This window comes from Spea bombifrons, chromosome 4 (assembly GCF_027358695.1).
Source record: "Spea bombifrons isolate aSpeBom1 chromosome 4, aSpeBom1.2.pri, whole genome shotgun sequence".
Classification (NCBI taxonomy): domain Eukaryota; kingdom Metazoa; phylum Chordata; class Amphibia; order Anura; family Pelobatidae; genus Spea; species Spea bombifrons.
In genome coordinates, this window is record NC_071090.1 from 62679597 (window position 1) to 62823775 (window position 144179).

At 39.8% G+C, this 144179-nt stretch overlaps 1 protein-coding gene and 1 long non-coding RNA gene across 2 annotated transcripts; both read right to left on the reverse strand.

The window, feature by feature from the left end:
• Positions 1 to 25554: 25554 nt before the first annotated feature.
• On the reverse strand, positions 25555 to 96466 carry SEMA3C (semaphorin 3C). The gene is made up of 18 exons (XM_053461928.1): positions 96191 to 96466; positions 94735 to 94877; positions 57756 to 57916; positions 55727 to 55789; positions 54048 to 54167; positions 52624 to 52714; positions 51201 to 51320; positions 50582 to 50724; positions 48442 to 48556; positions 46146 to 46215; positions 42862 to 43006; positions 41187 to 41409; positions 35858 to 35946; positions 35144 to 35185; positions 33853 to 34010; positions 31383 to 31450; positions 28834 to 28964; positions 25555 to 26831 (listed from the first exon to the last, which is right to left on the reverse strand). Exons 2-18 carry the CDS (start codon positions 94835 to 94837, stop codon positions 26424 to 26426), a joined length of 2250 nt encoding a protein of 749 aa, XP_053317903.1. The 5' UTR covers positions 94838 to 94877; positions 96191 to 96466; the 3' UTR covers positions 25555 to 26423.
• On the reverse strand, positions 60948 to 61357 carry LOC128490174 (uncharacterized). Its single transcript, XR_008353930.1, has 2 exons — positions 61165 to 61357; positions 60948 to 61098 (listed from the first exon to the last, which is right to left on the reverse strand). It is a non-coding gene; the product is annotated as an uncharacterized LOC128490174 (long non-coding RNA).
• Positions 96467 to 144179: the final 47713 nt, after the last annotated feature.

Here is a 144179-nt window from a genome sequence, read left to right on the forward strand (position 1 = left end):
TTTATCATAGCACTGTATGCTCCCAAAAATCTTGACATGGAAAGAGTTAAAGTAAAAGCATTTCAAATACCCAAGGGGAGTCTAATTAAAAAAAATATGAATGGTTTGATGGGGTAAATTGGAGTGGACGTTCAAGATAGGGCATAAGAACAGACTGACCAAAATGGGGGGGGGGGGAGCGCACTAAATTGGTGTGGAGAAAATTACATCTAAACACAAGCAACAGCCTTGGTCCCAAAGGGTACAAAAAATTAAAAAACAGCTTGTTCCTTAAGGGGGTAATTTTAGTGCATAAAATATATGTAATAGACAAATCCAGTATTTGTAATTTGTTAGGATGCTGAAAATCCTTAACCAGAAACCTTTGTGTTATTAGATGCGCACTATATGTGTTTTATAACCCACAGACACAATAGTCTATTACATGCTTGCTATATTAGTCTGTGGCTGATTGACTCCCTGACTGCAGGGACGATGAAAATAAGATGGAGATGAAAACAAGTAAAACAAGTGTCAGGAACTGGGCATTAAGAAGTAAACGTGCAGTTTTCTCTAGCTGACCGGTATTTCTTAGCTGGGTAATCCTGGGTTATCCATCTATGGCCATACAAAGGTACCAAATGAAAGATGCTTAAACAATGTGTTTAATTTTAATCACTTGATGTAAATATAAAATGAAATGTTATTCTAATTTCTAAAATGGAAAAATAAATACTCTCTCTGCTCCAATGAATTACTACAAAATATTTAACACAGCTATATGTGCATATGATATGTAAGGATCTGGCCCTCTTACATACCAGGCAAAGGGTACCACACACTCGCCTTATCTGAGTGGACCAGATGTCCCAATATTCCAAGGATAATCTGTAGACAATACTAAAGGAGATTAAAAAACATTTTTAAATGCCATTACAGGTAATGGCCATAGTAGAGGAGATTATTAAAATCAGTCAGCTAACTTATTATATTGAATATTATTCAAGGAAAAAAAAAGATTAAGTTTGTTCAAGGAAAAATAACTTACATGTTAAACTCAAGGCAAACTCTGAAACAGGGCAGAACACACAAACACGCAATATCAAATGTGATAAAAAGGATTTGCTTGCGTTATGTCTCCGACAAAATATCTATATTCTGATGACAGTGCCTTTATTAAGGATACACGTCTTGATTAAATTAAATGAGTTAGTGCCATATACTAATACACATCTTATGGTCACAAACACTAACACCTTAGAGTAACACACACACTAACATTCTACACTCATGTACACACATACTAACACCATACACTTATACACACACTTGAACACTATATGCTGACATACATACTATAACATACACAACACCCCACACACATTAACGCAACACTTTTACATGCACACACCATCTAACAACATACACACACACACACATGCACTGGCTAGCACTATACATAAATAAAAATACATGCATAATCTGACACTAAAACTGGTTCTGGCACTATACATTTACACACACACTGACTGACACTACAGTATACACACATAGTGATACTAGCACTATATATACAGTATATAAACACTGCATCTAGCACTATATATATATATATATATATATATATATATATATATATATATATATATATAGCCAGCAATTTATGGAGCGCTTATTTGTGTATGTATATATATATACATACACACACACACACACACACAAAGGTAAAAACAATAGGTAAAAGCACACACTACACTACAAAACCCTATGGGAATCCCACTATCCCACAATAACAATAGTATAAACAATGGTAATGGTGGTGCGACTCACCATCAGTGAGTGGAGCATAAAATCAGGATTCACCCTTGTAGGGTTAAAAGGATATTCTTGGGAGTCAATACTACTGACACCAATCTATGTCGCCTAGTGTGATATAAGAATCAGACACCCATCTATAGCTGGAATGTGGATATCTGCAATGGATAAAAGCCTGCATAGAGAAGTACAGCAACGATATTTAGCAGCATAAACAGAAAAAGGTGGCCCAAATGGGCTCTCACCTTGCCTGGAGCCCGTAGCCTGGCTCCAGGTGTAAACAGCACTGTACTGACTCCCCCTTTAGGGTAAATAGTTTGGACAGCAAAGCAATGGATGGGTTAGGTGAGTATAAAATGCACAGCTTGTAGCCTAAAATATATATTTAATATTCATATACAACATTAATATATTATTAAAACTCAGTGTTAAAATTAATACTCAAATGTCCTCTCCCCAGTCACCGATACGCGAGTGCTGCACAGTGCTGTTTACACCTGGAACCAGGCTACGGGCTCCAGGCAAGATGAGAGCCCATTTGGGCCACCTTTTTCTGTTTATGCTGCTAAATATCGTTGCTGTACTGCTCTATGCAGGCTTTTATCCATTGCAGATATCCACATTCCAGCTATATATGGCTCTATATCTATATCTATCTATCTGTCTATATATATTTACACAAACACATAAATTACTCTCCCTCCCTCCTCCTCCTCCTCATGGAGACAGTAGGGTGCCAGGTGGGGTCACGTAATGTGCATTACCCCACTTCACCGGGGCCCCGCAGGAAAGCATAGGGTGTCGCATTCACAAGGGCAGCCCTCGTCAGTTTGTACTTTCTTGTCCTGCAGAACCCATGCGCTATTTCTCATGTTATACTTCTCTTCTGTAGTCGGTGGCAGAATAAGACTAAAGATGGCTTATTTTGTGCTAAAAGCTGGTCCCATTTTATGACTTTATTTATGCAAAGCTCTCCCTTAAAGGGCTGCAAGTAACAGGAGAGTAAGATGTCAAATATGTTTTGTCTAGTATTATTCAAATCAAAGGAAAACCATTTGACAATCTGACTTCTAGATTAATGTATGTCGTAACATCCTCATAATAATTGTCCTTCCATAATAAAGACCTCCTAAGACCCCACAATTATGGATCTCTTTGGGTATTATATTTTGTATTGATACAGTAGCATTGTATGAATAATTGTGTGAATCTGTTTTGTATATCACATGTGATTGGACTGAATATTATTCAAACTTTATGAAAAATGAGCTCCTATATCACTACAGAATATGGCAGGGTAGCCATTGCTAGCTACTTCTTGGATGGTAAACATTTGGTGGTTGTCAACGCTGAGCATTGTGATGTAGTTCATGTTCTAAAGGCTCTGCGGTTAGTTTCTCACTTTGACTCCAGTCACTTTGACTCCAGCAGGTGTTATTTGTTGCTTACCTGATCCATTCTTCGCTTTGCGGACATTTGGTGAGTGGATGAAGCCACCAACCTCACAAATTTAAAAATAAAAGTGTGGGGCAATGTGCTGAATTCTTAAATTATATCAGTGGATGTGTTTAATTACAAAGCCAGAAGGATAACATATGAAAGATAGACATGCAACTATGTAGGTTCCTTTGAACATTTAATAGAATATATTACAACATTTTGGATATAGTGTACCCAAAAATATTCTCTGATTTCTGATGGAGTAACTGGATTTGTTGGGGGGGGGGGACTTACACACCTACAAGGTCTACTTTAGGAGATTGATAACCTTGCAAAAATAGGGCTGTTTTATTGTTGATATTTTTAATGAGACATTATTATTTACAGGTTTGGAAAATGGCAGAACATGTTATTTTACGTGGTTTACGTGAAATGGTAAGATAAGACCAATCTCACTCTTTTTAATGGAAATATGTGTTTGGGGTTGTGTATATCTGTAATATGAGTGTGTGGAACATTTACAAGTGTGTGAGCATTTGCTAGCAACAGGGTAACAAACCCAGCTCTTCTAACCCAACTCTGCCCCAGGAAAGGGATGGATACAATAACCTGAGATAAATCGGGATGTGTAGGTGGGACTCACTTATGGTTGGAAACAATGCTATAAGGGTTTAAATTAGAAATAAAAAAGCTACAGTCCAGAACTGACATCTATATGTTTTTCTTTTTTTCCCTGCAGGCTAGAGAATATATTCAGGTAATTTTTTTTATATTAAACTATTAATAATGTTCTGCTTCTTTCACTGGGGTTATTGATCCAATGTACAGTGGATCAGCTGCATTGTGTATTTACCTAGACCGCTTACCTCCAGATATTGTCCCCCACAATTCATATATAAGGCGCTAATTATTATTATTAATTGTTTTATGTAGCGCCATCAAATTTTGTAGCGCTGTACAATGGGTAGACAGGACATAACAAGTAGTATGTATAATAAATTATAATGTATTCTAATAATTTCCTTTATATTTCTCATTCTTTTTCCACAGATTAAGACCAAAAAAATTAAGAAGCGTAAGTATAGTCTTCCATGTGCTACCTTAACTGTTTGCATGGGCAACGTTGGACCTCACTGAATATACAGAAGTCACTGGCCTTTACCTGAACAATTATAATGCTCATCGATTAGCAGATCCAAAAAGAATATATGGTATTGTATGATAGAATAGATTGCTAGCTTGCAAGACCAAGATCCTTTTCCCTCTATTATTAATATGTGTTTTTCATGTTATTTTAATATTGTTAATTTGATTTTACTGTCCGGGTTAAACATGTATTCTCAGCTCAGATTAAACATTTAGGGTCTCTCTCTCACCCTTTTTATAATTCTAAATGTGTTTTCCCACAGATTTCAAGCCACAAGAAGAAATGTAAGTAGATAGAAATATATCACCCATGTTTCATATGTATTAAATTGCAGAAACATATCTCAGTGTTTGTATTTGATTACAGTGCAGAATATGTCAATAAGATCAATCAAAGGAAGGAAAATCTGAAAGACATGGTAAGATACATTATATAATTATGTTTACAATACAATAAATACAATTAGGTACTTGCTGGACACAGTGTTGGGGACGGGGATATAGAGTCAGAAGCTAAGAAGTAATGTAAATAAGTTCTTCTTTCGAGAATATGGTAGATAAGTTGAAGAACTTAAACATGCATGGGATGGGCACAAAGCTACCTTTCATCTAAGACAAGACCAACAACTGATACACATTTGAGTGTTTAGATGAAGAAAAATGGGCAGTCTAAAATGGCCGATTGATACTCTTTTTCTGTTAGGTTTTATGTTTCAGGCTGTGTTAGAGAATCAAGAACATAAACTTAATACGTTTTCTCTAAATTTCTTAATTTTATTGTAGAAGGAAGAATTAACAGATTTCTTGTGGGACAGTAAGTATCCGATACAGAATAGTTTGTTACAAATTGTTACACAAATTGTAAAGTAACCAGGTGTAACCGGACACTCTTCTTATCTTCTAATATCTGAAATAAGTGGCCGATTACTACGATAATTTCACATGGAAATAATTATTTCAGTTAAACAGCACTGCCATGGGGACACTGACACAAATGCATTCAGTAAAATAGATGTACACAATTGCGTTGTTGTTAATGGCTGGGGCCACAATATATGTAGATATGTAGGAGAGATAGATGTTGAAATAAGTTGCTAACAGAACTGAAAACTATTATGTTGCATAATTATTCTTATTAACTTTTCCATCATTTATTTTTAGTAAACCACCAGCGGCCAACAATCTTTAGCTACTACATTTATGGATTCATGAGGTAAATAAACTCGTTATTTAAATGTAATTCTACAATTTTTTGTTTATGTTAGTAATGTCTGCCATCCCTAATACATACATACACCATATTTTTGGCACCCACTTCATTGGTCCCTTAGCCCCTTTCTCCCGAAATAGGACACGTACCTACACAGCGGCACATATTTGTATACACACTCACATCTGCACAGACTTACACATTCATGCCAACACACATATACATACTCAATGACAATAACAGCATACACAATCATGTTAACACCTACTTCTCACACACATTTACACATCCATGCTCACACACACGTTTTTTTACTGATTCTCTCTTTTTTTTTTTTGCAGGAGCATTTAAAGCGAAGCAGCTTCTCAGTTAATACGTGTGATGTTTAGGAAATCAGTTTGTTATATTATTAAAAAAAAAATGCTAAAATGTTATGCTTCGTGCATTATATCTAAGTTGAGCAAGGAACTGCTCAGATTCGTCCAAATCTGGTCAAAGTAAAGACATTGCTTATTCTCACAAAGGGAAACTGTTTCTGATCTTCCTGAACATACATTTACAAAATATTAAAGGATATAAAGGAAGAATAATACATTTTAAATCAACATTGATATTCTGATAAGTTTACATTCTGACCCCATGACATTGGTTTCACATTATGCTTTTGGTCAACCTGGGCAGCACCCATCAATGAGAAGTTTGACATTCAGTAGCCATAAATAAAAATAATATGTCTCAATATAAAATATTAAAGCAGCCATTCATATCAGATGCCAGAAAACATTATGTTCACAAGTAGAAGCCAACAATTTCTTCAGTAGAAGAACACAAGGACTACACGGAAAGAAATTAAGTTCATATAACACTGTATATGGGGGAAAAGCATCATGTTTTCCAGATTCGCCCTATAAAACGAGAGTGCGATATAGAGCTGAAACAACGAATCGATAAAATCGATAATAATCGATAACGGAAATCATCGATAACGATTTCCGTTATCGATTAATCGAGTGATCAATTCGTTGTTGCTAGGCTCCTTTTACTTACCTCCGCCAGCGTTCCCCGCTTCTGCTCCACGCTCTGCAGTCTCCGCCTTCTTCAAGCTACGTGACGACGGATGTGACGCGCGTCTACTTGGAAGTAGTTGGAAGTGGAACAAGTTCGTAGCGGAGGTAAGTACTCTTTGTCTATTGTCTGTGCGAATGTTTATGTGCGAGACTGGGTGCGCGGCAGAGTGTGTGTGTGTGTGTGTGTGTGTGTGTGTGCGTGTGTGCGTGTGTGCGTGTGTGCGCGCGGCAGAGTGTGTGTGTGGGTGCGCGGCAGAGTGAGTGGGGGGGTGCGCGGCAGAGTGAGTGGGGGGGTGCGCTGCACAGTGAGTGGGGGGGTGCGCTGCACAGTGGGGGGGGGGTGCGCGGCACAGTGGGGGGTCCGCGGCACAGGGGGTGGGGGGTCCGCGGCACAGGGGGTGGGGGGTCCGCGGCACAGGGGGTGGGGGGGCAGGGTATATGCAGGGCAGGATGTGAGTGCAGGGCAGAGTGGGGCCAGGAGACTGGATGCAGGTCAGAGTGGGGGTGGGAGGGCAGGGTGGCAGACTGGGTGCAGAGCAGAGTGGGGGTTGGGATGCAGGGCAGGGTGTGAGACTGGGTGCAGAGTAGAGTGGGGGTGGGGGGGCAGGGCAGGGTGTGAGACTGGGTGCAGAGCAGAGTGGGGATGCAGGGCAGGCTGTGAGACTGGGTGCAGGGCAGGCTGTGAGACTGGGTGCAGGGCAGGCTGTGAGACTGGGTGCAGGGCAGGGCAGGGTGTGAGACTGGGTGCAGGGCAGGGTGTGAGACTGGGTGCAGGGCAGAGTGGGGATGCAGGGCAGGCTGTGAGACTGGGTGCAGGGCAGGCTGTGAGACTGGGTGCAGGGCAGGCTGTGAGACTGGGTGCAGGGCAGGGCAGGGTGTGAGACTGGGTGCAGGGCAGGGTGTGAGACTGGGTGCAGGGCAGAGTGGGGATGCAGGGCAGGCTGTGAGACTGGGTGCAGGGCAGGCTGTGAGACTGGGTGCAGGGCAGGCTGTGAGACTGGGTGCAGGGCAGGGCAGGGTGTGAGACTGGGTGCAGGGCAGGGTGTGAGACTGGGTGCAGGGCAGAGTGGGGATGCAGGGCAGGCTGTGAGACTGGGTGCAGGGCAGGCTGTGAGACTGGGTGCAGGGCAGAGTGGGGGTGGGGATGCAGGGCAGAGTGAGGGTGGGGGCACAGTGCAAAGGGGTGGGGGCACAATGCAAACTTGTGCGCTGGGTGCAAACTTGTGCGCTGGGTGCAAACGTGTGCGCTGGGTGCAAGCTTGTGCGCTGGGTGCAAGCTTGTGCGCTGGGTGCAAACTTGTGTGCTGGGTGCAAACTTGTGTGCTGGGTGCAGGGGAAAGTGCTGGGGCAAGTGCAAATATGGGTGCTGGGAAAACTACACTGCAATAATATTTACACCAAACTTATTTTTGTATTCTAGCTGCAAAAATGGCTGAGGATTCTGGCAAGGCAACCGCTGAAAAAAGTGTGCGGCCCAAGTCCTCTAAGGCATGGGAGCATTTTACTTTAAATGCTGCAAAGAAGGTTGTAACCTGTAACCTATGCAAAATGGAGCTTGTGTGGCACGGAAGCACAACCGCGATGAACCAGCACATGAAAAGGAAACATGTGGGCTTCACGGAGGAAGGTGAAACATCAGGACGGTACGTTAAACCCAAATGATAAATTGAGTTACACAGAAATAGTTTTTTCTGCATTCCACTACCAATCATATAATCTATAAATCTATTAATTAATATATTTTTTTTACTTTCAGGAAGAAACAGCGTACCATGACAGATTTTGTGCAACGAAATCCCCAGTGCACTCCACAACAAGCAAAGCTTATAACCGATTCCATTCTGAAAATGCTGGTCACTGACATGCGACCACTATCCATGGTTGAAGACCAAGGATTCCAAAGCATGGTCAGTGTACTAAACCCCGGATATACTCTTCCCTCAAGAACTCATTTCACCAAACTAGTGGAGAGGAAGTACCAAGAGGCATTTCAGAATGTGAAGGATGCCATCAGCGCTAATGACTGCAGAATTGCTTTTACAGCAGATATTTGGACAAGTGTAGCTACTGAGGCTTACCTTGGCATTACATGCCACTATATAGGGGATGACTGGAAGCTGTCTTCTCTCTGTCTCACTACAATGCCTGTTGAAGACAGACATACAGCTGCAAACATCGCAGAATGGATAGAGGAGGTCGCCGCAAAGTTTGAGATTCCAGATAAAAAAATAATTGCCATTGTACATGACAGTGGTGCAAATATTGTGGCTGCTGTAAAAATCCTAGAGGACAAGCATGGGTGGGCCAGTATTCGCTGCACTGGCCACACATTACAGCTGGTGATCAATGCTTCGTTAAAGCACTCTGGAATTCAAAGAGCTGTTGGTGCTGCAAGAGGACTTGTTGAGCATTTTAAAAAAAGTGAGCTAGCCAGCACTAAGTTAAAGGAAAAACAGAAGCAGATGGGTACGCCAGAGCACAAACTTCTTCAGGATGTAAGTACTAGATGGAATAGCACTTACTATATGGTCGACAGACTTATTGAACAAAGGTGGCCCGTAACTGCCACTCTGTCTGACCCATCTGTTACTCAAAGGGGCAAACATCATTTGGAGTTAAAGCCAGAACAGTGGAATCTTCTTGAAGAACTTTCAACCGCACTTAAGCCTTTTGAATGCGCCACTGTATTCATGAGTGGCCAAGAATATGTAACTGTATCTTCCATGGCTGCACTTGTGAAGGGGCTGTTAAGGTCCAATGAGGTTGCCTGTTTTGAATCATCTCCCCTGAAGAGCTTCCAAGCCACAGTAAAAGACCAGCTTCAAAGCAGATGGAAGGGGATCCTTTTTGAAAACATCCCAAACATTGTTGTTGTTTCCTCTGCCCTGGATCCACGATTTAGGAGACTGAAGTTTTTAACACCAGAGCAAATTATAAGTGTACAGGCAAAAGTGCAGACAGAGGCGCTGACTGTAAAAAGGATGATGTTGCAGCAGGAAACAACCTCTTCGCCTGTAGCGACAGTTGACGTGCCCTCAACATCTGCTGCTTCTCTACTTGACTCACTCCTTGAGTCTGGGGGCAGCAGTGAAGAGGAGACTAGAGAGGGGAAACTTGAGGAGGAGGATATTCATACTCAAGTACAAAATGAGGTCCAGTCTTATTTTGCAGAGAGGCCCCTTGCCAAGGAGAGAAACCCTTTGAATTGGTGGAACACCAACCAACATAAATATCCTACCTTGGCAAAACTGGCAAAATCCTACTTGTGCATCCCAGGCACCTCCACTCCATCAGAGCGCCTCTTCTCTGCTGCAGGCAACATTGCTTGCAAAAAGAGAGCCTGCCTCAGCCCTGAGCATGTGGACATGTTGACATTTTTGCATTCTAATGCAAAGTTTCTTGAACAGTAATAGTCCACCTATTTTCAGAATGTTTGGGATTATTTTGTTTGATAAATATTGTGTTTGGGTTGTTGTATTTTGACAACATAACAAAATACGAATGTTAATGTAAATTTTAAGTTGTTTTTTAACATCCAGTTCATTAAATTCTTTTAAATAAACGAAAAATTTGCATATTGTTTTTTTTATCCGATTAATCGATTAATCGAAAAAATAATCGGCCGATTAATCGATTATTAAAATAATCGTTAGTTGCAGCCCTAGTGCGATATCAGATAGTGATGACGATGTAATAAGCATAATTACCGTATTTATCGGCGTATAACACGCACTGGTGTATAACACGCACCCCCATTTTTGAACAAAAAAACTGAACAAAAAAAACTTCATCAGAATCACTGCTATCTGGGAAACCACACACACACACACACACACACACAGTAAGACACACACAGTAAGACACACTCACACTCAGACACACACACTCAGACACACACACCCTAACCCCCCTTCTCAGGATCTCCCCTCTCTCTCCCTAACCCCACCCCGGTCACTTACCTTCAACTCCTGTGTTGGAAGCGTGAGGCGTTTGTCTCGGGTGCCGGCGCTTCACTGCTGAGCGCCGGCACCCGAGACAAACGCCTCACGCTTCCAACACAGGAGTTGAAACGCTGAGGCTGAGGCAGGCGGCGGCGGCTGCTGCTGCTGAGGCAGGCGGCAGGCGGCGGCGGCTGAGGCAGGTGGCGGCGGCCGCCAGCAGAGGAGTCCTGGATTTCTGTCAGTCAGGGGGGCCCGAGAGTTGCCGAGCGGTCGGCAGAACTCCAGGACCCGGTCGCAGTTGCGCCCCCGGTAGTTCCGCCACTGGCTCTAGGATTTATCGGCGTATAACACGCAGGTAGGGTTTCAGCTTCATATTTTAGTTAAAAAAGTGCGTGTTATACGCCGATAAATACGGTAATCATCTATATAAATCTGGGGCATATTTGTACACAATAGTTTTTTCAGAAAGGACACTGTCGCATGAGCTGTATCACTGCTATATTATTTTGGAGGCAAAGCCAAAAATTCATCCACACAAGAAACACAATTTTGTGGGATGGAATACTAGCCTCAGAAAAATCTTCAAGATTATGTGACCTCACAAACAAGCACGTGATACATGTGGGGTCATCTCTAAAAATAAAGAATCTCAAGGCAAGATTCCTCCTTAGGACCCCGTGATTTTAGGTTAGTACAGACCTCTTCACTAATGCTTCCTAACGCTTCTACAAAGTTGAGTATAGTTAATTCCACCATCTGATGCCTTTGCTCAATACATCTGTATACATTTTAAGATCAATAGAATATAATATAATAAATTGAAAGTAGGGCTGCAACTAACGATTATTTTAATAATCGATTAATCGGCCGATTATTTTTTCGATTAATCGATTAATCGGATAAAAAAAAACAATATGCAAATTTTTCGTTTATTTAAAAGAATTTAATGAACTGGATGTTAAAAAACAACTTAAAATTTACATTAACATTCTTATTTTGTTATGATGTAATAAAAAACAATATTTTCAAAGTACAAGAACCCAAACACAATATTTATGAAACAAAATAACCCCAAACATTCTGAAAAGAGGTGGACTATTACTGTTCAAGAAACTTTGCCCCAGCACTTTGCACTTTGCACCCAGCACTTTGCACCCAGCACTTTGCACCCAGCCCTGGCACTTTGCACCCAGCACTTTGCACCCAGCCCTGGCACTTTGCACCCAGCACTGGCACTTTGCACCCAGCACTTTGCACTGTGCCCCTGCACCCAGTCTCTAACTCTGCCCTGCACCCAGCCCTGCCCCCACATTCTGCCCTGCCCCCACACTCACACTCTGCCCTGCACCCACTCTGCCCTGCACCCACACTCACACCCTGCCCTGCATCCCCACCCCCACTCTGCCCTGCACCCAGTCTCCCACTCTGCTCTGCACCCACACTCACACCCTGCATCCCCACCCCCACTCTGCCCTGCACCCAGTCTCCTGCCCTGCACCCCCCACCCCCACTCTGCCCTGCACCCCCACCCCCACTCTGCCCTGCACCCCCACCCCCACTCTGCCCTGCACCCCCACCCCCACTCTGCCCTGCACCCACACTCACGAACCGCTCTGTGCGAATGGAGCCACTCGCACAGAGCGGTTCGCTCTGTGCGAATGGAGCCACTCGCACAGAGCGAACCGCTCTGTGCGAATGGAGCCACTCGCACAGAGCGAACCGCTCTGTGCGAATGGAGCCACTCGCACAGAGCGAACCGCTCTGTGCGAATGGAGCCACTCGCACAGAGCGAACCGCTCTGTGCGAATGGAGCCACTCGCACAGAGCGAACCGCTCTGTGCGAATGGAGCCACTCGCACAGAGCGAACCGCTCTGTGCGAATGGAGCCACTCGCACAGAGCGAACCGCTCTGTGCGAATGGAGCCACTCGCACAGAGCGAACCGCTCTGTGCGAATGGAGCCACTCGCAAAGAGCGAACCGCTCTGTGCGAATGGAGCCACTCGCACAGAGCGAACCGCTCTGTGCGAGTGGAGCCACTCGCACAGAGCGAACCGCTCTGTGCGAGTGGCTCCATTCGCACAGAGCGATTCGCTCTGTGCGAGTGGCTCTGTGCGATCCGTGCACATAGACATGAAGAATACTTACCTCCGGAACGCGTCACATCCGTCACGTAGCTAAAAGAAGGCGGAGAGTGCAGAGCGTGTAGCAGAAGCGGGGAACGCTCGCGGAGGTAAGTAAAAGGAGCCGAGTGCTCCAACAACGAATTGATCACTCGATTAATCGATAACGGAAATCGTTATCGATGATTTCCGTTATCAATTATTATCGATTTTATCGATTCGTTGTTTCAGCTCTAATTGAAAGCAAAGTTTTTTAGAACAGGCAAACTAGTTACATTAAGATTGTGTTGGTAGCACAAAACCATTTGTAGGAAAAATATTGGGCCAAACATTGCCTGTAGTCAACTGGAGATGACATCCTACCTAGCCATTACTCTATATAGTTTTTAAATTATATTCTTATATTCAACACAAAAATGAACGCCAGAAGGCTGATCAATACTGTTAATGCCCAAATAAAGGCACAGATAGCAGTAGTGCTAAGAGAAGAACACTTACAAGACTCGGTCACTCTTGAAGATTTGTGAATATAGCAACATATGTGTTACATACAGCAAAGAAGTTATGTTGTTTACACAAGCAGGACCGAAAAAGGACAATCTCTCGTAAATATTGGAACAGCAAAGGCAAAATTTGTTACAGCCAAGTTTGAAAAATCAATTTTACACTTATTTTCATCATAAAACTATTAACATAGATATCAGCAGCATTACCTGGTATCCTAATGACACGAGTAAGAAGCAAGCTGATGGATTGCCAAATTGTCTGTTTTCATAACTGAAACCTGAAAGAAGCAAAACAGAAAACGTTCAGAATTAGAGAGAGGTTTAATTCCTTGACAACAATTAACGTGCCAGGCACCTCACGGATATACATCACCTTAATGACAATTGACACACCTGGCACTTCATGGAGTTAAAGGAGCATTTGCTCAGCTGGTGTTGCTGCAATGCTTCAACATCAAGGCATTCAGCAACACCAAAAAAAAAAGTTAAGGGCTCCTAGGAGCATGTGTATGCACCATATTGTGGCGGCACCCGACAGCTAAAAAAAAGATCAATGATCACCGTTTGATCGCTTCTAGGAGCGTTTCAAACAGCCACCTGTAGAGTTTCCAGAAGGTCTCTCCAGGCAACCATGCAGGTCAATGGAGCCCAACTCACTAATCACTATGTCAGGGGTGACAGCTGCTGCAGGACTACATCTCCCATAATGCTCTTAATGTTCAGCTAACAGCCTGGCAGAGAAATATGGGAGATGTAGTCCAGCAGCAGCTAAAGGGCCGCAGGCTGTACACCCCTGCACTATGTGATCAGTAAAATAATTTAAAAAAAAAACATAAAAAATTTAAATATAGTTTAAAAAAATTCAAATGTAATTTGAAAATAAAAAACCCAGTGATGTCACCATGATATCATAAGGAGAATCATCCAGTTTTGAGTTTTCATGAGGTGCCAAGTGGGGTCACGTAACGTGCATTACCCCACTTTATCATGCCCCCACAGGAAAACATAGATTCACAATGTCAGCCCTTGCAAGTTTGTACTTTCTTGCCCTGCAAAACCCTGAGCGTTAGGGAGTAGTTTCTAGTCACCCTGCTTAAATAGCACGTAACTATGTTGCTTTTTCACCACCCTTAGCTAGTACGGGGAGACCAGAGAACAGTGCTTGAAAATCAGGACTGTCTCATGAAATCCAGCACAGTTGGGAGGTGCGCATTTGGCTCCAGTGGTACATAATCATTCGATAAAATATAAACAAGAGCTAATACCATTCATATCATAATATAGCACTGGATGCAATGTTTTATTCTTTGGTGACAGACAATGACGTTTTATGCCATAAAGCATGATGTAGGGAAATACATGGTGACCATGTTTAATGCCAGTATTAACATGCTCATCTTATAAAGCAAATCTGTCATGTCCTCAAAAATGTACTGCTCAGGAAACACAAAAACCCTTTGTAATACTTAAAAGCAATCAGCTGCAGAAAATCCTGGAACCTTCACTGATGTTGGCAGGCAGTGAGAAAAAAAACATGGGCGCTGCCAGCATGAGATGTTCAACCGACTAAATCTCCTGTTACCTAAGGGGCTTGGAGGCAGGGGAAGATACAAACGAATGAGGATACTGCAGAACCCCCCAATGTATTTGCAAGGAGGAAACAGGTTACCTAAAGGGACCACTCAGTCATCATGTGCATAAAGTGCATATCATTGCAAGAGTCTTTTTTCTAAGCAAACCTTTCTTGTATAGAAATAAACTATGGGTCCTATGTAAATAAAATAAAAAAGAACAGATTTACTTATGTATCAGTGATCATCATGCTTTCTCTCATCACACCTATCTAATGGGACACTGACCTTTCAACTTAGTGCTAGTCTATAACATCGTATTCCAGTAGTCCCATTGAGAAAAACACAGAAAGAGCATGTTATATACGCTGTGACGAATGAACATACTTTTCCCAGCCAAGGAAGACAGTATACTGGACTGGTGGCAATGCCCATAGCATGCTGTTGGATCTTCGGTCTCAGAAGTGACAGTGTATATGGATGCTGCTGGGATCTATAGTGTTGGTAAGAGAAAGTAGAAAGCAGGATGTGACAGGGACTGTAGCACACATGATTCACATATGACTGTATTTATCAAGAGCCTTCATGGGGCTCAAAATGTGGAACAATGCCCTTGGAAACCAGTAGAATGTTCCTGGTAAATGCTTCACCATTGTTTCAGGACTGTTCTCTTTGTAAATAAAGCTCACAGTTTCCTATTATATGTGATATAAATATGTTGTATGCTAGTGATAATATTTACATTTACATATTAGGCTATAGATATGTCTGGGATCGCCAGGCTACTGATTTCTGCACATGATAATAATGTAGAATTTTTGTGTTTCAATGTGAAGCTCAGCTGGATGGGGTATGTTTTCCAATAGAGATGCCCCTTTTTCTGGGGGCATTCATGATTTTTTAGCCAAGCAGCTAAAATGACACAAGGATAGCGTGTTAAAAACCTGGCCAGCTCACAGGTCTCTTTAACAATTCTCCCCCAGAGAGGATTCAAGGATACATCATCAAATTAAATCATGCTTATCCAAGCAGGTCCTCATTTTCTGTCTCAATACCTTCAGACTGAAAGAGAAGATGGGCCCCTTCTACCCCATATGTCTCGAATTATGATATAAGATGTTATCATCTTCTAGACTGTATGCTTGTCTGAGAAGAATCATCCTCATCTTTGCTTTCTGTAAATCCAAATTGTTATTTCATTGACTATTTCTTATATCCAGTTTACCATTGCACAGTGCTGCAGAATATGATGCGTGCTATATAAATAATAATAATCTTGTAATCTCCCAGCTCCTGTGTAATCTAATGTTTATATGTTAATAATAAATAATCATTATGTACATACTGTATAATCACACATTTACTTAAACATAAGAATTATTATCATTAAATTTTAGAAAGCAGGACATTTGAGTATTCATTGAACACATAAAGTATGATATTGTGGCAAACTGGAGTGTCGAAGAGTTAAATTACCACTAGATGGCACTGTTGTAGTTGTCACGTCACTTTTATATTGTTACAGTAATACTAAAATACATTAACTCCCTAATGACCAATGACATGCAAGACACGTCAGGCAAAAACAGTGGCATTTCATGGCATTTAAACACTTAAATGGCGTTGCTGTAATGAATCAATGTTGAGACATTCAGCAACACCGTGATCAACAGCAGGGGCCCCGTGTACACCTGATTTAAAAGCGCTTAAAACGATCATCTTCTAAGCTAAAGGAGTCAGCGACACTGAAAATCCGCCCCAGAGAGCGGTCATAAGCACTACTGCAAGAGATTATGCCTCTCACTAGATGGCAGCGCCCTTCAAAAAAAAAAAAAAAAGGCAGTGACAATAACCAGGAGATGTAAATGTATACCGGAATTACAATTTGTGTGATAAAAAACACTACCACAAAATTTAACACAGGATGGTAGTAGAATTAGTGCATGGAAAGGGTTAAAATGCCAGCATCTGAAATACCTTGGGGGGTCTAGTTTTCAAAAATATTTGATTTTATGGGGTAAATTGCATTGTCGGCTTCAAAGATCTCCTAAATAGCACATGGGGCAGAATGACCAGATTTTGAAACAGCAAAATGCTAATGGTACTTATTGCCCTATAACTTGCAAAAAACATAAACACTGGGTATTTCTGAACTCAGGACAAATAGAATCTGTTTAGCAGTTTTTTAAATTAGCTTTTGTAGCTAAGTAATGGATGTTTCTATTCAATTTTAAATCATATTTTATTATTATATTTTATAGGAAATTAAGGAAATCGTATCTGAAGAAAGCCCTTCTTGTGCTGAAAAACCCCAATATATAACTTGTGTGGGTTTAGTATATGAGAGAGAAGAAAATTACAGCTAAACACGAGCACCGCAAAAGTATTAAAACGGCTTCGGCCCCAAAGGGTACAAAAAATAAAAAAACAACCTGGTCCTTAATGGTTAACTCATCATTGTTTCAAGGTGAATTATTTCTACAGTTTATGTTTTGCTAAAATTGTAAAACACAGAGTGATAAACTCAGTACTTCTAATTTGTTCAAAGATATTTCCGTATAATGCCAAAACATTCATGATTGTAGTTGAGCAGCTTTACAATAGTGCCTGAAGGAAGGGGACACACACACATCATGGTTCACAATACGGTATATGCCACACCAAGTAGCAAAAACTAAATAATTATGTTAAAAGTTCCCAGGAAATTACCTTATTATGTGTACAAACATATAGAGCTGAAACAACGAATCGATAAAATCGATAATAATCGATAACGGAAATCATCGATAACGATTTCCGTTATCGATTAATCGAGTGATCAATTCGTTGTTGGAGCACTCGGCTCCTTTTACTTACCTCCGCGAGCGTTCCCCGCTTCTGCTACACGCTCTGCAGTCTCCGCCTTCTTTTAGCTACGTGACGGATGTGACGCGTTCCGGAGGTAAGTATTCTTCATGTCTATGTGCACGGATCGCACAGAGCCACTCGCACAGAGCGAATCGCTCTGTGCGAATGGAGCCACTCGCACAGAGCGGTTCGCTCTGTGCGAGTGGCTCCACTCGCACAGAGCGGTTCGCTCTGTGCGAGTGGCTCCACTCGCACAGAGCGGTTCGCTCTGTGCGAGCGGCTCCACTCGCACAGAGCGGTTCGCTCTGTGCGAGCGGCTCCACTCGCACAGAGCGGTTCGCTCTGTGCGAGCGGCTCCACTCGCACAGAGCGGTTCGCTCTGTGCGAGCGGCTCCACTCGCACAGAGCGGTTCGCTCTGTGCGAGCGGCTCCACTCGCACAGAGCGGTTCGCTCTGTGCGAGCGGCTCCATTCGCACAGAGCGGTTCGCTCTGTGCGAGTGGCTCCATTCGCACAGAGCGGTTCGCTCTGTGCGAGTGGCTCCATTCGCACAGAGCGGTTCGCTCTGTGCGAGTGGCTCCATTCGCACAGAGCGGTTCGCTCTGTGCGAGTGGCTCCATTCGCACAGAGCGGTTCGCTCTGTGCGAGTGGCTCCATTCGCACAGAGCGGTTCGCTCTGTGCGAGTGGCTCCATTCGCACAGAGCGGTTCGTGAGTGTGGGTGCAGGGCAGAGTGGGGGTGGGGGTGCAGGGCAGAGTGGGGGTGGGGGTGCAGGGCAGAGTGGGGGTGGGGGGTGCAGGGCAGGAGACTGGGTGCAGGGCAGAGTGGGGGTGGGGATGCAGGGTGTGAGTGTGGGTGCAGAGCAGAGTGGGAGACTGGGTGCAGGGCAGAGTGGGGGTGGGGATGCAGGGCAGGGTGTGAGTGTGGGTGCAGGGCAGAGTGGGTGCAGGGCAGAGTGTGAGTGTGGGGGCAGGGCAGAATGTGGGGGCAGGGCTGGGTGCAGGGCAGAGTTAGAGACTGGGTGCAGGGGCACAGTGCAAAGTGCTGGGTGCAAAGTGCCAGTGCTGGGTGCAAAGTGCCAGGGCTGGGTGCAAAGTGCTGGGTGCAAAGTGCCAGGGCTGGGTGCAAAGTGCAAAGTGCTGGTGCAAAGTGCTGAATGCTGGGTGCAAAGTGCTGGATGCAAAGTGCCAGGGCTGGGGCAAAGTGCTGGGTGCAAAGTGCCAGGGCTGGGTGCAAAGTGCTGGGTGCAAAGTGCTGGGTGCAAAGTGCTGGGTGCAAAGTGCAAAGTGCTGGGGCAAAGTTTCTTGAACAGTAATAGTCCACCTCTTTTCAGAATGTTTGGGGTTATTTTGTTTCATAAATATTGTGTTTGGGTTCTTGTACTTTGAAAATATTGTTTTTTATTACATCATAACAAAATAAGAATGTTAATGTAAATTTTAAGTTGTTTTTTAACATCCAGTTCATTAAATTCTTTTAAATAAACGAAAAATTTGCATATTGTTTTTTTTTATCCGATTAATCGATTAATCGAAAAAATAATCGGCCGATTAATCGATTATTAAAATAATCGTTAGTTGCAGCCCTACAAACATACACACACATCATATGGCGTATCACAGGGACAATATGTATGATATTTCACCAAAATGTACACATATATATTTTTTCAGGTATTTTTGTGGATACATTCACGTACTGATCTGTACTGAATACAATCAGTTATAGTTACATTCAAACGGTACTTATATCCTGAGAGTGTATGATGTCATGAGAGAAATCGTGTCTAGTGTATGCTTCCTCCCTATCTTGAAATTAGAAGTTGAATATATTACATAGGCACACATTAATCAGGCGCTTTGACCCCACTTTGTCAACTATATATGGTTAAATGAGAGTTAATGTCACTGGGGCACTGTAGGATGTATAACTAATTGGTTCCAATTTATTAATCTATTCACCCAACAATAAATATGTGTTGGTCTGCAATGTGACCTGGAAGAGATGACTGATGTGGTAACCTAATTTGCTAGATAAAATTTAATTAGCACTGACAGAGGGAAGCTGAAGTTACACAAGGAAAGTTACTGTGGAGTACCCAAGCCCAGGGCAGCTGGTTCCTATATTCTCTACTGTAAAGACAGCAATGTTAAAGGCACCAGCTGGGCAGGTATTAGTGCCTGTGGTGTGTGCGTGATGTGTGTGTATACGTATGTTAACACCGCCACCTTATGTCACGGCTTAAGGTCTAGAGTCCCAAGTCCCATTCTAATTACTTATTTTTATTTCTGAACCATTGCCATAAAATTACAGGAGGAACATTTCATGGATTGTCTCATCTGAGCATCAAAAATTTCTCAACTTTTCCAGAGTGAAATTCAGGATTTAAAATATCATACATCATGACTTTATCTTTTCCAACAGGATACTCAATTTATAACTGCTTCTCTTTCCGTGTGATTACTTTGCTTGATTATATATATATATATATATATATGTATATCATATATGTAATCATATTGATGCTTATATTATATCATCGCTCTACTTTACTGCAATTATATATTGTTTAGAGTAGTTCAATGTAATAAAAACGTATATAGTATATCACATATTAGTTCCATCAATTCAGATGTCTCAGTCTTTCCTTATTGTGCAGTGTTCCTGTGTGAGATCCAGACGAAGCCATCAATATTGTGGACAACGCTGGATTAGAGAGATAGGGGCCTGGAGACGTTACACATGAAGGGTCCCTTCCTTGGACTTCCTGCCTTTAGCGAGTACCCCCCCCATACATACATACATACATACATACATACATACATATAGAAAGATATACAGATATACACACAGTACTTGCCGCATGCTTAATTTCCTTTCTATCACTTATTTACAACTCGGCAATCTGATCGAGTCCCGTTACGCGCTCCAACCATCCTCCCTCACTACTACTCTTCGCCAGGAAGTGACGTCAGTTCAGTGCGCGCAGTTTCCGTGAGGGAGAATGATTGGTGCGCGTCGCGGCGCCCGATTCGGTTACTGGTTTGCGGGACGGGCAAGACGCACGGACGCATCGGAACACCGGGACCCTGGAACAATTGGTGCAACAATTGTCCTTTGTGCTCCGCTGTTTATCTGGCCCCGATTCTGGAATACATTGGTTATTAAGACTAATAACTAGAAGAGAAAAATAAATGCACGGAAACAAAAACCACCACTACCGCCCCAAAAAAGCCCAGTGCCTCGGCCTTAATACTTTTAGGCTCGAAATTATGGGCAGCGAGTATGTTTAGGTTGGAAGGAAGCATGTGGTCTATGATTGTACGTCAACATCTGGCTCATGTTTGAAAGGAGCAATTAATTTCACTCATGTGGAACTTAATACTTCCTGTTTAACAGCAACAGTAAAACGTCCACATAGACTCAGGCCGTGTTATTCTATGTGTTTTCTATGTTTCACATGGGACTAAACCATACTCACGCAGAGTGTCGCTAACCTGTAATAAACATTTCTCCTGTGCGGTTACTGACTTCCTTTTACTAACCTCTCTTTCAATAACAGCAAACCAAAGGCCTGCGATGCATATACATGGTATAAATGCATTTTTCGGTCAGATGTTCTGTTTATATTAGGGTTCACTCCCCGCAGTCGACTGACATCAGTACAAAGTCTATTTTATGTTTTTCTTGGAGATGAAGCAAGCTCCGTGTAAAACTGATGCGTCCGCTTGTGGTGCGCTCAAGTCAGTTACATCATTTTGGCTGCACATCAAGGATGCTTATTGTTTTAGTAAACAGTATTTCCAGCACAAACATTCAATGGTGTAATATATATGGTGCTTTTCGCCATATCTGATTTTGAGATACTAATCCTTGTGATATACAGTATAATCCTTTTCTTTAGTAAAAACCAGCGGTGTCTACTAAGACTATAGATTTCCAATGATTAATAAAGGAAAACCTCAAACACGCTTTAGAACGTTTTGTGCTGCTACATGGTGTCTGGTAAGATCCTAAAGAACTAATGTGGCCAGTATTGTCCTGAATTCCTGCTTTTTATCACCTTTTCTAGGACAGGTCTCTTGACAGCCTATTGAAAAAACTATTCACAAAAAGTAGGACAAATAGGGGAGAACAATGGCTATTTAGCATGGACTTTGTCAAGTAAATCTAGGCTAGAATCCATTGACACTATCGCAGAGGAATGGAATAAAGAGTTATCCGTCAAGATTGTAAGCTTGCGAGCAGGGCTCTCTCCACCTAATGTATCGCTTTGTCTTTGTTTGTCAATTCTCGTCTTGGCATACCCCTTGAATAGATGTATTGTATTAAGCGCTGCGTAAATTGGTGGCACTATATAAATAAAAGATAATATTAATAATAATATCAAAGAGGCAGTGACTAATTATTTGACTATGATGAACTAGAACTCTGACCTGCATTTCACGGTATTATTTGCTTTTTATGTCATTAATGCTTAAATATAACAAATACCAATGTTGCCGTATAAGTTTTATGTGAAAGTGGCCCAAGCTGGCCTTAGGATTTCTAAACCGCTAGGTGATCTGGGCCAGTGACACCCGCTCCTGCATGGACCCGCTCGCTAGCATAAGAAATAACCTGGGGATGGCAGCCGTTATCAGCTCGGCACATTCGGGAGCTGCCTAGTTTGGCTGTATGGTAGAGCAATCCCTGATAGTAACCAAGACTTTGTATGCTGTTCAAGGGCAGCTGCTAAAATCGAGTCATTTCTTTCCAGACAGTAATTATACTCAGTTTTTCAGTAAATCTAGTAAGTGTCAAGCGGCTTTAAGCAAGCCTGCCATCCATACTATTTTTGGCAGGGTTCCTGGACTAGAAATCAAAGCAGACTTGCAAGATAATCAATGCATCATTTCTAAGATTTTTAAGTTACACTTTTCTGCTCTTCACTGCATATTTCATCTGCTCATGCTCTATACATGTATTACCCACATAAAAATGAAATGTGGTTTTGCTATAGCCTGCAAACCGGATACCATCATTGGCAAAGATTTGTTTGCCCATAGGTTAAGCAGGCACAATGTGTACATATGTAGGGCGTGTATTAAGCATACTTAGGTGGTTAAATAATAATATTACAAAATGGACATTTGGAACGCTGTGACATTGAATGAATTGCTTTATATTTAGCGTGGTGGATTTTCTTTTGACAAACTTTTTTTATATGACAGCCTACAGATAATTCTGTTTGCAGATTATTTTAAAGCAGATGTAATTAATCATTCACACAAGGTTTTGTAGATGACTTTCTTTATCTGGATGTCTAATTAAAGAATGTGGACCTCTGTCTATTAGGTACCAATCTTTGCCTTAGTCTGTAACATTCTTTCCCTTGCTTTCAATAATGCGGCAGACATGAACATGGAAATTATCTATAGGAGCTTCCACTGACCGCTTGTGCCACATATTAAAATTGTGCTTAGATAGTATGTAATAAGTTGTTGCGTATGATATGTAATACAGTAGAATCTTGAGTGTAATATTATTATTTATTGTTTTATATAGCGCCATCAAACTCTGTAGCGCTGTACAATGGGTAGACAGGACATAACAAGTAGTATGTAACATAACAAATTGACTTACAGAGAGACAGACAGACAGGTGAGGAGGGCCCTGCTCAAACAAGCTTACAATCTAGATAATACACACTCAGATACAGACCTGGACGGGCCATCTGGCACACTGGGCAAATGGCAGCCCATACTCACCCATCCTGCCGCTTGAGCCACAGATTAGTGCTAATGTCATGATATGCCCGGCCACTTGCTATGTGAGCAAAAAAACGTAACGTACTCTTGCCACCCTTAAAGCCCTAGGGTCCCCTCATCATCCCCACTCCGGCCCTGCTCATATATAACACGTTTAATTTAAAACTGAAATGCTTGCATTTTATTTTGGCTATAATATAGAGCTACTCCAGAAAGAGGAGCCATAAACTGTGCGATTTTACAACAGTAAAGATGACCAAATTATATTGCTGACAAAATTCGCTTTTGTAAAAATCTGAAAAAAAAATACAGGAGTCATGGAAAATACCAATACATAAAAAAAAAAACATATACATATTATTCTATCATTAAATGTAAATTTTCAGGCATGCTGCTTAAAACACATTTTTGTTTGAAATAATTTTATTTCACAAGGCAATTGATATCATATCATATTAAATATCATCTTGTCCGCTTTTGTATGTTTTGTAAACGTATTCATATTCACTGTAGTAACAGCTTCATCATGCTAACAGCTATACACCATTTTTATTGTTCCGTCAAATCTATATACAAAATGGATGGGACAAAGATATGCCAGACATCACTAGTAAATGAAAACACTATTTACTATTAGCAGTCTTTTAAATGAAATATAACAAGTATAATTTTCCGCATTAAGGAGCCGTAATGTTAGGGGTCTCAAAAAAAATAAAATATATATATATACATATACAGTATTGTAAAACCTTGCGATAAGAAATTAAATAGCAAAAACAAATAAACTAAACATTTTAAATTAACCAGTATTCCATAAGCAAAAATGTTCCATACAGATTGATTAAAACAATCTTTTCATCTATAGTGATAGATGAAATTAAGAAGGCATTTATGTATGCTACGCTATGCCCTGGTAGAATTGGGGTAGTAGAGACCTGATAGTAGTTTGCTCAATGGTTAGTTGATTCAGTGCTTATTTAACAATTTTCTGACATGTATTACTTATTTTGTATTATGTATGTTATTATCAAAAGTAAATGTATACAACATAAATTCCCTTGTGCCTGAGTTAGACAAACAGGCATACTCATTTTCAGCAGAACCATCTTAATACGTCCTATAGGAACAATCACTTGAACCGTTGGTTTAAGCATTGGTTGTAAGCTTCAATATTTAGCAAATGGCCCGGATCATATATGTTGAGCCACCCTATTTAAACCATAAGCAATAAAGGTAAAAAAAATGTTTGCCCTTTTTTAGAAATCTGTAGATAGTATAGTATTTTCTTTGGATTATGCCCTAAGGCATTTCAGTAGTAAATGTACTAAGCTTCTCCATTTTCTCTAGATTATGGATATTTGCTTATTAGATGCGTTCTGGGATTCCAGGTCTTAGATACAAATATTGTTTTACATAACGGATTATATTAGCTAGTGGGGAACATGACCATGTTTTACTTTGTTTTCTTAAAAGACAGCCTTCCTTTCTATTTCTATTTATCTTAGGGTTGTGTCTAATATTTGTTGGTACCAGTAGATTCTTGTAGTATTTCTGGATTGATGCTTTATAAAAAAGCAAGTTTGCTTAAGAACAGTTACTTTAAAATTATTACTAAGCCAATCTGAATCAACACTAAAAAGTTCACTATTTCTCATGTTTCTATCACCAGGAAAAGGAACACAAGCATTATTGTCAAGCACTGCAGTGCTATACAAAGAAGCCCATTATAAACTCCAGACAGTGATATATGGGTTACACATGTAACAGAAACATACTTTTACATAAAAAGCCAAAAAAACTCACAAGGCTCCCCTGTCTGCGATACTGGATATAAATACACTTGGATCTGCTAGCTACAGCTTAACATATAACATTTTGGATACTTGTTTTGTACCTTAACATACACAGTAAGACCCTGTAAGGAAGAAAAGGAAAGAGAAAACATTCCTTTCTTCTTTTCTGGCTCATCAGAAGGTAAAGTCATAATGAATGAATTTACATGCTATTTGTTTAATTATTACATGTATATTTAAAGTATTTAATGTAGTGTCAGATGTACCAGTGCCTTAATGGGATTGTCACTGAGGAACTGAGCTTATAATGACATCTTTCCGGAGTATTGGATCCATCATTACTTCCACCTTCATTCTTTTTCTTTCTTCCATGGCAGTTCTTGTGGTGAGTAGTGCTCCAGCATCAAACTACAATTCTGATAATGTCAGCAACAAGCACACGGGCCAGATACAGACGCATTATACTAAATTTTAGAATGGTACATTTTTGTTTTCTGAGCATCATTGTAGGATATGGTCACTGTTATTATATGACATATTGTGCGACATCACATGACATTTAGCCATTGGCAATGGGATTCAGCACACTTTCTTCACATTCTGTATCCCTATATACAAATAAAACACAAATCCACATTTCAGGCCACATCGACCATAAAAGTCTTTTGCTACTGCTGCCATTGTTTGGATAGTCTTCAACTGCACTAACGCCTCTATTATAAGACCATGTGATTTCTTAAGCATTTTCTAACTTTCCATCTGACCTTCTACCTGCACATAATCCACCACCTTCTATTTATGTCATTCAATGCTTAAGCTTGAATTTCAGGTACTTTCCTTTTTTAAGATAGTACCTTTTAAGTGAAGAAAACTGTAAACAGACCCATGAAAGAAAATGAGCAATTTACAGACACGAAATTGTCATTGCGTTCACTACTCCCAAGTACATATTAATAAAAAAATCTAATAAATAAGATAGAATATTAAGTTCAAGTGAAGAAAGCTACTGCAATAAAAGGAAAATGGTAGAATCGTGAAGAAATTAACTGGCAAATCTTTTGGCTACTAGACAGTCATGCATGGAATTTTACAGGACTTCTATTTTAAAAGGAGTGTTCAGCATCAGCTGCTAGTTAGATGCTGTGGATACAAATGTTCCAACATTTTGTGTATGTGTTTCCAAAGGTTGCTTGCACAGAAAAGGAAGGAATTCCATGAAAAGCCCAATACGTTGTAATCTAAGAACCAGGCAATTGATTTCTTCGGTTTCTGCTTTTTCTTGTGTTCATAAGGACCTTTAGCTTGCCATAGTCTTTGAGTTTGTGTATTTCAGCCTCCTGGCGAGCTTTTTGCCTGGTCTCCTTGCAGTACTGGTTTATCAGTTGTGTTTCGGAGTGAGTGAAAGCTCCTGAGAGATCTTTGGGATGGAACTGCATCCCACCTAATGCACTCGCCCATAGCCATTTTGACTTGTCGGTCATCAAAGTCACAATCTCTGGTTCTAGAACCTTCAAGTTAATTTTTGCTATTGTTTGTTTGAAAGTATTCTCTGTGGCTATACAGTGGTAAAGTCCTTGGTCAGTGTCCTGGACAGAGCGGATGAGGAGTCCTTGATCAGTTAAAATAATTCTCTCATTTAATTTAACCTGAAAAAGACAATTTAGATGTTGTAAACATGGATGGGCTCAAAAATGCATATATGAAAGATACTGTAGTTTATTTTAACATACTTACTTCACAACATACTCTTTGGGCCAGGGGCGTGCCAGTATGTTCTGGCCCAAGAGACATGTAAAGCCATATAACTAATAAGTGCCATAAGGTAAGCAACACTTTTTTTTAAATAACATTGTTACTGCTCTAAAAACTAGATATGATCTTTTCAGGAACTTGAAACAGAGCCCTAGCTTCAAGAACTTAAAGTGTAGACATCTAATTTAGAAAAAGTCCAGAGACCTTTGGTGAATGGTACGAAAAGTGCACCACATTAGACTGATTGAGTGGAACTGGAAGTGCATTTGTAAGAATAGATACTAAAACACTTCCATACACTGGTGGCTTTTGATGGCTATTGAATGGTCGTGCATTCCAAAGGCAGGGAGGACTGAAAGGGATTAGATATGAGAGGGCTCTTGAGATATATAAAATTAACAAGAAACAACCCTGTAGCTGAACCTTAAGGGGGGGGTAAAGTGGAATGCAGATATTTAAGGAAGGACATAAAAAGTCACCTTGCAAGTTATATTGAACAGAGAATGTAATTAGTGTTTTTTCCTTTACTATCCACCAAATAAAATCATGAGCAATTTAAACATCTCACCAGTGTAATAAAGGACCTGCACTTGTCTATGTTTTATGTTTGTCTAATTAGATAATTCTGTAGATATAAATAGCGATATCTAAATAGTTTTTCTTAAAGCAGCAGTATATTTGTTTTATTACACATTAGAAATCAATAAATGAGGACAGGCCAGCAATAATTGAATAACTAATGGATATCCCCCATGGGAGACAGACAAGATTCTGCAAGGGTATGTATTTATAGCTACATGCCAACCTCCATCGCACCATGTTTCTCTTTATAACCTGACCGGTACAATAAATATGGATTATGATTATTTTCCATTTTATTTCCTGAGGTTGAAACTGCTTGAAGGTCAGCATGGCAAATCACAACTTCCATCCCTGTAAATATCAGTGATCTTCTTGATAGTTAAAAGATCCATTCCTCTCAGTATGTGAATTAGCGGAAGGAGGACAATTTTATTTTAGGGTAAGTAGAAAGAAGAAAAGATGGTACACTTGGGAGGTATGAAGATGAGTGATTCCAAAAGCATATAGGCAGGCAGAAAATAATGATGACTTAAGTGTCAGACAAAGCCCAGCTCTATTACCATTCCATTGGATAGTTCCAAGAGAATTTGATAGATCACCCTGTCATTGCTTTTAATAAATGTAATCCCTCTTGACTCACAAAAAGTGGGGTTAATTTGTTATTTTAATATCTTTTAATTTATTTAAAAAATCCATCAAATAAAACCGTGGCTTTCATTCAAATAACTAATGGAAAATTAAATGGCCACGTATAATTATATTGTTTCTAGCTGTAAAGTGCATACAGTTTATGTCTTACTGTATGTTTTAAACAAAGCCTTTGTTATATGGAAACAAAGATTATTGATCTGACGTACTTCGTTCATCAACATGTTTGGCATCTAGTCCAGAGTTCTGTATCTTAATATGCACTCCAAATATAGTTAGATGCTGTAAAATAATCCCGAGCTGCATTTGTTTCTTGGCAATCTGCAGACTAATTTCCAGACAATGATGATGGTATTGTCTAGGCAGAAAGCACAGCTGGTGATTTAGTGTATGCGATGGAGGCTTATAGTTCCAAAACACATACGGTCAATGCAAAGGAAGCGTTCGCTCCAAAAAGCTACCCTTAACAAAGGACGCTGGTATTACTCTGAGAATAGTAATTGGTGTTAACTTGCAGACCCATTCCTTTGGGTAGTATACAATTCTCCAAAGTATGTAATAAGAAACACAGGAGGCTGCAATTATTGAAAAGCATCAGAAGATCGTTGGTTTTATTTATATGTTAGCAAAAGTTACACTGGTTTTCTTTTCAACCCAATAACTCACCTCTTTCCTCCGGTCATTATCTTTCTGCAGCAGCCATTTGACAGATGCCTGGGGAGATTTTGCACTGCACTCCAAGAAAGTTGTGTTGTTTCTGACTCCATACTGAATCGTTTCTACAGTGTTTCTATATTCTGGAAAGCAATCACATAATGGTCACAATCTCAAGTACTGAGCCAAAAACACCAAAATATATTTAGCTACCTAAAGCTGAGCCAAAGGAAATAATATATGGCTACAGGAGCCACATCACAGGTTGTGGGCTGGGCAGACCTTTATTTGGGAAATAAATTGTAAAACCATTACTGATTTTTTTTTTTTCTGGAGTCTGGAAAAAATGAACTGTAAAATGAAACACCACGGAAATCCTTAATAGGAAAATATGATGTATGTTCAGATGTTGTGGTAAATGAAATAATTTGCTTTTAATTTGAAATATTATCCACTAAGTTGTAAATGTTTTTTATTTTTTTACATGGAGTAAAAAGTGGAAAACGTTCCTCGTCTAAAAACTAGAAAATGTCATTTAACAGCTTTACCAATACTTGTGTTAACTGAGAATGTGCACTTGAGGCACACCACTGTGACCCTTATGGCGCTAAGTTTACAAATACTGTATTGCATACTTCTAAATGAATCTAAAATCCAGTGCTTTCTTATATAATTCTAAAATGATACATTAAATGTAAGCTCATAATACCGTATTGGCTCGGATATAGGCCGCCCCCGTATATAGGCCGCACCCTAAAAGTTTGGTGCTTTTTTAAAGAAAAAGTTTTTTTTCTTTAAAAAAGCACCAAAAAAAACATGCTGCCACTCTGTCCTCTCACCCCCCCGAGATACGCTGCCGCTGTCCTCCCTCCCCGAGATATGCTGCCGCTGTCCTCCCTCCCCGAGATACGCTGCCGCTGTCCTCCCTCCCCGAGATACGCTGCCGCTGTCCTCCCTCCCCGAGATACGCTGCCGCTGTCCTCCCTCCCCGAGATACGCTGCCGCTGTCCTCCCTGCCCGCGATACGCTGCCGCTGTCCTCCCTGCCCGCGATACGCTGCCGCTGTCCTCCCTGCCCGCGATACGCTGCCGCTGTCCTCCCTGCCCGCGATACGCTGCCGCTGTCCTCCCTCCCCGCGATACGCTGCCGCTGTCCTCCCTCCCCGCGATACGCTGCCGCTGTCCTCCCTCCCCGCGATACGCTGCCGCTGTCCTCCTCTGCCCCCCCTCCTCGACTTACCGGAGCAGACTCCCGGGTGTCTTGCGGGGCCGGCGAGGGACATCTACGCAATACGCGTATGCAACTTCCGGTACCGGTACCGGAAGTTGCATGCGCGTATTGCGTAGATGTCTCCCGCCGGTCCCGCAAGACACCCGGGAGTCTGCTCCGGTAAGTCGGGGGTGGGCAGAGGTAAAACGCTTAGATAACCTCCCGTGCCGGCACCCCCCCCCGTGGGAAGTGCTGGCAGGGGAGGCTGTCTGAGCGTATCAGACAGTAGGATACAGGTCCCCTGCACCGCTGCGGGGGATCTGTATCTTATCCCCGCTGCCTGCCCGGCGCCCGGGACTGCATGTCCCGGGCGTCGGGCGCTAGACCCCGAATATAGGCCGCACCCCCACTTTAAAAACTTAAAGTGGGGGAAAAAAGTGCGGCCTATATTCGAGCCAATACGGTAATATCAGCACACTTTTGCCAGCCCTCCCCTACCCAGCTGCCTGCATTTTGCACATTTCATTGGTAGGAAAGTACTCCAAATTAAATAACAGTTTCTGTATGTGTGCCCAGGGTTTTCTTATGTCCCCTGGAATACATGTGAGAGCCAGCACTGGCGCTGACCGAGCATGCGCGCTACTATGCATTCAGATGAAAGCATCATCTGCAATGTAAACAGCCGAGGGGCAGAGAATAAGAGGACAAATAGAGGGGATTCTGATGAACTAAGAAATTTCACTTTGCACTGAAGTGCATAGGATGACTGTAATGTCCATTTTACTTAGTAAACATGGATTGCCATGGCTATAAACAATGTCTACTAACTGTTGTTAATTCATGTTGATGGTGGTGGGAAATGCATGCTTTGTGATCAAGTCCATGACTAGACTGCTAAGAAAAGAAAAAAGAAGCTACATTGAAAGCAATAGAAAACTGTTCAATGAGGCACGCAAAGTCCTAGTTCATCAACAATGGATATATTGTTACATGCACATTCCAGGCAATAAAAAACCTAGCTATAGTTAGACACGTTAAAGGAAATGTAATTCACCCTGCACATGGGCAGAGAGGTAAAAAATCAGTGACGATATAACCCTCTTCATACCAAACCAACCTTAATAATATACTATTGTATGTGCACTCGAATAGTATTTGAATAAGTCACTGTTTCATTGTTTTGCTCCCAAATCTCACCTGAGTACCAAGTCGTACTTGTTCAATATAAAATGATTGTTAAAATATATGTACCTAGGCATCGCCATTAATTACAATCTTATTTTCATTTATCAATCTTGCATAACAGCATCCAATAGTGAGTCCATATTAAGTAAGAGGTAGAAATGGCTTACCTTTCAAGTTAAATCCCCTGCACTGTGTAACCGGATTTCCATGTTTGATATCTTGTCTTCGACTTCTCCTTAAAAAAATAATGCACAATAAAATGAGTTAGATGATTTTTATTTGAGGTGAGTAATTTTTTTTCCACTTTTAGTAAAAACTCCATTAGTCTGTTGAAATGTTTAGACAGTCATACTATGTTAAAAGCATTCAGCAGGATACCTTCTCTTTAAATTGAAAAAACATATGTAATATTTAACTTGGCCTAAAATACAGTGCAGTATACAGTAATGTAGATTAGCATTGACAAAACCTGGTTTTATGTCATTGTGTTTCAATAAACTTTCCTTATCTGCAGATAGGAAGCTGCCCATTGTTGTCGGACATATGATATTTTGGGTGACTTTGCCTATTCAAACACCACACTGAGCTGATTCTTTATGGCAATGCTATGAAGCCCTTTCCCACATAGACTTTCATTAGTCACCGTGTTATGCTGGGTAATTAACATCACAGGCAGTATCAAAGCTGGACCCAGGGTGACTATGTAGCCTAGGCTCTTTAAGGCCATCAGCTGCATATATATATGTTGTTTTTACACTTTCCTTGCATGTAGATGCACACTGCAGGGCCCGATTTGCTGCTGGAAAAGTAGTATCAGTATGCAGCACTAATGGCCAGTCTGGGCCTAGAAATATAATAAGGAGCCAAACCGTTTAGTATATCTGAGCTAAGCTAACTGAGCTTGAACACATAGAAATGCCTAATATGCACCTGTCTGAAAATATTAGGTAAGAACTCTAAATGTTTAAAAAATAAAACTTCAATACATTATTTCTGATCTGATACTACCGTGTTTCCCCGATAGTAAGACACCCCCGATAGTAAGACGTATCGGGGGTTTCAGAGGGGTCGGCTAATATAAGCCGTACCCCGAAAGTAAGACATATGTCTTACTTTCGGGGAAACACGGGGGATTTGCCGGGTCCGCCACTCTAAGGGGCCGGGAAGTCCCCACCAAGGCCGGCCTTACGTGTCTGCGGCCGCACAGGATTTAAATTAAAACATCGGGGTTTTTTTTTAACTTTATTTAACATCCTCCATGTTAAATAAAGTTTTTTTAACTTTATTTAACATGGAGGATGTTAAATAAAGTTGAAAAAAACCCCTGATGTTTTTATTTAAACCCTGTGCGGCCGCAGACCCCTAAGGCCGGCCCCTTAGAGCAGGGCCGACCTTTGGGGTGTGCGACCGCACAGGGCGCCACACTCCAGAGGGTGCCAACCTGCGGCACCCGGCACCCCTCCAGAGACGGACAGTAATGTCCGCCGCTGGAGGAGCAGGCTCGCAAGGGAGCGGTATCGGAGGTCTTTAACAGACCTCCGGCTCCCTTGAGTGATTTTAAGCCGGGTTCAACCCGGCTTAAAATCACTCAAGGGAGCCGGAGGTCTGTTAATGACCTCCGATACCGCTCCCTTGTGATCTGCGCGGCAACAGCTGTTGTGCGCCGGGGTTTTTTGTCAGATCCCGGCGCACAACACTGAAGCCGCGCCCACCGCTGTCCGTGCCCTCTGAACCAGGAAGAAGACAGAACTGAAGAAGAGGAGCGAAGAGGAGGAAAAGAAGCTGAAAGAAGAAAGGAAAGGTAGGAAAGCATTAAGTGAGAGTGGATTGGTGTATATGTGTGTGGATTGGTGTATGTGTGTGTGGATTGGTGTATATGTGTGTGGATTGGTGTATATGTGTGTGGATTGGTGTATATGTGTGTGGATTGGTATATGTGTGTGGATTAGTGTATATGTGTGTGGATTTGTGTATACGTGTGTGGATTTGTGTATATGTGTGTGGATTGGTATACGTGTGGATTGGTAGGTGTGTTGATTGGTAAGTGTGTGAGAGTGATGGGTGTTATGCTGTACCATTTCCAATGTCTTTTTCATGATCTAATTATGCTCTAAAAGTACATCATAACTCCCATCACTCTCAATTTTTTCCCAATATAAGACATACCCCGAAAGTAAGACATAGTGGGGCTTTTAGGGATAAAAAGAAAGTAAGACACTGTCTTACTTTCGGGGAAACACGGTAGCAGTTAAACAATTGGAGGGAGTTACATTTTAATACAAGGTACATGCATCGCACCAAATACAATGTTTAGTTTTTAACAGACAAGCTAATTTTTCTCAAATAAAAAAAAAAGAAGAAAAATTTATCAACTTGGAACGTTAACAGAACTTTGGATCAACTCAATTAAGCAGCTAGTCTAGATGGTATACTTCCATAACGAGCACCTTGCATGGCAAAGCTGCTACAACAAATATTGTATGGACAACTGGAGAACTTGATGCCAAATGTGAGGAAGTAATGCTTCTAAGCCTTAATTAACATAAAGTTGTGACTATGTGTAAGTCTATTTATCAGAAAGCTTAATTTTCTTGACTTTTTACATGAACATTGCCAAAATTCAATTTTCATTCTTACCTCTTTCCTGAAGGATAAAATCGGGAACAGAACTTCCCATCCCAGGCACAGTAAGGATCCCGCGCAAGGCAACAGTCAGCACAAGCAGAGCCATAAACATGACAGCGATGCAAAGACACTTGTGTGATGCCCTCTTCTGAGCCAACATACAATTGTTGCTGTAAAATACAAAATGTAACCTTTAATTATTATAATTCATTTAAGTACCACATGGGATGGTAACCTCACCAATGGGTTGTACATTCAATTCACTCTTAAATGGGTGACAGTAACCAATACCATCTATATATAAGCTGTACAATAAACATACTAAAGGGAAGGAAAAAGTGCAATTTTGGGGGAAAGTAATAAAAAGTGTAATATTTGTTATTGCCATTGCACCACCTGCACCGGAATGACTCTCTTTAAAACCTTTGCTTGTTTCAATGTTTGTAGCATGACCCTCCCATAACAGAACTGAACTTTTATATGAATGGTGTTATTTAAATATCCTGTGCCTGGTAAAAACTCAAGACAGTGTTGCTGTTCAAACCGAATTCTTAATAAGACCTATGAGTCATGGAACAAGATTTTTTTTCCCCTTAGATAAAGCTCACATCTATTACCAGAGCCAGACACAATTTCACCCTGCAATTTATACTGTATACTTTCTGTGATAGAATAAACGGATACACATTGTGAAACTGTTCATTTTGTGGTTTGATTTCCTTTACGTGTCCTTTTTTTTTTTGTTTCCGCAATCAAGCATGTATATTTTTATGCAGAATTTCCTTATGGGAGAATGTAAGGGACATTCAGCATGAAACCAGGCACATATATACTTCCAGTAAGATTTAGTATTTATTATGCCCTAAACTTGAACGATCATGCTGCCCTAAAGGCATCTATTAGTAACGGCACGGTTTCATTGTGTGAAACAATCTTTCCAACTTCATTTCATGAAACCGAAGTTACATACTAAGCCGGAAGATATTTTTTGTTTTGTTTTTTTAAACTATAATTTGGGGGAATCGTTTTTTTTAAAGCTGTAGTTAAAGTTAACGTGGTTGCTGCCAAAATTAGGGTTGTCTGTCAACAGTTACCATTAAGTGTTTCCTGTACGGAATATTTGCATAATATTGAGTTTACAGCAGCTGTTCTGCACAAATATGGGAATTCTATTCATCTTTGTTGTGAAGAAGACTATGACATCAAAACATGTATATGTTAATGCTTAGTTAATACAGTGTTAAGTGTGGGAATGCATGATTAAATTATACATTATATTTCAATTGTGGTGCTTGTAGATTACCTTTTTTGAAGAAATCTTCATTGAGGTTACAGGAGCATGAGTCTAAAAAGAACCAAACTCTCATTAGAAAATTATGCCCATATTCACAAATAGAATTGCTGTTTAGTCATAAATAATATCATGTTTATGTGTATATAACAAAAAGTATATTCCAATATTATGTATCTAATAGTATGTATTTCGCAACAACTAATTTATAAATGATTAGATTTGGATGAACATATAAAGCTAAATGTATTCTGGTACTGCACAATATGTTCATTGTCCCCTTTGAGTCAATTTAATTTACAAACAAAGCACTAAGCCATGTATTACACTGATACTGTTCATTATTTGCTTGTTTACAAATCAAACCATGGAGATAATATAAAAAAAATCCCTTTCTATTTTATATAGATGGAAATTAGGGGAAAAGCTACATTTACACTTACACCACTGTCTTCAAAACATTTACAGTTGGCAATTTATGTCACGTTAAACATTGTGTGCGATAGATCTGTTTATTACACTGAAGACAGACGACTTGCACTGAGATCATGGCTGCATGGTTCACCAAACATTACGTTATTGCAAGTCTAATTTCAGCTAACTCTAACGCATATTATAACACCATTTTTTTTAATCTTTAGCTATAGCTTTTGTTTCTTTGCCAGGTCTGTCAGATCAAAGCATTGTGCAGACATGTAGTTTTTTAAACAGAGCAGTGTGCCAAACCTTAAAAACTTCCAGCTCTTCTAAGATCAGTTCTCCGCTGGTTGAGCTGTTACCGGGGAGTACAACAACCTTTTGAATTGTTCCTTTGTCTAAAAGCAAAAAGAAAGCATATGCTAAGTCCATTTGTGTCTTTTATTCCTTGATGGATAATAATACTTATTAAAATATAACTTTTTACAACTGCATATTTATTTTTTTATATGATTATTTAAGATTTTCCTCAATTCTGACTTTTACATCTGCCTATTTTCTTTGTAACTTCGTTTATGTTACTTTTATCTTTTCTTGTTTTCTTGTTACAGAGCGATGGCCTGAGTTGACTAAAATAACTACTTTTTAAGGAGACACAGTAAATACCAATTCAAGCAATATCTGTAAACACTGGGTACCTGTACGTCAGTGTACTTTTCGTTACATTATAGCAGAAAACGGAGATGATTAAAACTAGAACTTTATGTCTGAACGATGGGGTGGTATAGCTGTTCAAGCAAAACTAAAGTTTATAAAGCAATAAATTAAATACAAGCTATAACAAAATGTTAACACTCAATATTATGCATGTTTATCATATAGTGGAATATGCCTTTTGAAGGCCCACCTCTGATATATAAAAAAAAGGGAAAATGTTTTATAAATGCTATTTTATCTGGCCCAAAAACTATGTAACCAGCCTGTCTTTCTGTCTGCATAAGCAAGCTGGTAATACCAAACACTAAATATGTTTATCATGGTGAATACAATGTCTTGATGTCTTTTCTAGCTTTAAATACAGATACTGGATATATCCAATGTGATACAATGTATCACATTGCCTCATTGTTTGCCTTTGCTGGCAGAATAAATGGAAAATAGTTGGGATGATAATAAATATTGTTACCAAATGAACAGAGTAAAGGGCTTTTGTGCAAGCAAGAGACTGGAAAGGACGATTTTTCCCTGTGATAAATGGGTTAAAACTCCTGGCTCACTCAATACAGCTCCCCCAGTTTTAATTTTGCACTTGCCTGTTACATTTAGGACGGTGGAAGACCACACCATCCTTGGTGAAAAGTTGAAAGAACAGATGTGTATCTGAATTCCAAAATACATCTCAAACTTGGATGGTAATAGTGAAACTTTAAAAACCCTTTGGCCTGTTATGGTTTTAATTGGGAACTAACCTATATGGCTGGTTCATGGCTAAACAGGAGAAACCTAATGTGTTGTTTAAATCGATGTTCTTCAGCTCTAGCAATGTCCTTGCAGTATCATGGCAGGTGCTATAGTGTTATGACACGTAGGTTTGTCAGAATATTTTTGTCATAATCTCTGTATTTATTTACTATTTTGCCTAAACTCTAACAATAATTAAAATGTATAAATGCCACATAACTCCACAACATAAAGGCAAGTAAACCTTTTACACAATAATCTGGACCACCGTCAGGAGTTACCTTTACTTATAACTATTCATACATGGGATTTATATATTCAGAACACATATTGCTGCCACTAAACATGGATTAAGTACATCTCTTGATGTTACATATAGTTTGAGTGAGAAACCTAAATCAACATTGCAAAGTGTCTGTCCAAGACTATGTTGTGAAGTTTTTTTTTGCCAACAATGCCAAGACTTTTTGTGTTTGACCAATCTTGTCCTGTTTGCATTGACACACTCAGACCAACATACGTACAAGACTAATATGTATTATACATGCAAGTTAAACAATATAACGTAAGTGTAATCGGAATAAAATAGACCAATTATTTAGTGGTTATGCCCAGCCAGACAGTAATTTGATAGTAAGCGCCATAAAAGACCTTTAGATTGAGAGATCATTATGGAATGCTTTACTGATATTGTGTTCTTGAGCTAGACATTGGTGGTTTCAGGTTATATATTTGCAATCACCATGAAGTAATCGTATTCTTGCTGTAGTTTCTTGCTAAGCTTTAATAAGATCATTGTAGAAAAAAATGTCAAGTGCGTAGAGGATCGTTTTGCAATATGTTTTGCTTTAATGTAATTGTTAATTCATTTTCCCACATATCCTGCACCATTTGTAGACCATTTCTTGTCAGCTGTCGTCAATCTCATTAAAGAACTCCGTCAGAATTAGAAATTACAACCGTACAACTAAGCAGCTGTGATTTCAGATGCCAGAAGCTTACTACAGGGGAAATAATGAAAATGTATTGTTAAACTAATTAGGTCTTTTCTCTTTGTATTTCGGTCATCGGGTATTATGATTTATGAATGATTACATACTGCTCAATAATGATAGATTGTGATTAAAACACTTTTGTATAACACAATGACAATGCTATGTGATATAAGAGCTAGATTTACACCTCACACCAATTTCTTGTACTTGTGTCCTCAAGATTAGTAAAAACTGTAATGTGATTTCGATTCTTCACAGTAAAGAATCTAGTGATTCTATACTGGGTGAAATTATTAAAATTGGCTGCCGGTATGCAGACTCAAATTGTGTATGCATTTTTATTCCTGTTGGGCTACAGTTATAATTTACAAGAAAATAAGACGTATCTGTATTCCATTCATTTCATAGTAAGAACTGGAATGGCATGAGCCATTATCTTGAGGAATACCATCACTCACTGGAGACCTGTGGAAAACTATGGTTGCCCAGGTCTCCCTTTCTCATTATGCATGTTGCTGACCTGTGCATTTAATTGTCACCGTCGTACATGCTGCCATGGTATCAAGACCTTAGGTTATTAGATATTCAAGATTTCCTACATTTGGTTTTCATTAAAAGTTGGCTACAAAATGTACCATCAATTTAAATGTACGTGGCATCATACTACAATCACTTTTAAATTGCAGAGGTTTTCTGTCTATGTTTACATAATAATGCTGGACATCAAATATGAATATTTGACTGCTACCAAATGGATAATTGCCTATGAATGATCTTTAGGTTTTTCCTGCAGCTATGTAGCTCCACGATTTCTTCCATATAGCTTAATGGTTCATAGAAATATATAGTCTTTTCACTGCATCATGTCTCTTAGTCTATTTATCAATTAGATTTGTGTCTATTCATGTTGCTCCTTTATTCTCCCAACACCAACATAGGCAATAGATAGCATGGCTAATGTGACAGAGTTTTACTCAGCTTTAAGAAAAAAAATAAAATAATTTCATCCAACTCGGTTAAACTCCTTTTCAAAAACCATTGGGTGTCGGAAGACTGTATCTCTATAAATGATTTTGGCATTAACAATAGACCCACATCCAGCATCCAAAGGACATTTGCCCTATATGACCTAGAATCAGTCCAGGCCTGTTGCTGACTGATATTGTTTGGACATGAAATTGTACCCTAGTGACCATAGCCATGTCAGTGCCAATTACAAATATTAGCCTTTTTGAGGAGACAACGGCCTAATGGCAGCTTGAGGAAAAAACCCTTGCTACAAACCTTGCTATTCACCACAACCTCCAATTGAGAAAGCGAAAGCTCTGGATACTAAAGTCTCTAGCTCACAGAAAGGTTTAAATATGTCTGATATGTTTTGTAATTGTAGAAAGAGGAAGAATTTTTTTTTTATTTATCATTATTTATAAACCTTAACAATTTGGATTACCACAGGGGTGGATACACAAAGAAATCACTTTTAAGATTTACACAGTAATTTCCCAACAGATGCACAGTTCCAAAATGTTGTTTATTTATACAGCAAAGATTTAAGACAATTTAAAGGGGTTGTTTGCAGTGATTTCAAACTGAATCTCTGAGACCCTATGACAATAATGGTCTATATATATCTATAGTGAGAGAGAATTTTGAAAGTTCTGAATTAACACGCAACTGGTTCACATTGCAGTTTTCTGCCTTGGCTCTAACACCAGGAGTGCAAACATTATGTGTGAACGTTACAAAGCCAGTAATAAGTGAGCTCTTCCACATGAGGTGTCTGACAGGTCCTTGACGGTGACAGACAGGTCTGGAAGTAATTCAGCTGGATAGCTGTTTTCTACATTAAATTCTGACTAGAATTGGCAAAAGGTGTAACATATACTCTACACTCGCTTCTATGCGTCCAAGCAATTATCGGCCAAAGCACTATGTGTTCCTCTATCAAAAAGGAACTGTAAACACAGAATACCATGATGTCATCTTATCTCTGGTTTTCACATGGAAAGCACCTACATTCAGTCTCAACCTGGCTAGTCTAAAAAATATATATATATATTCATATCAAACGTTATTGTTATAAGAAAGATTGCTTTGAAGATTAACTAAACTGATTTTATCATATTTATTTACAATATTTATTTACTATCAAAAGCACATGCTTTTCTAGCTACCAAGCTAAACCTAATGCAGTTTGAGATGAGAAATTCAATTTTACATCAATATCAATGCCTGTTAGAACTTTCCCTGCAGAAATAGCTGCTTTATCTCAGTGATTTCAATACATAACATCACCGAGAATGTGAATAGACAGAGGTGGCAGATGTATTGTATATGCTAATAACTGAACCATGATGTAAGGGAATCAACGGAAGTGACAATGACTCCACCATTAAGTCACGTTTGTATGTGTGCATGTAGAAACCCCTTGTCTTTTTCACTGCTACCATGTCTTGACCAGGCTCCTGCTGAGTAGAAACATTGCCACCTATATTGCCGTTATTAATTGCTCTTATTATATGTTTTTTGCACACATTTTTTAATCAATCTGAAAGACATGCATGCCGCTAGTGATGTAACATGACCTGGGTTGATTTGGCCTTAGGAAGCAGGTCTAGGAAGTGGGAATAGAATCTTCTGGGCCAAATTAGCAGTGTTAGATCATTTAAAATTCAAAGGGCTGGTTGGGTGATGAGCGATTTCTTATTTATCACTCTTCTGAGAAGGAGGGCTGGGATATGATTGTAATGGTAAAAAAGCACCCCACTTAAACACTTGCAATGTGCAGAAAGAATATATGCGTCTTTAATTTGAGATACAGTTATCTTCCAGATTTAACAAACGTATCTGGTTTGCAGATTGTAAAGGAAAAAAAAAACTTAAGATCAAATATATGGCTATACTTCAGAGAAATCTCTGCTCTTGATTGTATTAAAAAAAATATCCATTTTGGGAAATAAACAACGTTTTTACACAATGTCAGCAGATGTTTGTACCTAAAATAGATTCCAATGTATCAGTTCTGTAACAAGAAAGACAGAATGGGCAATATGTACTAATCCACAGAATAAACAATCCTTATAATGTTATGACATGGTGGCCAAACATCCACTATATTCGCTGCTACATCTAAAACACTGCAGTCAGTATCTACAAACAATCATATTTTGTAATTTGCTTACCTGTCCCAAGAAACAAGACGTGGTACTTCCCATCTGCTGCATTTACTCTGTCCACTGCTATTTTTGTGTATTTGTAGTCTGTGCCTGTTCTGATTAGAAGTGGCCTCTTATGTCTCGGATAAATAGAATTGAACATCAATGGATGATTTCTTATGAAGGTAACCACATCATCTGGGAATTCTTTGGTGGTCAGCACAGTTGGGGTAAATGCACCGCCAGGGCACTATAACAAAGCATACAGCATATAACCATCCCTGAAATGTGATTTTGAAACTATATATACGTTGAAATTCTGGAAACATAACAGAATTTATAGAAAGCGTCCGAACAGATTATGCAACACACAATTCTCACTGTGACTTGCAATAACAAAAAAAAGGGTTTGACATTATTGAGTTTATGTTACGTCATGAGCACAGCTTCCACATATCTTATAAGCAAATTATACCAAATATTAAAAACTGGTAACACAGCAATCATTATAGAAAATTAGGTTTTTATGAAAAAGTTATTCAATTTTTTTCTTGGTAAGTCTAAAAATCTTTTATTAATGCATGCAAGTAAAGAGTTTTTAGAAATCTTTTTTTTTTTTTTTTTCTTAAGCCACTAAGTATATTTATAACATTAAAAAGTACATGATAATAAAACATAACAGTGCCTACTAACATCTTAAAATGTACCACAACAAACCCATCCATAGCTTATTCATATTATTGACACCATATTGTTGTTACTGTCAAAAATATGATTTGTAGATTTAAAAAAAAACCAAAAACAGTACATTTTGGAATATCCAGAGAATATTGCAAAGAATATGCTTGTGTTCTGACTGCGTCTGCTAGTGATCACTATGATTATTGTGCACACTGTAGCCAGATGTGCATAAAACATTTATATTTGACAGATACCAATTTAACACTGTGTTGGAGGTCTGCGGAAAGAAGAATAACACTTAATATTTTAAATACATTAGATGAGATCTTAAGTTGAATACTTGTGCACCACCTTAACCTGCTACCGGTGGACATTTGTTTAGCTAGCAGTGCCAGGTTTCTGACGACACGTGTGCCACAGGCCTTCGCAGGATTTTTTCCAGGGTAGGGGGACAAAATATCCTTCCCACCTTTCCCCTCCTCCACCTTAATCCTTCTTCCCCATTGCCTACCTTTATTGGCTCAGGAGAGAGGTTTCCTGGTGGGAGGCTGTTCGTTAGTTACCCATTAATAGGAAATATATATATGACTATTGTAGTAGTAGCTCACAGACCAGCATGTAGCTGCACAACTATAGTTTACAATAGCTGGCGTGGTAAAGTTAAACCACAACAACCCCATCCACAATACCAATGGTGTTCAGCCAGTAATGGCTGACTATATATAATGGCAGCTGCAGTCAATAACTCAGATTAAAAAAATATATGATTTAAAGAACCTTCTCATCCCAATAATCTTCAAAAATATAATAAATTTAGTCCTACTTGTTAACAAAAGATTTTGGACAAATTTACTACTAAAAACTTTTAAGAAACTTTATTTTTGCATATCCTGTTCAAAAGAGTAAGAAATCACATAACAGCATAACATTGCTAATGAGCAAATTAGCTACAGTCAAAAAGCAGGCACTGCGGTATGCCGATTAGAAAAGAACAGAACACACGTATGCCAATGCAACTTACCGTGCCAGGCCTTGGGTAAGGGATTCTACCCTGATATGGAATTAATTGGTGGTTTGGGCCTTCTCTGTGCGCGAATGGTCCATTAAATACAGTCTGGATATCTGACATATGGTAAACACACACGGCCGAGCCTTTAAACACTGAGCTGTAAAACAATGAGTTTTTTCATTTAAAAAAGGTAGATTTTACAAAAATATAGCTACCAATAGATGTAAGGTAAACCATTGCGTTTTTGTCTTGATTGCTAACAGTTCTTATCAGGCCCCAAAGAAAAGATAGGAAGGAGCTGAGTATTGCCTGTAGTCTAATGGCATGCGGATAAATGAATGACAATAATAATGTTATATTCCAAAAACACCAGTACATGATACACAGAATTGCAATGTTCAATAAGGTTTTCATTTCTGTTAAGAGCTTTTTCTTGCCAGTATTCTTCTTGCACAAACTCTTGCCAAAGATATAGGATCTTTCAGCTGAAGATGTCTTCCGGGATCATGGCGTGTTTAGAAGAAAGATTTCATACTGGGTGGTCAAACAGAAGGAAAACATGCACAAAACATTTCATTTTCTTTTTAGTCTAAATTGGATTTCTTGTTATGAAAATCCTATCAGGAAATCTTAAATACTAAATCCATGAGATTAATGTAAAGAGAACAAAAATGTTGGCGGTCCTGCTGATGTCGGGGGAATTCCCGCTGTTGTCAGGGGTGTTCCCGCTGATGTCTGGGGGTGTTCCCGCTGATGTCGGGGGGTGTTCCCGCTGATGTCGGGGGGTGTTCCCGCTGATGTCGGGGGGTGTTCCCGCTGATGTCGGGGGGTGTTCCCGCTGACGTCGCGGAAAACACCTCCATTTAAAGGGGAAATGGGTGGGAAGTGAAGCGTGTCATTCTCTCGAAGTTATCCTAGAGCTTAAGCAGTTGTGTAGAGAAGTATGGTAAAAACAAAAACCTCTTGAAAGTGGTGCAGGTCTGATCTGCAGCTACTGAAAAGCTAGTTTGAGGTTATTGCTGCAAAAGGAGGTTCGACCAGTTATTAAATCCAAGGGTTCACTTAATTTTTCCACCAGAACTGTGAATGTTTAATGGGTGCGTTCAATAAAGACACGAAGCATTATCAATGTTTGTGTGTTATTAGCTTAGCACAATGTGTTTGTCTATGATGTAGATCAGATCAAGTTTTATGAGCAATTAATGCAGAAAAAACGGTAATTCTAAAGGGTTCCAGGCACGCAGTGTAAGTGAAGAGGGTTTTATTGTTGCACGTTGCAGGACGCAATCGGATCACTGATTTGTGAGACGGGTGAGACGTATTCATTATTGGTTACTAAGCCCCAACATTTGGTAAAATTTCCTTTTCATAACATTTTGTCAAAAACCCCACCAATGCTAAAAGTTGTGAGTTTAATTCAAAGCATGAGTGTACGAGTAACAACAGAAAACAAAACTCCATGAAACAGTTTACCATAACCACAGGTATTTGAATATACTAGTATTTAGAAGACCACTTTTTGTTTAGCTATAAGAATATTTAAATTAACTCTGACTTTTATTTTATATTCTAAGTGCTGGCAGATCAGACTGACCACAAGTATAGGTACACAGTAGCTTATTTTACTGTTTCTTTTTTCTTTTTTACCTTTCCAGTTATTTCATTCACACACTAATTCCCTTTGGTATTAAATCCACATGTTTAAAGGTTTATATAGGAAAATCTGAAATCCAATCTACTGGCCCACAACCAACCCTGACTTTTTAACAATCAAGTCTTTTCTGTATTTAAAACGTGTTCTGTTTACATTTAAGAAACCTCAGAGGTACAGCCTCTTAAATAAACTCCATCTCATCCTTGCTAATAAAAAAAAAATCACTCAGGGAAAAAAAGCTAAAAATAATATTACAGCTTGGATCATACTTAAAGCATTGCATGTGGGCACAGAAAACATTAGCAAAACCACTGGCTTTTTTAAATAACCTTAAAAACGGATATACCAAGTGCATCTCCCACTTGCTTCCTTTACCTAAGTACCCAGTATACTTCTACAAGGATAAAGACTAATTGAAAATCATATTTATTTTCCATAAGAGTGTTGGCAGTTTTCCACTTATTCCTTTTTATGTCTTAACGTCTATCTTTCTAATGACTGATGCAATGTTATAATGTAAATATGAGTTCTAACCGAGGTACTTAGGAAATTTGTTCGTTTTTCAATTTAAAAAAATCCTTTAAAGATTACATTCCCGGAAAAAAAGATATGTTATTATGTGCTTTCATTTTACACAATGTATATACACGACTGTGTGTGTTTATCAGGCTGTGTGTAATGGGAACCCAGGCATTAATCTTTTATAATAAGACTTCTACATGACCTCCATTTGCCTATGTGTTCTGTTTTTACACTTATCATTTCAGAAGAAACTCTGGAATTATCAGACCACTGGAGAAATAGCCAAAATAAAGCTAAATGTCAGCGGCCTTTGGAATGCATGAGTATCTGCCCAAAAACATCTTACTTACAGTAGAGGAATGATCTATGCTATTTCATGTAGTATAAGCCACCCACTGAGGATCTAAGTGATAGTCTACAATATCAGGAATCCATCTGGCTAGAACAGTCTGCTTCTTAGAAATTCACACAAGGTCATCACCCACAAAATAACGTCTAAAAAATCTGAAAGAAGAAGCTCCCTGGGTATATTTAATGATGACAAGACCAATGCTTGGCCCCCTATACATATTCTTTCCTATGTTTATGAAACCAAAAGCTCCAGCTCTACCCAAGAAATCAATTACATGAAAATAATATGGCTTTTTTATTAAAACTTATGCAGATACAGCTGAATGATAACAGACTATATTTTAAGTTTTTGGTTAGGTCAGGCTCAATACCCAATGGAATCGACAATGGGCGGTCCCTAAACCCATTGAAAACAATGCATTTTGAGCCTGTACAATGCATACAATGCGTTAAATGCATATAGAGCCATATAGAGCAAAAATGGATTGTAAATGCTTTTTGAAACTATATTTCACATAAAAAGATGTAGGGCAGAACTAACTTCAGGCATCAGATTCCACAAATCCTAATTGTTCAATTACATGTTATTAAGATAAATTTAAAAACTCTGGCAGGACCATGGCTCTTGGACATAGATAGAAAATACATGGAAATGCTGGCAACCAACCATATTTAATCTTGATATGGGAATTTGTATTTTCAAAGCAAGATATAAGAACCATAGTGGAAAGAACAGACATTTATTTGTTTGAATTAAATAATGCTTTACCTCGATGTTGTAAAAATTCCATATACCAGTGTAGTCCTAGGGTTGTCCGTTTCCATAAGAAAAACATCCTCTACATAGATGAAAAAAAATAGAAAAAGAAACCATATAATAAAAAATATTAATATTTAAACATTATCTATTAAACATGACAAATGTTGTTTTACGATGTATTCATTAATCTACATGATCTAATTTAAAATTTGTTATGGGTGCTATGGCATATCACACCTAAAAGCTAAAGCGTCTAAAGCTAAATCATTCACTGTCACATTTAATTATAATGTTTTTTTTTCACAAATCTGCCAAAATATGATATCCTGAATTTAGCCAGATAATCTTGACAACTGGTCTAAAGGAAACAGAATTTGATGGCAGATAAGAACCATTAGGTCTATCTATTCCCACTTACGGTGTATGGAACTAAAAGCCAAGCCTAATATATAATATATAATATAATATATAGCTGCAACTCAGTGATGTAGGATAAGGAAAAGACATAAACCAGTATCAATTATGGGAAGAAAGTTACGTAAATAACATTATTTAATTTGAAACTACAAAAGCACTTTGGATACAGCCTACGTGTTAATTCCTTTACACATAGTAACAAACCTCAGATCTCTACAGGATACAATAAATCCAATGCTTACATGATATCACAGTTTACTGAGTAGTAAAAGGGATTTATTTTACAAGCCAATTAAACACTGTATGTGGGTCCCTTAATATCCTTATCTTCTTACTAAAACTAGCAAAGAATATTTCGGCATATATTCTGTCAAGTCTGATATTTGGTAAATTAAGTGTTGAGATTGAGTTACAAGAAAAACAAAACAAAAGAAGTGAACCTTATAGAGCCATTTTTGTAGATGGGAACTTCTTCACTCCAGCTACCCTGGAGCCTTCCATTGTGGGAAGCATCTAGAACTGCCCACTGACATCGGCGGGCATTCCCACTGATGTCAGTGGGAAACACCCCTATCTAAAGGGAAAATGGGCAGGGAGCGGGGCGTGCCAAGACTCCGCTCCCGCGACCCTGGAAGATTCGGGTCTTGAACAGGAGAAAAGGTGATTCACCCGGAGATCAATATGTGAATATGAAAGGATGAGTCAAAATGTAATAAGCTGGTTGGAGATACACTATATGGACAAAAGTATTGAGACACTTGACCATTACACCAATAGGGACTTTGATGACAATACATTCTAAATACATAGCCATTAATATGAAGTTGGTCCCCTCTTTGCAGCTAAAAAAAGCTTCCACTCTTCTGGGAAGGCATTTCACAAGCTTATGGAGTGTTTCTGTAGAAATGTTTTCCTATTCATCCAGTATTCGTGAGATCAGGCACTGATGTTGGACGAAAAGGCCTAACTCTCTGTGTGGGCCTTTCCATGTGCACCTCTATATGGACAAAAGAATTGGGACACGCCTCTTAATTATCATATAATCAGGGTTTGGGCTAGGCGCAATGAAGGAAAATCTTAATGCTTTAGCATAACAAGACCTTTTGGACAATGCTATGCTTCCAACTTTGTGGGAACAGTTTGGCAACGGCCCTTTGCCCCAGTGCACAAAGCAAGGTCCATAAAGTCATGGTTGGATGAGTTTGGTGTGGAAAAACCTAGCCCACACAGAGCCCCAGTCAGGGCTCCTTTTAAATATAAAGGGGCACCAGGTAAGCTCCCCTCTGGGCCCCCTTCTCCACCCAATTGTACCAGTTTGTAGGTAAAGGTCTGTGCAGCTACCAACAAAGACCTCTCCTCTAATGCTTCCTCTGTGTGCTACCAGCTATGTGCAGGCAGTTGCAGACCTTCACCTCTGGAGGCTGTAGAAGATGTCCAAGAGTAGGATAGCATGGGCCTCTAAGGTTACCCCCTATGAACCGCATTAAAGACTGCTCCAGAATATGATGACATATCTCAGCACCATGTTAAGTATCATACAAGGCATCCCATTGCATGGATTGTTGGTCTGTTAAACTATGCATGATGCAGTACTGACTTATAGAATTACAAATAAGATCTTAGCTATCACTTACTAAAAAAGTTAATATGACCTTCTAAAATCCATTATTAAAAGAAAAAGACACCATAGGTTTATTTCAAATGGATGAGAATATAGCCTACTTTTATGAAACACTTTAAAAGCACCATCTATCTAGCTATATTGAGTCTTGAATGTCTAAGGTTATCTGCTACTCACTATTTATTGAGTGTTTTGAAAGATGTTCATTTTGTTTATGTGAAAGAAAGTAGTTTTTAGGAGATTACTTAACCTGAAACCTAATCTCACCTAATTCATCAAAGTAGGTTTCAGTCCCATCATCATCCATCACAGAGCACACCAGCCTGGCCTTTAAAAATGTTGTCCATTTGTTAACAAGACTCCTCTGTCCACCAATGTCATTCTGGAAAAGAAAATTAGTTTGCTGCAATATTAGGATAGCTCTTTTTGTTAAAATGTTATACTTTTACACAAGTCATTCACTATGTAAGCTTAGCCCCTTAATGACAAAGCCCGTACATGTATGGGCTCAAAATGCATTGTTTTCAATGGGTTTTGGGACCGTCCATTGTGCTTAAGGGGTTAATTAAAGGATGCACAGATCATTTGCAAACATTATTCAGATTCTGCAATGTTTTCACTACATACACACTTACACAAATATAGAAATCAATGCAGCACTGTAAAGGGCACAATATATGGTACAAATGGCAGGCATCGAAGTAACTCAGATATTACAATACATTACAACAAGGATTATATATATATATATATATATATATATACATATATATTACACTATGTCATGATTTATTCAACAAACATTAAAGCCAAAATGGAGATGCCATGTGTTAAACATTAAGTACACCCTTACTGCTTTCATAGCAATTAAGATGCTAAGTAGCAGACAAATGCCCTTAATTAATCAGCAAATGTGACCACCAAATATAAAAGCCAAAGTTTTAGCAGTGTGTCGGTCTGGAGCATTCAGGTGTGTGTTGACGCAATGCCAAGGAGGAAAGACATCAGCAATGCTCTTAGAGAAGAAATTGTTGGTGCCAATCAATCTGGGAAGGGTTATAAGGCCATTTCCAAACAATATAAAGTCCATTATTCTACGGTGAAAACGATTTTTCAAATGTGGAAAACATTCAAGACAGTTGCCAATCTTTCAAGAAGTGGATGTTCCAGAAAATTCACCCCTACGTCAGACCATGCAATGGTCAGAGACATTGTAAAAAAAATCAAGAGTTACATATCAGACTCTACAGGCCTCAACATGCTAAATGTTAAAGTTCAATTAGAAAAGACTGAACAAGTACGGTTTTGTTTGGAAGGGTTGCTATGAGAAATCCTCTTCTCTCTAAAAAGAACACAGCAGCATGGTTTAGGTTTGCAAAGTTGCATCTGAACAAACCACATGACTTCTACAACAATGTCTTTTGGACAAACAAGACCAAAGTGGAGATCTTTGGCCATAATGTACAGATCAACCTTCGGCGGAAACTAAACAAAGCATACCAGCACAAACACCTCATACCAACTGTTAAGCACGGTGGTGGAGGGGTGATGATTTGGGAGTGTTTTGCAGGACCAGGGAACCTTGCAGTCATTGTGTCGACCATGAACTCCTCTGTATACCAAAGAATTCTAGAGTCAAATGTGAGGCCATCTGTCCGAAAGCTAAAGCTTGGCAGAAATTGGGTCATGCAACAGGACAATAATCCCAAGCACACCAGCAAAAACAGAATAGCTGAAAAAGAAAAGTATGACGGTGTTGCAATGGCCCAGACCTCAACCCAATTGAAATACTGTGGTAGGACCTTAAGAGAGCATAACAAAATGCCAGCAAACCACAACGAACTGAGGCAACGTTGTAAAGAAGAGTAGGCCAAAATGCCTCCAAAACAATATGAGAGTGTGATAAAGTCATACAAAATACAATTACTTCACGTTATTGCTGCTAAAGGTCATTCTACAAGCTATTGAATCATAAGGTGTACTTCTCCATTTTGGCCTTATTTTTGTTGAATAAACCATGACACTGTGTAATATGTCATGTGTTGTCGTACATCTGAGGTTTTATTTACCTAATTTTTGGACCTACTAAGGAACAGATGATTGCTATATGTAAAACCATGGAATTCAAAGAGGGTGTACTTTCTTTTTCACACAACTATATATAGAGAAAATCGCTTTATCATAAGTATTTTCTTACCGCTGGATATTTATAGTTGACTCCTTCCCAGCTAATGAAAGGAGATGAATTCCAGACACAAGCATAATAGATGATGCATCTTGTTTTATATTGTTATGTATTCCTTTGCACGTCATGAACAGGAAATCCACTTATAGTTACATTATTGATATGATTATTAGGTTTTATTAGATAACCCAGCTCTCCCACAAATAAGGAAAAATATCTTACAGGACAAACTCTTGCTATCATTGAATGAATTTGCTTCGTACTCCCGCTGTTGTCTGTCAATCTCTCTTTCAAGAAGAAATAAACCTTGGCATCATTTGGATCTGTTCCATCTGGAAGAAGCTGTGCATCCACAAAGATTGGCTCTAGAACACAAGACATTAACTAAGAGACTCACATCCAGTTTACTTGTGAGTGATTTACTTTTGAAAGTAATATTGGCAAAGGTTAGAGATCTCCATTCACCCAACAAAGGTAATTAATTGATTCTTGAAATTAAATATTTAGATGGGATCAAAGACACAACATTTACTAACAGAGTCACGGTTATGCTTGGTGGAAAACATATTATGCCTATTGATATATATCCATGCACAGAAATATTTGGTTATATTAACATAGCTAAACTACACTGTACTATTTTAATATTACTATTTATATCTCATACGGTTTCAACAATAATGAAGCATTTTATCTTCATTATTTTACTTTTTTTTTTAAATGAAAAAAAAAAAATGTTCTTAATAGATATTGGATAATGGATGATCACACATAACTCAAAAACAGCTGCACCTAACACAGCTATTAAGTGAAAAACAAGCTTAAAAACACAACTACTTACCACTCAGCCATTTTGAGTTATGTTGGTCTGTTCTCACAGCATTGCGTTTTGTGAGGCTACGAAATATGGCTGAATCGGTACCCATAAAATCAATATACATGCCAGAGAAGAGTTCTTCATCTGCAAAATTATTAGGAAAAAATATGACAAAATTTTCAATAAAAATGCATATTAGGAAAGAAGATAATTACATGTTTTCTACTCATATAAAATACATACAATTATGCAAATTAAATCATTTCCCTTTTTAACGCCATTGTCATATTCAAATAATGTGTGCTTTACAGTTTGTACTTCGAGATAGGAATTGTACAATTGGCAGAACTTTCTTATTAAACCATTTTAATATGCGTGCGCTATGGCATGAAATCAAATACATGAAAATGAGTTGTAGGTCATATTCATTAGATGCCGATAAGGATTCATCAGGCTTGGCCTCATCCTAAGTTATTTTACTTAAGTACTTAAATTCATTCATCTATATGTTTTACTTCAGGACAAACTATATTAATGGAACACTACTTATGGTTAAAGTCATTATTTGCAAAAGGGTTCTCATAAATCTCACAATTTTCCAACTATAAATCATGTGAGAAGGGTTACAATGTCTCATTAGCTTTTACATATTTATAATTAACAGTGAAAATAGTGTACTGCCAATATTCTACAACACTTCATGTAATTAAATTTAAGATTATTTTAATTTAAGAAAATTATATCTTTATATCTATGTCAGCCATGGTGAAACCATGACTAGTATCATTTACAATGAACACATTTTGTTGCACAATAGTTTTAAAATGTTTTGCTTGTGTAGAGTGTGTTCATTTATTTACCCAACCTTGACCTTTTGTTTTTCATTAAGTCTAGTTATATTTCCAAAGCAAGGTAACAAACTCAGAAATTAAAAACGTAGAATGGGAACAGTTATTATTGGAATTGGAATAGTTATTATTAATTAGCATTACTAAACCTACACTAACTTTTTGGTTACTTGACACTTACCTTCTAGGAGATGCATTTAAAGTAACAAAAACAAATAACAATAACCTGTTTTATATGCTATATTTATTTTATTTATGGTAAAAAACTATTAGTACTTTAGAGAAATGTGATCATTTTCCTGCAATCAAAGTATCTGTGTTGTTTCTGATGCCAAGTACATTCCATCTGCTGGAAATGCCAAAATATACCATTAACATCATCATATGTGGGTGCTGGCATGATGTGACATCACATTATACTACACCCATATTACATGGGTGGTGACATATGCTTGTACTGTCAAATGTATGATTAGTGGCAATTATGCATACTTTGATCTGTTGTTAAAGTTTGTGTCCATATTGTGTACACAGTACAAGATGTTACAACTATGTTATGGTACTGTTGAAAAACATATTATATAGACCACACGACTTACTAATCATGACAGATACTGTGTTTACTTTGGGGTTGAACGAACAGCGTCCTTTCCCAGACTCATTCTTGTAGTCAATTACAAAAACACGATCCTGTTAAATAAAACATATTTCAAAATTAGGGCATTATACAGTATATCCTTCTTTGGGAAATACATTAGGCAACCAATAATTATTATAGGGAAAATAGTACTGTGGCAACATTCCCTATTTGCATTCCTTGCAAAAAGCCAGCAAAAAATACTTACCTGATATAGTAGCTGCGGCCCTGCAGCTTCACTCCATCTTTGTTGTATGGGAACTCTTGCCACTGATTGGCTGCTTCCAGCAGCCAATCTGTGGCAGGAAAGCTTTCCCATTGGAATCAACCAGCTGGGGTGGGGAGCAGTGAAAATATATATATTATCCACCCATCCAGCTATCATATGAATTAAAGTGTATATGATGGCTAGAGTTTCCCTTGTGAATTACAATGTCAAAGATTCTGTAGTACTGCTCTGATGTCCTATATAACAATATAGAAGCATCACAATACGTAGACTGGTGCTGACTAAGTGCGCTAATATATATGAGAGTGATCTATGCGTTTTTTTAAGAAATGCGTATATTGTTGGTACTGTATATTATAGTATTATTAGTAGTAGTATCATCATCAAACCTGAAATAGCAGAAAGGTTTAGTAAACCATATGGAGGGTCAGGGAATGCTAACCAACGCCTTACATTACTAACATATACTTTTTGTTTTTGGAAATGTTGTGCTTTTAGTAAATACATTTGCATATTACCATGTTCCATATCCTTGTAAATGTTTATTTTATAATATTGCCCAAAAACATTGTTTACACGCAAATTGTCATATGTGAGAAAGGGTACCTCAAGTGTTTTATTTATTGGTCAGTTACAGAGTATAAAAGTTCCTTCCTAACCATAAAATACGCAGCGGTGGCTTTTAAATAGGCTTTTGTTCTTTGCATTATGAATAGCATCTTTGAGTTGTAGCTTCAATTTGCAGAAAGAACGCTTCCTGTGACCTTTCTTATACTTTGATAATGTCAGACATGATGTAGCATATTGTACAGACGACCAAATATCGCCCACTTATCATTTAGCTCATTTTAGCAGAAATGCAAAGGAAATAGGATCTGGACACAAACATAAAAATTATAATGAAAAATATATTTAATGAGATATATATATATATATATATATATATATATATATATATATATATATATATATTTACATTTCACTAAACTTCCTCCTAGGATGCAAAGACAGGGAACAGTTAATATGAGGTTTGACACTTATTGTATTCTGAACCATATATTATAAATTGTGGCTAGTTAAACACATTATTAACATGTTTAAAGTAAATATGAATCCTATGTTTTTAAAAGACACAGAATAAATTGCACTTACTGTACCTCAGACCTGCGGCCCCTGTTGACATAGGTGCATATGGGACTGAAGGCTCCACTTCCACAAATATACAAGTGAGTTCGGTTATAACTCTGAATTACGCGTACAAAGTTTCCACAGCCATGCTAAAAAAAAGATTAAATAATTAAGCTTAATATGTATAAGAACCGCTACAAGCATTTTCTCTGTTTCAAGCACAATGATAGCTTTCATTACCAAAAAAAAAAAAGAACAATTTATAAAAGGGCAATCGCTTAAATGTAGCATAATGTTAAATTAGGGATATCCTGGGAAGGCTGAACTCTTTGTAACCTTATTTATATGTGGATGAAAGTTTCTATATGTGTTTTTTGGGTACATTCTGCCAAAATGTAAGAAGTTTTAGATAAAAAAAATTGCAAGTTTAATTAAAGTATAGTATTTTAGGAACCTCTGATTTAAGAACTTCTGCCTATAAAAGACTTGTAAGAATGAGGAGACCCAACCCTTTCTCAAACTAAGGCATTAGATATTGTTTCTCAGGAGGGTGAATGGGAAACATAGCCACACAAGTAAGATTTTTTTGTCAAGTGACATTAATGATACATTTATCAATAAATATGGTGTCTCTAATGTGTGGTACACAATACCAAGTATTGTAGACCAAAACTCTCTAGGGTGAAGTCAAACACCTTACCTGACCTGAATGTAAAATAAACTAATAGGTTTTAAAAGGGGATTTAAAAGGGGGATTAATATTTGACTTGAGCAGTGATCACTAGTATTCTTCACTTCATAAAATATGAATTTTGTTGGATGTTTTATTGCCTTGTTTTCTTAAAAATATTACAAAATCAGTTTAGTGATATCTCTTTCAGTATACAATTCTCAAAATAAATATTTCATATTTCACTTGTTTATCACAGTACAGAAACATTTGAGATTATGTTATCAACTGTTGGCCTGTTTATTGCGTTCTCTAAGTAAGCTGGTACACAGGCACAAACCAGATAAAATGAAAAAAACCTTTATAATCACCTTAATGTTTTCCTTAACAATGCAGTAAAATAGACTTATTTTTTTTTGTTTAAACAAGGCTGTGGTTATATCACATTTTTTTAAAAAATAATTAGAAAGTAATTTCAATAGCTCAAAATAATTTCATGAGTGCTAATAGCATTCGTTTTACCATTTATATACAAACCGACCTAATATTGACCTTAACAACAATCTTGGTTTATCAAGCTTTTTACATTTATTAATACCACCGTCCAAAATCTACATAGAATAGTGGACATCTACATAATGTTGTACATTTGCCTTAGCTTTATACTCTGTTTATACTGCTTTGCACAATTTAACTAGCCATTGACACAACTACTGATTTTTCTGGAACCATTTTGGTTCTTTATATATGGAAATGTATGCAGTTAATAAGTATAAATGAATCATTTGTTGGAAATGATTCCTGCATGATCACCGACCATAATCCTCTAGCTAATCTGCAACACACAATAAGAAATAGTTTTGGTAATTATGTTTACTAGATAAGGCCATAACTTCAACAGGTTCCTGATTGTAACTATCCACTAATACCATCACCCCACTGGGGATTACCAGCAGGACCTACACCCATCTATTCTTTCTTTTGGCTGCACTGACACAAACCTGACTCACAGGACAAGTATTTTCCTTACTGACTTACTGTGGGATCTTTGCCAGCCATCTTGCACTCTTCAACTTTGTTAGCAGAAGCCGGCCAGAAAACCTGATTATAAACAAAAAACACACACAAACATAAAAAATACATTTTGGACAACACAATAGTGTTGGACATTATAAACACGTTATACACTAAGCATACAATAGATTTTTAACGTGTTTTTTTTATTTGGTTACCTAATATTTGATGTTATTTTTACAACTATGAATCAATCATGAATATTTTTAACTGAGCATACAGAACTTTTAATTCAATTTTGCTTTTATTTTAAGTACTATATATGTTTATTCTTTATGTTCGAAAGGCATAAGCAATGTGTATCCAATAAACAGCCTTCCTCATTTGGCATCAAATGTGTTAAGTAGGAAGGAAGTCTTTGGGCAGTTAGAACGCATCCCAGGAGAGTTCTTATAGAAAATGGGCACATACAATGCGGAACAGCTGCTTGCTTTCAATTAGTACTGAATTCTATTTTCACTAACATTACACACTATTTGATTTGTGGAAATTGCGTGATTAATACTAACAAGAAAGAGAAACAAAAATGTTGTTGAATCTAGTGCTAGCAAGTGCTTCACTTTCCATCGCTATCTATCATCACAGCTCTGAATATGAATTGAAGTGGCAGAAGTGATTGTTTCGATTCATATAACCATTTATGACATTACTATGAAATTCTTCCAATTATCTAGGGGGAAAATCACAGTAATCACCTTCAGTGTAACCTTGACAATACAAGGCAATCATGACTTTTCATTTGTTATTTGACTTTGTCAATGTTTGCTACTCCTGGCAATGGTAGTAGTCCAGAACAAAGGACAGCAAAGTGTATCTGCCTCCACTTTTTCAGAGCTGCTGCAGAAATGCAGATCATACATGCCACAATTGGTGTCTAATAACCAGCAGCATAATTTTAACCCTAATATCTTTGGTAGACAACTCTGTCACGCACACAGTGTCATATCCACCACAATGGCCATTTATCAAATAAGTGGTGGGATGCAGACCTAGGATAGATGACCTGGTGGTAGATGCTCTGCTTCAATGACCTCTCTCCCTCTGCTACCTGCAAGTCCCACAAACCATGAAAAATAAGAACACTGGATAATGAGGCTTTAAACAGACATACAGCATTCTCATGTACATGGACAGACAGGGAGGAGAACACAGCAGATCTATATATCCTATACCACCAGGAATTAAAGTTGTGGAGGGGGTGTAGCAATGGCCTGGACACACTGGAACCCATACCATTACTCTACTGGTAGGTAGGTAGGATACCATATGGCGACACCAATCTTTGCAATTCAGTTTAAAAGGAACACAGAATGGACCACTGACAAGGGTAATTTTGGAAGCAAGAAGCCACAGTTCATGAATCCACTGATACAACAAAGGTGGCAACAAAGAATAAAATAACCCAAATTAATCAAATTCCAAACTTTAATAAAAACATCTCAACAAAAAATATTTCTACGGTGTAGAGAGAGTAGAAGCATTTAATATCCATTTGAGCTATGTATGGACAAGGTTGGGTATATTTACCATATAAGTGATTAATTAAAATGGGTGCCTTCTGGCCTAATCAATTTATGAGATAATGATATACATGTGAATTTATATTAGCACAATCCACTTCCCTTCAAGTCAGCAACATTTTGTTATGGATAGGTTTCTGCCTTTTTGTATTTTTTTTTGCTTAGCTTAACATTTTGGATTTTGATCTTAGTAACTCAAAAACGAGACCTTCTTAAATGATACTTTTGTCAAATGCAACAGAAAGTAAAACGAGAAGCAAAGACATTTATTGAGGAGAGATAAAACTTGCGCATTCCGAAGCATTAAGCCTTTTGACTCTTTGTGCACAGCTGTAAAAATCTTTTCCTGCAAACTGCCGCCAATATCTAACAGCCAGCTGCACTTATCAAAGTTGTTGTTAAATGTAAATACAATGTGATGGTTTTAAGCATGCAGTTTCCTATAAAGTGAAAAATTATTTACATGAACTCACACTTAAAGGATCGTGACTTATGTTGTTGATATTGAGTGACAGAATATGGTCTTTGCTGCCCACATAGATTCTGTCCTGGTCCTCATCCATTAACAAGATCCTGTAGTCTAGGGAACTTTGTGATATACTGTAGTATTCAGAGGTACGCGTTTCCTGGAGTTCTGAAATAAAAAACAAAAGAAAGACACTCATTTACTCTGACTTGCTACTAAAAATCTTACAAATTTAAGCTAAGCCAAATACATCCTTCTGGGTCCCAGGACACTACTAAATAATACCGTTTCTTACACGGACTAACATTAATCTGATTAATGGAGCTCTAGAGAACTGTGTCATGCAACCAACATTTTCCCCATTCATTAAAATGAAAATTGACCTATGACTACTTTTTGCAGGTTAAGACTTCCTTTGTCTCATATGACGGACATGTAATAGTAATAATAATAAAGAAGAAGATCATGATATGCATATCACGTCATTATAAACCATTAATGCTGAGTTATACCAGAACAACAAACACAATGTGATGCGATGGAGAAGTTATGATTCAAAAATCCTTAGAATGGAAAACCTTGTAGACACCAAGAATTGTGAGGTTAGTGCCAGGGCTGTAAGAAGAGCACCACAAGGAAAGCAATCCCACTGCACACCTTTCTCCTTCAAAAAGCTGATGTAACGTAAGGGGGACTGGACCTCTGATCCTGCCGCAGGTGCCAAGAGCCTTAGTTATGGCTCTGATTAGTCCTTACAGCCCAGCCCCAGCAATCTTATCAAGAACATCCAACAAATATGCAACTACAGAGATGAACCATACAGATACTCAGGGTCACGTGAATAATAATAATAATAAAAACTGTTTTAAACCTGTTGTATGCCATAAATAAGTATGGATTTTGATTTGCATTGAATGATCAGATGTAGTCCATTGCGTCGTATTACTTATTGACTTTACCAAAATGACTGGGCATGATAACTTTAACCTTTACAGTTATGAATGTTTTTCAAATGTAGATATCTTAAAAACTGGAGACATGAGACACTTCATGTGTAAAAAGACAATTCTTTAAACTGGTATATTAATTGAAACATGATCAAACATTAAATTGCATGATATTATATTTTATTCTTCATATTATGTCAGTACAGATTTCAATGTAATCTGTATCATTTCTAGAATCAATATCTTCCTACTTTAACACTTGTCCGCGTGTATGGACTTCTGGTGGCCTTTTTACCATTTTTTTTTTTTTGTGTTTATTAATGTGTCTGATAGCTCTGTGTTGTGCAATTTAACCGTATCATAAAGAAATCAACAAAGCAGTTGTAAATCTGCTGTGTTCAGATTTACATTTAGCCATCAGTGCTATTTTAAGCCTGTCCTGTTATCCAGATAAGTTGTGTTAAATATATATTCTATGGACTGCCACATTGAATTCTCAATTTACTTATGCCGGAGTGTAACCGATCTGGAAACAAGTGTGTACTTAAGTCACCTCTCTGCGGTGAAAAATTATCTGGAGAGGTTTCGCTGGCTGACGTCAATACTTAGACAAGTATGTTTCCGTTCTCAGCAGCGTATCATTGCGTATTTGGTAACTATAAATAAAATCTGTCACGCATAAACCCATACACAGGTGACTTTGTTACCATGTAGTTTCCTTGTAACAGTGTACATAGCTGTAATTCATTCCAGGACGTTACATGATCGTAGCTTTCCAGCATGAACAGTTATAACTGGCATTTAAAGGCATAGTTATGCAACAATGTAAAACTCCCCAGTGTGATTTGTTGTCTTGAGTTGGTTGTCTGGCGGGATCTGAATGAATGTGTTGCTAGTAAGTCTCTCCGCCATATGAGTTCTTGAGACACTAAATCACAGGGACAATTACTCGAACTAGCAAATCTCTATACTGTGAACACTGGGTGTCTGAAAAAGATCAAACACTAAATTATGAATATGCACTGATAAGGTTTATTTTTATGTTTTTTTATTTATTTATTTGATCTCCAGACTAGTCTGGCTATTTTCTTTTAGAGGCTTTGCTGAGTTATTGGATTATTCATTAATCATACACTATTGAGTAGATTCGGTATTGTTGCTGTGGATTTTTTCATATTCCATGAACTGTTCTTCACATAAGTAATGCAAAGACTGGATTGATTTTGTGTGTGTGTGTGAATTATACAATCGCTATTCGTCACATGTCTGTGCAAAAAAAAACACATAAATCCATAGTCTGGTTAGCACCGGGGAACTCTTAACTTGACCTACAATTTACATTAATCAATAGAATTGTAGAGATTTCTGTTCAAATTGATAAAAGGTTTTGTTCTTAGATTAACATAATTGATAATAGAGATGATAAAATAAAATGTACATGTAGGGAGTTTTTAGGTTTGAAGACCCAATAGGAAACAAAAACCGTTACGATATTTAAGGTGACCTGTCCCCTGGAATTTTAATCTAGAGCTAGCAGGTTGCTATGTTTAATGGACTAGCGTTAATTTCAGTAAACAATCTAAACTGTTAATAAAAAGAGCAGACAGTGGTCAAACCCCGTTTCCTTTCCTTTTTCAGGGATGGTATTGATCAACATGGCTATAATGTTCAGCAGCAAGAAAATTTCCCCAGAGTCTAGTGACCATTTAATTGTGTTTGTTTAGGGTCTTTTGCATGGGGAACCTTGCCAAGAATTATATAGAGGCCATGCTTTGTGGTGTTGTTAAAAATGGTTGTGGGTGTGCAATCCCACTGGTCTGGTTAACACTGCTGTCAACAATTTGAAGAATGTTTTGTCTGACTCACTGTGATTGTTCATGTTACCGACTCCGTAAAGACTCATCATGTGGGTCTAATTTTCTTCTGCAACAACCACCAACACAGACAGCGTATATGTTAAAGTAATAACAAAAATCATGTGTGTAAAACCTGTGAAAAACAACATCCTCACAGCTAATGCTGGAAATCACATTAATTCTCAGAGGAGCAAACCATAGAAATTCGTGAATGGGGTGTCTAGTTTGATTCATATCAATAAAGAATAACCATTGTGCAAACTGATAAACATGGGGCAGTCACTATGGAAACAATTATATATTCCACTTTATTCCTAACATGTATCCACAAAGCCCTAGATTTTCTTACAATAGGTGGATTATTTGTTACTAAAAAATAATCCCCCTTTAGTATCAAGTGGATCTGATATGCAGTATATTCTAAATGTTGTAATCTATACTCATAGAATAACAATGACATATTTGACCAGGTAGTCCTCCCAACTACTGTAAAACCTCAAGCCTTATTTGGCCTTCAGACCTCATGATTAGATCCTGAAATCTTGTACTGTTGATGATATCTAAACATTTAACACGTCCCTTTGTTTTATCATGCTCTTAATCACTAATACACCTGTCTTTTGCTTGTTTACTCACAGGTTAGGGTTAAACCCATTTTGAGATTGAACTGGACTCCACAGAAACAAATGACAATAGTTGAAGTAGGGTTCTTATAAATACAGATGTTTACCTGATCAAAAGCATGAAATAACATAATCTAATAGACTATATTAGGATCGGACACTTCAATAGAGCCCGTGCATGCTACTCCACACTTTTAGTAACTGTCATGACACACTAAGATATTCTTCACTTTTAGCACAAGTGCTAAAGGAATAAATCTCACCTTTGTAGCACCATTATGATCTGAAGTTTAAAATGACATAGGAATGATGATTTGTAAGTCTACCTCTTCAAAGGCAGCTTTTGTTGATAGAAAAAAGAACAATTACAAACAAGTGTTTTAGTTTTCAAATACCTTTTAAAATATCCAGTGCCCAAAATCTGGAAGCAGAGCTTAAAAATCAAAGGATCCTTCGGCAGACATTTATTTAGTCTCTGCCTAATGTTTTGATGATAGCTAGATATGAAACACTCACACAGAAACTGATGGTACCTGTCAGCAAGAATGTAAAGCTTAATGTACAGGGCAAAATGCTTCTGCTACAGCTTGTTTTGAAAAAAATCTGTCACATTTAGCTTGATAGAAACGTTTCAGCGAGCAGCAAAGTAAAAAATAGAAACATTTAAGCTTCTGGAAAAGATCAAGTAGAACTGACAGGTCACTTTTTCTCTGAGGCTTCACCACATACTTCATCTGATTCATGGGTGGTGGTTAATTCTTGATGATGCTGATGATAACCATGCTGAAAACCATCATCATTTCAGGCTTTTCATGTATTATATATATATATATATATATATATATATATATATATATATATATATATATATATATATATATATATATATATATATATATATGAAAAAAAATGGATGGGCTTTTATGGTATTTTTTCATAAAGAAATCAGTCACATAGTGAAATTAGCTAATCCTTCCTAACTGTTATCCAAACATCTTTAAATCGGTTTAAATAAGCACCATGTTTGCAAATGTATGAATGTGTTTATTATTTATAGTAGCCTGTTCCAGAGTTGTCAAATAAAATTGCACTCTAAATTATTCAATAACGCAAGATTGCATTCACGAATTTGTGTACTTTAGACTGTAAACCCTTTTGAATTGGGGCTCACTGCGCCACTACTCAAATTTAATTTAGCCAATGGTTCTCATGTTAAGAAAATCTGGTCTATAAATCCTTTTGAGCCAAAAAAAAAACCCTAAAAATATAGTTCAGCTATGAGAATAATGTTATTATGGATGATTGATTTGTACACATCCAGCCTAAACGAAATCATTTCTTGTCTACTGAAAGAAGATACAAGACATTTTATCACATTTCCTGCTTCCATGGAAAATACAAGAAAATGCATTCATTTATCTGGATGTAGGAAAAAAGTATTTAATCTTGGAGTTATGACAAGTCCTAAAGCTAGTCTGAAGAGAATAGAACAATGTGTTGCTAGCACACTTTCCATACCTCCCAAGTCCTTTGGCCCACAAAGGACATGTTTGTTTTCCTGGGTGTGGTTAGAGGTGTAGCTAAGTTTTAGCTTTTTATGCAACATAGTGACATTATGACCTATTTGTGACATGACATAATATGTAACGCATCTCTAATCAGGATGTATATTATTGATGAGGTTGCACTGGCAGGAATAATTAAAGCAAATAAAACACACATGAAAAGCTCTATCCAGATGCAGAGCTAAACCCAGAGACATCTCAGACACTCCAATAGACTGCATTACAAAGTGTTGCATCCCCTAAAGTCTAATTTAAGATAAAAGGACCATATCCCAAAAATTAGATAAATCGAAGTGAATATTAATTCTATAATATGAGTGCCTATTTTGCATAAAACCAACCTCACAGACTGTAAATTAATCTTACTTTTGATCTCATCTTACATAGTTACATAGGCTGAAAAGACATGCGTCCATCAAGTTTAGCCTTTCCCGTATCTGTTAATTTCTTGCTGTTGATCCAACTCAGGAGATCTTCAATCAGAAGAATCCAGTTCACAAAGACGCTCGCATAAAAAAAAAAAAAAATACACCAGAATTTTTCTTTTTTATTAGCCAACTGAATGCTGGCTAACTTTATGTCTGCCACAACATGACGTGCTGTCAGATCAATCTACTGTACTCTATCCAACATTACTCCAAGTTACTCCACTTAGCTTCTACTGACTGCATGCCACTAACAAAATTATCACATTTTCCAAACATTCCCTGAAAAAAAATGGTAACAGCTGCTCCTTTACAAGACCTATTAAGTCATAGAATTTATTTACTGTACATCATCTTAACCAGGAGACACCCATTACACATGCAGCTGTTCAGGTGACAACAACCCATCCATCAAGAAAGGCTCCACTTGACTAATTGTTGCCTTGATTTCCTAGGCTTAAACCCAATTCTCTTTTTGTGATCTCACATGTGCAAAAACGTTATCTAAACGTACAAATGGAACTATATTTTATTAATTAGTTCTAATATCTAATCTGATGTTTCAGCAACATTTTGTAACTAAACAAAAATGTATATCCCAGCATTTAGCAGCCATCAGATAAGTAGTAACTACATGGGAACGCATATACCATGCAATCAGAAATGAAAGCTAGTTTTTGTTCAGAAATTCATGATCAGGGGAAAGAAAGCACATGTACTAATCTGCTATAAAGGCAAAAGAAGAACCTTTTCACTAATACCCAGCTTCAATCCTCTTAACCCTGTAGCCTACTGTGCTGAATCATTTCTTTTCACGATTGTCTAATAAAAAAAAGGAAATATCATAATCCTTGTCATTTATGCTTTATTCCAATTTAAATTCATCTGCTATACTTCCAGAGGAATGCAATTGGTTTCCCTGACAGAAGATTAAAGGGACAGTGTCCTGAAGAAAAGAATGCACATTAAAGTACATTGTACATACTTAAATATACATCTTTAAAGCTGCAGAAAACTTTATAAAATAAATAATTTACCTTATGGGGGAAGCATGACTGTTTTGTGGCCTGACCGATTGGCCTCTACAAGTGAGGCAGGAAAGTCCTCATGTTCAAATCATTGAATGTCTTGTTAGACCCCCCAGACAGAACACTGAAGTGTAAGTTTACCAAATATCAGGAGATTTCGGTCAAACATATTGCCAACTGCATTTGCAATTGAGACCACCCCAAAATTTAAAGGGGCTACTCAGCGATCGTACACACTAAAGTGCATATGAGGGCAGTTATGTCACCATAAATAAGGGGCAAAGCACTAGTCTATTTGTGCTATCATATTACCAGTCCTATGATCTAAACATAGCGCCTCCCATGTACACCGCTAAAGACAAAGCTACTCCCGTATCTGCCATATAGAACATATTATAACAGAGGGACATCAGGGAAGGAAAACAAAGGATCTGGACCCCAAAGAGGAGCAGTTCATCCTAGATATGCAAGTAATTTCAACATCTATACAATAACTAATGTTGCCAATTTGCTAAATACTAAATTCATACATAGATTATTTGATTATTTTTGTAAACAAAACATTTTTTTTCCTAAAATGCAATAACAAAAATCGTCAAAATCCTTGTACATTAGCAAAGTGATCAGTTTTGGCCAGCAGTGTATTTTTGTGTAAAACCAAGCCAAATTCAGTTATGGTTTTTGGCTTTATCCATTGGCATTTATAATAGCAAATATAAAACATTAATCATTAAAATGCCACAGATGCTTACCACTCCCTTTTTAAAAAATTATAAGGAAGCTGCACTCAATGTGCAGTCTAAATGTTAATCACATATAATGGAGACCACAAAAATGCATTGCGATGACTCAATGACTTGTCTCAACTCATTTAGCACTTGTTAAATTAAGGCTGTGATTGGGGAAAAAATGCTACATAAAGGTCATCTGAAACAACCTCATTTAGACGATTCAAATTTTAGCATATCCTAAAATAATACTTTTAACTCTAATTTTCTACATAGACAAAATGTCTAGAAATTTGCAGACAGAGCTATACGCTCATAGCACCCTTAACACTAATATTAGCATATATATATATATATATAGTAATAATATATAGTTTATAAATTTACATACACATATATATATATAACATTTAAATTACTGCCCACATATGAATGCAAAACAGATGCAAATTCAATATGATGATAATATGTACAGTTTTCAATATAAATGTATTTGTTTTGTATCAGTTTGAATGGTTAGTTTAGCCCAATTACCTTTAACTGGCACTCAATTGATATATCATATATACTGTACATGGTACTTTTTGCAAAAAAAAATTTACAATGACAATGAGAACATGAAATTAGGAACATGTGCAGCAGCTAATAATAAATAAATGCCTGCATACAATTTATTTAGAGATTGTGGAAATCATGTTGGTTGCTCTAAATTCTAATCCATGGGACAGATCAAGAATGATAATCAATGCATTACCTAGATTGTGACCAATTATCTGCATATTAAGGATGTATAACAAAAGTTGAAGATTTAGACTGACAAATTTAAGACACCAGATTTCTGAAACTTTGTGTGCAGGACAGGGCCCCAGTGTCTCTATTGCCTCTCCAGCATGCAGTCTCTTGTTATCATATGAAGAACCTCATGTCAGTATCTGCACCTACGTCTCCAGATCCATTTTTACTGGGGTATGTATTAGGTATTATTTAAAATATAAGCAGAGGAGCCTAGAAAACCAACGGCAAATTAACGGGGTTGTCTTTTAAAAGCTTTTGAGTACCATTATTGTATGTATAAACATTTTCTTAGTAGTTACATTATTTATTTTACTTATGTGGTTATCTTTTTTCTGTTTGATCATACTGAGTAGGACGAACTTCCCCTTCCATTATAAAAAAATAGCAACTGCATGGCAAAAAATGGCAGTCTGCCATTCCAAAGTGGCAAGTTAAAGGCCAAATATTTGCCACTTCCCTATATGACTATCCAAAAACTTTATGACCTACACTAATGTTTTCCTACCAGATTCTGGAGACGAAAGACATTTTTGTGGTTCTATACCTAACCCCGTGTTTTAATTTGGGTTTTCTAACTAGGTTTTTGAAGTGTTCCAACTTTGCATCACTGGAAGCAGTAGTTAAGAATAAAGTTATGTAGAACAGCATGCCAAGACAGCATGTTTTTTTCATCTCAGATTGAAACATTTGAATCACATATTCATTGTTTTATAAGGATATAACTTTGGCCTCCAAACAATAGAATATCTTTATTAAAACAATAAAAGCATTTTCTTTTCTTTGGAATCTGTACTGAAGGTCTACCTGTGGCCTAACAATGGGAACTATGTTCATTTATAATTACTCAGCAAAGCGTAAGTTTAATTTTAACATGACCTTTGAACAGGAATTTCCATTTCCTGTGGACAGCCCTGCAGAAGAAGAATTATAAAAGAATAATGTAGCTTTCATTGAAAAACCAATAAATGAATAAGGAAAAACATACTTCTGTCAGGGCATGGTCCTTTCATTAATATACATATGACATAAGATTTAAAAAAAAGGGTTAAGTGCAGGACCTTGCAAAAAATATATTTTCAATGAGGCTGGGTCTTCATGTAAAACTTAACATTTATTCACATGAGGTTAAGAGTATAAATCCACATGGAAGTCACTCACAGATTGGTCCTCAAAGCCAAGAATAGCTTATGATAGTAGTGGGGGTTTACCATGTCCAGGACTTGATTTACAACTTACTGAGTAAAGTGGTTTATAAATATAAATGCACTCGGGTTATTCCCCCACATTGTAGATACATACGGAATAAACCAATTTGGTTTTCTACATTTGAAAACATTTCATAGTGTTATGACATACGCTGAAGTGAATGTGTCGGTATTCCCAAACTTCCATCAATTGTTTGATCATCAATTTTTATCAGTGCACCATCAGTATATTTTCACTTTTTAGAGTAATCTTAATATGTCTGACGTTGTCACTTTTAATATCTGATCTCCGATCACACTCCCTCCATCTTATTGATCACACAGATTGAGATGGGCAATAATACAGTGATCAGTACACAGGATATCAGAGGGAAAACAAAGTTCTTCCTTTGTACCAAAAATAAATAAAAAACAACATTTCAATATAAATACAAGGAAAAAAACATAAAAAAATTATAGACACCCCTGTGAAGTCCCCATGACATCACTGGGGTGAACCAGATAGATGCCCATGTGGATCTCTATTGATTTTGCTCTATTTGATATTTGCAAATTAGCAATAATAAAAAAGAACAAAAAATACAAAGTCATGAAAGAGGTAAGTAAAATATACTTGTTCACACATCTTTCATGCATGAATGTTGCTAGATTATTTTTCTTGTCATGTCCTTACATTTAATTAAAAGTCAGCTTGATACTTTCATATTAGTTTCACTTGGCATTCAATGCGCTCTTTGAACGTTGGTTTCAAAAGGTAAAAATCTTGTGTACCATGCTTGGCTTACCATGTGGACCCACTATCAAGATCTTCTAAACAAACCAAAATTAAATAAACATATTCAGCATCTGGTAATTGTTGCAAACACCTAGTCATGTTTATATGATTTTCAAAATTATGTTTTATGAATTAAAGGCACTGAAATGATATGTTTGGTCAAGGCGATGATGTTTAGTAAAAAATAAAACCATGTTAAAAAAGAAGACTAATATGCTGAGAGTTATGGATTTCCTTCACAGCCGGACCCAAGGCAGCTTGCTGGACAGTGTTACTAGAATGTAGGATCTCCTTTACACATGACTCCTCTATCATAATGTTCATTGTGGTTTATTTTCTATTAACACGTTTCAATCTCATGAGTGTACAAAAGCTTCAAAGGGGCTTGGAAATGGCTAAAGCATCAATACCATTTCAGGGACCTTCTTTGAAGTATTACAACATTGAGAAAGCACTTGTTTCTAGAGCACTTGGGAGAATGAATTCCAAGCAAAGCTTAACAAGTGAAGAGAGCAGAGTTATTTAGTGCTTAAAGATTCCTTGGAAAGCCCAGAAATAATGTTTATAGTGACATAGTTACACCCAGTCACATGCCACTGTGCCTGGCAGGAGAAGTAATAGCTGGATAGTATGATTTTTCTTCCTTTATTTAATTCAACTCCCAGGATAATAGTGAATTAAATGTCTGATACCAAGATATACTTACTAAGTAAAAACTGTTTGTGCCAACCTTGCTAAAGCTCTCTATTGAAATCTAAACCCCGGTCTCTCCATAGTAAATGACTGTGAGCTCAGTGCACTGTTAAGTAGAAATTAGCAACTGTGAAATCTCTTTTCTTATCCTACAGAGAGTTTCATTATGTTGGAGGCACTGTTGTTCACTCTTGGCACATTAAAAAGACTTAGTTTAATCCATGATAAATTGTTTCAGTTTACAAGAATCATTGTTACCATTACATTTTGCTACCTAAACTGTGTTTACTTGCCTGTGTTAGATTCCCTTAGATAATACCAATGTGTCTTTCTGCACCTTATTAACTAATATAGCATACTTTATATACACTCACAGGGCAAGTTATTAGGTACACCTTGCTAGTTGGACCCCCTTTTGCCTTCAGACTGCCTTCATTCTTATTGGCATACTTTCTACAAGATGCTGGGAAGATTCTTCAGTGTTTGGTCAATATGGACATGATGGCATCACACAGTTGCTGCACTGTCGGCTGCACATCCATGATGCAAATCTCCCGTTCCACCACATCCCAAAGGTGGATTGAGATCTGTGACTGTGGAGGCCATTGGAGTACAGTGAACTCGTTGTCATGGTCAAGTTTGAGATGATGTGAACTTTGTGACATGGCACATTATCCTGCTGGAAGTAGCCATCAGAAAATGGGTACACTGTGGTCATAAAGGGATGGACATGGTCAGCAGCAATACTCAGGCAGCCATCACGTTTAAAACAACGCCCAAAGTGAGCCACAAAAATGTCCCCCACACCATTACACCACTACCACCAGCCTAAACCGGATGGATCCATGACATCAACAAAGTATTTTCGTCCACACAACTGCCTCTCACTGGATATTTTCTCTTTTTCAGACCATTCTCTGTAAACCAGAGATGGTTGTGCGTAAAAATCCCAGTAGATGAGTAGTCACTTAAATCCCCTTTCCTCGACATTCTGATGCCCTGTTTGAACTTTAGCAAGTTATCTTAACTATGCCTACATGCCTAAATGCATTGAGTTGCTGCCATGTGGTTGGCTGATTAGCCATTTGTGTTAACAAGCAATTGAACAGGTGTATTTAATAAAGTGGCCAGTGACTGTATATGGATAATTACTTTAACAAAAGCTAATTGGAGTCAGGAATTAGCAAACACGGAGACAAATCAATGAAACGGGAATGGAGTTGTGTTTTAGAGCTACTTTGATATAAAAAGAAAACAAACATTTTGAGTTTGCAATTCTCTTGAAGCATCTGCTGATTTGAACCATCCCTCCCAAAAAAGAAATCTCAGAAGACCTGCAATAAATCAATGTTTATTTGCATACAGCTAAAAAGGGTTACAAAGTTTTTTTCAAAGGGCTTACATATTCGTCAGTTCAGAGTTAGACAAATCATTTATAAACCGAGACAACTGAGTACTGTGGCTACTCTCCCTAGAAGTGGGCATCCAGTCAAAATTACTTCAAGGACATAACACAGAATGCTCAATGATGTAAAAAAGGACCATAGGATAACAGCTAAAGGCTTGAAGGAATCATTGGAACCGGTTAACATCTTTGTTCGTGAGTCTACCATACGCAAAACATCAAACAGAAATGAAGTCCATAGCAGGAAGCCATGGAGATAGCTGCTGCTCTCCAAAAAAACAAAACCGATGCGCACCTGAAGTTTGCCAAAGAGCACCTTGACACTCCACAATGTTGCTGGGAAAATGTTTTGTGAATGGATGAAACTAGGGTTGAAAATACACAGCACTACCACATACCAACATGAAAATCTCAGCAGTGAATTACAGTGGAGAGAGCATCATGATTTGGTGGTGATTTACAGCCCTGGGGCCTGGACAGCTTGTCATCATCAAGTGGACAATGAATTCCCAAGTTTATCAAAGTATACAGGATAATGTCTGCCAGCTGAAACCCAGAAGTTGGGTGATGCAGCAGGACAATGACCTTAAACATCAAAGTAAATCTACTACAAACTAGCTTAAGAAAAATAGAAAATCCACCTTTTGGAGTGGCTCAATCAGAGGCCAGAACTGAACCCTTAAGAAATGTTAGGAAACTACCTCAAGGTAGCCTCTCACACCAGACATACTAAGAACATGGCTGTAAGGAAGAATTGTCTCAAATTCCTCCTTGTGCAGGTCTGATCTGCAGCTTGTTTGAGGTTATCACTGTCAAGAAGATTTGACCACATTTAAAACCCAAGGGTCTTCTCATAAGCCTTAAGATGTGAAGAGTACAGGAAGATAGGAGGTGGTAAGGTCTGTTTTATGGAGTAAACTAAGGACACGCTATCCTGTTCAAATATTTCACATGGGATAAATTTCATGGGGATCAAGTTGCTTATACATGCATTCTTGCAAATGTCTTTGACAAGCTAGAGAGGAAGCATAAATGTATTTTATAAGATTTCTACTGCTTTGAAACAAGTATTATAAACTATTATAGCACCTGTGCTTATAGGAGCAAAATGTTCTAATCTGCATCTACCTCCTTTTCATGAATCAATGGCTCCTTGATTTGGCCACATCTGCAGAACTGTGTGCATCTACCCCACTACTATAAAGTTCCATGAAATGAGGCGAGATAAAATATTTAATCTAGCATTTTTTGGCATCAGTGATTGGGGTGAATATGAGAGTTTACCTTGCAGCTAATTTGTGTAGAAAGGAAGCAATGCTTAGTTTAAAAGTGATAAGTTGGCAATCTTTAGTGCAAAGAGGCCAACTCTATATGCCACCAACAGAAGCAAAAAGAAAAAACTCATAGACCACACAGCAGAGGCAGAACAGCAATGCCACACAACTGAGGGTGGATTTAACATGCATTCAATTCTAACTTATTCTTTATCATTAAAAGCTCAATGCAAAACACATGGGGTCCAAACTTGCAGCCACTACTGCTCCCAATGATAATAACCTAATATTTTAGAAGTTCATCCCAGCTAGTTTAAGGAACACTCCAGGTCCTATTTTTTAAGTGCTTTAAGCCAAACATCAATGATATTCCCTTAATTGTAGGGGTAAGCTAGTTTAATGTAGTTTTGAAATTATACAAATTGCATGAGAAGCTTCACTGGATTGGCCTTTAATAATGCAAAGTAACGTGAGTTACTTGAATGCTTCAACTCACAATATATTTTTACTCATCTATGAAGTCATTTTTTGTTGTGATGTCCAATAAGGAAGCCCAGTCTTACATGGAAATGTTAGTTGCAACCTACACTACTGTTCAAATTGTTGGGGTCACTTTTGGGGATATTTTTTAGCTATGTAACATAAGGCATTTTCTAATAATCAATTAGCCTTTTAAACTTAAACTCAGATTAGCTAAATCAATGTGCCATTGGAACACAGGATTGATGGTAAAGCTGATAAAGGGCCTTTGTATGCCTATGAAGATTTTCCATTTAAAATGCATTCCAGCTGTTTTCAGCTACAATAGTCACTTACACATTAAATGTCTACACTGTAAAATCCATTTGATGTTATTAATGGACATTTGCTTTTTCCCCTCAAAAACAAGGACATTTCTAAGGGCCCCAAACTTGTAAGCAGCACTGTATATATCCAACTAGCATAGTACAAGTTGTGTTCAATGGATTCTAAATATAATTTAATTAAAAAGAGTTCACTGTTAGGTAAGGAAGTAATAAGTAACCTAGTGTCTAATGTGACTATATAAATTATTTGACAATTCTTCCTCTATACCATTTAGGTAGCATTTGAAAACAAAGGTTAAACATGGTAATACATAATGAATGCTACAGTTTACATTCCTTTCACTTCACCTGTCAGACACCTATGACTGCATGCAGATTTCTTGCCTTATGAACTTTTATCATCTATTGCTGGGCTGTTCATCAAGAAAACTGTCACATGCCGGAGCTCGGACTCTTGACTGCAGACTGCTAGAATTCAGTGATGTCATTCTGAACTTTTAGCTGAAGGCAGCCAGTGATTCCTTAGTAGGTAGTGAAACTTGATTATGCTGCTTTAAATGTGCTCCGGTCTAGTGTATCATTATCTCTTTCCATGTGCTATATAAACTCTGCCAAATAACATTTCACTTTGAAGAGTTCTTATAGGAGAGTAAAGCGTTCACTTGAAGAAATGGAAACTTGTCATTAAAGTTCTTACGTTATTTTAAGAGAAAAAGAAGTATATATACTTTGAATAATGGATGTAGGTTATTGTAGTGCAAATCAGCGGCCATAAAAAAAGGCACATAATGAATCAGCTATATGATGTTTTTCTATAGTTCAAAAATATAAATAAAGTAGTTCCATTATCCTTCCAATAAATTCCTAAGTGGTTTGATCCACAGAAAACAGGAAAAATAACATTTAAGGACACACCAGTTTTGCTCAGAAGAGAGGAAATAAAAATCGTTTGTATCTTAAAATTGAAACTGCTAGGTTTTCCCTGTTAGTTCCTAACAAAAAAATTCAGAATATTTTTAAAAGCCTCCATGATGCTTGTGGTTACCACCTCTATAGGCAGCGCATTCCAAAGCTTTACAGCCCTGACTGCAAAGATTGTGCTTTGTTGTTTCAGATAGAATCTTATGTTCCCTAATCATAATAAGTGGCCTCTTCGCTGTCTGTGGTTGGAAGATTTCCTCTGAAAAAGTTTCAAGTTATCTTGTGCAATAATTAAGAACATGTATGCCCAGTCTGCAGGTGGTCTTAGTGAAGAGGAAATCCATGTAGTTGGGGCTGCAAAGAATATCAGATTGTTACCTCTGTTTATCCAGATGTGTGACTGGTCAGAAAAACACCATGGCTCTGCAGATAGAATTTCCCTACAAGCTCATTAATAATCTTTTTGTGTATACACACACAATAATGCCCACTGTTCCGCGAACTTCACATATATAATAAATGCTACTCTAAGTCAAACAGCCTTTGATAATCTCCATAGCGGTATGTGGAAAACAAAATATTCCAGAAGTATGTTTAAAGTTCATATTACTTGACACTGTGTTGCGATAGGTATGAATAACCTTTGCAAGGTTTCAGAATTCAGTCAATAGGTCTAAAGTTTAATGAATGAAAACATGTCTCTTCACAGCTAGGTAAATACATAGGGAGAATTATGTAGCTTTTGTATACTACCCATGGGTAGCTTTCCTTGTAATGAAGGATGAATACGTTTTAGTGACACATGTCTATTGTTATTACAAGTAATGTGATCCTTAACAGAGCAGTAAAAATCAGCCACATTTGTGTGTGAAACATGGGTAATCATCGATTTTCTGGAATTGCCAATCCCTTGTTCAGACTAATCCAGTCTAAATTATGCAAACTATGAGATTGTTTTAAGTACATGTTATAAACCAGACAATTACGCACATCATACAGTATAAGGGTACAACAGAATAATTACAAAGAAACGGGATATACTTAATTTATCAAAAATATACTGTTAACTTCTTGTGTTATAGAAAACAATATAGAATACTAACCATGTCAAATACATTTTGATACAAACAAAATGATGCAGCAATTTGATGCACATTCAACATCTGGAAAGCATTTGGTCCAAATGACTGGTTTGAAGGCACCATATATTGGCCTGAAACAAAAATTAATCTTCTGCCACCTGCTCATAAAGATGTTCTTTACAGTTTCCGTATGCTAATAAAGTAAAGTCTTTATAAAGCACTCATGTCCATCAGTAATATATTAAAAGCATATCATATTTTGGAAATCTCTTTTCCCTGTATAAGTAAGAAACATGCAAATGCTCTTCTGTGTATTCAACATGGTACTTTGCTAAGATAACTAGGAGTCAGAGATAACTCCTAGGCACAGGTCATCACGATTCAGTATTACAAGCAAGAAAGGCTTGCTTACATTGTGCACTAAGCTTTTGCAAGTAGTTGGTGTTAAAATAAAAGAAAAAAGTAGGAAAAGAACTCAATCTTGAAGTAAGCCCTATCCTATAAGAAAAAGTATATTGTTAACACGGCCTCTCTCATGTTATTATTATTTGTTTTATATGGCGCCATCAAATTCCGTAGCGATGTACAATGGGTAGACAGGACATAACAAGTAGTATGTAACATAACAAATTGACTTATAGAAACAACAGATGAGGAGGGCCCTGCTCAAGCAAGCTTACAATCTAGAGGGATTTCGTGTGTATTACACAATAGGTAAAAGGGCCATTGTAAGGGATGGACCAGCCACACTAGTAAAGGTATTGCAGGAGAGGGACTAGGAGAGGTGCGCTAAGGGAATATGTTAATGTGCAATATTATAAGTGTCCTTAAAGAAGTGGGTCTTGAGGGATTTTTTGAAGAAACAAAGGCAAGGGGAAAGACGGATAGACCGGGGGAGGGCATTCCAGAGGATAGGGGCAGCCCTTGAGAAATCTTGTAAGCTTGCAGGAGAGCTAGAAATCAGAGGAGAGGATAGAAGGAGATCATTGGATGAGCGGAGAGACCGGTTAGGAGTGTATTGAGAGATAAGTGATAAGGTGTAAGTAGGGGAACCGCTATGAAGGATTTTGAAATGAATCCTGAAGCGCACAGGCAGGGGAGAGACGTTAGTAAAGCGATTTGAGAGGAAGATAAGTCTGGCAGCAGCATTCATGGTGGATTGTAGAGAGGTGAGACAGTTGAGAGGGAGACCAGCTAAGACAGAGTTACAGTAATCAAGACGGGAGATAATCAGGGCATGGACAAGAGCCTTAGTGGCATGCTGTGTTAGGAAGGGACAGATGCGAGCAATGTTGTTAAGATGGAGATGACAGTTTTTAAAGACAGACTGAACACCTGTTTATCTCCTTAAACAGCAAACTTGACCTAAGGAAGCATCAGCATTCTATAATTCTGAATACCAAAAAATAATAACATTCAACTTGTGTTTATTGGTTAACTTTTGGAATGTCATTTGCAATTTTATTTGTATGGAATACAGTACACATGACAAGAGTGGTAGAATTTTGAAATTCCAAATCTATGCCCCAGGGAACTAAAACAACAGCAGTGATCATACTTCTAAAGCAGCCAACGAATTACATGTATATTTCATGCGATCAGCTTCTGCCCCACCCTGCTGGCAAACTCTGTTGCTGGCATGAGACAAGGCAGCAGATGGCTTTAGCAAAAAGAAAAAGCCATCTTTGGAGAAATCCAGTTATGCATGCACCATTTCTTAGAAAATTATGCAATAAGATACATGACAGATTTGTGTTATGTATAACGAGTTTATGAAACACCCAAAGTAAACATGGTATACATACTTACATTCTCTCCTAGAGCAAGATAATATTATATTGTATCAAAGCCACATGAAATAGAGCTGGCACCAGATGCCTTAAAGACAAGATGTAAATGTTTTTCTTTGATAAAGCTGGCGCTATTGATTTAATATATCTGATGATGAAGTGTACTGTTTAACCCAAAGCTATTAACGACAGGTGGCTACTATTGACATTATGAAATGTTTTTCATTAAGCTGGATACATGTAAGAATTAAGGGCTATTCTGTTTGCATAAAAAGATGTGGCAAAGTCAATTTTTTCATTAACCTTTTCAGTGCAAAGCAGGTCCTGAGAACATATTTGATAGAGAAGGCAGAACATTATTTAAACTAACCAAAGTGGGCGTGAATGTTAGAAACTCTATGTTATCACCTTAAACCTAAGAATTTGAATGATAGGCATCTATCTCTTTAGCCATGTTTGAACGGTAAGGTAAAGATGTCAAGCTGACCCACATTCTTGCTTCATTCTATTATTGTCCAACTAGTTAAGTCAATAATTTTGAAACATAGAATTTGACGCCAGATAAGAACCATTCGGCCCATGTAGTCTGCCCTAACATATTTTCTTATTTAAAGAGAATGTTATGGCTGCTCCATGACATCATTAAGTAATAGTGCGCAAGGAATGTAAAGTATCATAAAGTAGAGATAAGTTATCTGATTAAAATAGGTGGATATTCCAATGTCAATGTTCTCCTGGCCATTCCACTAATGTTGCCGTAGTAGGATCCTTAGTAGACTTTGTATATGTAAAGAATCCCCTTTGTTTTAAAGGTTGCATCACAGCAGTATATACATTTAGAATAAATAATGGCCTACCTCTTGAAGAAAATCTTTTTTATTTAATATTTAAAAAAAAAGAAAATATAAAAGATTCACATTTTTAACTACCTCAATATCATTAAATCAACTAGCACTGCAATCTGTCAAATTGGCAGTTACATGTATGTTAAAATACCTTTTATGCAGGCGGCGGATGAGTGTTTGGAATACATTTCCATTGCAAGTATCAATTTTATAAGGTTATATATAAAAAATAAATATTAATATATTTAAATAAGTCAATTTTAAAACCCTCTTGACCAGATGTGAAAATTATACTAGAGCCTTCCTTTGGAAAGTTAGAAACCAAGTATTTATTAGAGATTTACTTGTGTGCGGTGAATTTTTATTGGATAAAAGTACTTTAATCTGTAAGAGTACTGAACAAAAAATGCATGAAACTATTTCCTGACCCAGGTCAGTGAACGTGCATTCAATCCAAAGTCAACTAACGTGTTGGAATCAAAATAGAACCATGGGACTTACAATCTTTTTGTCTTTGTGTAATCATTTGTTTAATAATTAGAATTATTACTTTGTCTTCTCCCTCAATTACAAACCCCATGCTATCAGTTTTAAACTGAATTGGGAAACCAGCAGACACCCACTCTAACTGTTAGTATAGGTTTAAGTGAGACGTGTTTTAAAGATTCACTATATCCAGTAAAACATAAAAGAGGCAAGGTATAAGATGTCTTTTCACTGGCACTTCTTGTTCTGGAATGTGATGGGTACAGAACTTGGTGTAACTGGGTGGGACTGAGCAAAGTTAAGATCCAAGTTTACATGAAGCTCTCACAGCAATGACATAGGAAACTAGGTAAAGATTAATTGTATGAAAATTAAGCTGTAAAAATTTTGGGTCATCACTTCTGTATCAGTTATATATTAAATACATTGTACAAAGCAGCAGTTTATATACGCAAACTCAAAATAGCACACTCCAACAATGCAATTAAATAAAAGTCTTTACTTGATTACACACACATATGTAAATATATACATACAAAGACACACACACACACTATATGGAGAAAAGTATTGGGGCACTTGACCATTACACCAATAGGGAAATGTTTGCCCATTCAGGCACTGATGTTGGATGAGAAGGCCTGGCTCACAATCTCTTTTCCAGTTCATGCCAAAGGTGTTTAATGGGGTTGAGGTAGAGGCTCTGTGTGGGCCAGTCAAGTTCTTTCACACCAAACTCATCCAACCATGTCTTCATGGACCTTTACTTTGTGCACTGGGGCACAGTCACGCTGGAATAGAAATGGGCCTTTCCCAAACTGTTCCCACAAAGTTGGAAGCATAACATTGTCCAAAATGACTTGGTATGTCCCCTTTAGCTTACCAAGACATTCAAGACAATGCTATGTTTCCAACTTTGTGGGAACAGTTTGGAGAAGGCCCTTTTCTATGTATATATACACATTCACACACACAGATACTTAGACACATATTCACATAAATATATATAGTCTTATCTTGAAATTTACGGTAACCATGTTTTTGCAGTTCATATTCTAATGCAGTATTTTATTCATTTTTCCATGGGAAACCATTTTATTTGCTTAGTGAATTTATTATTCTTCTGGTTATCTATTTGATGATGAAAGACTGGGTTTCTGCCATGCATCAGAGACTGTGAAAGTAATTTTCTCATCCAAGCGATGCAAAACTACAGACTAGCACTGCTTACAGAATCTTATACTGGGTTATTATTACTTAGAAGATTACAGAAACAGTAGGTTTTCATGTCTTCTTTTAAATACTATGTTTAACCTTAACATGTATATTTGGAGAAGGATAGAACATACAAATTCAATTTCCCCCTCTTCCGACTAATACATTCACATAGCCAAAATGGTTTTATATTGATAATTGACAGGGTATCACTAAAGTGAAAATATTTTAAACTTGCTAGCACGGCCCTCTCTAACTGATGTATCAGTTTGTCTTAGTCTGCCAATTCTAGTCTTGTCATATACCTTGAAGATATTAAGAAGCACTGGGTATAAAAGATAATTATAATAATAATAATTTCATAGGCAAATTAAAAAAAAAAAAAAAGTTATTACATCATGTAAAAAAATCCAGAAATATGGTGGTGTAAAGTGGTACAAATGTTTATCAGTGAAATGTCCATCAATGCCAAAGCTCATCATTTGCAAAAGGTTTATGTGAGCTAACAATTAAACTCCCTGTATGCTTATCTACAGATAAGCAACAATGCACTGTTCATTACTGGAGGAAAAATTAAGTAGGTGCCAAATTCAGTTAAATGTGAGGCTTGTATTTTCAAGGACATTTGATCTCTACTCCTTAGTTCAGATAAGGCTTTAGCACTAAGATATATACAAAGTATCAAACATACGATACCATTTTCTCTAGCCAGAAAATAGTTTCCTTTGGCAAATATGATAACTACTACAATATTATTTGTACAGAAAATGTATATTTTAATCACAGCCCTTAAAAACTACCTTGTAGTACTACTTGGTTTATGTATTCAAAATGGGGCCCCCTTTACATCTTTTTGCTTAGGGTCCCTTAAAACCTGGATCTGCCTCAGCACGCTGCTCTATTTAGATGCACACAAAATTAGTACATCTATAACCCCTTTCCATTGTGGTTGCGTGTGCTTCAGCCCTAACAAATTCAATAAGGATTCCTGCACATGTAGACACGTTTACCATTAGAAAGTAATTAGAGGGGTATTTTTGAAGAACTATTCGGATGCAAAGTTTTTAAGGTGGTCTTGCAACCAATGGTATGGTCCAGCCAGCAGGTGAGTGCCACTAGTGGTTGTAGAGATAAAATATACATACTTTTAAAACTTTGCCACATAATTTTGAATTATAAAATTCCAACTGTATCTCTTTCTACAAGTTGTCTTGAAGCAAAGAATACATGGTACAGTTTGTTCAGAAATGGTTCATTAGATCGGAACAATTAAGTTAGCAACGAATCATCACGTTAGAGTATAAAAAAGACAAATGCCAAACAGCTGCAGAAGTTTAACATTATTGCAATAATATGCATAATTTAATATGTAATTATAAGGCTCCAGGGTGGGCTATGATTGTTCCAAAACAATGTGAAATCTGAGTTTTCAGAGCAGAATCCATATCTTATGGTATACAATAATAAGAAATACTGCTTCATATTACATATCTTACTCTCTCCTGCAACTTTTAAATACAAATCTATAACAATCATTGTGACCAGAAATTCCAGAAGAAAGATTGGCAATATTCTTAGCTTAACTTGGCCAGTTGCAGAGATCAATAACCAACCCAGTGAGCAGTCCAAGAAGGCAATCTGCTCATGTGCTTTTTATCAGGGAACTGCAGCCCCCATGGACTTGCTGTTGTAGGCCTAGTTGGCCTAGGCCAGGGTACATCACTGTCTGTTTGATCACCATTATATAGTTTCTATAGTAAAACTAAACCATACAGAAATGTAAAATTCTAAAGCTAACCCAAATAATTTTATTTCACATACAAAACATGTTTCTTTTAGCTATAAAGAAAAATCAATGTGGTTAACATTTATAAGGAATGATTTAACATTCATACTAAGATTTTTTTTGGTCATTTTAAGACACTTAAAATCTTAAATACTGTTAACTGTCAGATTCAGTAATTTGAGATCAGATGTGATCATATTTTATGAATGTGCACACCAGCTGCCACCAGTTTTGTGCCAGGAAGGCAAATGAAAGGACATTATGATACTTGAATACAGTCTATTACTTAAGATATTAAGGATATTATCAATAAAGCCTTACCTATAATATCAAAAGTGCATGCTTATCCTGTACGAGTGTGAAGAACACTGAAATTTAAAATATATATTCAGAGTTAAATGTATTTGATTTCTTATGAGCCATGGTTAGCAGACAAACAGCTGCGTCCCTAGAAACATCTCCTGCTTTGTAGCTTTTATTTTGTAAGCTAAACACAAAGGTGCTTTAAGCTGCATAATCAAAAAGCATTTGTTCCACCTTCTGATTTTTACACCGTTGCATATTTTTTCACATTGATTTTGGTCCTATGATTTCTGCAGTTGTAGTGATATATAGAGGATGTTTCAAATAACACATACCCAGTATTTTGAACACTTTTTGGACCGTGCGACTCTGATTATAGCTCTGACTATTATAGAACTGCAGATACAGTCCTATTAAGTTATGTGCATCTCATTAAAAATAATCACTGTACGAACGTGTACATGTTAACATTTAATAGTACAGCTTTAGGAGCTTGCCCCCAGGCTCTAAGGTGCCCCAGACATGTGCATACATTTCTCAATCGTGAAGTCTTGCCTTGAATTTGACAAGAGAGTGCCTAGATAAAAAATGTTTTATAATTAGTCAAGGGTCGATTAGCATAGACATTTATCAAGATCAGATACACGCTAAGTTCCCAAACCGAGATATCTATCAATGTTACGTGCATAAGAAAGCAAACTTATATTTATACTGTACTGTTTTAGGCAGATCTGTTTTTAGCTTTAAAATGAATATGTCTGCAGTAGAGATTTCCTGCTTCCCCTTCCATTTTAGAAGGTGCATGAAGTGATTCACTTCCTTTCTTACTTCTACTTGGATGCATAACAAATCGACAAGGCTGCATCATTTAAAAATCCAACAATTCTGAATTTAAAATAAAGATATTAGATATAATAAAAACAGTGGAAAGTTTAAATTCAAAAGGGCCATTCTGATTTGTGACAGTGACCTAAAAACCATAGTGAGTTGCAATAAAATGTGGCCTCAGACACATTTGACATACATTTAAACTTAAGTGTATTTGATCTTCTTATGAGCCATGGTTAGCAGTAGGGCTGCAACTAACGATTATTTTAATAATCGATTAGTTGGCCGATTATTTTTTCGATTAATCGATTAATCGGATAAAAAAAATGAATGTAAATTTTTCATTTATTTAAAATAATTTACTAAGCAAATGATGTTAAATACAAACAGCAGAATAAAAAAACTTTGATAATACATTTCTTGTCTTTATTTCCCAACCAGCCCCCCAATATATGCACATTTGAGCCCAGGCTTGCTACGCTGCCTCCCAGACATGCCATGCTGCCCCCCCACATATGCCACGCTGCCTACCACAGCACTCCACGCTGCCTCCCACATCTGCCACTCCACCCTGCCTCCCACATATGCCACACCACGCTGCCTCCCACATCTGCCACTCCACGCTGCCTCCCACATCTGCCACGCCACGCTGCCTCCCACATCTGCCACTCCACGCTGCCTCCCACATATACCACACCACGCTGCCTTCCACATATGCCACTCCACGCTGCCTCCCACATCTGCCACGCCACGCTGCCTCCCACATCTGCCACGCCACGCTGCCTCCCACATCTGCCACTCCACTCTACCCCCCACATGCCACTGTGCCTGATACGCCTTATACCCCCTGAAACACCACTCCATCCTCCCCAGACATGCCACCCTGCCCTCCCCACATATGCCACGCCAGATATGCCTTATACACCCTGATACACCACTCCGTCCTCCCCAGACATGCCACCCTGCCCTCCTCACATATGCCACGCCAGATATGCCTTATACACCCTGATACACCACTCCGTCCTCCCCAGACATGCCACACTGCCCTCCCCACATATGCCTTATATACTGTATATGCCTTATACCCCCAGATATGTCACTTCACTGCCCCCAGGATTTAGATTCCCCTAAATTAACCCTAAACTCCCCATTAACCATAACTGCCCCTAAATTAACCCTTAACACCCCCTTAACCACAGCATCCCCTAAATTAACCCTAAAGACCCCATCAACCACAGCATCCCCTAAATTAACCCTAAACACAACATTAACCACAACTGCCTCAAATTAACCCCAAACACCCAATTAACCATAACTGCCCCTAAATTAACCCTAAACACCCCACTAACCATAACTGCCCCTAAATTAACCCCCACCTCCCCTAACTTTCAGTAGCCCAAATATATATATATATATATATATATATATATATATATATATATATATATATATATATATATATATACTTACAGTTAGATGAGTGTCACAGCCATGTGGTTCTGGCCTGGAGAAGGAAGGGGCGGGGCCAGTTGTCACAGTGATTACTAGTGATGTCCGGATCATGAACGAATCGTTCATTTGATCCGGTTCTTTTTAGTGATCCGGATGAGTCGGTTCACTAGACTGAACGATTCGTTTGTAGCGGTTCAGTCTGTGAATCATCATGCAGCTGTAACCTGATCCTAGAGCTGTGAGTCATCTGCAGAGCACTCTGGGGTCAGGTTACAGCTCATTAATTCTCACAGGAACGATGACTCATAGAGTCAGAGAGTCGTTCAAAGAGTCGAATGAACCGAAGAGTCGAATGAACCGAAGAGTCGAATGAACCGAAGAGTCGAATGAACCGAAGAGTCGAATGAACCGAAGAGTCGAATGAACCGAAGAGTCGAATGAACCGAAGAGTCGAATGATTCGAATCTTACAGGGATCCGGATCTTACAAGGATCCGAATCTTACAGAGATTCGAATCATTCAGAGAATATTACTGATACCATACTTTTATAAATAAATACATTAATAATGTTCACACTGCCCCCAGGATTTAGATTCCCCTGAGTTTGCCCCCCTTTACCTATAACTACACCTACAGTTAACTTTATTAAATTAATTAAATTAACCCTCAGTCATCAGCATAAAATTAACCCTTATACCCCATCAACCATAACTGCCCCTGAAATTAACCGTAAAGATCCCATTAACCATAACGGCCCCTGAAATTAACCCTAAAGACCCCATTAACCATAACGCCCCCTGAAATTAACCCTAAATACTCCATTAACCATAACTGCCCCTAAATTAATTGCATGTACTCCAGATAAATTACCTAATAAATTGGTATGGTTGATGGGGTCTTTAGTGTTAATTTGGGGGCAGTTATGCTTAATGGGGTGTTTAAGGATAATTTAGGGGCAGTTATGCTTAATGGGGTCTTTAGTGTTAATTTAGGTGCAGTTATGCTTAATGAGGTGTTTAGGGTTAATTTGGGGGCAGTTATGCTTAATGGGTCTTTAGTGTTAATTTAGGGGCAGTTATGCTTAATGAGGTGTTTAGGGTTAATTTGGGGGCAGTTATGCTTAATGGGGTCTTTAGTGTTAATTTAGGGGCATTTATGCTTAATGAGGTGTTTAGGGTTAATTTGGGGGCAGTTATGCTTAATGGGGTGTTTAGGGTTAATTTGGGGCAGTTATGCTTAATGGGGTCTTTAGTGTTAATTTGGGGGCAGTTATGCTTAATGGGGTCTTTAGTGTTAATTTGGGGGCAGTTATGCTTAATGGGGTGTTTAGGGTTAATTTGGGGGCAGTTATGCTTAATGGAGTGTTTAGGGTTAATTTGGGGGCAGTTATGCTTAACGGGGTCTTTAGTGTTAATTTGGGGGCAGTTATTCTTAATGGGGTGTTTAGGGTTAATTTGGGGCAGTTATGGTTAATGGGGTGTTAAGGGTTAATTTTAGGGGCAGTCATGGTTGATGGGGTGTTAAGGGTTAATTTTAGGGGCAGTCATGGTTGATGGGGTGTTTAGGGTTAATTTAATGGTGAGGGTTAATTTAATTAATTTAATAAAGTTAGCTTAAGGTGCAGTTGCAGGTAAAGGGGAATGTAAATCCTGGGGGCAGTGATTATTAATGTATTATTTATAACAGTATGGTGACATTCTCTTAATGATTAGAATGCCAATGAAGGCAGAGAGTCGTTCAAAGATCCGGATCTTACAATGATCCGGATCTTACAATGATCCGGATCTTACAATGATCCGGATCTTACAGTGATCCGGATCACTGTAAGATTCGGATCCCTGTAAGATCCGAATCTTTGAACGACTCTCTGCCTTCATTGACATCACTGGAGGCAGGGGGGAGGATTCATAATGAAAGGGGCGGGGCCAATCGTTAGTGTGCCTGCACGGAGTTACTGGAAAACAGTAACTCCGTGCAGACACACTGAGTGATCCGAAGATCCGGATCATGAATCGGATCATTTCAGTGAACGAATCGAAATGATCCGATTCACTTTAATGATCCGAACTTCCCATCACTAGTGATTACAGGGAGGGGGAGTAAGTAGGAGCTGCTGCTGTGAGACGGTGAGTCAGACTAAACGGATTATATAATGAGGGGGATTTTTCAGAGCGTTTGCTCTGAAAAAACCCTCATTTTATAATCGATAATAATCGATTCAACTAATCGATAATGAAATTCGTTGCCAACGAATTTCATTATCGATTATTATCGATTTTATCGATTAGTTGTTGCAGCCCTAGTTAGCAGCCAAACATTTGCCTCCCTAGATCCTTCTAACTACGCAGACAATTTTTTTTTTAGATCTCCTGTGTATCTACACGTTCAGGATAAATCTATCTTATGAGGAACAATACATTGCACAGCACAACGGTGTACAAGTCATTCTCATTTTGCTGGTATTATCTCTAACTTATTTAGGGTTTGCCATACAATATAAAAAGAGGGAGGACAAAAACAGAGAAAGAGAAAATATATACTCATAAATATATAAGAATTTATCATATATTTACGAAGTGGGCATGTATCATTAGGAATGTATACTCTTTTTACAAGGCACCTTGTATCAAGCCTTTGCTGGTAGTATTTTTTTAGCAACCATTTGAAAATCTTACTAGGATCATAATATACACATGCAGAGAATGATACCACACAATACAAAGCGTCCATCCATTTTAAGGAATTCAGTAACAAGTTATATGTCACATTGATTTATGTCCAAAGTGTCAAAAACAAGAAGGACATCCCCAATTCACTTAAAACAACCTTTCCTGCCTCTCATAAATAATAATTAAATCCATCCTTTAATCAATAGTCTATTTTTCAGCAGATGCACTTGTTTTATTGGATTAACCCAACCTGTTCCAAAACATATCCATGGCACTTATTTTAATTAAACCACCATGGCATTCAACCTAGGTTTTGAGTCCTTGACAATAATCTTTGACCCAAAGTTTGGTTTCCTATAAAAATAGATACATAGATTTATTTTACCATATATTAAAATATACAACATGGAAGGTAATCAGGCAATGTTCTAGTTTTGCAACCCTGATAAAGAAAACAATCCAGAAACACTGACACTACTGGGTATCTATATGTTCATAATAAAATCAAACACACAGTATTTTCTTATAAAACTCTTTTATTTTACATTGCATTTATTTATAAAGCGCCAACAGATTCCGCAGCGCCGAGGGGTTTTAAATAAAACTCCCCTTATAACATATGGATGGACTAGAAGAACATCAATGAATTGATTTATCAATATGAATATAGTGATGCTTTCAAGATAGGAGAGTCAAAACTAAAATGTAATCAGTTTCCCAGATTCAGTCAAATGTATGTGAAGCCCAAGGATCTATCTTGACAGAATAATTAAGGGCAGTATGGTAGGACAGCATGGTATGGTAAATTATGGTTAATGGATACTCTGACCTTTGTTGATACTTTTGACCTGTAAGGTGCTTATTTGGCTCACTGTAGGCCAATACATATCACATGTCAATAGTGGGCTTTAGTTACATGTGTCAGTACAGAATGAGAAAAATGCTGATCTTGAGGAAATATACTTTTGTCTTGTGTGAAAGATCTGTGTGTACATATCAGACTCAATGTGCAATTCTAGTACAAATGCATGGTTTTTTTTTTTTATTGCTTTTCAGTTGAAAATATTTGATTATAAGGAACGCTTAACTTGCCTTGTTTACACAGTTGTGGGAATTTTATTGCAAAGCAAGATAAAGTTAAACATTAAATAGCTTTCAATATTTTGCACAAGAGACATTCCTATCATACTACAAATGGTCTTGACGAACTGACCATGTAAACAGAGAGTAGCTATTTTTTTAAAACAATTTGATAATCTGGCAAATGGCTGCAATATCCCTCCCAAGTACCTCTTTTAGATTTCAATCCATCTGTACCTTTTCCCAACCCTAATGTCCATATTTGCCAGGATTGGGTATATAACTCTGTTCTACAGGCCATAAAGTGTAAATAAAATATGTAAATGAAAGTGTATCCTACGTCCTATCTACAAGTTATCAAAAGGTCAAAAAGTCACATAAAATATCCCTGCCCTACAGCCATGCCTTTACTTACACCCGCTATAACATTTTTCGGCCATTTGAAATATTAGAATGTATACCACAAATGCATATCCACCCATGCTATCATCCATCACATTATAAAATGTATCTGAATTTTATACCAGAATCATGAATCTTAATGTGAACAAGTCTTAGATAGGTAACTCTTTTATGTGTAAATAATTAGATTGCTAATGCACTTTGGTTAGACCGAGCATCAGGCAATTTAACTTGCATCACTTTAATATGTTTGTTAAATCAAAATTGCAAACATGCCATTAGAGCAGATCCAAAACCTTTCCCAAAGCATCTGGAGGGGCGTTCATAGCTTAATATCAGATCCAAATTCATCATGGTGTTAGCATGAAGATTAAACGCCACTGAGACTAAGATATGAACTGCCCCACCACACACTTAATTACTCCTCTCACTGCTCTCCATCTCTTGTGGATTTGTTGTATACCAGAGGTCAATAACACTATAATTTTACAAATGAATAAAAAATCTTGTATGTGAATATACATACATGCTTAATTCCCTCATTTGCATTTAAATTGCTGGGAAAAGTCAACAAAACTTGGAGAACTAGGTTAAAATCAAACAAGAAAATGCTCATGGGGATTGTTTATTGGCAATAAATACATTTCTCACAAAAGTGCTCTGGATTTATTAAGTATTTAGTTAATTAGATTGAATACATAAAGTGATGCAAGGGTTTGTGTATCCTGATTAACTATCATTATTAAAATTGGCTTTAGAGGAAAAATATATGCACATACTTAAGCAGATAGACACACAGTGTATTTTCATTGTTTTATGAGATTACATGGATAAAGATGGAATCTAAAAGTAGGAGGTGTTTAAGGGACTAGTAAGAGATAATATTTTTTATTTTATCATTTTGGAAAATGAATTTGTTGGCAATGAGAGCCATTTTCTTCAGATATTCACTTTAATATTTGGGTTTGCCATGATATATGGTTTTGGAGAATGGTGGAATAGTAATTGCTTAAAGTGATCAAAAAAGCCAAGCAGACTACCCATCTACATGCAGGACAGTTATACGCTACTAGGATAAACTTATGGCCAGTCTCACCTCTGGAATATGCTTTTTGCCCAACCCGGATAGTATTTGTCCAAAGCAAATCAAGTATGCTATGTGAACTTGTGTGAATGGTTGCTGTTCAGACTGGTATGCATGTTCACTGCCGCTGATTTCAATGGCAGTGGTACGGTACAAACACAAGAAGCATAGTTCGGTAGAAACAGGTTGCAAGAAGAGGAAAATGAGACACAAAAGTATAATAATACACACACACACACACACACACACACACACACACACACTGACGTGCAAATGTAGTCCAAAAATGATCACTGGGGTATGCCTTTAAAAGGCAAGGTTATCCCAGACAAGTACAAATTAAGTTGTGTATTACGTACTGTAATTTATGTGAGTCTGGGGCCTTATATTGACCTCAGATGACCGCCAAGTTGCTTGGTAAGGAGCTAGTATATGTGGTTCTCCAATGTATATAGTATACTATTTCTCCAATGTATTGTTTTATTTTTGATCCACGTACAGGCAACTATGTCATGTGTGTGCAGAAAGGTACTTAAGCAGAGGACAGAGAAATTGAGACACTCATGAAAAGGTAATGCATGCATCTATTTTCAGAAAGCAAAATGCATTGGAATCCAGGCAAAATGGGCACCAATATGAATTTCGATTTACCCTGTCAACAATGTTAGCATAGTAAATACAGAAAAGTTTAGAGGTAGTTTTCAGGCAGGGAAGTTTCATAAATTAGGTATGAGTTAGTGATTCAACAATTACCAAATGCAATGGAAGAAAACACACTGCGAAGGTTTTCACAGCTCATCTACATTTAGAAAGGAACAGAGTGTATCCAATCTTAAATCTTGTGATGTAAAGATTTCAACTGGAAGAGGGTTATATTATTTTCTGAACGGTGGTATTGTAGGCACACTTATCCAATCCTAATGTCAACTTTCAAAAGCAAAAAAAAAAAACAAAAAAAAAAAAACAGGTAATCTTGTCATACTGACGGCGTGTAATTATTTGCATTGTCTGTTAAAAACCAAAGAACCTATTAAAGGTTGGATGCTTTTAACATACAAGCTCTGATCTGATCCTACAAAATAAAATATAGCAAACTGGCGTTAGCATTTTTGACGCTGTTATATTTGCATTAGAAAGTAACATTCTCAATTTTCAAAAATGTATTATATTCACATTGGTATGGTTGACGCACAGTAACATTTGCTTCATCGATATCTGGTAACAGTTCTTTAAAACTTGTTCCATTACAAGTAGTCTACTCACAAATTAAATAGCTTCCCCATATGTCTGAGGCTATTTTAATCCAGTCTATTCAAAATATATCATTGAGCAATCTGTACCAGGGAAACCATAGTCAAGTTTCAGCCTACAATGTTGCTAATCAACTGTTGTCAGAATTTAACCATTTGAAATCAATAAGAAACTGTATAAGAAATGTTACTCTGTAAGGCATAAAGAGCTGGTCATATACCAAGAGATTTCAGTTTTCATGGAATACCAATCTTTGTTTCCTTTTGTACATACTGCTTGTGGCATTACTTTTTAAATTTACAAATTTAACACACTGACACCTTATATAATAAAATACATACATTGGGCAACTAATATGTCAGATGAGCACTATCTAACATTAGTTTTATTTTTTTTATAAGGTGCATTGTCTACTTTATTTGCACTCAGAGCCGGCCTTAGGCGTTGTGGCGCCCTGTGCGGACTACTCCTCTGGCGCCCCCCCTCTCTGCCCCTTCAAACTACCCGCCCTCTCTGCCCCTTCAAACTACCCCCCCTCAAACTACCCCTCCCCTCTACCCCTTCAAACTACCCCCCCTCTGCCCCTTCAAACTACCCCCCCTCTGCCCTTCAAACTACCCCCCCCTCTGCCCCTTCAAACGACACCCCCCCTCTGCCCCTTCAAACGACCCCCCCCTCTGCCCCTTCAAACTACCCCCCCCCCTCTGCCCCTTCAAACTACCCCCCCCACCACTTACCTTGTTACCGGAGTCCTGCGGTAAGAGCGGGAGGCATCCGTCTTCTCGCTCTGCCAGCATTTCATGTTGAGCGCCGGTATAGTCCGGCGCTCAACATGAGATGCTGGCACCGCGACGGAGTCACGGAGAGTAAGGGGCGCCGAGCGGTTGCCGAGAACTTCACGAGCAACCGCTCGGCGCCCCTGACCGGGACTTAGATTAAAGCATCATTTTTTTTTTTTTTAAACTTTATTTAACATCAATGATGTTAAATAAAGTTTAAAAAAAAACAAAAAAAAACGATGCTTTAATCTAAGTCCCGGTCAGGCGCCCCTGCAACCATGGCGCCCTGTGCGGTCGCACAGGTCGCACACCCCTAAGGCCGGCCCTGTTTGCACTTATTGTATACTTTAAATAATACTAGTATATTTTACATGTACACACACACACACACTCGCTGGCCACTTTATTAGGTACACCTTGCTAGTACCGGGTTAGACCCTTTTGCCTTCAGAACTGCCTTCATTCTTCATGGCACACTTTCTACAAGGTGCTGGAAACTCCTCAGAGATTTTAGTCCATATGGACACGATGGCATCATGCAGTTGCTGCAGATTTGTCGGCTGCACATCCATGATGCGAATCTCCTGTTACACCACATCCCAAAGGTGCTCTATTGGATTGAGATCTGGTCACTGTGGAGTTCAGTGAACTCGTTGTCATGTTCAAGAAACCAGTTTGAGATGATGTGAGCTGTGACATGGTGCATTATCCTGCTGGAAGTAGCCATCAGAAGACGGGTACACTGTGGTCATAAAAGGATGGACATGGTCAGCTACAATACTCAGGTAGGCTGTCGCCTTTAAACAGTGCTTAATTAGTACTAAGGGGGCCAAAGTGTGCCAAGAAAATGTCCCCCACACCATTACACCACCACCAGCCTGAACTGTTGATACAAGGCAGGTTGGATCCATGCTTTCATGTTGTTTACGTCAAAGTCTGACCCTGCCATGCGAATGTCACAGCTGGAATTGAGACTTATCAGACCAGGCAATATTCTTCCAGTCTAACACTGTCCAATTTTGGCGAGCCTGTGTGAATTGTAGCCTCAGTTTCTTGTTCTTAGCTGACAGGAGTGGCACCCGGTGTGGTCTTCTGCTGCTGTAGTACATCTGCTTGAAGGTTCGGTGTGTTGTACATTCAGAGATGGTATTCTGCATACCTTGGTTGTAACAAGTGGTCATTTGAGTTACTGTTGCCTTTCTGTCATCTCAAACCAGTTTGCCTATTCTCCCCTGACAATAAAAAAGCATTTCCGTCCACACAACTGCCGCTCACTGGATATTTTCTCTTTTTCGGACCATTCTCTGTAAACCCTAGAGATGGTTGTGCGTGAAAATCCCAGTAGATCAGCAGTTTCTGAAATACTCAGACCAGGCCGCCTGGCACCAACAACCATGCCACGTTCAAAGTCACTTAAATCCCTTTTCTTCCCCATTCTGATGCTCGGTTTGAACTTCAGCAAGTTGTATTGACCACATCTACATGCCTAAATGCAGTGAGTTGCTGCCGTGTGATTGGACAGTTAGCTATTTGTGTTAAAAAGCAATTGAACAGGTGTACCTAATAAAGTGGCCAGTGTGTGTGTAATTATATATATATATATATATATATATATATATATATATATATATATATATATATACATACATACACACACAGACACACACACACGTATACATATTTCAGAGCTTAATTTCTGCATTATGTTTTTCTTTCCACTGGGTAATTGCAATGTTTAAGGTCTGTGTTCTAAGAATAGCACAGGTCTCTTACAAAGAACTTGCAGGTTGGGCAAAGACGAAATGTTATAATTACTCAAATGGCTTGGATAAAAATCATCGCTATTATCCTTACCTTGCCTTAATGTAGTGGCAGAGATATATTCACCAAAAGGAAATAATGGATCTTATTTTTATGCAAAACACAAACTGACTTGGAAATGCATTTTGTGGTAGCACTAAGATCATTCATACAATAATTGGATGAATGAATAAGTATAGGTATTAAAAATATAAATAGGTCCTGACAGGCAGAAAAGCTTTCGTGTCAGCGCGTACATTTTCTTAGGGAGATTAAATGACTCATTTGTTTAATTATATAGTTTCTATTTAATGAAAGGGGTGGATTATTACAAATAGAGAATGCTAGTTTGTGGTAGTCAGATTAATCTGGATCTACCAAAAAGATCCGTTTTAGCCAACACAATGTTAGAATTCAGTTTTTTTTTCTGTAGAAACACATTTACATGTGGTTAAAAGTTATTTGGGAAAAACACAAGTTGTAAAATAAAATCAAAATTATTGAGGAATCTGAGGAAACATAGCTTCAACACTATAAACTGCAAGTAATACAATTACTTAAAATATTATGCAAATATTAAAACTGTGTAAAAACAATCACCTTTTGTTGTAAAAACAAGACATTTACTAAAACAGCAAATCCACTCCTTGTAATAAAACTAACATCACATTTGCACATGATATTTGCAATATAACAAAAACAATTATCCTTCTAACCAGCACTCAATCCATGATTATCTCATTTAAACCTTTAAAACTTTATAAGTAATGTCAAAAACTTACCTAGGTCCTAATGGTTGTCTTCCTGCTAACACAGGTGTACCTGCTCACACATTTAGGTCCTTCCCTTTTGGGATAAGCTGCCAGACTCTCTTTTAGTAAGCAATATTTTTTTTTTTTTATCTCTCAACCTCAATACTTCTCTTGACCCTAAATTACCCCATTCGCCATATTTGTTTCTCCATCAATGCTCCATGATGGGGGCTGAGTTTCAAGTTCCAACTCTTCTACACTGCCTTTTGTAGCAGTACCTTCTTGCAAAAGTATGCTTTAATGATTCTAATTGTATTTCCCCAAACACTACATTTTATAGTTTATGCACTAAATACATAAGCCTAATGGTACCTACAGAAAATAATAAGATAATATTTATGTATTACTAAAAAAAACCCTCACATTATATGTATATCATGGGGCTGGATATCTTAACCCATTGAAGAGGAAGGCAGATATAGTTCCTATTTCACATTTGCAGCACTGGTACTATGAGTTTCTTCAACCATTACATATTTTACAGTTAGGTTACCATCAGAAATCTTTTTTTTAGCACAAGTTGGGCTTTCTTGTGAAACCATATTCAGGGCATGAACTCGTGATGAGCTTCCGCAAAAAGGCGGAGCTTCCTGTCAGGGAGGACTGAAAGAACTGGGTAGAGGGTGTGTCTGGAGGCTCCACCCTCTTGCAAGAAGTAACTTTCCGGTGAACTTCCACAAAATGGCGGAGCTTTCCAGGCACACCCTCTTCCCCATTTTGAGGAACGGTGGCTAGGTTGACAAACCGAGAAAGCATGAATGAGAGTGTTTACAAATGAAATGTAAACAAAAAATGTGAAGCTCTTTGCTTCTTTTCATTTGTTTCATTAGAGAGGGGGGGGGTCAATGCTAGTTTGTTTGTTTAATTTCACCTCTCCTATTGTAAAATTGATGTTTCCAGAAACCTTTTCAAGAATGGGGTGGGAAGCATGGTAATAACTTCAGGCAAAGAAAATTGAGAAGCTAGTGTATCCAAAACCATTCCGCAGATTGACAAATAGCACACGCTAAAGGTAGTTTCAATAAACAAATTGTCCTATGCTAAGAACTGTGACATCCCCCCTTAAATGCCTTGTGTATCAGTTTATCTACCAATCCTTGTGAATAGCTCCCCACACTGTGGTCCTTGAAGTTTTTGAAGGGTACTTCAGGCTATTTTAATGTGAATGCATATTGGAATCTTTTCTGCATGGGCTTTAGTGTATTATATTGCATGCAAATAGGATGATGCATTCTTTGATTATTGGAGTTTTTGTGTTTTATTTAACTCCACCTCCAATTGCCACTACTGAAAACAGGAAGCATACCATTGTATCCTTCTTGCATATCTTCAGTGGAACCTCATTGAAATCCAACTGTAATCTGAACACTGGTTTGCTAACAAACATGCCATTGCCTGCTGCTTCAACTGCTTCAATGGAAGTGCTATTGAGTTTATACACATAGCTTACATACTAATGTTTTCTTTTTTTCAGTTGAGGTAGCCAGGAGGGACATTAAAGGTAAAAAGTCTCATTGTCTAACTCCAGTAACGAAAGACTGTACACTGAAATTCATGAAAAAAAGGACATCAACATGCTTTAAAAAATACAACTCTGGCAGACTGGATTGTCCCTTTAAAATGCTCTACAGAACAGGTCACCGTTTTATTAATATTAGAAATGTGTTTATTACACATCTGGCATCACTGTACACTACACATATCTTGAATATCATGTTTATTATCATCTTGTATAATGTAATGTAACAAAGATGATTTACAAATTAAGATCCGGATCAAAGAGAAATAATGGGTAAATTACCATTGCTTTGCAGCTGCATAGAAAGTTTTATAAACAAAATTCGGACAAATAGTTTAATGTGATGCACTGCACGTGGCCAAAGTCGTTCTGCTTTTCCTGTATTGCCGTCATGTATTATTATCTGCTGTCATTCAGGAAGTAAGTAAACTGTTCTTTTAAAGAATGCCAGTCACAGCTGCCAAAGTTGAAATACCTAGTAGGGCCTTTTATGATATTTGAACTATGCAGCTGGCTTTAACCTTGAAGTCAATCCGGCTTTGCAGCTACAGAAGAATCAATAGCAGCAGACACGAAAGTGTATTCTGTCGGGAGGCATTTACTAAATATTCAATCATTTCAATTGAATCACAAGTACCTTCATTCCATATAGAACATTAAGGACTATACAACAAATAATACTTAATTTCTATGTTTCTTAATTAAAAAGTTAAAAAAAAAAAAGATTAAAAATGTAAACCACTGAAACTCTCTTACCATTGAATTTTAAGAAAACACGCGCCTGTGGCTGTGTGGATCCTTTAACAAAACTGCAATAAATAGCCAGCCCAGCCAACAAGTGGAATACAGCAGCTGCCATCTTTCTTCAATTATTATATTTTTCCACCAGACCGAAAACCCTGTTTAAAGATATAAAATTAAGTCATTAGTTCTAGTAATATATCCACCATGAAATAGCATGTTTTCTAGCAGTTTAGACATGAATAATACCTCCACCTGCTGGAAAGAGCATACATTCAGCCAAGGGTGGACATTAGAATGCAGTGTAAATCTCCCTGGTGGTTCCCTTCTACTAAAGGGGACTTAATGGTGGCAACTGAAGGCTAACCACCTAATACATCTTCTACCATCCAGACTGTTTCATAAATCTTAGTACCACTCCCATTTTAAATCTGTTTTAACCTCTTCAGTCCCACTGAAATATTCATCTCATAAGAACATGTACTTGTGTATAAGTGGTTTCTTCAAACCAATTCAGCTCCAGATCATTAGAAATGCTCCATCCCCACCAAGACCCAGTCCAAGGGTTTCTCAGATGTGATATGCTAAATTCAATTTATTCAAAGGGAGGGGTTTTATTGCCCTCTCTTCAAATACAGCAGGAACAAAGCTAATAATCAATTCAGCTCAGATATGAAATAGAATTGGATGCAATGGGATTAGCATTCATCTGGCATTTCAGGAAGCCAACCTCATGTACAGTTAAGTGGAAACAAAAAGACTGCCTTTAGTATCAGTGTCAGGGACATATTGAGAAATACAGCTCTGGAGATTCATCATAGGGTATTGTGCATATAGACAGGACAGTATAATGAACCACGTGTTATTTTTGCATGCTGGATGTAATATATTCTTCTTTTTAATCATCATAAACTGAAGTTCGCACACACATACATATAATTTTATAATTATATTATTATAGAATAAATAATTTTAAAGACAAAACCTTTATAACATGTAATGTACAATTATATTTATTCTGCATAGCCTTGTTTTTTCCTGTTATCACTGAACTTATTGACATTTAACTCCTGTTTCATGGATAGAGATGTGGGGTAGTGAGGAGTTAATTGTTATACATAATATAGTGGCGACTATTACAGTTTAATGCCCTAGCAGTAACCTGCCCCTCTGCATGCATAAGATCCCCTGTATTTGATAAGATAATGAGAAATAGTGTTCTCCTGGGATGATTTTCCCCTATGTCATTACATGTCTCTGATGCAGAGGGTCTTATCTGCGGAAAGCCTTTATATGTGCAGGGGGATGCAGGTGTCTGATCCCAGGAGCGTTATGGTAGCTTACATGGTCTCAGCACAGCAGGCAAACAATCCTTTAATGTCTCATTACTTTAAGGTAATTCCGCTTACACTTACAAACCCAACCCTTGTAAATGTCACGATTGCACAATAGAAGTTATTGAACAGCTTACCCAACTTTGGAAGCAATCAGGAGAGCTCAGCCTCCAGACTGGGGCTCCACATGTCACGGATTACGGTTGCCTGTGCAGTTTGCCTTCGCAGCCTTTAAATCCCAAACTTCTTCGCTTTTAGTAAATCGCTCCTTTCTGTGTTGATCGCGGACTTGTTTTAAGACACTCTGTGGATTAATCCTTGCCGATGAGCTCCTGGTGTGCCCGGGACTTCTTCGAGCTGTTGCCAATCCGTCCTGAAGCTCTCACAGAATGGAAAGTAGCCGGATCCTTGACAGCGGAGAGTGGGAGGGACACTCCTTTCACGCACTGAAATCCTAGCCAAGGCGCCGATCGCACTCCACCAGCAGTCAGGCACAATGACGGAGCTGAGGGAGGGAAGACCTTCCAGTGCTATGATCCAATGTCCAGCTCCAGTGCCGTGACCCAGTGGTGTTACGGGACATGCACTATTGGGACACACAAACAACGACATGCTACAAGAACTCCACTCGTGTCGTGTTTATCATTTCAGGTGTAGATGGCATGTGCAAAAAGCATATGATATAAGCAGTTTTTATAATTTGTATAGGGCTTCTAATCAGACATGATTTACAAATTTGGGATATTATTTTAGAAAAAATAAGCCAAAAGGGATAACCATAAAGAATGTTTTGTCCCGCTTTATATCATTATCCAGGTTGAAAGTAATGCTTTATCTAGGTTGTTGGTGACAAAAATACATTTAAAGTTTACCAAAAAACTGTGCCTATTTTCAAATTCCGCAAAATTGTTAACTATTAACTGTTACCAAACGAGCACGATTCAATGACACATCCAAACTTTAACTGCTAATTGAGGTAAGGTGGGCAGGGCCATACATAGAGTATTTGGCGCCCCCCATAAACCTCTTGTGCCCCATAACCAGTGGCGTCACTAAAGGGGGGCAATTGCCCCCCCTAGGTTAATCCTTGCCCCCCTGTTGCCCCCTGCCGAATTTGGATCCCGTTTTTTTTTTTAACGCGGAGGAGAGAGAGGATGCGGCCCGAGTAAGATCGGCAGCCAAGGCAACCGATCTTACGCGGGCCGCACCTCGAGCCCTGCTACTTACCTGTGGGAGGGTCTTCTGTACTGCATAGAGGAAGCGGAACCTAGCAGAGTTCACGTGACATCACATGACTCTGCTCCAGTCCCGCTTCCTCTGTGCTTTACCAGAGAACGCACAGGGAGGCCGCGCCCTCTGCTGAAGTCTGTGAGCGGCTTCGAGAAGCTGCAGTGCAGGTAAGGGGTGGGGAGGGAGTTTGAATGAGAATGTGTGATTGAGGGAATGAATCTGTGAATGAATGAGTATATGAATGAATGAGTGTGTGTGTGTGATAGCATGGATGTGTAAGTGCTGGAACCTAGGCATGATGGGACTGTAAAGAGATTTTAGTTTAGTGACAGGGTAGTAGATGAGTGGAACAGCCTAACAGCGGACATTGTAGAGGATAATACAGTGAGTGATCTGCTGGCAGGTTCCATGTGTCTATGTTTGCTGTAAAGTAGGGTTTTTTTAGTAAATGGTTGGACGGAGCAGGCAGAGAGTTCTGTAGGGTTGGTCCTGGTGATGGAAGGACCTGGTGAGAGTTTATTGTTGAGCTTCACAGATAATATAAGACAGAATCTTGTGTTTAATGCAACGCAACATTTTTATTTTTAACATGCTAACTTATTCTAACTTATTCTAACTTATTCTAACTTATTCTAACTTAGTCTACAAACAACAACAAATGCGATGACTTAATCATCCACACGCACGCCCTTCTTCATAATCCTCCTCTTCCATAATGACAGGAGTCTGCCCAGGCGGCCAGGTGTTTTTTGGCTTGATCTGATCTTGGGTCTCCATTTGCAGGGAAAGCACCCATGTTTGCCAGCCTCCTCTTCTTCCTCATCCTCCTTCTCCTCCTCATTCTCCTTCTTCTCCTTTTCCTCCTCCTCATCCTCCCTCTCCTTCTCCGCCTCCTCCTCTCCCTCTTTCTTGTATGTTTGTATTGTATGTTTATTTATGTTTTTTTCAGTGGTATGATTTAATAGTGGGAATTATTAATCCCCCCCCCAGTTTTGACTGTGGCATCTAATGTGCCCCCCTATATATTGTTCCTACAGTGCCCCCCAGCTATGGTTGTTTAGTGGAAAATTCCAAAAAAACATACAGAACATGGGAAATACGGCGAATTAATATATGACAACAGCAGGTCAATTGTTCTTTATCTTATTTATTTATATATATATATATATATATATATATATATATATATATATATATATATATATACTTTGTAATAATTGATGAATAGCACACATCCTGGATAATTAAAAGACCCTTAAGATAAACCCCCAGAGCGCTGTATACAGTAATACACCCCCAGTGCTGTATACAGTAATAATCCCGCCAGTGCTGTATACAGTAATAACCCCGCCAGTGCTGTATACAGTAATAACCCCTAGCGCTGTATACAGTAATAACCCCCAGCGCGGTATACAGTAATAACCCCCAGTGCTGTATACAGTAATAACCCCTAGCGCTGTGTACAGTAATAACCCCGCCAGTGCTGCATACAGTAATGACCCCTAGCGCTGTATATAATAATAACCCCCCAGTGCTGTATACAGTAATAACACCCAGTGCTGTATACAGTAATAACCCCCCCCCTTGTTGTATACAACAGGGCTCCCTACTGCCTTTCATTCGGCTAATGATGAGACTTTTAAGGTTCTATTAACGCTAAAGAGCTAGCGAACGGTTACGTCTGGAGTAGATCACCTTGTTGCTGCATCAATCCGGTAATTACCGCAATGCCCCCCGTCTGCACTCGTTATTGGAAGACCCCCTTTCTTTGAAAACAAGAGTCTCTTTGCCTACTAAGCATTCGGCTATCTAGTTAGAACCTGTCTTTGGCCATTAATTGCCAGAACTGTTAGCCCTGAGCATTAAGGTCATCAGAAAATGTAATTCTAAAGGGCCAGAGGCTTAGATGTAAAGTAAAGAGATTTTAGTTTAGTGACAGGGTAGTAGATGAGTGGAACAGCCTAACAGCGGACATTGTAGAGGATAATACAGTGAGTGATCTGCTGGCAGGTTTCATGTGTCTATGTTTGCTGTAAAGTAGGGTTTTTTAGTAAATGGTTGGACGGAGCAGGCAGAGAGTTCTGTAGGGTTGGTCCTGGTGATGGAAGGACCTGGTGAGAGTTTATTGTTGAGCTTCACAGATAATATAAGACAGAATCTTGTGTTTAATGCAACGCAACATTTTTATTTTTAACATGCTAATTTATTCTAACTTATTCTAACTTATTCTAACTTATTCTACAAACAACAACAAATGCGATGACTTAATCATCCACACGCACGCCCTTCTTCATAATCCTCCTCTTCCATAATGACAGGAGTCTGCCCAGGCGGCCAGGTGTTTTTTGGCTTGATCTGATCTTGGGTCTCCATTTGCAGGGAAAGCACCCATGTTTGCCAGCCTCCTCTTCTTCCTCATCCTCCTTCTCCTCCTCATTCTCCTTCTTCTCCTTTTCCTCCTCCTCACCCTCCCTCTCCTTCTCCGCCTCCTCCTCTCCCTCTTTCTTGTCCTTCTCCAACTCTTCCTCCTCCTTTTTCTCATCATCCTCCTCCTCTGCATCATCATCAGAAATAATGCTTATATTATATAACCCATATTCTGGGTGAGGAGTAGGGAGGTTGTTGTCCTCCTCCGGCTCTTCCTCCTTCTCCTCCTCTTTGTCATCTGGCATTAAGATGAAAACGTCCTCATTTAAGCCAAATGGGTGAGGAGTAGGGAGGTTATTGTCCTCCTCAGACTCTTCCTCCTCTTCGTCGTCCTCCTCCTCGGTGTCATATGGCATTAGGATGTAACAGTCCTCTTCATTAAAGCCAAATGTGCTAGGAGTCGGGAGGTTATTGTCCTCCACCGACTTGTCCTCCTCCTCGTCCTCCTCCTCTGTATCACGTGGCATTAGGATGTAACAGTCCTCCTCATTTAAGCCAAATGTGTTAGGAGTCGGGAGGTTATTGTCCTCCACCGACTCCTCATCCTCCTCCTCCTCGTCCTCCTCCTCGTCCTCCTCCTCTGTATCATCTGGCATTATGATGTAACAGTCCTCCTCCTCAAAGCCAAATGGGTTAGGAGTCGGGAGGTTATTGTTCTCCACCGATTCTACCTCCTCATCCTCGTCCTCCTCCTCGTCTTCCTCCTCTGTGTCATCTGGCATAAAGATGTAACAGTCCTCCTCCTCAAAGCCAAATGGGTTAGGAGTCGGGAGGTTATTGTCCTCCACCGACTCTTCCTCCTCCTCTTCCTCCTCCTCCTCGGTGTCATCTGGCATAAAGATGTAACAGTCCTCCTCCTCAAAGCCAAATGGGTTAGGAGTCGGGAGGTTATTGTCCTCCACCGACTCTTCCTCCTCCTCTTCCTCCTCCTCCTCGGTGTCATCTGGCATAAAGATGTAACAGTCCTCCTCCTCAAAGCCAAATGGGTTAGGAGTCGGGAGGTTATTGTCCTCCACCGACTCGTCCTCCTCCTCGTCCTCCTCCTCGGTGTCATCTGGCATAAAGATGTAACAGTCCTCCTCCTCAAAGCCAAATGGGTTAGGAGTCGGGAGGTTATTGTTCTCCACCGAATCTACCTCCTCATCCTCGTCCTCCTCCTCATCTTCCTCCTCTGTGTCATCTGGCATAAAGATGTAACAGTCCTCCTCCTCAAAGCCAAATGGGTTAGGAGTCGGGAGGTTATTGTCCTCCACCGACTCTTCCTCCTCCTCGTCCTCCTCCTCGTCCTCCTCCTCTGTGTCATCTGGCATAAAGATGTAACAGTCCTCCTCATTTAAGCCAAATGGGTTAGGAGTTGGGAGGTTATTGGCCTGCGAGTAGAAAGAAAGTAAATCATATTTTTCTTAAAATTATCATGAATTCTAAATATGAAATAAAATTTATAAAATTAAATCATTATTAAATTATTTAAAAAGAACCTAAGAACTGACCATATGGGCCCAGGGAGTCTCTATTTCCTCTTCCAAGGCAGGAGGCGCGGGGTCATATCCAGTATTATCCTCCTCCTCCTCTTCATCACCGGCGATGGTAATGATGGAAAGGGCATCTCTGGTAATGGTCGTGATGGAAATGCCATAGACATTAACGGTAAGGATGGAAACACCGTAGTACGAAATGTTCATGACTGAAAGGCCATCGTCCATATAGGTGGTGATGAAAATGCCACCTTCAGTGATGGTAAGGACAGAAAGGCCTTCCTCATTAACACCAAACTGGGGAGGTGTTGTGAAATAGTTCGCCTGCAAATAGTAAAAACATAAAACATCTTTTTCTTCACATTTTGATATCGTCATAGAAATAATCTTTGTGTAGAAATGAAATCTGGCCCAAACTATTCATACCTCATCGTATCTCTCATCCATGGTTAATCTCCTGAAGAACACGCTAAGAGCAATGGTACCAAAGCTAGATCTGTAGAACACTCCTGACCACCTGCTGCTCTACTGATGGAAAGCTTTGTCTGACTTGAGCTTACATGGGTATAAACAATGACATCACAAAGATTCTATGACATAATAGTAGGAGCTTGGTGTTGTGAGCAGGGCTTAGTTACTAGATACCAGCAGGATATTTTCTGAATGTTTTAATAATAGAATCAGACTAATTGGACTTGGAAGAGCAAACATTTTTTGGTTGTATATGAAATGAATAACTAATAACAAAGTAACGATTTGCATTCATTGCCTGTATTAAACAGAACAATTTATAAAGATGTTTTATATAGGAGATAGTAAAAGTAATTGCTTTCTTTATTATATGCTTTGGCTGGTGTGGGTTGGAACATTTACCCCCCATATATATTTACAAATATTTGTGTATTTACCCATACGGTGAACCTATGGATGGTAGTAGATACATGGAACAGCCGAAGGGGTAGAGGTATGCCAGTGAAAAAGATTGGTTTGCCGCGAAGGTGAGATTCAAACCTTTAGCCACGGCTGGTAATCTGAGTGGTCCGATAGATAAGTGGACACTCATTTTGTTACATCAGAGGGACCGGAATATATATATATATATATATATATATACTGTATATGTATGTTTATTTATGTTTTTTTCAGTGGTATGATTTAATAGTGGGAATTATTAATCCCCCCCCCAGTTTTGACTGTGGTATCTAATGTGCCCCCCTATATATTGTTCCTACAGTGCCCCCCAGCTATGGTTGTTTAGTGGAAATTTCCAAAAAACATACAGAACATGGGAAATACGGTGAATTACTATATGACAAAAGCAGGTCAATTGTTCTTTATCTTATTTATTTATATATATATATATACTTTGTAATAATTGATGAATAGCACACATCCTGGATAATTAACAGACCCTTAAGATAAACCCCCAGAGCGCTGTATACAGTAATACCCCCCAAGTGCTGTATACAGTAATAACCCCGCCAGTGCTGTATACAGTAATAACCCCTAGCGCTGTATACAGTAATAACCCCCAGTGCTGTATACCGTAATGACCCCTAGCGCTGTGTACAGTAATAACCCCGCCAGTGCTGTATACAGTAATGACCCCTAGCGCTGTATATAATAATAACCCCCCCAGTGCTGTATACAGTAATAACCCCTAGCGCTGTATACAGTAATAACCCCCCCTCCCCTTGCTGTATACAACAGGGCTCCCTACTGCCTTTCATTCGGCTAATGATGAGACTTTTAAGGTTCTATTAAAGCTAAAGAGCTAGCGAACGGTTACGTCTGGAGTAGATCACCTTGTTGCTGCATCAATCCGGTAATTACCGCAATGCCCCCCCGTCTGCACTCGTTATTGGAAGACCCCCTTTCTTTGAAAACAAGAGTCTCTTTGCCTACTAAGCATTCGGCTATCTAGTTAGAACCTGTCTTTGGCCATTAATTGCCAGAACTGTTAGCCCTGAGCATTAAGGTCATCAGAAAATGTAATTCTAAAGGGCCAGAGGCTTAGATGTAAAGTAAAGAGATTTTAGTTTAGTGACAGGGTAGTAGATGAGTGGAACAGCCTAACAGCGGACATTGTAGAGGATAATACAGTGAGTGATCTGCTGGCAGGTTTCATGTGTCTATGTTTGCTGTAAAGTAGGGTTTTTTAGTAAATGGTTGGACGGAGCAGGCAGAGAGTTCTGTAGGGTTGGTCCTGGTGATGGAAGGACCTGGTGAGAGTTTATTGTTGAGCTTCACAGATAATATAAGACAGAATCTTGTGTTTAATGCAACGCAACATTTTTATTTTTAACATGCTAACTTATTCTAACTTATTCTAACTTATTCTAACTTATTCTAACTTATTCTACAAACAACAACAAATGCGATGACTTAATCATCCACACGCACGCCCTTCTTCATAATCCTCCTCTTCCATAATGACAGGAGTCTGCCCAGGCGGCCAGGTGTTTTTTGGCTTGATCTGATCTTGGGTCTCCATTTGCAGGGAAAGCACCCATGTTTGCCAGCCTCCTCTTCTTCCTCATCCTCCTTCTCCTCCTCATTCTCCTTCTTCTCCTTTTCCTCCTCCTCACCCTCTCTCTCCTTCTCCGCCTCCTCCTCTCCCTCTTTCTTGTCCTTCTCCAACTCTTCCTCCTCCTTTTTCTCATCATCCTCCTCCTCTGCATCATCATCAGAAATAATGCTTATATTATATAACCCATATTCTGGGTGAGGAGTAGGGAGGTTGTTGTCCTCCTCCGGCTCTTCCTCCTTCTCCTCCTCTTTGTCATCTGGCATTAAGATGAAAACGTCCTCATTTAAGCCAAATGGGTGAGGAGTAGGGAGGTTATTGTCCTCCTCAGACTCTTCCTCCTCTTCGTCGTCCTCCTCCTCGGTGTCATATGGCATTAGGATGTAACAGTCCTCTTCATTAAAGCCAAATGTGCTAGGAGTCGGGAGGTTATTGTCCTCCACCGACTTGTCCTCCTCCTCGTCCTCCTCCTCTGTATCACGTGGCATTAGGATGTAACAGTCCTCCTCATTTAAGCCAAATGTGTTAGGAGTCGGGAGGTTATTGTCCTCCACCGACTCCTCATCCTCCTCCTCCTCGTCCTCCTCCTCGTCCTCCTCCTCTGTATCATCTGGCATTATGATGTAACAGTCCTCCTCCTCAAAGCCAAATGGGTTAGGAGTCGGGAGGTTATTGTTCTCCACCGATTCTACCTCCTCATCCTCGTCCTCCTCCTCGTCTTCCTCCTCTGTGTCATCTGGCATAAAGATGTAACAGTCCTCCTCCTCAAAGCCAAATGGGTTAGGAGTCGGGAGGTTATTGTCCTCCACCGACTCTTCCTCCTCCTCTTCCTCCTCCTCCTCGGTGTCATCTGGCATAAAGATGTAACAGTCCTCCTCCTCAAAGCCAAATGGGTTAGGAGTCGGGAGGTTATTGTCCTCCACCGACTCTTCCTCCTCCTCTTCCTCCTCCTCCTCGGTGTCATCTGGCATAAAGATGTAACAGTCCTCCTCCTCAAAGCCAAATGGGTTAGGAGTCGGGAGGTTATTGTCCTCCACCGACTCGTCCTCCTCCTCGTCCTCCTCCTCGGTGTCATCTGGCATAAAGATGTAACAGTCCTCCTCCTCAAAGCCAAATGGGTTAGGAGTCGGGAGGTTATTGTTCTCCACCGAATCTACCTCCTCATCCTCGTCCTCCTCCTCATCTTCCTCATCTGTGTCATCTGGCATAAAGATGTAACAGTCCTCCTCCTCAAAGCCAAATGGGTTAGGAGTCGGGAGGTTATTGTCCTCCACCGACTCTTCCTCCTCCTCGTCCTCCTCCTCGTCCTCCTCCTCTGTGTCATCTGGCATAAAGATGTAACAGTCCTCCTCATTTAAGCCAAATGGGTTAGGAGTTGGGAGGTTATTGGCCTGCGAGTAGAAAGAAAGTAAATCATATTTTTCTTAAAATTATCATGAATTCTAAATATGAAATAAAATTTATAAAATTAAATCATTATTAAATTATTTAAAAAGAACCTAAGAACTGACCATATGGGCCCAGGGAGTCTCTATTTCCTCTTCCAAGGCAGGAGGCGCGGGGTCATATCCAGTATTATCCTCCTCCTCCTCTTCATCACCGGCGATGGTAATGATGGAAAGGGCATCTCTGGTAATGGTCGTGATGGAAATGCCATAGACATTAACGGTAAGGATGGAAACACCGTAGTACGAAATGTTCATGACTGAAAGGCCATCGTCCATATAGGTGGTGATGAAAATGCCACCTTCAGTGATGGTAAGGACAGAAAGGCCTTCCTCATTAACACCAAACTGGGGAGGTGTTGTGAAATAGTTCGCCTGCAAATAGTAAAAACATAAAACATCTTTTTCTTCACATTTTGATATCGTCATAGAAATAATCTTTGTGTAGAAATGAAATCTGGCCCAAACTATTCATACCTCATCGTATCTCTCATCCATGGTTAATCTCCTGAAGAACACGCTAAGAGCAATGGTACCAAAGCTAGATCTGTAGAACACTCCTGACCACCTGCTGCTCTACTGATGGAAAGCTTTGTCTGACTTGAGCTTACATGGGTATCAACAATGACATCACAAAGATTCTATGACATAATAGTAGGAGCTTGGTGTTGTGAGCAGGGCTTAGTTACTAGATACCAGCAGGATATTTTCTGAATGTTTTAATAATAGAATCAGACTAATTGGACTTGGAAGAGCAAACATTTTTTGGTTGTATATGAAATGAATAACTAATAACAAAGTAACGATTTGCATTCATTGCCTGTATTAAACAGAACAATTTATAAAGATGTTTTATATAGGAGATAGTAAAAGTAATTGCTTTCTTTATTATATGCTTTGGCTGGTGTGGGTTGGAACATTTACCCCCCATATATATTTACAAACATTTGTGTATTTACCCATACGGTGAACCTATGGATGGTAGTAGATACATGGAACAGCCGAAGGGGTAGAGGTATGCCAGTGAAAAAGATTGGTTTGCCGCGAAGGTGAGATTCAAACCTTTAGCCACGGCTGGTAATCTGAGTGGTCCGATAGATAAGTGGACACTCATTTTGTTACATCAGAGGGACCGGAATATATATATATATATATATATATATATATACTGTATATGTATGTTTATTTATGTTTTTTTCAGTGGTATGATTTAATAGTGGGAATTATTAATCCCCCCCCCCAGTTTTGACTGTGGTATCTAATGTGCCCCCCTATATATTGTTCCTACAGTGCCCCCCAGCTATGGTTGTTTAGTGGAAACTTCCAAAAAACATACAGAACATGGGAAATACGGTGAATTACTATATGACAAAAGCAGGTCAATTGTTCTTTATCTTATTTATTTATATATATATATACTTTGTAATAATTGATGAATAGCACACATCCTGGATAATTAAAAGACCCTTAAGATAAACCCCCAGAGCGCTGTATACAGTAATACCCCCCAAGTGCTGTATACAGTAATAACCCCGCCAGTGCTGTATACAGTAATAACCCCTAGCGCTGTATACAGTAATAACCCCCAGTGCTGTATACAGTTATAACCCCTAGCGCTGTATACAGTAATAACCCCTAGCGCTTTATACAGTAATAACCCCTAGCGCTGTATACAGTAATAACCCCCAGTGCTGTATACCGTAATGACCCCTAGCGCTGTGTACAGTAATAACCCCGCCAGTGCTGTATACAGTAATGACCCCTAGCGCTGTATATAATAATAACCCCCCCAGTGCTGTATACAGTAATAACCCCTAGCGCTGTATACAGTAATAACCCCCCCTCCCCTTGCTGTATACAACAGGGCTCCCTACTGCCTTTCATTCGGCTAATGATGAGACTTTTAAGGTTCTATTAAAGCTAAAGAGCTAGCGAACGGTTACGTCTGGAGTAGATCACCTTGTTGCTGCATCAATCCGGTAATTACCGCAATGCCCCCCGTCTGCACTCGTTATTGGAAGACCCCCTTTCTTTGAAAACAAGAGTCTCTTTGCCTACTAAGCATTCGGCTATCTAGTTAGAACCTGTCTTTGGCCATTAATTGCCAGAACTGTTAGCCCTGAGCATTAAGGTCATCAGAAAATGTAATTCTAAAGGGCCAGAGGCTTAGATGTAAAGTAAAGAGATTTTAGTTTAGTGACAGGGTAGTAGATGAGTGGAACAGCCTAACAGCGGACATTGTAGAGGATAATACAGTGAGTGATCTGCTGGCAGGTTTCATGTGTCTATGTTTGCTGTAAAGTAGGGTTTTTTAGTAAATGGTTGGACGGAGCAGGCAGAGAGTTCTGTAGGGTTGGTCCTGGTGATGGAAGGACCTGGTGAGAGTTTATTGTTGAGCTTCACAGATAATATAAGACAGAATCTTGTGTTTAATGCAACGCAACATTTTTATTTTTAACATGCTAACTTATTCTAACTTATTCTAACTTATTCTAACTTATTCTACAAACAACAACAAATGCGATGACTTAATCATCCACACGCACGCCCTTCTTCATAATCCTCCTCTTCCATAATGACAGGAGTCTGCCCAGGCGGCCAGGTGTTTTTTGGCTTGATCTGATCTTGGGTCTCCATTTGCAGGGAAAGCACCCATGTTTGCCAGCCTCCTCTTCTTCCTCATCCTCCTTCTCCTCCTCATTCTCCTTCTTCTCCTTTTCCTCCTCCTCACCCTCCCTCTCCTTCTCCGCCTCCTCCTCTCCCTCTTTCTTGTCCTTCTCCAACTCTTCCTCCTCCTTTTTCTCATCATCCTCCTCCTCTGCATCATCATCAGAAATAATGCTTATATTATATAACCCATATTCTGGGTGAGGAGTAGGGAGGTTGTTGTCCTCCTCCGGCTCTTCCTCCTTCTCCTCCTCTTTGTCATCTGGCATTAAGATGAAAACGTCCTCATTTAAGCCAAATGGGTGAGGAGTAGGGAGGTTATTGTCCTCCTCAGACTCTTCCTCCTCTTCGTCGTCCTCCTCCTCGGTGTCATATGGCATTAGGATGTAACAGTCCTCTTCATTAAAGCCAAATGTGCTAGGAGTCGGGAGGTTATTGTCCTCCACCGACTTGTCCTCCTCCTCGTCCTCCTCCTCTGTATCACGTGGCATTAGGATGTAACAGTCCTCCTCATTTAAGCCAAATGTGTTAGGAGTCGGGAGGTTATTGTCCTCCACCGACTCCTCATCCTCCTCCTCCTCGTCCTCCTCCTCGTCCTCCTCCTCTGTATCATCTGGCATTATGATGTAACAGTCCTCCTCCTCAAAGCCAAATGGGTTAGGAGTCGGGAGGTTATTGTTCTCCACCGATTCTACCTCCTCATCCTCGTCCTCCTCCTCGTCTTCCTCCTCTGTGTCATCTGGCATAAAGATGTAACAGTCCTCCTCCTCAAAGCCAAATGGGTTAGGAGTCGGGAGGTTATTGTCCTCCACCGACTCTTCCTCCTCCTCTTCCTCCTCCTCCTCGGTGTCATCTGGCATAAAGATGTAACAGTCCTCCTCCTCAAAGCCAAATGGGTTAGGAGTCGGGAGGTTATTGTCCTCCACCGACTCGTCCTCCTCCTCGTCCTCCTCCTCGGTGTCATCTGGCATAAAGATGTAACAGTCCTCCTCCTCAAAGCCAAATGGGTTAGGAGTCGGGAGGTTATTGTTCTCCACCGAATCTACCTCCTCATCCTCGTCCTCCTCCTCATCTTCCTCCTCTGTGTCATCTGGCATAAAGATGTAACAGTCCTCCTCCTCAAAGCCAAATGGGTTAGGAGTCGGGAGGTTATTGTCCTCCACCGACTCTTCCTCCTCCTCGTCCTCCTCCTCGTCCTCCTCCTCTGTGTCATCTGGCATAAAGATGTAACAGTCCTCCTCATTTAAGCCAAATGGGTTAGGAGTTGGGAGGTTATTGGCCTGCGAGTAGAAAGAAAGTAAATCATATTTTTCTTAAAATTATCATGAATTCTAAATATGAAATAAAATTTATAAAATTAAATCATTATTAAATTATTTAAAAAGAACCTAAGAACTGACCATATGGGCCCAGGGAGTCTCTATTTCCTCTTCCAAGGCAGGAGGCGCGGGGTCATATCCAGTATTATCCTCCTCCTCCTCTTCATCACCGGCGATGGTAATGATGGAAAGGGCATCTCTGGTAATGGTCGTGATGGAAATGCCATAGACATTAACGGTAAGGATGGAAACACCGTAGTACGAAATGTTCATGACTGAAAGGCCATCGTCCATATAGGTGGTGATGAAAATGCCACCTTCAGTGATGGTAAGGACAGAAAGGCCTTCCTCATTAACACCAAACTGGGGAGGTGTTGTGAAATAGTTCGCCTGCAAATAGTAAAAACATAAAACATCTTTTTCTTCACATTTTGATATCGTCATAGAAATAATCTTTGTGTAGAAATGAAATCTGGCCCAAACTATTCATACCTCATCGTTTCTCTCATCCATGGTTAATCTCCTGAAGAACACGCTAAGAGCAATGGTACCAAAGCTAGATCTGTAGAACACTCCTGACCACCTGCTGCTCTACTGATGGAAAGCTTTGTCTGACTTGAGCTTACATGGGTATCAACAATGACATCACAAAGATTCTATGACATAATAGTAGGAGCTTGGTGTTGTGAGCAGGGCTTAGTTACTAGATACCAGCAGGATATTTTCTGAATGTTTTAATAATAGAATCAGACTAATTGGACTTGGAAGAGCAAACATTTTTTGGTTGTATATGAAATGAATAACTAATAACAAAGTAACGATTTGCATTCATTGCCTGTATTAAACAGAACAATTTATAAAGATGTTTTATATAGGAGATAGTAAAAGTAATTGCTTTCTTTATTATATGCTTTGGCTGGTGTGGGTTGGAACATTTACCCCCCATATATATTTACAAACATTTGTGTATTTACCCATACGGTGAACCTATGGATGGTAGTAGATACATGGAACAGCCGAAGGGGTAGAGGTATGCCAGTGAAAAAGATTGGTTTGCCGCGAAGGTGAGATTCAAACCTTTAGCCACGGCTGGTAATCTGAGTGGTCCGATAGATAAGTGGACACTCATTTTGTTACATCAGAGGGACCGGAATATATATATATATATATACTGTATATGTATGTTTATTTATGTTTTTTTCAGTGGTATGATTTAATAGTGGGAATTATTAATCCCCCCCCCCCAGTTTTGACTGTGGTATCTAATGTGCCCCCCTATATATTGTTCCTACAGTGCCCCCCAGCTATGGTTGTTTAGTGGAAATTTCCAAAAAACATACAGAACATGGGAAATACGGTGAATTAATATATGACAAAAGCAGGTCAATTGTTCTTTATCTTATTTATTTATATATATATACTTTGTAATAATTGATGAATAGCACACATCCTGGATAATTAAAAGACCCTTAAGATAAACCCCCAGAGCGCTGTATACAGTAATACCCCCCAAGTGCTGTATACAGTAATAACCCCGCCAGTGCTGTATACAGTAATAACCCCTAGCGCTGTATACAGTAATAACCCCCAGTGCTGTATACAGTTATAACCCCTAGCGCTGTATACAGTAATAACCCCTAGCGCTGTATACAGTAATAACCCCCAGTGCTGTATACCGTAATGACCCCTAGCGCTGTATATAATAATAACCCCCCCAGTGCTGTATACAGTAATAACCCCTAGCGCTGTATACAGTAATAACCCCCCCTCCCCTTGCTGTATACAACAGGGCTCCCTACTGCCTTTCATTCGGCTAATGATGAGACTTTTAAGGTTCTATTAAAGCTAAAGAGCTAGCGAACGGTTACGTCTGGAGTAGATCACCTTGTTGCTGCATCAATCCGGTAATTACCGCAATGCCCCCCGTCTGCACTCGTTATTGGAAGACCCCCTTTCTTTGAAAACAAGAGTCTCTTTGCCTACTAAGCATTCGGCTATCTAGTTAGAACCTGTCTTTGGCCATTAATTGCCAGAACTGTTAGCCCTGAGCATTAAGGTCATCAGAAAATGTAATTCTAAAGGGCCAGAGGCTTAGATGTAAAGTAAAGAGATTTGAGTTTAGTGACAGGGTAGTAGATGAGTGGAACAGCCTAACAGCGGACATTGTAGAGGATAATACAGTGAGTGATCTGCTGGCAGGTTTCATGTGTCTATGTTTGCTGTAAAGTAGGGTTTTTTAGTAAATGGTTGGACGGAGCAGGCAGAGAGTTCTGTAGGGTTGGTCCTGGTGATGGAAGGACCTGGTGAGAGTTTATTGTTGAGCTTCACAGATAATATAAGACAGAATCTTGTGTTTAATGCAACGCAACATTTTTATTTTTAACATGCTAACTTATTCTAACTTATTCTAACTTATTCTAACTTATTCTACACACAACAACAAATGCGATGACTTAATCATCCACACGCACGCCCTTCTTCATAATCCTCCTCTTCCATAATGACAGGAGTCTGCCCAGGCGGCCAGGTGTTTTTTGGCTTGATCTGATCTTGGGTCTCCATTTGCAGGGAAAGCACCCATGTTTGCCAGCCTCCTCTTCTTCCTCATCCTCCTTCTCCTCCTCATTCTCCTTCTTCTCCTTTTCCTCCTCCTCACCCTCCCTCTCCTTCTCCGCCTCCTCCTCTCCCTCTTTCTTGTCCTTCTCCAACTCTTCCTCCTCCTTTTTCTCATCATCCTCCTCCTCTGCATCATCATCAGAAATAATGCTTATATTATATAACCCATATTCTGGGTGAGGAGTAGGGAGGTTGTTGTCCTCCTCCGGGTCTTCCTCCTTCTCCTCCTCTTTGTCATCTGGCATTAAGATGAAAACGTCCTCATTTAAGCCAAATGGGTGAGGAGTAGGGAGGTTATTGTCCTCCTCAGACTCTTCCTCCTCTTCGTCGTCCTCCTCCTCGGTCTCATATGGCATTAGGATGTAACAGTCCTCTTCATTAAAGCCAAATGTGCTAGGAGTCGGGAGGTTATTGTCCTCCACCGACTTGTCCTCCTCCTCGTCCTCCTCCTCTGTATCACGTGGCATTAGGATGTAACAGTCCTCCTCATTTAAGCCAAATGTGTTAGGAGTCGGGAGGTTATTGTCCTCCACCGACTCCTCATCCTCCTCCTCCTCGTCCTCCTCCTCGTCCTCCTCCTCTGTATCATCTGGCATTATGATGTAACAGTCCTCCTCCTCAAAGCCAAATGGGTTAGGAGTCGGGAGGTTATTGTTCTCCACCGATTCTACCTCCTCATCCTCGTCCTCCTCCTCGTCTTCCTCCTCTGTGTCATCTGGCATAAAGATGTAACAGTCCTCATCCTCAAAGCCAAATGGGTTAGGAGTCGGGAGGTTATTGTCCTCCACCGACTCTTCCTCCTCCTCTTCCTCCTCCTCCTCGGTGTCATCTGGCATAAAGATGTAACAGTCCTCCTCCTCAAAGCCAAATGGGTTAGGAGTCGGGAGGTTATTGTCCTCCACCGACTCGTCCTCCTCCTCGTCCTCCTCCTCGGTGTCATCTGGCATAAAGATGTAACAGTCCTCCTCCTCAAAGCCAAATGGGTTAGGAGTCGGGAGGTTATTGTTCTCCACCGAATCTACCTCCTCATCCTCTTCCTCCTCCTCATCTTCCTCCTCTGTGTCATCTGGCATAAAGATGTAACAGTCCTCCTCCTCAAAGCCAAATGGGTTAGGAGTCGGGAGGTTATTGTCCTCCACCGACTCTTCCTCCTCCTCGTCCTCCTCCTCGTCCTCCTCCTCTGTGTCATCTGGCATAAAGATGTAACAGTCCTCCTCATTTAAGCCAAATGGGTTAGGAGTTGGGAGGTTATTGGCCTGCGAGTAGAAAGAAAGTAAATCATATTTTTCTTAAAATTATCATTAATTCTAAATATGAAATAAAATTTATAAAATTAAATCATTATTAAATTATTTAAAAAGAACCTAAGAACTGACCATATGGGCCCAGGGAGTCTCTATTTCCTCTTCCAAGGCAGGAGGCGCGGGGTCATATCCAGTATTATCCTCCTCCTCCTCTTCATCACCGGCGATGGTAATGATGGAAAGGGCATCTCTGGTAATGGTCGTGATGGAAATGCCATAGACATTAACGGTAAGGATGGAAACACCGTAGTACGAAATGTTCATGACTGAAAGGCCATCGTCCATATAGGTGGTGATGAAAATGCCACCTTCAGTGATGGTAAGGACAGAAAGGCCTTCCTCATTAACACCAAACTGTGGAGGTGTTGTGAAATAGTTCGCCTGCAAATAGTAAAAACATAAAACATCTTTTTCTTCACATTTTGATATCGTCATAGAAATAATCTTTGTGTAGAAATGAAATCTGGCCCAAACTATTCATACCTCATCGTTTCTCTCATCCATGGTTAATCTCCTGAAGAACACGCTAAGAGCAATGGTACCAAAGCTAGATCTGTAGAACACTCCTGACCACCTGCTGCTCTACTGATGGAAAGCTTTGTCTGACTTGAGCTTACATGGGTATCAACAATGACATCACAAAGATTCTATGACATAATAGTAGGAGCTTGGTGTTGTGAGCAGGGCTTAGTTACTAGATACCAGCAGGATATTTTCTGAATGTTTTAATAATAGAATCAGACTAATTGGACTTGGAAGAGCAAACATTTTTTGGTTGTATATGAAATGAATAACTAATAACAAAGTAACGATTTGCATTCATTGCCTGTATTAAACAGAACAATTTATAAAGATGTTTTATATAGGAGATAGTAAAAGTAATTGCTTTCTTTATTATATGCTTTGGCTGGTGTGGGTTGGAACATTTACCCCCCATATATATTTACAAACATTTGTGTATTTACCCATACGGTGAACCTATGGATGGTAGTAGATACATGGAACAGCCGAAGGGGTAGAGGTATGCCAGTGAAAAAGATTGGTTTGCCGCGAAGGTGAGATTCAAACCTTTAGCCACGGCTGGTAATCTGAGTGGTCCGATAGATAAGTGGACACTCATTTTGTTACATCAGAGGGACCGGAATATATATACCGTATTGGCTCGAATATAGGCCGCACTTTTTTCCCCCACTTTAAGTTTTTAAAGTGGGGGTGCGGCCTATATTCGGGGTCTAGCGCCCGACGCCCGGGACATGCAGTCCCGGGCGCCGGGCAGGCAGCGGGGTTAAGATACAGATCCCCCGCAGCGGTGCAGGGGACCTGCATCCTACTCCCCGATACGCTCAGACAGCCTCCCCTGCCAGCACTTCCCACGGGGGGGGGGTGCCGGCACGGGAGGTTATCTAAGCGTTTTACCTCTGCCCACCCCCGACTTACCGGAGCAGACTCCCGGGTGTCTTGCGGGGCCGGCGGGAGACATTTACGCAATACGCAAATGCAACTTCCGGTAACGGTACCGGAAGTTGCATACGCGTATTGCGTAGATGTCCCTCGCCGGCCCTGAAGACACCCGGGAGTCTGCTCCGGTAAGTCGAGGAGGGGGGGCAGAGGAGGACAGCGGCAGCGTATCGCGGGGAGGGAGGACAGCGGCAGCGTATCGCGGGGAGGAAGGACAGCGGCAGCGTATCGCGGGGAGGGAGGGCAGCGGATCTCGGGGAGGGAGGGCAGCGGATCTCGGGGAGGGAGGGCAGCGGATCTCGGGGAGGGAGCGCAGCGGATCGCGGGGAGGGAGGACAGCGGCAGCGTATCGCGGGGAGGGAGGACACTGGCAGCATATCTCGGGGGGGAGGACAGTGGCAGCATGTTTTTTTTGGTGCTTTTTTAAAGAAAAAAAACTTTTTCTTTAAAAAAGCACCAAACTTTTAGGGTGCGGCCTATATACGGGGGCGGCCTATATCCGAGCCAATACGGTATATATATATATATATACTGTATATGTATGTTTATTTATGTTTTTTTCAGTGGTATGATTTAATAGTGGGAATTATTAATCCCCCCCCCCCAGTTTTGACTGTGGTATCTAATGTGCCCCCCTATATATTGTTCCTACAGTGCCCCCCAGCTATGGTTGTTTAGTGGAAATTTCCAAAAAACATACAGAACATGGGAAATACGGTGAATTAATATATGACAAAAGCAGGTCAATTGTTCTTTATCTTATTTATTTATATATATATACTTTGTAATAATTGATGAATAGCACACATCCTGGATAATTAAAAGACCCTTAAGATAAACCCCCAGAGCGCTGTATACAGTAATACCCCCCAAGTGCTGTATACAGTAATAACCCCGCCAGTGCTGTATACAGTAATAACCCCTAGCGCTGTATACAGTAATAACCCCCAGTGCTGTATACAGTTATAACCCCTAGCGCTGTATACAGTAATAACCCCTAGCGCTGTATACAGTAATAACCCCTAGCGCTGTATACAGTAATAACCCCCAGTGCTGTATACCGTAATGACCCCTAGCGCTGTATATAATAATAACCCCCCCAGTGCTGTATACAGTAATAACCCCTAGCGCTGTATACAGTAATAACCCCCCTCCCCTTGCTGTATACAACAGGGCTCCCTACTGCCTTTCATTCGGCTAATGATGAGACTTTTAAGGTTCTATTAAAGCTAAAGAGCTAGCGAACGGTTACGTCTGGAGTAGATCACCTTGTTGCTGCATCAATCCGGTAATTACCGCAATGCCCCCCGTCTGCACTCGTTATTGGAAGACCCCCTTTCTTTGAAAACAAGAGTCTCTTTGCCTACTAAGCATTCGGCTATCTAGTTAGAACCTGTCTTTGGCCATTAATTGCCAGAACTGTTAGCCCTGAGCATTAAGGTCATCAGAAAATGTAATTCTAAAGGGCCAGAGGCTTAGATGTAAAGTAAAGAGATTTGAGTTTAGTGACAGGGTAGTAGATGAGTGGAACAGCCTAACAGCGGACATTGTAGAGGATAATACAGTGAGTGATCTGCTGGCAGGTTTCATGTGTCTATGTTTGCTGTAAAGTAGGGTTTTTTAGTAAATGGTTGGACGGAGCAGGCAGAGAGTTCTGTAGGGTTGGTCCTGGTGATGGAAGGACCTGGTGAGAGTTTATTGTTGAGCTTCACAGATAATATAAGACAGAATCTTGTGTTTAATGCAACGCAACATTTTTATTTTTAACGTGCTAACTTATTCTAACTTATTCTAACTTATTCTAACTTATTCTAACTTATTCTAACTTATTCTACAAACAACAACAAATGCGATGACTTAATCATCCACACGCACGCCCTTCTTCATAATCCTCCTCTTCCATAATGACAGGAGTCTGCCCAGGCGGCCAGGTGTTTTTTGGCTTGATCTGATCTTGGGTCTCCATTTGCAGGGAAAGCACCCATGTTTGCCAGCCTCCTCTTCTTCCTCATCCTCCTTCTCCTCCTCATTCTCCTTCTTCTCCTTTTCCTCCTCCTCACCCTCCCTCTCCTTCTCCGCCTCCTCCTCTCCCTCTTTCTTGTCCTTCTCCAACTCTTCCTCCTCCTTTTTCTCATCATCCTCCTCCTCTGCATCATCATCAGAAATAATGCTTATATTATATAACCCATATTCTGGGTGAGGAGTAGGGAGGTTGTTGTCCTCCTCCGGGTCTTCCTCCTTCTCCTCCTCTTTGTCATCTGGCATTAAGATGAAAACGTCCTCATTTAAGCCAAATGGGTGAGGAGTAGGGAGGTTATTGTCCTCCTCAGACTCTTCCTCCTCTTCGTCGTCCTCCTCCTCGGTGTCATATGGCATTAGGATGTAACAGTCCTCTTCATTAAAGCCAAATGTGCTAGGAGTCGGGAGGTTATTGTCCTCCACCGACTTGTCCTCCTCCTCGTCCTCCTCCTCTGTATCACGTGGCATTAGGATGTAACAGTCCTCCTCATTTAAGCCAAATGTGTTAGGAGTCGGGAGGTTATTGTCCTCCACCGACTCCTCATCCTCCTCCTCCTCGTCCTCCTCCTCGTCCTCCTCCTCTGTATCATCTGGCATTATGATGTAACAGTCCTCCTCCTCAAAGCCAAATGGGTTAGGAGTCAGGAGGTTATTGTCCTCCACCGACTCGTCCTCCTCCTCGTCCTCCTCCTCGGTGTCATCTGGCATAAAGATGTAACAGTCCTCCTCCTCAAAGCCAAATGGGTTAGGAGTCGGGAGGTTATTGTTCTCCACCGAATCTACCTCCTCATCCTCGTCCTCCTCCTCATCTTCCTCCTCTGTGTCATCTGGCATAAAGATGTAACAGTCCTCCTCCTCAAAGCCAAATGGGTTAGGAGTCGGGAGGTTATTGTCCTCCACCGACTCTTCCTCCTCCTTTTCCTCCTCCTCCTCGGTGTCATCTGGCATAAAGATGTAACAGTCCTCCTCCTCAAAGCCAAATGGGTTAGGAGTCGGGAGGTTATTGTCCTCCACCGACTCGTCCTCCTCCTCGTCCTCCTCCTCGGTGTCATCTGGCATAAAGATGTAACAGTCCTCCTCCTCAAAGCCAAATGGGTTAGGAGTCGGGAGGTTATTGTTCTCCACCGAATCTACCTCCTCATCCTCGTCCTCCTCCTCATCTTCCTCCTCTGTGTCATCTGGCATAAAGATGTAACAGTCCTCCTCCTCAAAGCCAAATGGGTTAGGAGTCGGGAGGTTATTGTCCTCCACCGACTCTTCCTCCTCCTCGTCCTCCTCCTCGTCCTCCTCCTCTGTGTCATCTGGCATAAAGATGTAACAGTCCTCCTCATTTAAGCCAAATGGGTTAGGAGTTGGGAGGTTATTGGCCTGCGAGTAGAAAGAAAGTAAATCATATTTTTCTTAAAATTATCATTAATTCTAAATATGAAATAAAATTTATAAAATTAAATCATTATTAAATTATTTAAAAAGAACCTAAGAACTGACCATATGGGCCCAGGGAGTCTCTATTTCCTCTTCCAAGGCAGGAGGCGCGGGGTCATATCCAGTATTATCCTCCTCCTCCTCTTCATCACCGGCGATGGTAATGATGGAAAGGGCATCTCTGGTAATGGTCGTGATGGAAATGCCATAGACATTAACGGTAAGGATGGAAACACCGTAGTACGAAATGTTCATGACTGAAAGGCCATCGTCCATATAGGTGGTGATGAAAATGCCACCTTCAGTGATGGTAAGGACAGAAAGGCCTTCCTCATTAACACCAAACTGTGGAGGTGTTGTGAAATAGTTCGCCTGCAAATAGTAAAAACATAAAACATCTTTTTCTTCACATTTTGATATCGTCATAGAAATAATCTTTGTGTAGAAATGAAATCTCTCCCAAACTATTCATACCTCATCGTTTCTCTCATGCATGGTTAATCTCCTGAAGAACACGCTAAGAGCAATGGTACCAAAGCTAGATCTGTAGAACACTCCTGACCACCTGCTGCTCTACTGATGGAAAGCTTTGTCTGACTTGAGCTTACATGGGTATCAACAATGACATCACAAAGATTCTATGACATAATAGTAGGAGCTTGGTGTTGTGAGCAGGGCTTAGTTACTAGATACCAGCAGGATATTTTCTGAATGTTTTAATAATAGAATCAGACTAATTGGACTTGGAAGAGCAAACATTTTTTGGTTGTATATGAAATGAATAACTAATAACAAAGTAACGATTTGCATTCATTGCCTGTATTAAACAGAACAATTTATAAAGATGTTTTATATAGGAGATAGTAAAAGTAATTGCTTTCTTTATTATATGCTTTGGCTGGTGTGGGTTGGAACATTTACCCCCCATATATATTTACAAACATTTGTGTATTTACCCATACGGTGAACCTATGGATGGTAGTAGATACATGGAACAGCCGAAGGGGTAGAGGTATGCCAGTGAAAAAGATTGGTTTGCCGCGAAGGTGAGATTCAAACCTTTAGCCACGGCTGGTAATCTGAGTGGTCCGATAGATAAGTGGACACTCATTTTGTTACATCAGAGGGACCGGAATATATATATATATATATATATATACTGTATATGTATGTTTATTTATGTTTTTTTCAGTGGTATGATTTAATAGTGGGAATTATTAATCCCCCCCCCCAGTTTTGACTGTGGTATCTAATGTGCCCCCCTATATATTGTTCCTACAGTGCCCCCCAGCTATGGTTGTTTAGTGGAAATTTCCAAAAAACATACAGAACATGGGAAATACGGTGAATTAATATATGACAAAAGCAGGTCAATTGTTCTTTATCTTATTTATTTATATATATATACTTTGTAATAATTGATGAATAGCACACATCCTGGATAATTAAAAGACCCTTAAGATAAACCCCCAGAGCGCTGTATACAGTAATACCCCCCAAGTGCTGTATACAGTAATAACCCCGCCAGTGCTGTATACAGTAATAACCCCTAGCGCTGTATACAGTAATAACCCCCAGTGCTGTATACAGTTATAACCCCTAGCGCTGTATACAGTAATAACCCCTAGCGCTGTATACAGTAATAACCCCTAGCGCTGTATACAGTAATAACCCCCAGTGCTGTATACCGTAATGACCCCTAGCGCTGTATATAATAATAACCCCCCCAGTGCTGTATACAGTAATAACCCCTAGCGCTGTATACAGTAATAACCCCCCCTCCCCTTGCTGTATACAACAGGGCTCCCTACTGCCTTTCATTCGGCTAATGATGAGACTTTTAAGGTTCTATTAAAGCTAAAGAGCTAGCGAACGGTTACGTCTGGAGTAGATCACCTTGTTGCTGCATCAATCCGGTAATTACCGCAATGCCCCCCGTCTGCACTCGTTATTGGAAGACCCCCTTTCTTTGAAAACAAGAGTCTCTTTGCCTACTAAGCATTCGGCTATCTAGTTAGAACCTGTCTTTGGCCATTAATTGCCAGAACTGTTAGCCCTGAGCATTAAGGTCATCAGAAAATGTAATTCTAAAGGGCCAGAGGCTTAGATGTAAAGTAAAGAGATTTGAGTTTAGTGACAGGGTAGTAGATGAGTGGAACAGCCTAACAGCGGACATTGTAGAGGATAATACAGTGAGTGATCTGCTGGCAGGTTTCATGTGTCTATGTTTGCTGTAAAGTAGGGTTTTTTAGTAAATGGTTGGACGGAGCAGGCAGAGAGTTCTGTAGGGTTGGTCCTGGTGATGGAAGGACCTGGTGAGAGTTTATTGTTGAGCTTCACAGATAATATAAGACAGAATCTTGTGTTTAATGCAACGCAACATTTTTATTTTTAACATGCTAACTTATTCTAACTTATTCTAACTTATTCTAACTTATTCTAACTTATTCTAACTTATTCTACAAACAACAACAAATGCGATGACTTAATCATCCACACGCACGCCCTTCTTCATAATCCTCCTCTTCCATAATGACAGGAGTCTGCCCAGGCGGCCAGGTGTTTTTTGGCTTGATCTGATCTTGGGTCTCCATTTGCAGGGAAAGCACCCATGTTTGCCAGCCTCCTCTTCTTCCTCATCCTCCTTCTCCTCCTCATTCTCCTTCTTCTCCTTTTCCTCCTCCTCACCCTCCCTCTCCTTCTCCGCCTCCTCCTCTCCCTCTTTCTTGTCCTTCTCCAACTCTTCCTCCTCCTTTTTCTCATCATCCTCCTCCTCTGCATCATCATCAGAAATAATGCTTATATTATATAACCCATATTCTGGGTGAGGAGTAGGGAGGTTGTTGTCCTCCTCCGGGTCTTCCTCCTTCTCCTCCTCTTTGTCATCTGGCATTAAGATGAAAACGTCCTCATTTAAGCCAAATGGGTGAGGAGTAGGGAGGTTATTGTCCTCCTCAGACTCTTCCTCCTCTTCGTCGTCCTCCTCCTCGGTGTCATATGGCATTAGGATGTAACAGTCCTCTTCATTAAAGCCAAATGTGCTAGGAGTCGGGAGGTTATTGTCCTCCACCGACTTGTCCTCCTCCTCGTCCTCCTCCTCTGTATCACGTGGCATTAGGATGTAACAGTCCTCCTCATTTAAGCCAAATGTGTTAGGAGTCGGGAGGTTATTGTCCTCCACCGACTCCTCATCCTCCTCCTCCTCGTCCTCCTCCTCCTCGTCCTCCTCCTCGTCCTCCTCCTCTGTATCATCTGGCATTATGATGTAACAGTCCTCCTCCTCAAAGCCAAATGGGTTAGGAGTCGGGAGGTTATTGTTCTCCACCGATTCTACCTCCTCATCCTCGTCCTCCTCCTCGTCTTCCTCCTCTGTGTCATCTGGCATAAAGATGTAACAGTCCTCCTCCTCAAAGCCAAATGGGTTAGGAGTCGGGAGGTTATTGTCCTCCACCGACTCTTCCTCCTCCTCTTCCTCCTCCTCCTCGGTGTCATCTGGCATAAAGATGTAACAGTCCTCCTCCTCAAAGCCAAATGGGTTAGGAGTCGGGAGGTTATTGTTCTCCACCGAATCTACCTCCTCATCCTCGTCCTCCTCCTCATCTTCCTCCTCTGTGTCATCTGGCATAAAGATGTAACAGTCCTCCTCCTCAAAGCCAAATGGGTTAGGAGTCGGGAGGTTATTGTCCTCCACCGACTCTTCCTCCTCCTCGTCCTCCTCCTCGTCCTCCTCCTCTGTGTCATCTGGCATAAAGATGTAACAGTCCTCCTCATTTAAGCCAAATGGGTTAGGAGTTGGGAGGTTATTGGCCTGCGAGTAGAAAGAAAGTAAATCATATTTTTCTTAAAATTATCATGAATTCTAAATATGAAATAAAATTTATAAAATTAAATCATTATTAAATTATTTAAAAAGAACCTAAGAACTGACCATATGGGCCCAGGGAGTCTCTATTTCCTCTTCCAAGGCAGGAGGCGCGGGGTCATATCCAGTATTATCCTCCTCCTCCTCTTCATCACCGGCGATGGTAATGATGGAAAGGGCATCTCTGGTAATGGTCGTGATGGAAATGCCATAGACATTAACGGTAAGGATGGAAACACCGTAGTACGAAATGTTCATGACTGAAAGGCCATCGTCCATATAGGTGGTGATGAAAATGCCACCTTCAGTGATGGTAAGGACAGAAAGGCCTTCCTCATTAACACCAAACTGGGGAGGTGTTGTGAAATAGTTCGCCTGCAAATAGTAAAAACATAAAACATCTTTTTCTTCACATTTTGATATCGTCATAGAAATAATCTTTGTGTAGAAATGAAATCTGGCCCAAACTATTCATACCTCATCGTATCTCTCATCCATGGTTAATCTCCTGAAGAACACGCTAAGAGCAATGGTACCAAAGCTAGATCTGTAGAACACTCCTGACCACCTGCTGCTCTACTGATGGAAAGCTTTGTCTGACTTGAGCTTACATGGGTATCAACAATGACATCACAAAGATTCTATGACATAATAGTAGGAGCTTGGTGTTGTGAGCAGGGCTTAGTTACTAGATACCAGCAGGATATTTTCTGAATGTTTTAATAATAGAATCAGACTAATTGGACTTGGAAGAGCAAACATTTTTTGGTTGTATATGAAATGAATAACTAATAACAAAGTAACGATTTGCATTCATTGCCTGTATTAAACAGAACAATTTATAAAGATGTTTTATATAGGAGATAGTAAAAGTAATTGCTTTCTTTATTATATGCTTTGGCTGGTGTGGGTTGGAACATTTACCCCCCATATATATTTACAAACATTTGTGTATTTACCCATACGGTGAACCTATGGATGGTAGTAGATACATGGAACAGCCGAAGGGGTAGAGGTATGCCAGTGAAAAAGATTGGTTTGCCGCGAAGGTGAGATTCAAACCTTTAGCCACGGCTGGTAATCTGAGTGGTCCGATAGATAAGTGGACACTCATTTTGTTACATCAGAGGGACTGGAATATATATATATATATATATATACTGTATATGTATGTTTATTTATGTTTTTTTCAGTGGTATGATTTAATAGTGGGAATTATTAATCCCCCCCCCAGTTTTGACTGTGGTATCTAATGTGCCCCCCTATATATTGTTCCTACAGTGCCCCCCAGCTATGGTTGTTTAGTGGAAATTTCCAAAAAACATACAGAACATGGGAAATACGGTGAATTAATATATGACAAAAGCAGGTCAATTGTTCTTTATCTTATTTATTTATATATATATATATACTTTGTAATAATTGATGAATAGCACACATCCTGGATAATTAAAAGACCCTTAAGATAAACCCCCAGAGCGCTGTATACAGTAATAACCCCGCCAGTGCTGTATACAGTAATAACCCCGCCAGTGCTGTATACAGTAATAACCCCTAGCGCTGTATACAGTAATAACCCCCAGTGTTGTATACAGTTATAACCCCTAGCGCTGTATACAGTAATAACCCCTAGCGCTGTATACAGTAATAACCCCCAGTGCTGTATACCGTAATGACCCCTAGCGCTGTGTACAGTAATAACCCCGTCAGTGCTGTATACAGTAATGACCCCTAGCGCTGTATATAATAATAACCCCCCAGTGCTGTATACAGTAATAACCCCTAGCGCTGTATACAGTAATAACCCCCCCTCCCCTTGCTGTATACAACAGGGCTCCCTACTGCCTTTCATTCGGCTAATGATGAGACTTTTAAGGTTCTATTAAAGCTAAAGAGCTAGCGAACGGTTACGTCTGGAGTAGATCACCTTGTTGCTGCATCAATCCGGTAATTACCGCAATGCCCCCCGTCTGCACTCGTTATTGGAAGACCCCCTTTCTTTGAAAACAAGAGTCTCTTTGCCTACTAAGCATTCGGCTATCTAGTTAGAACCTGTCTTTGGCCATTAATTGCCAGAACTGTTAGCCCTGAGCATTAAGGTCATCAGAAAATGTAATTCTAAAGGGCCAGAGGTTTAGATGTAAAGTAAAGAGATTTTAGTTTAGTGACAGGGTAGTAGATGAGTGGAACAGCCTAACAGCGGACATTGTAGAGGATAATACAGTGAGTGATCTGCTGGCAGGTTTCATGTGTCTATGTTTGCTGTAAAGTAGGGTTTTTTAGTAAATGGTTGGACGGAGCAGGCAGAGAGTTCTGTAGGGTTGGTCCTGGTGATGGAAGGACCTGGTGAGAGTTTATTGTTGAGCTTCACAGATAATATAAGACAGAATCTTGTGTTTAATGCAACGCAACATTTTTATTTTTAACATGCTAACTTATTCTAACTTATTCTAACTTATTCTAACTTATTCTAACTTATTCTACAAACAACAACAAATGCGATGACTTAATCATCCACACGCACGCCCTTCTTCATAATCCTCCTCTTCCATAATGACAGGAGTCTGCCCAGGCGGCCAGGTGTTTTTTGGCTTGATCTGATCTTGGGTCTCCATTTGCAGGGAAAGCACCCATGTTTGCCAGCCTCCTCTTCTTCCTCATCCTCCTTCTCCTCCTCATTCTCCTTCTTCTCCTTTTCCTCCTCCTCACCCTCCCTCTCCTTCTCCGCCTCCTCCTCTCCCTCTTTCTTGTCCTTCTCCAACTCTTCCTCCTCCTTTTTCTCATCATCCTCCTCCTCTGCATCATCATCAGAAATAATGCTTATATTATATAACCCATATTCTGGGTGAGGAGTAGGGAGGTTGTTGTCCTCCTCCGGCTCTTCCTCCTTCTCCTCCTCTTTGTCATCTGGCATTAAGATGAAAACGTCCTCATTTAAGCCAAATGGGTGAGGAGTAGGGAGGTTATTGTCCTCCTCAGACTCTTCCTCCTCTTCGTCGTCCTCCTCCTCGGTGTCATATGGCATTAGGATGTAACAGTCCTCTTCATTAAAGCCAAATGTGCTAGGAGTCGGGAGGTTATTGTCCTCCACCGACTTGTCCTCCTCCTCGTCCTCCTCCTCTGTATCACGTGGCATTAGGATGTAACAGTCCTCCTCATTTAAGCCAAATGTGTTAGGAGTCGGGAGGTTATTGTCCTCCACCGACTCCTCATCCTCCTCCTCCTCGTCCTCCTCCTCGTCCTCCTCCTCTGTATCATCTGGCATTATGATGTAACAGTCCTCCTCCTCAAAGCCAAATGGGTTAGGAGTCGGGAGGTTATTGTTCTCCACCGATTCTACCTCCTCATCCTCGTCCTCCTCCTCGTCTTCCTCCTCTGTGTCATCTGGCATAAAGATGTAACAGTCCTCCTCCTCAAAGCCAAATGGGTTAGGAGTCGGGAGGTTATTGTCCTCCACCGACTCTTCCTCCTCCTCTTCCTCCTCCTCCTCGGTGTCATCTGGCATAAAGATGTAACAGTCCTCCTCCTCAAAGCCAAATGGGTTAGGAGTCGGGAGGTTATTGTCCTCCACCGACTCTTCCTCCTCCTCTTCCTCCTCCTCCTCGGTGTCATCTGGCATAAAGATGTAACAGTCCTCCTCCTCAAAGCCAAATGGGTTAGGAGTCGGGAGGTTATTGTCCTCCACCGACTCGTCCTCCTCCTCGTCCTCCTCCTCGGTGTCATCTGGCATAAAGATGTAACAGTCCTCCTCCTCAAAGCCAAATGGGTTAGGAGTCGGGAGGTTATTGTTCTCCACCGAATCTACCTCCTTATCCTCGTCCTCCTCCTCATCTTCCTCCTCTGTGTCATCTGGCATAAAGATGTAACAGTCCTCCTCCTCAAAGCCAAATGGGTTAGGAGTCGGGAGGTTATTGTCCTCCACCGACTCTTCCTCCTCCTCGTCCTCCTCCTCGTCCTCCTCCTCTGTGTCATCTGGCATAAAGATGTAACAGTCCTCCTCATTTAAGCCAAATGGGTTAGGAGTTGGGAGGTTATTGGCCTGCGAGTAGAATGAAAGTAAATCATATTTTTCTTAAAATTATCATGAATTCTAAATATGAAATAAAATTTATAAAATTAAATCATTATTAAATTATTTAAAAAGAACCTAAGAACTGACCATATGGGCCCAGGGAGTCTCTATTTCCTCTTCCAAGGCAGGAGGCGCAGGGTCATATCCAGTATTATCCTCCTCCTCCTCTTCATCACCGGCGATGGTAATGATGGAAAGGGCATCTCTGGTAATGGTCGTGATGGAAATGCCATAGACATTAACGGTAAGGATGGAAACACCGTAGTACGAAATGTTCATGACTGAAAGGCCATCGTCCATATAGGTGGTGATGAAAATGCCACCTTCAGTGATGGTAAGGACAGAAAGGCCTTCCTCATTAACACCAAACTGGGGAGGTGTTGTGAAATAGTTCGCCTGCAAATAGTAAAAACATAAAACATCTTTTTCTTCACATTTTGATATCGTCATAGAAATAATCTTTGTGTAGAAATGAAATCTGGCCCAAACTATTCATACCTCATCGTATCTCTCATCCATGGTTAATCTCCTGAAGAACACGCTAAGAGCAATGGTACCAAAGCTAGATCTGTAGAACACTCCTGACCACCTGCTGCTCTACTGATGGAAAGCTTTGTCTGACTTGAGCTTACATGGGTATCAACAATGACATCACAAAGATTCTATGACATAATAGTAGGAGCTTGGTGTTGTGAGCAGGGCTTAGTTACTAGATACCAGCAGGATATTTTCTGAATGTTTTAATAATAGAATCAGACTAATTGGACTTGGAAGAGCAAACATTTTTTGGTTGTATATGAAATGAATAACTAATAACAAAGTAACGATTTGCATTCATTGCCTGTATTAAACAGAACAATTTATAAAGATGTTTTATATAGGAGATAGTAAAAGTAATTGCTTTCTTTATTATATGCTTTGGCTGGTGTGGGTTGGAACATTTACCCCCCATATATATTTACAAACATTTGTGTATTTACCCATACGGTGAACCTATGGATGGTAGTAGATACATGGAACAGCCGAAGGGGTAGAGGTATGCCAGTGAAAAAGATTGGTTTGCCGCGAAGGTGAGATTCAAACCTTTAGCCACGGCTGGTAATCTGAGTGGTCCGATAGATAAGTGGACACTCATTTTGTTACATCAGAGGGACCGGAATATATATATATATATATACTGTATATGTATGTTTATTTATGTTTTTTTCAGTGGTATGATTTAATAGTGGGAATTATTAATCCCCCCCCCAGTTTTGACTGTGGTATCTAATGTGCCCCCCTATATATTGTTCCTACAGTGCCCCCCAGCTATGGTTGTTTAGTGGAAATTTCCAAAAAACATACAGAACATGGGAAATACGGTGAATTAATATATGACAAAAGCAGGTCAATTGTTCTTTATCTTATTTATTTATATATATATATACTTTGTAATAATTGATGAATAGCACACATCCTGGATAATTAAAAGACCCTTAAGATAAACCCCCAGAGCGCTGTATACAGTAATACCCCCCAAGTGCTGTATACAGTAATAACCCCGCCAGTGCTGTATACAGTAATAACCCCTAGCGCTGTATACAGTAATAACCCCCAGTGCTGTATACAGTTATAACCCCTAGCGCTGTATACAGTAATAACCCCTAGCGCTGTATACAGTAATAACCCCCAGTGCTGTATACCGTAATGACCCCTAGCGCTGTGTACAGTAATAACCCCGCCAGTGCTGTATACAGTAATGACCCCTAGCGCTGTATATAATAATAACCCCCCCAGTGCTGTATACAGTAATAACCCCTAGCGCTGTATACAGTAATAACCCCCCCTCCCCTTGCTGTATACAACAGGGCTCCCTACTGCCTTTCATTCGGCTAATGATGAGACTTTTAAGGTTCTATTAAAGCTAAAGAGCTAGCGAACGGTTACGTCTGGAGTAGATCACCTTGTTGCTGCATCAATCCGGTAATTACCGCAATGCCCCCCGTCTGCACTCGTTATTGGAAGACCCCCTTTCTTTGAAAACAAGAGTCTCTTTGCCTACTAAGCATTCGGCTATCTAGTTAGAACCTGTCTTTGGCCATTAATTGCCAGAACTGTTAGCCCTGAGCATTAAGGTCATCAGAAAATGTAATTCTAAAGGGCCAGAGGCTTAGATGTAAAGTAAAGAGATTTTAGTTTAGTGACAGGGTAGTAGATGAGTGGAACAGCCTAACAGCGGACATTGTAGAGGATAATACAGTGAGTGATCTGCTGGCAGGTTTCATGTGTCTATGTTTGCTGTAAAGTAGGGTTTTTTAGTAAATGGTTGGACGGAGCAGGCAGAGAGTTCTGTAGGGTTGGTCCTGGTGATGGAAGGACCTGGTGAGAGTTTATTGTTGAGCTTCACAGATAATATAAGACAGAATCTTGTGTTTAATGCAACACAACATTTTTATTTTTAACATGCTAACTTATTCTAACTTATTCTAACTTATTCTAACTTATTCTAACTTATTCTACAAACAACAACAAATGCGATGACTTAATCATCCACACGCACGCCCTTCTTCATAATCCTCCTCTTCCATAATGACAGGAGTCTGCCCAGGCGGCCAGGTGTTTTTTGGCTTGATCTGATCTTGGGTCTCCATTTGCAGGGAAAGCACCCATGTTTGCCAGCCTCCTCTTCTTCCTCATCCTCCTTCTCCTCCTCATTCTCCTTCTTCTCCTTTTCCTCCTCCTCACCCTCCCTCTCCTTCTCCGCCTCCTCCTCTCCCTCTTTCTTGTCCTTCTCCAACTCTTCCTCCTCCTTTTTCTCATCATCCTCCTCCTCTGCATCATCATCAGAAATAATGCTTATATTATATAACCCATATTCTGGGTGAGGAGTAGGGAGGTTGTTGTCCTCCTCCGGCTCTTCCTCCTTCTCCTCCTCTTTGTCATCTGGCATTAAGATGAAAACGTCCTCATTTAAGCCAAATGGGTGAGGAGTAGGGAGGTTATTGTCCTCCTCAGACTCTTCCTCCTCTTCGTCGCCCTCCTCCTCGGTGTCATATGGCATTAGGATGTAACAGTCCTCTTCATTAAAGCCAAATGTGCTAGGAGTCGGGAGGTTATTGTCCTCCACCGACTTGTCCTCCTCCTCGTCCTCCTCCTCTGTATCACGTGGCATTAGGATGTAACAGTCCTCCTCATTTAAGCCAAATGTGTTAGGAGTCGGGAGGTTATTGTCCTCCACCGACTCCTCATCCTCCGACTCCTCATCCTCCTCCTCGTCCTCCTCCTCTGTATCATCTGGCATTATGATGTAACAGTCCTCCTCCTCAAAGCCAAATGGGTTAGGAGTCGGGAGGTTATTGTTCTCCACCGATTCTACCTCCTCATCCTCGTCCTCCTCCTCGTCTTCCTCCTCTGTGTCATCTGGCATAAAGATGTAACAGTCCTCCTCCTCAAAGCCAAATGGGTTAGGAGTCGGGAGGTTATTGTCCTCCACCGACTCTTCCTCCTCCTCTTCCTCCTCCTCCTCGGTGTCATCTGGCATAAAGATGTAACAGTCCTCCTCCTCAAAGCCAAATGGGTTAGGAGTCGGGAGGTTATTGTCCTCCACCGACTCTTCCTCCTCCTCTTCCTCCTCCTCCTCGGTGTCATCTGGCATAAAGATGTAACAGTCCTCCTCCTCAAAGCCAAATGGGTTAGGAGTCGGGAGGTTATTGTCCTCCACCGACTCGTCCTCCTCCTCGTCCTCCTCCTCGGTGTCATCTGGCATAAAGATGTAACAGTCCTCCTCCTCAAAGCCAAATGGGTTAGGAGTCGGGAGGTTATTGTTCTCCACCGAATCTACCTCCTCATCCTCGTCCTCCTCCTCATCTTCCTCCTCTGTGTCATCTGGCATAAAGATGTAACAGTCCTCCTCCTCAAAGCCAAATGGGTTAGGAGTCGGGAGGTTATTGTCCTCCACCGACTCTTCCTCCTCCTCGTCCTCCTCCTCGTCCTCCTCCTCTGTGTCATCTGGCATAAAGATGTAACAGTCCTCCTCATTTAAGCCAAATGGGTTAGGAGTTGGGAGGTTATTGGCCTGCGAGTAGAAAGAAAGTAAATCATATTTTTCTTAAAATTATCATGAATTCTAAATATGAAATAAAATTTATAAAATTAAATCATTATTAAATTATTTAAAAAGAACCTAAGAACTGACCATATGGGCCCAGGGAGTCTCTATTTCCTCTTCCAAGGCAGGAGGCGCGGGGTCATATCCAGTATTATCCTCCTCCTCCTCTTCATCACCGGCGATGGTAATGATGGAAAGGGCATCTCTGGTAATGGTCGTGATGGAAATGCCATAGACATTAACGGTAAGGATGGAAACACCGTAGTACGAAATGTTCATGACTGAAAGGCCATCGTCCATATAGGTGGTGATGAAAATGCCACCTTCAGTGATGGTAAGGACAGAAAGGCCTTCCTCATTAACACCAAACTGGGGAGGTGTTGTGAAATAGTTCGCCTGCAAATAGTAAAAACATAAAACATCTTTTTCTTCACATTTTGATATCGTCATAGAAATAATCTTTGTGTAGAAATGAAATCTGGCCCAAACTATTCATACCTCATCGTATCTCTCATCCATGGTTAATCTCCTGAAGAACACGCTAAGAGCAATGGTACCAAAGCTAGATCTGTAGAACACTCCTGACCACCTGCTGCTCTACTGATGGAAAGCTTTGTCTGACTTGAGCTTACATGGGTATCAACAATGACATCACAAAGATTCTATGACATAATAGTAGGAGCTTGGTGTTGTGAGCAGGGCTTAGTTACTAGATACCAGCAGGATATTTTCTGAATGTTTTAATAATAGAATCAGACTAATTGGACTTGGAAGAGCAAACATTTTTTGGTTGTATATGAAATGAATAACTAATAACAAAGTAACGATTTGCATTCATTGCCTGTATTAAACAGAACAATTTATAAAGATGTTTTATATAGGAGATAGTAAAAGTAATTGCTTTCTTTATTATATGCTTTGGCTGGTGTGGGTTGGAACATTTACCCCCCATATATATTTACAAACATTTGTGTATTTACCCATACGGTGAACCTATGGATGGTAGTAGATACATGGAACAGCCGAAGGGGTAGAGGTATGCCAGTGAAAAAGATTGGTTTGCCGCGAAGGTGAGATTCAAACCTTTAGCCACGGCTGGTAATCTGAGTGGTCCGATAGATAAGTGGACACTCATTTTGTTACATCAGAGGGACCGGAATATATATATATATATATATATACTGTATATGTATGTTCATTTATGTTTTTTTCAGTGGTATGATTTAATAGTGGGAATTATTAATCCCCCCCCCCAGTTTTGACTGTGGTATCTAATGTGCCCCCCTATATATTGTTCCTACAGTGCCCCCCAGCTATGGTTGTTTAGTGGAAATTTCCAAAAAACATACAGAACATGGGAAATACGGTGAATTAATATATGACAAAAGCAGGTCAATTGTTCTTTATCTTATTTATTTATATATATATATACTTTGTAATAATTGATGAATAGCACACATCCTGGATAATTAAAAGACCCTTAAGATAAACCCCCAGAGCGCTGTATACAGTAATACCCCCCAAGTGCTGTATACAGTAATAACCCCGCCAGTGCTGTATACAGTAATAACCCCTAGCGCTGTATACAGTAATAACCCCCAGTGCTGTATACAGTTATAACCCCTAGCGCTGTATACAGTAATAACCCCTAGCGCTTTATACAGTAATAACCCCTAGCGCTGTATACAGTAATAACCCCCAGTGCTGTATACCGTAATGACCCCTAGCGCTGTGTACAGTAATAACCCCGCCAGTGCTGTATACAGTAATGACCCCTAGCGCTGTATATAATAATAACCCCCCCAGTGCTGTATACAGTAATAACCCCTAGCGCTGTATACAGTAATAACCCCCCCTCCCCTTGCTGTATACAACAGGGCTCCCTACTGCCTTTCATTCGGCTAATGATGAGACTTTTAAGGTTCTATTAAAGCTAAAGAGCTAGCGAACGGTTACGTCTGGAGTAGATCACCTTGTTGCTGCATCAATCCGGTAATTACCGCAATGCCCCCCGTCTGCACTCGTTATTGGAAGACCCCCTTTCTTTGAAAACAAGAGTCTCTTTGCCTACTAAGCATTCGGCTATCTAGTTAGAACCTGTCTTTGGCCATTAATTGCCAGAACTGTTAGCCCTGAGCATTAAGGTCATCAGAAAATGTAATTCTAAAGGGCCAGAGGCTTAGATGTAAAGTAAAGAGATTTTAGTTTAGTGACAGGGTAGTAGATGAGTGGAACAGCCTAACAGCGGACATTGTAGAGGATAATACAGTGAGTGATCTGCTGGCAGGTTTCATGTGTCTATGTTTGTTGTAAAGTAGGGTTTTTTAGTAAATGGTTGGACGGAGCAGGCAGAGAGTTCTGTAGGGTTGGTCCTGGTGATGGAAGGACCTGGTGAGAGTTTATTGTTGAGCTTCACAGATAATATAAGACAGAATCTTGTGTTTAATGCAACGCAACATTTTTATTTTTAACATGCTAACTTATTCTAACTTATTCTAACTTATTCTAACTTATTCTAACTTATTCTACAAACAACAACAAATGCGATGACTTAATCATCCACACGCACGCCCTTCTTCATAATCCTCCTCTTCCATAATGACAGGAGTCTGCCCAGGCGGCCAGGTGTTTTTTGGCTTGATCTGATCTTGGGTCTCCATTTGCAGGGAAAGCACCCATGTTTGCCAGCCTCCTCTTCTTCCTCATCCTCCTTCTCCTCCTCATTCTCCTTCTTCTCCTTTTCCTCCTCCTCACCCTCCCTCTCCTTCTCCGCCTCCTCCTCTCCCTCTTTCTTGTCCTTCTCCAACTCTTCCTCCTCCTTTTTCTCATCATCCTCCTCCTCTGCATCATCATCAGAAATAATGCTTATATTATATAACCCATATTCTGGGTGAGGAGTAGGGAGGTTGTTGTCCTCCTCCGGCTCTTCCTCCTTCTCCTCCTCTTTGTCATCTGGCATTAAGATGAAAACGTCCTCATTTAAGCCAAATGGGTGAGGAGTAGGGAGGTTATTGTCCTCCTCAGACTCTTCCTCCTCTTCGTCGTCCTCCTCCTCGGTGTCATATGGCATTAGGATGTAACAGTCCTCTTCATTAAAGCCAAATGTGCTAGGAGTCGGGAGGTTATTGTCCTCCACCGACTTGTCCTCCTCCTCGTCCTCCTCCTCTGTATCACGTGGCATTAGGATGTAACAGTCCTCCTCATTTAAGCCAAATGTGTTAGGAGTCGGGAGGTTATTGTCCTCCACCGACTCCTCATCCTCCTCCTCCTCGTCCTCCTCCTCGTCCTCCTCCTCTGTATCATCTGGCATTATGATGTAACAGTCCTCCTCCTCAAAGCCAAATGGGTTAGGAGTCGGGAGGTTATTGTTCTCCACCGATTCTACCTCCTCATCCTCGTCCTCCTCCTCGTCTTCCTCCTCTGTGTCATCTGGCATAAAGATGTAACAGTCCTCCTCCTCAAAGCCAAATGGGTTAGGAGTCGGGAGGTTATTGTCCTCCACCGACTCTTCCTCCTCCTCTTCCTCCTCCTCCTCGGTGTCATCTGGCATAAAGATGTAACAGTCCTCCTCCTCAAAGCCAAATGGGTTAGGAGTCGGGAGGTTATTGTCCTCCACCGACTCTTCCTCCTCCTCTTCCTCCTCCTCCTCGGTGTCATCTGGCATAAAGATGTAACAGTCCTCCTCCTCAAAGCCAAATGGGTTAGGAGTCGGGAGGTTATTGTCCTCCACCGACTCGTCCTCCTCCTCGTCCTCCTCCTCGGTGTCATCTGGCATAAAGATGTAACAGTCCTCCTCCTCAAAGCCAAATGGGTTAGGAGTCGGGAGGTTATTGTTCTCCACCGAATCTACCTCCTCATCCTCGTCCTCCTCCTCATCTTCCTCCTCTGTGTCATCTGGCATAAAGATGTAACAGTCCTCCTCCTCAAAGCCAAATGGGTTAGGAGTCGGGAGGTTATTGTCCTCCACCGACTCTTCCTCCTCCTCGTCCTCCTCCTCGTCCTCCTCCTCTGTGTCATCTGGCATAAAGATGTAACAGTCCTCCTCATTTAAGCCAAATGGGTTAGGAGTTGGGAGGTTATTGGCCTGCGAGTAGAAAGAAAGTAAATCATATTTTTCTTAAAATTATCATGAATTCTAAATATGAAATAAAATTTATAAAATTAAATCATTATTAAATTATTTAAAAAGAACCTAAGAACTGACCATATGGGCCCAGGGAGTCTCTATTTCCTCTTCCAAGGCAGGAGGCGCGGGGTCATATCCAGTATTATCCTCCTCCTCCTCTTCATCACCGGCGATGGTAATGATGGAAAGGGCATCTCTGGTAATGGTCGTGATGGAAATGCCGTAGACATTAACGGTAAGGATGGAAACACCGTAGTACAAAATGTTCATGACTGAAAGGCCATCGTCCATATAGGTGGTGATGAAAATGCCACCTTCAGTGATGGTAAGGACAGAAAGGCCTTCCTCATTAACACCAAACTGGGGAGGTGTTGTGAAATAGTTCTCCTGCAAATAGTAAAAACATAAAACATCTTTTTCTTCACATTTTGATATCGTCATAGAAATAATCTTTGTATAGAAATGAAATCTGGCCCAAACTATTCATACCTCATCGTATCTCTCATCCATGGTTAATCTCCTGAAGAACACGCTAAGAGCAATGGTACCAAAGCTAGATCTGTAGAACACTCCTGACCACCTGCTGCTCTACTGATGGAAAGCTTTGTCTGACTTGAGCTTACATGGGTATCAACAATGACATCACAAAGATTCTATGACATAATAGTAGGAGCTTGGTGTTGTGAGCAGGGCTTAGTTACTAGATACCAGCAGGATATTTTCTGAATGTTTTAATAATAGAATCAGACTAATTGGACTTGGAAGAGCAAACATTTTTTGGTTGTATATGAAATGAATAACTAATAACAAAGTAACGATTTGCATTCATTGCCTGTATTAAACAGAACAATTTATAAAGATGTTTTATATAGGAGATAGTAAAAGTAATTGCTTTCTTTATTATATGCTTTGGCTGGTGTGGGTTGGAACATTTACCCCCCATATATATTTACAAACATTTGTGTATTTACCCATACGGTGAACCTATGGATGGTAGTAGATACATGGAACAGCCGAAGGGGTAGAGGTATGCCAGTGAAAAAGATTGGTTTGCCGCGAAGGTGAGATTCAAACCTTTAGCCACGGCTGGTAATCTGAGTGGTCCGATAGATAAGTGCACACTCATTTTGTTACATCAGAGGGACCGGAATATATATATATATATATATATACTGTATATGTATGTTTATTTATGTTTTTTTCAGTGGTATGATTTAATAGTGGGAATTATTAATCCCCCCCCCCAGTTTTGACTGTGGTATCTAATGTGCCCCCCTATATATTGTTCCTACAGTGCCCCCCAGCTATGGTTGTTTAGTGGAAATTTCCAAAAAACATACAGAACATGGGAAATACGGTGAATTACTATATGACAAAAGCAGGTCAATTGTTCTTTATCTTATTTATTTATATATATATATACTTTGTAATAATTGATGAATAGCACACATCCTGGATAATTAAAAGACCCTTAAGATAAACCCCCAGAGCGCTGTATACAGTAATACCCCCCAAGTGCTGTATACAGTAATAACCCCGCCAGTGCTGTATACAGTAATAACCCCTAGCGCTGTATACAGTAATAACCCCCAGTGCTGTATACAGTTATAACCCCTAGCGCTGTATACAGTAATAACCCCTAGCGCTTTATACAGTAATAACCCCTAGCGCTGTATACAGTAATAACCCCCAGTGCTGTATACCGTAATGACCCCTAGCGCTGTGTACAGTAATAACCCCGCCAGTGCTGTATACAGTAATGACCCCTAGCGCTGTATATAATAATAACCCCCCCAGTGCTGTATACAGTAATAACCCCTAGCGCTGTATACAGTAATAACCCCCCCTCCCCTTGCTGTATACAACAGGGCTCCCTACTGCCTTTCATTCGGCTAATGATGAGACTTTTAAGGTTCTATTAAAGCTAAAGAGCTAGCGAACGGTTACGTCTGGAGTAGATCACCTTGTTGCTGCATCAATCCGGTAATTACCGCAATGCCCCCCGTCTGCACTCGTTATTGGAAGACCCCCTTTCTTTGAAAACAAGAGTCTCTTTGCCTACTAAGCATTCGGCTATCTAGTTAGAACCTGTCTTTGGCCATTAATTGCCAGAACTGTTAGCCCTGAGCATTAAGGTCATCAGAAAATGTAATTCTAAAGGGCCAGAGGCTTAGATGTAAAGTAAAGAGATTTTAGTTTAGTGACAGGGTAGTAGATGAGTGGAACAGCCTAACAGCGGACATTGTAGAGGATAATACAGTGAGTGATCTGCTGGCAGGTTTCATGTGTCTATGTTTGCTGTAAAGTAGGGTTTTTTAGTAAATGGTTGGACGGAGCAGGCAGAGAGTTCTGTAGGGTTGGTCCTGGTGATGGAAGGACCTGGTGAGAGTTTATTGTTGAGCTTCACAGATAATATAAGACAGAATCTTGTGTTTAATGCAACGCAACATTTTTATTTTTAACATGCTAACTTATTCTAACTTATTCTAACTTATTCTAACTTATTCTAACTTATTCTAACTTATTCTACAAACAACAACAAATGCGATGACTTAATCATCCACACGCACGCCCTTCTTCATAATCCTCCTCTTCCATAATGACAGGAGTCTGCCCAGGCGGCCAGGTGTTTTTTGGCTTGATCTGATCTTGGGTCTCCATTTGCAGGGAAAGCACCCATGTTTGCCAGCCTCCTCTTCTTCCTCATCCTCCTTCTCCTCCTCATTCTCATTCTTCTCCTTTTCCTCCTCCTCACCCTCCCTCTCCTTCTCCGCCTCCTCCTCTCCCTCTTTCTTGTCCTTCTCCAACTCTTCCTCCTCCTTTTTCTCATCATCCTCCTCCTCTGCATCATCATCAGAAATAATGCTTATATTATATAACCCATATTCTGGGTGAGGAGTAGGGAGGTTGTTGTCCTCCTCCGGCTCTTCCTCCTTCTCCTCCTCTTTGTCATCTGGCATTAAGATGAAAACGTCCTCATTTAAGCCAAATGGGTGAGGAGTAGGGAGGTTATTGTCCTCCTCAGACTCTTCCTCCTCTTCGTCGTCCTCCTCCTCGGTGTCATATGGCATTAGGATGTAACAGTCCTCTTCATTAAAGCCAAATGTGCTAGGAGTCGGGAGGTTATTGTCCTCCACCGACTTGTCCTCCTCCTCGTCCTCCTCCTCTGTATCACGTGGCATTAGGATGTAACAGTCCTCCTCATTTAAGCCAAATGTGTTAGGAGTCGGGAGGTTATTGTCCTCCACCGACTCCTCATCCTCCTCCTCCTCGTCCTCCTCCTCGTCCTCCTCCTCTGTATCATCTGGCATTATGATGTAACAGTCCTCCTCCTCAAAGCCAAATGGGTTAGGAGTCGGGAGGTTATTGTTCTCCACCGATTCTACCTCCTCATCCTCGTCCTCCTCCTCGTCTTCCTCCTCTGTGTCATCTGGCATAAAGATGTAACAGTCCTCCTCCTCAAAGCCAAATGGGTTAGGAGTCGGGAGGTTATTGTCCTCCACCGACTCTTCCTCCTCCTCTTCCTCCTCCTCCTCGGTGTCATCTGGCATAAAGATGTAACAGTCCTCCTCCTCAAAGCCAAATGGGTTAGGAGTCGGGAGGTTATTGTCCTCCACCGACTCTTCCTCCTCCTCTTCCTCCTCCTCCTCGGTGTCATCTGGCATAAAGATGTAACAGTCCTCCTCCTCAAAGCCAAATGGGTTAGGAGTCGGGAGGTTATTGTCCTCCACCGACTCGTCCTCCTCCTCGTCCTCCTCCTCGGTGTCATCTGGCATAAAGATGTAACAGTCCTCCTCCTCAAAGCCAAATGGGTTAGGAGTCGGGAGGTTATTGTTCTCCACCGAATCTACCTCCTCATCCTCGTCCTCCTCCTCATCTTCCTCCTCTGTGTCATCTGGCATAAAGATGTAACAGTCCTCCTCCTCAAAGCCAAATGGGTTAGGAGTCGGGAGGTTATTGTCCTCCACCGACTCTTCCTCCTCCTCGTCCTCCTCCTCGTCCTCCTCCTCTGTGTCATCTGGCATAAAGATGTAACAGTCCTCCTCATTTAAGCCAAATGGGTTAGGAGTTGGGAGGTTATTGGCCTGCGAGTAGAAAGAAAGTAAATCATATTTTTCTTAAAATTATCATGAATTCTAAATATGAAATAAAATTTATAAAATTAAATCATTATTAAATTATTTAAAAAGAACCTAAGAACTGACCATATGGGCCCAGGGAGTCTCTATTTCCTCTTCCAAGGCAGGAGGCGCGGGGTCATATCCAGTATTATCCTCCTCCTCCTCTTCATCACCGGCGATGGTAATGATGGAAAGGGCATCTCTGGTAATGGTCGTGATGGAAATGCCGTAGACATGACCCTTGCACTGCCCATACCCAGGCGGTTCCCCATTTCTCAAACCCGAAATAAGAGACAGACACCAGCAGGATTGGATTTAGAAAAGGCCGAGACATTTATTTAACAAATGTCTCGACATAACTTTATTTAACATCTTATAAATTATTGTAAAAACACTTTAATAATAACTTCTGTATAAATACTATACAGTCTTCTGTACACCTGTGTACAAACAGCTGAGGGTTCCCAACCTAAACACAAAACAATGGCTTCACACTACCCCTTCCGCCGGATACCACAATCGCCCAAGCGACCGCGGGTCGGATAGGGGAGCTCCACCTTAACGCTTTGGTTAATCCTGTACAGGGAGGGCATTAACTCTAACCTCTAACCAAAACCATCAACTTGCCACTCCCATTATCATTCAAACTTCTCCAGGGAACTCCTCCGCCACAGCAAAGAAAACGGATCCTGCAAAAAGAAAGAGGGAAAGGGGGAAAGAAAAAACACACAAAGCCAAAACAAAAACACAAAGCAAAAGACAAAAAGAGGGAGGGCGGGCGGGAAACTGCTCCTGTGGTGTTCAGTAATTGCCCCTTGCACGTGTGCTTAGAGGGGCTTTATAGCCCTGTCCCCTTCCCCCTACAGTCACGTTCCTTGTGACTTCCCCCTCGTTCCCTGTGCATTCTCACCTCGTGCTAACCCTTGCTGAGTTAACCCTTTCCTGCCCTAATACCATGTGCACCGTCCTGTAGTGCTGGCAGAGTCATGTTCCCCTTACGCCTATGACTCCAGGGTTTCTTTAACGGTAAGGATGGAAACACCGTAGTACGAAATGTTCATGACTGAAAGGCCATCGTCCATATAGGTGGTGATGAAAATGCCACCTTCAGTGATGGTAAGGACAGAAAGGCCTTCCTCATTAACACCAAACTGGGGAGGTGTTGTGAAATAGTTCGCCTGCAAATAGTAAAAACATAAAACATCTTTTTCTTCACATTTTGATATCGTCATAGAAATAATCTTTGTGTAGAAATGAAATCTGGCCCAAACTATTCATACCTCATCGTATCTCTCATCCATGGTTAATCTCCTGAAGAACACGCTAAGAGCAATGGTACCAAAGCTAGATCTGTAGAACACTCCTGACCACCTGCTGCTCTACTGATGGAAAGCTTTGTCTGACTTGAGCTTACATGGGTATCAACAATGACATCACAAAGATTCTATGACATAATAGTAGGAGCTTGGTGTTGTGAGCAGGGCTTAGTTACTAGATACCAGCAGGATATTTTCTGAATGTTTTAATAATAGAATCAGACTAATTGGACTTGGAAGAGCAAACATTTTTTGGTTGTATATGAAATGAATAACTAATAACAAAGTAACGATTTGCATTCATTGCCTGTATTAAACAGAACAATTTATAAAGATGTTTTATATAGGAGATAGTAAAAGTAATTGCTTTCTTTATTATATGCTTTGGCTGGTGTGGGTTGGAACATTTACCCCCCATATATATTTACAAACATTTGTGTATTTACCCATACGGTGAACCTATGGATGGTAGTAGATACATGGAACAGCCGAAGGGGTAGAGGTATGCCAGTGAAAAAGATTGGTTTGCCGCGAAGGTGAGATTCAAACCTTTAGCCACGGCTGGTAATCTGAGTGGTCCGATAGATAAGTGGACACTCATTTTGTTACATCAGAGGGACCGGAATATATATATATATATATATACTGTATATGTATGTTTATTTATGTTTTTTTCAGTGGTATGATTTAATAGTGGGAATTATTAATCCCCCCCCCCAGTTTTGACTGTGGTATCTAATGTGCCCCCCTATATATTGTTCCTACAGTGCCCCCCAGCTATGGTTGTTTAGTGGAAATTTCCAAAAAACATACAGAACATGGGAAATACGGTGAATTACTATATGACAAAAGCAGGTCAATTGTTCTTTATCTTATTTATTTATATATATATATACTTTGTAATAATTGATGAATAGCACACATCCTGGATAATTAAAAGACCCTTAAGATAAACCCCCAGAGCGCTGTATACAGTAATACCCCCCAAGTGCTGTATACAGTAATAACCCCGCCAGTGCTGTATACAGTAATAACCCCTAGCGCTGTATACAGTAATAACCCCCAGTGCTGTATACAGTTATAACCCCTAGCGCTGTATACAGTAATAACCCCTAGCGCTGTATACAGTAATAACCCCTAGCGCTGTATACAGTAATAACCCCCAGTGCTGTATACCGTAATGACCCCTAGCGCTGTGTACAGTAATAACCCCGCCAGTGCTGTATACAGTAATGACCCCTAGCGCTGTATATAATAATAACCCCCCCAGTGCTGTATACAGTAATAACCCCTAGCGCTGTATACAGTAATAACCCCCCCTCCCCTTGCTGTATACAACAGGGCTCCCTACTGCCTTTCATTCGGCTAATGATGAGACTTTTAAGGTTCTATTAAAGCTAAAGAGCTAGCGAACGGTTACGTCTGGAGTAGATCACCTTGTTGCTGCATCAATCCGGTAATTACCGCAATGCCCCCCGTCTGCACTCGTTATTGGAAGACCCCCTTTCTTTGAAAACAAGAGTCTCTTTGCCTACTAAGCATTCGGCTATCTAGTTAGAACCTGTCTTTGGCCATTAATTGCCAGAACTGTTAGCCCTGAGCATTAAGGTCATCAGAAAATGTAATTCTAAAGGGCCAGAGGCTTAGATGTAAAGTAAAGAGATTTTAGTTTAGTGACAGGGTAGTAGATGAGTGGAACAGCCTAACAGCGGACATTGTAGAGGATAATACAGTGAGTGATCTGCTGGCAGGTTTCATGTGTCTATGTTTGCTGTAAAGTAGGGTTTTTTAGTAAATGGTTGGACGGAGCAGGCAGAGAGTTCTGTAGGGTTGGTCCTGGTGATGGAAGGACCTGGTGAGAGTTTATTGTTGAGCTTCACAGATAATATAAGACAGAATCTTGTGTTTAATGCAACGCAACATTTTTATTTTTAACATGCTAACTTATTCTAACTTATTCTAACTTATTCTAACTTATTCTAACTTATTCTAACTTATTCTACAAACAACAACAAATGCGATGACTTAATCATCCACACGCACGCCCTTCTTCATAATCCTCCTCTTCCATAATGACAGGAGTCTGCCCAGGCGGCCAGGTGTTTTTTGGCTTGATCTGATCTTGGGTCTCCATTTGCAGGGAAAGCACCCATGTTTGCCAGCCTCCTCTTCTTCCTCATCCTCCTTCTCCTCCTCATTCTCCTTCTTCTCCTTTTCCTCCTCCTCACCCTCCCTCTCCTTCTCCGCCTCCTCCTCTCCCTCTTTCTTGTCCTTCTCCAACTCTTCCTCCTCCTTTTTCTCATCATCCTCCTCCTCTGCATCATCATCAGAAATAATGCTTATATTATATAACCCATATTCTGGGTGAGGAGTAGGGAGGTTGTTGTCCTCCTCCGGCTCTTCCTCCTTCTCCTCCTCTTTGTCATCTGGCATTAAGATGAAAACGTCCTCATTTAAGCCAAATGGGTGAGGAGTAGGGAGGTTATTGTCCTCCTCAGACTCTTCCTCCTCTTCGTCGTCCTCCTCCTCGGTGTCATATGGCATTAGGATGTAACAGTCCTCTTCATTAAAGCCAAATGTGCTAGGAGTCGGGAGGTTATTGTCCTCCACCGACTTGTCCTCCTCCTCGTCCTCCTCCTCTGTATCACGTGGCATTAGGATGTAACAGTCCTCCTCATTTAAGCCAAATGTGTTAGGAGTCGGGAGGTTATTGTCCTCCACCGACTCCTCATCCTCCTCCTCCTCGTCCTCCTCCTCGTCCTCCTCCTCTGTATCATCTGGCATTATGATGTAACAGTCCTCCTCCTCAAAGCCAAATGGGTTAGGAGTCGGGAGGTTATTGTTCTCCACCGATTCTACCTCCTCATCCTCGTCCTCCTCCTCGTCTTCCTCCTCTGTGTCATCTGGCATAAAGATGTAACAGTCCTCCTCCTCAAAGCCAAATGGGTTAGGAGTCGGGAGGTTATTGTCCTCCACCGACTCTTCCTCCTCCTCTTCCTCCTCCTCCTCGGTGTCATCTGGCATAAAGATGTAACAGTCCTCCTCCTCAAAGCCAAATGGGTTAGGAGTCGGGAGGTTATTGTCCTCCACCGACTCTTCCTCCTCCTCTTCCTCCTCCTCCTCGGTGTCATCTGGCATAAAGATGTAACAGTCCTCCTCCTCAAAGCCAAATGGGTTAGGAGTCGGGAGGTTATTGTCCTCCACCGACTCGTCCTCCTCCTCGTCCTCCTCCTCGGTGTCATCTGGCATAAAGATGTAACAGTCCTCCTCCTCAAAGCCAAATGGGTTAGGAGTCGGGAGGTTATTGTTCTCCACCGAATCTACCTCCTCATCCTCGTCCTCCTCCTCATCTTCCTCCTCTGTGTCATCTGGCATAAAGATGTAACAGTCCTCCTCCTCAAAGCCAAATGGGTTAGGAGTCGGGAGGTTATTGTCCTCCACCGACTCTTCCTCCTCCTCGTCCTCCTCCTCGTCCTCCTCCTCTGTGTCATCTGGCATAAAGATGTAACAGTCCTCCTCATTTAAGCCAAATGGGTTAGGAGTTGGGAGGTTATTGGCCTGCGAGTAGAAAGAAAGTAAATCATATTTTTCTTAAAATTATCATGAATTCTAAATATGAAATAAAATTTATAAAATTAAATCATTATTAAATTATTTAAAAAGAACCTAAGAACTGACCATATGGGCCCAGGGAGTCTCTATTTCCTCTTCCAAGGCAGGAGGCGCGGGGTCATATCCAGTATTATCCTCCTCCTCCTCTTCATCACCGGCGATGGTAATGATGGAAAGGGCATCTCTGGTAATGGTCGTGATGGAAATGCCATAGACATTAACGGTAAGGATGGAAACACCGTAGTACGAAATGTTCATGACTGAAAGGCCATCGTCCATATAGGTGGTGATGAAAATGCCACCTTCAGTGATGGTAAGGACAGAAAGGCCTTCCTCATTAACACCAAACTGGGGAGGTGTTGTGAAATAGTTCGCCTGCAAATAGTAAAAACATAAAACATCTTTTTCTTCACATTTTGATATCGTCATAGAAATAATCTTTGTGTAGAAATGAAATCTGGCCCAAACTATTCATACCTCATCGTATCTCTCATCCATGGTTAATCTCCTGAAGAACACGCTAAGAGCAATGGTACCAAAGCTAGATCTGTAGAACACTCCTGACCACCTGCTGCTCTACTGATGGAAAGCTTTGTCTGACTTGAGCTTACATGGGTATCAACAATGACATCACAAAGATTCTATGACATAATAGTAGGAGCTTGGTGTTGTGAGCAGGGCTTAGTTACTAGATACCAGCAGGATATTTTCTGAATGTTTTAATAATAGAATCAGACTAATTGGACTTGGAAGAGCAAACATTTTTTGGTTGTATATGAAATGAATAACTAATAACAAAGTAACGATTTGCATTCATTGCCTGTATTAAACAGAACAATTTATAAAGATGTTTTATATAGGAGATAGTAAAAGTAATTGCTTTCTTTATTATATGCTTTGGCTGGTGTGGGTTGGAACATTTACCCCCCATATATATTTACAAACATTTGTGTATTTACCCATACGGTGAACCTATGGATGGTAGTAGATACATGGAACAGCCGAAGGGGTAGAGGTA

Coding starts and splice junctions, on each gene's coding strand:
- SEMA3C (XM_053461928.1), bottom strand. CDS start 94,837: ATGGCAGCTGCTGTATTCCACTTGTTGGCTGGGCTGGCTATTTATTGC. Junction 46,216..48,441: donor AACCTACTTTGATGAATTAG/GTGAGATTAGGT, acceptor TCATCTATGTAG/AGGATGTTTTTCTTATGGAA. Junction 28,965..31,382: donor CAGGGGATTTAACTTGAAAG/GTAAGCCATTTC, acceptor ATTGCTTTCCAG/AATATAGAAACACTGTAGAA.